At 46.2% G+C, this 144,179-nt stretch overlaps 3 protein-coding genes across 7 annotated transcripts in view; all 3 read right to left on the bottom strand.

The window, feature by feature from the left end:
• Window positions 1–6,110: 6,110 nt before the first annotated feature.
• PDLIM2 (PDZ and LIM domain 2) lies at window positions 6,111–12,334 on the bottom strand. 2 transcript variants are annotated; one of them, XM_044282971.1, is made up of 5 exons: window positions 12,071–12,283; window positions 11,660–11,817; window positions 9,526–9,655; window positions 7,456–7,639; window positions 6,111–7,360 (listed from the first exon to the last, which is right to left on the bottom strand). In XM_044282971.1, the coding sequence occupies exons 2-4, from the start codon at window positions 11,784–11,786 to the stop codon at window positions 7,471–7,473; spliced, it is 426 nt and encodes a 141-aa protein (XP_044138906.1). In that variant the 5' UTR covers window positions 11,787–11,817; window positions 12,071–12,283; the 3' UTR covers window positions 6,111–7,360; window positions 7,456–7,470. The 2 variants fall into 2 exon arrangements, with proteins under 2 accessions (XP_044138906.1, XP_044138907.1); XM_044282972.1 differs by having other exon boundaries at window positions 6,111–7,639; window positions 12,197–12,334.
• Window positions 12,335–43,776: 31,442 nt separating this feature from the next.
• On the bottom strand, window positions 43,777–100,029 carry SORBS3 (sorbin and SH3 domain containing 3). 4 transcript variants are annotated; one of them, XM_044279016.1, is made up of 15 exons: window positions 99,511–100,029; window positions 98,110–98,265; window positions 95,965–96,025; window positions 92,786–92,867; window positions 89,833–90,364; window positions 87,720–87,818; window positions 78,915–78,948; window positions 75,674–75,732; window positions 73,995–74,053; window positions 65,491–65,605; window positions 63,785–63,889; window positions 51,404–51,583; window positions 49,235–49,320; window positions 48,078–48,184; window positions 43,777–47,990 (listed from the first exon to the last, which is right to left on the bottom strand). In XM_044279016.1, the coding sequence occupies exons 1-15, from the start codon at window positions 99,607–99,609 to the stop codon at window positions 47,920–47,922; spliced, it is 1,845 nt and encodes a 614-aa protein (XP_044134951.1). In that variant the 5' UTR covers window positions 99,610–100,029; the 3' UTR covers window positions 43,777–47,919. The 4 variants fall into 4 exon arrangements, with proteins under 4 accessions (XP_044134951.1, XP_044134952.1, XP_044134950.1 ...); XM_044279017.1 differs by having other exon boundaries at window positions 48,086–48,184; window positions 75,674–75,735; XM_044279015.1 differs by having other exon boundaries at window positions 75,674–75,735; window positions 99,511–100,028.
• A 42,561-nt stretch (window positions 100,030–142,590) lies between these two features.
• PPP3CC (protein phosphatase 3 catalytic subunit gamma) overlaps window positions 142,591–144,179 on the bottom strand; it is a 47,181-nt gene continuing 45,592 nt past the window's right edge. Inside the window, exon 14 of the mRNA XM_044279019.1 lies at window positions 142,591–144,179. This exon is cut by the window's right edge and continues 127 nt beyond it. Within this exon, the coding sequence (XP_044134954.1) occupies window positions 144,149–144,179 (31 nt within the window). The 3' untranslated portion in view covers window positions 142,591–144,148.

A 144,179-nucleotide genomic window follows, 5' to 3' on the forward strand; every position in this document is an offset into this window, starting at 1 on the left:
CTAAAGAAACCGGCAGGGTGCTATCTATGACCCACGGCTAGAAAGGGGGGGGGGGGGAAAGGGGGACCACCAGTCCCTAAACACCCTCCCTAGGAGTCGGGCGCTTGCCAGGTAAGCCGCAGGTTCGTGCTCTCGATGCATCATACCATATATGCACTTCTGTCACGTGGCGGTTCGCTGTGACGTTGTTTGTGCCCCCTCTCAGGCGGTATCGTCTCCCAGTGGGTACTCAGGTCTGTTGCGCCCTTGCGTTCTGGCTGCGGCGTTCCGTGTCCTGTATCGCAGCTTCTTTGCTGTGGTTTCTTGTTTAACCCTGACCTGATTAGGAACCTCCCTGCTTGGTTCTGATGGGGTTAAACTCCCTTTTCGATCCCAGGGGTGTGTCCTTTCAGTTGCGCTCGTTAGGCTGCTACTTCTGTCTTTGAGTGTGGAGGTTCATGGCTCAGTCTGCATAGCTTGTGGTCAGTACTGTTAATTCAGGCTGTTCCTGTTCTTGTGTGCATTCTGGGGGCCAGTTCTGTTAATTCAGGCTGTCCAGTACCCTGCTATGTTTCTGCTCTTGCTATCCATGCCACGCCATGCCATGCCTTGAGGGTGTCTGTACCCTGCTATGTCTATATTCATGTATGTCCTTGTCCATGCCCGGTGGGTGTCATGCCCTTTTGGCTTTGTCATGTCTGTCTATGTTTTGCTTTGCCAAGTTTTGCCTTTACCTTTGTCTGGCCACCTATGTCTCGGTATGGGTCGCCTGGTTCTGCATTGTTGTCTTCTGCTCCATTCCATGTCCTGTCCCTCGCCATGCCTGTTCATGTTTCAATGCTATGTTCATGTCATGATGGCTGCGCTCCTAGAAGGTTCCAGATTCCATGATGGTTGCGTTCCTAGTCGGTTTCGGTTGATGTCATGATGGTTGCGTTCCTTGCTCTTGACATCATGGCTACGCTCCTAGATGGCTTCAGTCGGTACAAAGTCCGCCTCCGAAAGGGGGCTCCATGAATTCCCAGGATGGAGAATTTCCGTCCCAATAGATGCCTTGTCCACGCCTTGCTTGCAATGCGTCTTGGAGGTCCCCCGGTACCTCTGGCACGTGACTTCTTTCTCTTACTGTCTTCTCATCTCATTCCATACATGCCCCTTGTATCTGAATTCTTTTCCTCTACCTGCATACTCTAACCTGTATTTTAACACTACTCTTTCCCTATGTTTCGCGATAGTTCCTACCTCTGCTCCCGATCTATCTACACTTCATTCCCTGCGAAAGTATTTCAGCCCTTTTACCACATATATATTTCTCCCTCCACCTGTGTACTCCTCTCATACCATATATGCCCCCTGTATCCTAATTCTTTCCCTTCACCTGTATATTCTAACCTATATTCTAACCTGCATTTCAACACTACCTTTAGTCTTAATGTTCATACCTCTGCTCCCGATCCACCAATACTTCATCCCCTGTGAAAGTATTTCAGCCCTCTTGCTATATATTACCTAAACTTCATTGCCCATTGGACCTTATTTCGTGTTTTCCTTTACTTATAGCTATTTCTTCATTATTTAGTTTACATTTACCTTCTTCCTTACTCGTTATACCTATAATTTACTACCAATTCTTAAAACTAATATATTTTTATACATTTTGTTTTTTACAGCGATGCTTTGAAAAAGATCTATCGGACCGAAACGTCTCCCCTAGTCATCGCAATTTAGAGTGCGTTACAAATATTACAAATGGAGATTTGTTTGATTTTTTTGATTTTTGATTTTGATCTTTCTTTTTATTTATTTTTTATTTTGACATATATACCTGGTTTTGTATAAAAGAGCACTATATTAAACCTTCATTTGCATATCAATTTTGAGAGTGCGTGGTTTCATTTACAGTATATTGACTTTAGTGGGTTTACACCCCTATACCACGGCACCTCTCCTTAAGTGGAGTGCATATTCCATTTTTGAATTGATTGTATCTATAACAGGTATACCCAACCTACGGCCCTCCAGCTGTTGCAAAACTACAATTCCCAGCATGCCTGCCCAGCCTACGGCTATTAGGAGGAACGTAGGTTGAGCATCCCTGATCTATAAGATAAGCCATCGATGCTTGATGAGTCCAACCCTCAGGCATTGCATCTTTTCCATACTTCAGCAACATATCTCAGAACCATTAGATTCACTTATGAATGGTGGGGAGTTCCAGTAGTCAGACCCCATGTTCACAGATGACCAACAATTTTTGGCCATCAGTGTTTTCATCTTGACCTGTTTTGCTAATTGAAAAAAAAAAATTGTTGACATATTTCCTTAAATTCTTTGGAACATACAGAAAAAAAAATCTAAGGAATATATAGAAAACCTTCCTGAGCTAACATTGTATCTTGTTAATATCATAAGTATGCCTTTGAGATTATATGGGGTGGGTGTGGACCCCATTATGGTTCCCTTTTTTCCACCTATAATTATCATCTAGGAGAAAGTTAATCTTTCGTTTACAAGAAAACTTTGGTGTGACATAGAAAATTATGACCTAGTTCTAATAATTTTCCGAAGTAAAAAAATATATATAATTTTATTGAACAATGTAGAGACCGGTCCCTAAACCTTGTGCGTCAATGGCATGATATTGCAGCTCAGGACTTGTCAGAGCTGAAAAAAAAAATCTTAGCTTCCAGCAGTTAATCCATCATGCTGAGAGTAATATTATGTCACTATTAATGGCTCTGGATGAAGACGCCATGAATAATGTACTATCCTAGTTCCCATAGTCATGGCTAGGCTCTGGGCAAAGAACAACTCCCCCAGCAAATGAGAAAAACTGCCTCGCGAGACCCCTTTATCCCCTGGCGACACCTTGCCAGTTGTATAAAAAAAGATTTTCACACATGCACACCCCCTATTTAACATCTCTATGGCCCATATCTGTCAGCTACAACAGCACCCCTGCTGCCAGGCTAACATCCCATGGCTCCCATGCACCACGGGCACAGCAATAGATATCTTAAAAAATGTATCTGTGGTCCATGTTGTATTTCCTTCAATTCTGGATATCCTATCAATATGCCATCAATTACCCGTATTTTTTGCCCTATAAGACGCACTGGCCCATAAGACGCACCTAGGTTTTAGAGGAGGACAATAAGAAAAATATATTTTACGTCAGATCAGACCTCAGCTAACAGCCTCAATCAGACCCTCAATGTTAATAAGACCCCAACAAGACCTCAGATCAGACCCCAATGTGAATGACCCCCAATCAGACCCCATATTAGCCCCCAGCAGCCCCCATTGCCTCATATCAGCCCTCTGTAGCCCCCATAGCCTCTCATTTTGGCCCCCAGCAGCCCCCATTGCCTCATATGAGCCCTCTGTAGCCCCTCATTGCCTCTCATATTGCCCCATTGCCTCAAATGAGCCCTCTGTAGCCTCCTATTGCCTATCAATTGGCCCCCAGCTCCTCATGTTTAATAAAATAAATAAACCACTTACCTCTCCTGCTCATGGAGGCCGCCGCTCCTCACCGCCCGCGATCTGCTTCCTCCTGCTGTCGGCTGTGCTGTGAACTGGCGCGCACAGCGTGAGGTCACAGAGCGCCCTCACGCTGTGCGCAGCCATGTGAGGGGGTCACCGTCTGGGGCCCCCAAGATGAGAGATATGATACTCCAATTGAATACATCTGTGACAACATTGAATAAGCTATGAGTGATATAACGTGCAGTTTGTGTGACTGGCCACTAGAGGCCCTTAGTCGGGCAGCCCCCTTAGAACTAATGAGATGTTGACAATTAATATAAAAAGAAAAGTAATCCTATAACTGCACAGGATTTGCTTTCTTATTGAAATGGACTGTTAAAAGTAGTTATTTTGTGCATTTTGTTATTTTGTTGCCATGTCCTAACTTTCTGGGAAAAGCTAGAGAGGCTGGAAAAAGGAAGTGGCGGGAGGACAGAGAGTCGGCAGTTAGAAAGCAACGGATTCAGACGTGTCTGCTAAATTGTTTACCTGAGGTGTCCTGTGATCAGCCAGAGATTGAAGGCTTTATCCACAGCAAGCAAGGGACGATTATTGAATATCTGCTGCCTGCTAAAGAGGATCTGTAGGAGCTGAGGAGACCAGAGGCCTGCCTGCCCTGAGGCCAGCGTTGGATCATCCATCAAGAAAACCAAGCTACCATTGAGTAGGGTTGCCACCCGTAGGTGAATGACCCGGACAGTCCGGGTTTGTAATCCTGTGTCTGGGTACAAGCCTTTCTCAGACCCAGACACAGGATTCATTTCAAACTGCAGTGCAGACTGTCTGACTTGCTCGCTCACGGTCCTGACAGCTGGCGGTGAGTGAGCGTCCGGCACTCCGGGATCGGCTCGAACCTGAAGAGGACGAGGCCGCCGGTCAGGATGGATTGGAAGCCGGAGAGCTGGGGACTGCAGGTGGTCAGGAGCACGAAGACGCTGCTGAAGGAGAGCAGCAAACCCTCGCCCCACAGCATGGCTGCTCTCACTCCCAGATCAGGCCAGATAAAAATGAGACAAGCCGCGGGCCTGCGCTCCTCCCGTCCCGGGCTCTTCTGCTGCGCTCCTATCATGACACCTCCCCTCTCCCCCGGTCTCCGTTACCGGGTCCAGGAAAGCTGCCGGACTCTCACACAACACTTTACAGTCAGTGTGCCGGCCCCGAGTGACGGTTCCCGGGGGATGAGGGCCACATTACTCTAACTGAGGGTCATTAATGGGGGCAATATTCTTAATGGGTGGCACTAATGGGGGCATTACTCTTACTGGGGGGCACTAATAGGGGGCATTATTCATTCTGGCGCACACTAATAAGGCCATTACTCTTACTGGGGCACACTAATAGGGGCATTAATATTACTGAGGGGGCACTAATGGGGCATTACTATTACTGAGTGCATTACTATTACTGGTGACGCTAATGGGGGCTTAAATATTCCTGGGGAGCCACAGTATGACAGCGACTTCACACCGTGTGTGAAGCCACGCCCCCACAACCACACCCCTTTGGGGTGTGGCTTAACTTGCCCGGTATTTTTTGTTGGGAAAGGTGGCAACCCTACCATTGAGGCCTGCACTGGAGATCTCAGCCTGAAGCATTTTCCACTCGGTTAGTGCGCACTTTGAATGGGACTTCAATCCTGAGCTCGGGTCCCTCCCTGCAATCAGGGTGAGGACACGTTTTGGTGCCGTTGCAGCAGTTAAAGCTTTACTGCGACAGCAAGTGGATCCACATCCCGGCTCTGGAGTTACAAATAGCCACGTGGGAGTTCAAGGGAGTCTAGCTGAGGTGGGGTGGTGGGCATTACCGGCATCCGGGAGGGATAGTGTGGGATTTTTTCTGTATTTGGCCTCTGTGAGTCACAGTGCCCCTCAGCCGAGATCCCAGGTACACAGACCCCAAATTTGGCATTGATTTCTATTGGCTTCGGTTCTCTGTGTTTGGTTAGGAGATCCTGCCATATTTAGCGGCATTTAGGCAAAATATAAATCCTTAAAGGTACAGTACCTACATTAAGGAATTCCCGGCTGGGGTCCTACTGTGGACAATCTTGGGTATAGGTGTAAATTATATTGTATATAGTTTTCTCCTCTAGAGTCAGTAAAGTTCTTTTGGTTCACACAGCTCACTGTCCGTGCATTCATTCTTTTGTGGTTCACTGTATCCCAACGGACTCCCTCATGTCCACCTCTTACAGCCACTGCACAGCCGACAGCCGAGGACCAGGAAGCGGTGAGTACAGAGCCTTCATGACTTCCTGGTCCTCCGGTACTAATGAGCGCTTTAATAATGGAAGTGCTCATTAGTATTCACCCCATAAGACACAGGGGTATTTTCCCCCCACTTTTGGGGGGAAAAATGCATCTTATGGGGCAAAAAATACGGTACTTTAGCATGTAAGAATGGATATATGCCAATTAGTGATGAGCGAACTTGTGTTTTAAGTTCGGCGTCTAAAATTCGGGTTCGGGTTATCGGACAATCGCGTTATGGATTCTAAATTTCCTTTATGGTCCGTGGTAGCGGAATCCTTAAAACACAAGTTCGCTCAACACTAATGGCAATACCTAATATAATCTACCTACAGTAAATGAACATGCACAGTATAGATCTTCAATACATTAACACTTTAATAGCATATCAAATATAAACACGAAAAGCCACCATGAATGAAAAAAGATGGACGCCAAGAGTAAGGGTTACAATGTCACACGTAACTGAGAATTAGGATCTAATACGACGTCAGTATCCAGGATATGTATGAGCAGCTTCTTGTATGGAAGGAGGACTAAAATTGCTATATAAATCAGATCAGCCAAGATAACATGTGGCACTTATATAGATAATGTGATACATAATTTACCGCCATTTGTGCATAGAATTAAAGGGGTTCTCCAGGAGTACAATATTGACGGCATCTCATTAGGATATGTCCTCAGTATCTGATCGTGGGGGGTTCGACATCTGTTTGAAGAGGCTGCAGCGTGACATTGATTGCCGCGGCCTCAGGGCAGCATACCAAGCACAGCGCCGTGCACTGTAAAGTGGCTGTGCTTGGTATTGCAGTCCAGGCCCATTCACTTGACGTCACATGACGGATGAATGTGACATCACTGGCCTAGGGAGAGGACAGGGGCACTCACCGGCCTCTTCAAACAGCTGATCTGTGAGATTACTGGTAGTCGCCGGACCCCCACAAAACTCTGGAAAAACCCTTAAACCTCGTCAGTCATGACCACATTGATATTTGGTAATTATATACAAGTAGCGGGTCTCACAAGCCCCATTGGATGGAAGACTTTGTGTATTTTCCTTTAAAAGGAAGACATGTTTGTTTTATAATAGTCTTTAAAATTGCCAACAGCAGAGAAAGGGAGGTTGGGGGATAGAACAGACATGACAAGCCAGTACTATGAATGACGCATGATAGATGGGGGGCCGATTAAAGAAGCACTGATTAGTTAGGGTCCAATTGCCACACTAATGTTTCAGCGACCCCTCATTTTAGAGTGGGGTGAGCCTAAAACAAGTCCGTGCAGCATGGTGAGGCAGTCTATTGTATAGCTGATGTAACTAAGTGGGGCAAAGATTCAGTCTACCACCCAAGCCTTGTATCTCAGTATCCTGGCCCAGGTTTGTTGGTGCCCACCCCTGGCACTCAGCTCACAGGGCAGATGCTCCCCTGCCCCAGTTACACCTCCGAATTACATTATGTATAACTACTGGAGTCGCCCTTTCATGGTGAACATACGCCCATACTAGAGGTCACTGCATCGGAAGTACATGGGTATGCTCCGGGAAGTTCTGAAGGACATGAGACAGTACTGGGGCATCAACATGTCTGTAACGGTGGACACTGGAAGGACAAAATGTAAGGTTCATATTATAGCGGATTCTATGGCGAGGTCAGAGTGGGGGTCTATAATGGAGGAAGAGCAATTCACTCCTTACAATGCAATGGTCTGTTCATGTGCGAGGAGATCCCGTGTGATGCCTGGCACGGGCATGTTTCTCGCACACCAGCTCTTCACCTGCCCAGAAGTGTCCTCTCATGCGTAGGTTGAGGCCACAGTCTGCACACACATAGCACGCTGGATGGCGGTGGCGGCCCTCTGAGATCCTCACTGCTACATCACTGAAAGAAAGAAAGACGCAACCATTGTTAATAAAAAGGCCATTACAGTTCCCTCAGGGGTTGTCACCTCAACACCTGTGTGACAACTTATATGACCAACATTACAGCTCCCTCAGGGGTTTTCACCTCGAATACCTGGGTGACACCTTTTATGACCAACATAATAGTTCCCTCAGGGGTTGTCACCTAGAAAACCTGGGTGACCCCTTTCATGACCAACATTACAGCTCCCTCAGGGGTTGTCACCTAGAAAACCTGGGTGACACCTCATATGACCATCATTACAGTTCCCTCAAGGGTTGTCACCTAGAAAACCTGGGTGACACCTTATATGACCAACATTACAGCTCCCTCAGGGGTTGTCACCAAGAAAACCTGGGTGACCCCTTTTAGGACCAACATTACAGCTCCCTCAGGGGTTGTCACCTAGAAAACCTGGGTGACACGCACCTGATATAACCATCATTACAGTTCCCTCAAGGGTTGCCACCTAGAAAACCTGGGTGACACCTTATACTGCCAAAGTTACAGCTCCCTTAGGGGTTGTCACCTAGAAAACCTGGGTGACCCCTTTTATGACCAACATTACAGCTACCTCAGGGATTGTCACTTAGAAAACCTGGGTGACACCTCATATGACCATCATTACAGTTCCCTCAAGGGTTGTCACCTAGAAAACCTGGGTGACACCTTATACTGCCAATATTACAGCTCCCTTAGGGGTTGTCACCTAGAAAACCTGGGTGACCCCTTATATGACCAACATTACAGCTCCCTTAAGGGTTGTCACCTACCTTTCCCTGAATGGTAAATCTGTCCAGCTATGCAGCAATCATGCCCACTCCTACATAACTGCATAGATAGAAATAACTATCATTCAGGAGCCTCAGGTATAAAGAGTACCTGTCACCTCTTCCCACGTGTAATTGCTGGTATTCGCCATGACATAATGCATTTCCTAGAACATTCTGCTGTGTGGTTCCTCTGTTATTCCTCCTGGAAATGTATGGATAATTTGACAACTTGGTCAACTTTATCCAAATGGCAGCCCCCTATACAGTCTGACATTGTCAGCACTAATTGGACGGTGTAGGGACCCACTCCATTCACAAGATAACAGCCGGTTGACACTGTCGGAAGTAAAATCAGAGGAACTCAACAAATAGAGGAAAGATGCTCCACAATGGTTATTTCATGGAGGAATACACATACTGTATTTAATAAAACAGGCAGGTGGCGGGTCCGCCTTATATTTTAGGGGCATACTTGTACACATTGTAAATGCTGGGCGTGCTTGCATTGCTTTGTGTTGTAACATAGTGCCGCCAAACCGTACCCAGCCAATGACCCAACATCCACCATAAAAGTACAACCTTCAGCCCCTTCTACCTGCATAAGATATATACTGTATATACCTGTCATGGGTTCGGCTAGTGGAATGCTATTAATCCTGACACTCGGTACAGGTACACAGGGCCTGTCACTATGATAAATCAAACATGGGCGTGCTCAGCACAAGTGACATTGTATGATGTACACTCGTGGTATGTAATGGCCTTTCACACCCAACACAGGTCAAAGCAATACCTAAAGATAATGGCTTTCACTGCAGCTACCTGACACTCATCTGATCACGGCCAGCGGAAAGATGCTTTTACCAGCAGCCATCACCCCCAATCCCCCCATTAACATGCGTGTTCAGCTCAAATAACACATGTGCATTCCTGTCAAGGAGAAGCGGCCAACAGACACCTCTGGCGCCGCTTATCTTGATGGAACCAAAAAAACAGGGACAAAAATATCACGTTGGGAAGACCCAGGAGGTCTGATAGCTCCCCCCCCCCCAGTCATATGAGATTATATATAGTCAAGGTCTGTGCACTTACTGGATGCTTGTGTTGCACTTTTCGCACACCCGCTGTGGAGATGGCACAGTATTACTGATAGGTTTCTGAATGCTGCTGACAGGTTTCTGAACACTGGGTGACAATCTGCTGGGAAAAGATGTGGAAATACCTGCAACAACAAAAAAACATGTATCATTCAATCTATCATGTATAGAAAAAGCTAAATTTCCTTTTTTTTTTTCCAGATACAGCGCCACTCTTGTCCATGGGCAGTGCCTGGTATTGCAGGTCAAACTAATTTACTTAAGTGAGATGTAATACCAAACATGGCCCACGGACAAGAATGGCGCTGTCATTTTATCTAATCTTATATAATTCCTATAAAGGGGTTCTACATTTTTCAAACCAGCCCCTGGATCTGGATATTTTTTGTAATTGCATGTAATTAAAAATTTAGTATAGTCACTGAGCCATTTACTGAAATCTACCTGTATAGCGCCACCTGCTGTTTGCTTTTTTTTCTAATTTCCCTGTCCACTTCACTGAGATGGAAGCACATGCTCAGTTCCATCCAGCAACCGCAAAGGACATGCCCCCTAAGCTCCCAAACTTTAAGTAAATCTAGGAGCAATTAATGGGGAGATCTCTGGATCCATGTGAGGTACAGGGCTGGTTCTAGCCTTGTTAGAAAGAGGTTGCCAACTAGATGATGTCTGATTTTCATTTTTTTACATTAATCATGGTTAACCCCTTTAAGTTAAATTTGCCCATCAATAATGGTACCGCAGGACCCTGCTTTGGAGCCAGGTTATTTTTAGGTCTTGTTCCAGCTCGTGTCCCGACTGCATTCTTCAGTCTTAGGTGTTAATGGCGGTGGGACTTAACTACACAATAGGGAGCTGGACTCATGGAGGAGTCCCGGGACTTGTGGACTCACTGCCTTGTATGTCTATTTCCATTCAAAGCCAGATCTAGAAATATCTCCGTGCCAGCACTAACATGCCCATGCCAAACTATGTCTCCTGTCTGACCACCAGCTGTCTGCAAATATGTGGCGTTCCTAGTGGTGGAAGAGAAGATGGGGTTGTGTTACTAATACCAGCGTGCCGTCAGAGCCGTAACCAGCATATCAGCCCCAGATAACTGGGTCCAGTAGGAATTTTGCCAGTTCTGCTGGCATTGATGTTCATGTCTATATCAGCGGTTGCGCCATGCGGTGCCAGCTCTAAGTTAGTAGAATACCTGCTATTGAAACAGTGTTATGTATGGTGCCCAAATTACCACTGCCAAGGAGTTGCTTAAATAATACCGCAAGAATGGGGCCAAGTATGGGATCAGTGACAGGTGAGGTGCCCTATGGACTGGGGTGCACCACCAATGAGGCCAGGTGAGGAGATCGCCTCAGGCAGCACCAGGTAGGGGAAAGAGGGGGCAGCGTTAGGGCCATGGGCAATAAGCGCATTCATTGAGGCAAAGGGGTTAGGTTAAGAAATTGGCATTGGGGGAGGGGGCGCCGCTTTCAGTTTTTGCCCCAGGCAGCAAAAAGGCTAGGTCCAGGGACTACATACTCTAAGGAAGACCTATTTGGAAAAGGCTATGTGTAGACCCCCATGGCAGTGCTACCAAATACCCTAACAATGTAGGGTCTGTCAAAGTCTAGATCAATGATAATTTCAGTGGTATCCATGTAGGGGGTAGTGCCTACTGGTGGCAGTATCTGCTGGTATCGGCGTCGGGTGGTTGGCTGCATGGCAGTGCTGACTCTTATGAGGCTAGTCTAGTGGTGAGGGCACCATGTCTTGTGGTCACCATGCCCATGACATAGGTTTAAAGCAGTACTGAGTGTGGCAGCATCTGGCAGTAGCAGTGTGCCACCTTGTTGCAGAGAATCAGTACTGGTGGCGAGGCAGTTGAATGGCTGGTTTTGTGGTTACTGGGTAGCAGATATGCGGTTAGTTATGGTGGGATTATCTGCCAGTGCCTCTAGTGATAGCAGATATATGGCGGCTGACACAGGGTTAGTGGTGGTGCTGGCTGGTCCAAGTGTGGGAAGAAGTGGTGAAAATGTCAATAGCGGTAACATGGCTGGAGTGGTATCTGACGGTATAAGACAGTCACAGTCCAAATAAGTCATTGTCTGGTCCTAGCAGTCACAGTCCAGTCCTTGAAGTACCATCAGGGTTGTTCTCCAGGGCCTCCTGCAGAAGCTTGAAGCTGCTGGACTGTCTTGGAGATGTTCTGGTCTCCTGATTTCCGTGCAGCATCTTGTAGACTTCGGAGTCCTCCTGCAGCCAGCTCATCGTGGACTACTTGTCGCTTCCACTTCTTGCACTAGAACAAGAGAACCATTAAGAACTTGGGAGACACAAGAGACCCTTCTTCTCCTCTCCTTCTGTCTGCGTGTTTCCGCCTGGTGCCTGCCTCAATCTTCTGCTTTTTGATCTTCACTTTATCTCTGCAGCTCCTAATATTCTCGCCCGTCTTCTCTCTATCCTCTGCACTATATTTCGGTATTTACTCCTCTTTGCTGCTATGTCCCCTCCCTGCCCTTAGGCTATCTACTGTATATCAGAGACAGACTCACGTGTCAGCCAGATGTCTCTTCTGCCAGTGAAGCCCCTTCTGTCTCTGCCAGTCCTCCTCTCTGCAGCTAGCTCTCTCTCTCTCTTTCTCAGCTCTTTGCCCTGAAGTCCCAAAAACGCGTCTGCACCTCACGTTGTGGCTTCTTTGTGTTTTCTGTCACTGCTGTCTCTTCTTCCTGACTTTAGGACACACCTGTCTCTCCGTCCCCGCCTGTGTCTCTCTCCTCCTCTTATCACAGGCACACCTCTGTCTCTTGACACTCGCCCCTTCCCCACCTCTCTCTTTTCCGCAGCACTCTCTTCTTCCTCTTTTTTTTTTCTTTCTTGCACTTTGTCTGACTCTTTGTCCAGGCAATGAGGCACTCTGGAGACGGGTTACTGCCCAAAAACCCGCACCTCACTCTCTTGCTCCCCATGTAGGAGCCTCTCACATCTGCTTTTAGTTAAACTACTATGAAAGTACAGGAGTCTGAGAGACAGCCAGGATAAGGGGCTGAGACTGCCGGGGAGGAGAGAGAGCTGCTAGGAGAATGTATGCAGAGTGGAAGACCCTGGGGTCATGTGTGATCAAAGCGGCATGTGCAGGAGGTCCACGCGTGTCCTTGTCGTGTCCTACATGGGACTGTGCAGGCGTCTACTCTCTATGGGGATAAAGCTGCATTGTAAATAGGAAAGTCAGCACATTTTGGGGGGACATGAACTGAGCTGGGGGAGGGGGACTTATGCTCCAAATCTGCAAGAATTAGACTTTATATATAAAATGATGAGGACACTGCACAGATTCAGAGTCGTGTCTGTTCATACAGGGAGCGTCAGACAAGCAGAAGAATTTGGTTGTGGGCTCTTTAATTTTCATAAAATCTCTAGCAATGTCCTTGCTCTTTTCCGGTTTCGTCTGTAAGAACATGGGCAAGTGAAAGAGTGCCGCCTCTCTGGTATGGACCTCTGATCATCACGAGCTTCCTGGTGCAGCACACCCTCTCTAGTCTAGCTCTATATTTGTGATCATCATGGGCTTCCTGGTGCAGCACCCAATCTCTATTCTGAATCTATATTCCTGATCATCATGACCATGGGGTTTTATAAACTACAGCAGGGATTTCCCATTGATATCAATAGGGCCAGATTGTGAGAAGGGTCAGCGCAGATCTGGGCATGGGATACGTGTCAAAATCTGGGCAGGAAAAATGCTGTGTGAACCTACTCTTATATAGATAGATATGACATAGATAGATAGAAGATGAATAGATAGATGATAGATAGATAGATAGATAGATATGAGATAGATAGATAGATAGATAGATAGATAGATAGAAAGAAGATAGATCGATAGATAGAAAGAAGATGGATAGATAGATGATAGATAGATGATAGATAGATGATAGATAGATTTGAGATAGATGGATAGATAGATAGAAGATAGATAGATAGATAGATATGAGATAGATAGATAGATAGATAGAAAGAAAGAAGATAGATCGATAGATAGAAAGAAGATGGATAGATAGATGATAGATAGATATGAGGTAGATAGATAGATAGATAGATAAATAGATAGAAGATGAATAGATAGAAGATGAATAGATAGATATGAGATCGATAGATAGATAGATAGATAGATAGATAGATAGATAGATAGATAGATAGACGATAGATAGATATGAGATAGATGGATAGATAGAAGATAGATAGATAGATAGATAGATAGATAGAAGATAGATAGATATGAGATAGATAGATAGATAGGAGATAGATAGAAGATGAATAGATAGATGATAGATAGATATGAGATAGATAGATAGATAGATAGATAGATAGATAGAAGATGAATAGATAGATAGATGATAGATAGATTTGAGATAGATGGATAGATAGATAGATAGATAGATAGATAGATACAGTCATGTGAAAAAATTAGGACACCCTTTGAAAGCATGTGGTTTTTTGTAACATTTTTAATAAAAGGTTATTTCATCTCCGTTTCAACAATACAGAGAGATTAAAGTAATCCAACTAAACAAAGAAAACTGAAGAAAAGTCTTTTCAAGATCTTCTGTAAATGTCATTCTACAAAAATGCCTATTCTAACTGAGGAAAAAGATAGGACACCCTCACATGTATTCCCTCTTAAATTGGCTCAGATCTCACACAGGTATATCACACCAGGTGCACATAATTAGTAGATCGTTACTCTGCATGTTGAATGAGGCTTGCCCTATTTAAACCTCAGACATTTAGTTTGGTGTGCTCCTGACTGTTGAAGTGAGAGTGAGCACCATGGTGAGAGCAAAAGAGCTGTCAGAGGACTTCAGAAAAAAGATTGTAGCAGCCTATGAGTCTGGGAAGGGATTTAAAAAGATCTCAAAAGATTTTGAAATCAGCCATTCCACTGTCCGGAAGATAGTCTACAAGTGGAGGGCTTTCAAAACAACTGCCAACATGCCCAGGACTGGTCGCCCCAGCAAGTTCACCCCAAGAGCAGACCGCAAGATGCTAAAAGAGGTCTCCAAAAACCCTAAAGTGTCATCTCGAGAACTACAGCAGGCTCTGGCTACTGTTGATGTAGAAGTACATGCCTCTACAATCAGAAAGAGACTGTACAAGTTTAACTTGCATGGGAGGTGTGCAAGGAGGAAACCTTTGCTTTCCAAGAGAAACATCGAGGCCAGACTGACATTTGCCAGAGATAAAGTTGACAAAGACCAGGACTTCTGGAATAATGTTCTTTGGACAGATGAGTCCAAAATTGAATTATTTGGACACAACAGCAGAGGACATGTTTGGCGTAAACCAAACACAGCATTCCAAGAAAAGAACCTCATACCAACTGTGAAGCATGGAGGTGGAAGTGTCATGGTTTGGGGCTGCTTTGCTGCAGCAGGACCTGGTCAGCTCACCATCATAGAATCCACGATGAATTCTACTGTGTATCAGAAGGTGCTTGAAGAACATGTGAGACCATCAGTTAGAAAATTAAAGCTGAAGCGGAACTGGACCATGCAACATGACAATGACCCAAAACATACTAGTAAATCAACCAAAGATTGGCTGAAAAAGAAGAAATGGAGAGTCCTGGAATGGCCAAGTCAAAGTCCAGATTTGAATCCCATTGAGATGCTGTGGGGTGACTTGAAAAGGGCTGTACGTGCAAGAAACCCCTCAAACATCTCACAGCTGAAAAAGTTCTGCATTGAGGAGTGGGGTAAAATTTCCTCAGACCGATGTCGAAGACTGGTAGATGGCTACAAGAACCGTCTCACTGCAGTTATTTCAGCCAAAGGAGGTAACACTCGCTATTAGGGGCAAGGGTGTCCTATCTTTTTCCTCAGTTAGAATAGGCATTTTTGTAGAATGACATTTACAGAAGATCTTGAAAAGACTTTTCTTCAGTTTTCTTTGTTTAGTCGGATTACTTTAATCTCTCTGTATTGTTGAAACGGAGATGAAATAACCTTTTATTAAAAATGTTACAAAAAACCACATGCTTTCAAAGGGTGTCCTAATTTTTTCACATGACTGTAGATAGATAGATAGATAGATAGATAGATAGATAGAAGATGGATAGATAGATGATAGATATGAGATAGATAGAATATGAATAGATAGATAATAGATAGATAGATAGAAGATGAATAGATAGATGATAGATAGATGATAGATAGATTTGAGATAGATGGATAGATAGATAGAAGATGGATAGATAGATGATAGATATGAGATAGATAGATAGATAGATAGATAGATAGATAGATAGAAGATAGATAGATAGATATGAGATAGATAGATAGATAGATAGATAGATAGAAGATGAATAGATAGATGATAGATAGATAGATAGATAGATAGATAGATAGATAGATAGAAGATGGATAGATAGATGATAGATATGAGATAGATAGATAGATAGAATATGAATAGATAGATGATAGATAGATAGATAGATAGATAGAAGATGAATAGATAGATGATAGATAGATGATAGATAGATTTGAGATAGATGGATAGATAGATAGAAGATAGATAGATAGATAGATATGAGATAGATAGATAGATAGATAGATAGATAGATAGATAGCTAGAAGATGGATAGATAGATGATAGATATGAGATAGATAGATAGATAGATAGATAGATAGATAGATAGATAGATAGAATATGAATAGATAGATGATAGATAGATATGAGATAGATAGATAGATAGAAGATGAATAGATAGATAGATAGATAGATAGAAGATGGATAGATAGATGATAGATAGATATGAGATAGATAGATAGAAAGAAAGAAGATAGATCGATAGATAGAAAGAAGATGGATAGATAGATTATAGATAGATAGATAGATAGATAGATAGATATGAGATAGATAGAAGATGAATAGATAGATGATAGATAGATATGAGGTAGATAGATAGAAGATAAATAGATAGAAAGAAGATGAATAGATAGATAGGAGATAGATAGATAGATAGATAGATAGATAGGAGATACATTGAAGATACAACTTTACAGAGACACTGCTGCAGGTGAGGGACTACAGCTCAGACACCCATCACTTAGACCACCATCAATACAGGCAAACCCTAAAGCCTGTATTATGTAGCAGACACCTATACCCATAAGCTGCTGCACATGTGTATATAAAATTTCACTAAAAATGAAGAAGTCTCACCTTCTTTAATATCCTCAGAAAAAAAATGCTTTTGCTGGGCCTTAATTACCAAATAGCCAAATAGGACTTAATTACAAGCCAAGTCTCTTGTAATATAAAGCTCCAGGAATCTTACATCCTCCACTCTCTCCACTTCCGCTCCATTTCTATAAAGTGAGGGAGGTGCCATTTTCTTCGTCTTTCTAAAATCAATTAAAACCTCCTTTGTTTTTACTACATTAAGAATCCGATTATTATCTGAGCACCACCCGACTAATCCCTGAACTTCCTCCCTATAATACCTTTAATCGTTCTCTAATATTAATCTTGCTGCAGTGGTATTATCAGCAAACTTCACTTTAGCATTGTGCCAGCGGGACCCTCAGGAACCGGTGCAGAGGATGGGAGTGGTAGTGGCCCTGATGTGATGTTGTGTCACAGTGTACTCCCTCAGGCCGTTGCTCCCTTGGGATCGGTGCAGTGGAAAGGTGGTATGAAGAATCAGGCCAGAAGTTAATGTAGAACAGCCTCTTTTTACGTAAGTGTAACATATAACTTGTGGCACATCCAGCAGTAAATATAAAGGGCAGTTTCTGGCACTAAATGATGGAAATAGATTAGTAATTGCAGACGCTTGTGGATATAGGTGTCCACTGTGTGATTCAGGCTTGAGCTTAGTCTGGTCTAGCGGTGGTTTAGGAGATATAGTCCCTCACCTGCAGCAGTGTCTGTAAAGCTGTATCTCGCTGATGACTCTGCTGACTTATCTCACGGATGCTTTCTGGAAGCAGAATTTGCTAATCTCTCTATATTGTTGGTCTCATAGGAGAAGAATAAGGAGTAGGAGCTCTGGCATGAGCGCTTCCACTCCTCTCTTTTGTCTGGAACTCCCCATCCTGGCCGGAAGAAGGACCAGACAACTCCTACCAAGAGGGGAGGTACAAGGTGGTTAGCCCTGTTCTTGCTAGCTTTTGAAACCAGACCGACACCTAATAACTAGAGCCCCCAAACTACCACCATGCAGGAGCCCCAACACCAGGTGTGCCTCGAGGGAAGAAAGCCCTCCAGTCACTGCATGGCCCTAGGGAGTGCCAGTGTGAGGATTACTACTGTGATTTGTAAGTACAGCCGCCAGAGCCACTACCCCTCCCATCCTCCACCTGCTCCTACTTTGCCGTTGCAACAATGATGGTAGTTAGAGTACTCCCAGTCTCTCACTCTGTAAAGACACTTTGCAATCACTCCTATTAACCATAAGCATGCTATCCTGTTCTTATTAACCATTTCTGCAGTTCCCTAGCTGAGGGGTGCAGATTTAAAGGGGTTCTGCACTTTGTTTAAACTGATGATCTATCCTCTGGATAGATCATCAGCATCTGATCGGCGGGGGTCTGACACCCGGGACCCCCGCCGATCAGCTGTTTGAGAAGGCAGCAGCGCTCCAGCAGCACCACGGCCTTATCACTGTTTACCGCAGGCCCAGTGACGTCACGACTAGTATCACTGGCCTGGGCGGGGCTAAGCTCTGTCCACTTGAATTGAGCTTAGCCCCGCCCAGGCCAGTTGATACTAGTCGTGACGTCACTCGGCCAGCCGTAAACAGTGAGAAGGCCGCGGCGCTGCTGGAGCGCCACTGCCTTCTCAAACAGCTGATCGGCGGGGGTCCCAGGTGTCGGACCCCCGCCGATCAGATGCTGATGATCTATTCAGAGGATAGATCATCAGTTTAAACAAAGTGCAGAACCCCTTTAAGATACAGATTGCCAAATCTTCTAAAAAGTGTGGCAGGTGCTTGAGCAATAGTCCCAGCCTTGATGTGGTGTTTAGACCTTCGAACGTCTGTTTCACACTGCCGGCTGTACTCTGCCGGAGATCTCTGGATCTGGCATTGCCGGATGTTACTGGAGTGCCCGCCGTCCCCATTGACTATAATAATATAAAATGTGATCGATTTTGGCCGGACAAGAACCACTGTGTGCACAGCCGCAACTGCTTGCCGGAACTACTGCTGGCAGCGTGAATCAGGCCTAAGATGGCTTGTCTCCTCACAGGATTACTCTGATGTTGAAGTTGTTTCCCAGGTATACAGGTTCTCTGAGCAGGAAGCCTGGTCTTCAGAGACTCTATCTCATGTCCTTTCTGCAGATGTCCTCAGACTAGACTCACTAACCAGGGGGGTGGACCTTGGTCCATCATCCTGTCAACCTAACCAGTGAATCCAATGTTAACCATGTAATTGCCTATACATTTGCCACTGGTGTAACACAATGCATAGAAAAATAAATGCTTTATGCATAAATCAGTATTTAACTTGGTGACTTTGAATGAACTTTTTTTTTAGCAGTAATTAACCCTTTGCAGCCACCCACTGGGTTAATGCAGTTTGCTTGTTGCCCTTAGCAATCAATCAAAATTCCACTTTTGTTTCTGTTCTGAAGCATTTGGCTGAATAAGCAGATAATATTGCACGAAACACTTCAGAATTCATCCTGCTGCTTTTGTCAGCAGTCACATAATAAATACAAGAGAACCAGTTCCATTGGCAGCCATACATGCCCACGCCATGAAACTACCACCACCATGCTTCACTGATGAGGTGGTATGCTTAGGACCATGAGCAGTTCCTTTCCTTTGCCATACTCTTCTCTTCCCATCACTCTGGTACAAGTTGATCTTGGTCTCATCTGTCCATAGGATGTTGTTCCAGAACTGTGAAGGCTTTTTTAGATGTTGTTTGGCAAACTCTAATCTGGCCTTCCTGTTTTTGAGGCTCACCAATGGTTTACATCTTGTGGTGAACCCTCTGTATTCACTCTGGTGAAGTCTTCTCTTGATTGTTGACTTTGACACACATACACCTACCTCCTGGAGAGTGTTCTTGATCTGGCCAACTGTTGTGAAGGGTGTTTTCTTCACCAGGGAAAGAATTCTTCGGTCATCCACCACAGTTGTTTTCCGTGGTCTTCCGAGTCTTTTGGTGTTGCTGAGCTCACCGGTGCGTTCCTTCTTTTTAAGAATGTTCCAAACAGTTGTTTTGGCCACGCCTAATGTTTTTGCTATCTCTCTGATGGGTTTGTTTTGTTTTTTCAGCCTAATGATGGCTTGCTTCACTGATAGTGACAGCTCTTTGGATCTCATCTTGAGAGTTGACAGCAACAGATTACAAATGCAAATAGCACACATGAAATGAACCCTGGACCTTTTATCTGCTCATTGTAATTGGGAAAATAAAGGCAATAACACACACCTGGCCATGGAACAGCTGAGAAGCCAATTGTCCCATTACTTTTGGTCCCTTAACAAGTAGGAGGCACATATGCAAACTGTTGTAAATCCTACACCGTTCACCTGATTTGGATGTAAATACCCTCAAATTAAAGCTGACAGTCTACAGTTAAAGCACATCTAGTTTGTTTTATTTCAAATCCATTGTGGTGGTGTATAGAGCCAAAAATGTTAGAATTGTGCTGATGTCCTAATATTTATGGACCTGACTGTATAGTGCTTTGAAAAGGTATTCATACCCCTTGAAATTTTCCCACATTTTTTCAGAGGTTTGTTAGTGAATATTAGTGAACAGCATCATGAAAACCAAGGAACATACCAGACAGGTCAGGGAAAAAGTTGTGGATAAGTGTAAAGTAGGGTTAGGTTATAAAAAAATATCTCAAGCTCTGAACATCTCACAGAGCACTGTTCAATCCATCATCTGAAAATGGAAGGAGTGTGGGACAACTGCAAACCTACCAAGACATGGCCGTTCACCTAAACTGACAGCCCAGACAAGGAGAACACAAATTAGAGAAGAAGCCAAGAGTCCCATTGTCAGCAGTGACAGGGAAGCTGGTCAGAGTCAATGGGAAAATGGATGGAGCTAAATATGGGACAATCATGGAGAAAAACTATTAGAGGCTGAAAAAGACTTGAGACTGGGGCAGAGGTTCACCTTCCAGCAGGACAACGACCCTAAACATACATCCAGAGCTACAATGTAATTTTTTAGGTCAAAGCATATTCATGTGTTAGAATGGCCCAGTCACAGTCCAGACCTAAATCCCATTGAGAATCTTTGGCAAGACTTGAAAATTGCTGTTCACAGACGCTCTCCATCCAATCTGACTGAGCGTGGACTATTCTGCAAAGAAGAATGGGCAAAAAATTCAGCCTCTAGATTTGCAAAGCTGGTGAAGACATACCCCAAAAGACGAGCAGCTGTAATTGCAGTGAAAGGTGGTCCTGAATAGTACTGACTCAGGGGGCTGAATACAAATGCACGCCACACTTTCCAGATTTTCTTTTATTAAAAATGGTGAAATCATGTATTATTTTCTTCTCACGTCACACATACCCGTCTATCACATAAAATCCCAATAAAATACATTTAAGTTTGTGGATTTAACGTGCAAAAAGTTCAAGGGGTATGAATACTTTTTCAAGGCACTGTAAATATATACACTCACCTAAAGAATTATTAGGAACACCTGTTATTTTCTCATTAATGCGATTATCTAGTCAACCAATCACATGGCAGTTGCCTCAATGCATGTAGGGTTGTGGTCCTGGTCAAGACAATCTCCTGAACTCCGAACTGAATGTCAGAATGGGAAAGAAAGGTGATTTAAGCAATTTTGAGCGTGGCATGGTTGTTGGTGTCAGACCGGCCGGTCTGAGTATTTCACAATCTGCTCAGTTACTGGGATTTTCACGCACAACCATTTCTAGGGTTTACAAAGAATGGTGTGAAAAGGGAAAAACATCCAGTATGCGGCAGTCCTGTGGGCGAAAATGCCTTGTTGATGCTAGAGGTCAGAGGAGAATGGGCCGTTATTTCAGTCAACGTTGCTCTTCTATCAGCTTGAATCACTCGTTACAACCGAGGTATGCAGCAAAGCATTTGTGAAGCCACAACACGCACAACCTTGAGGCAGATGGGCTACAACAGCAGAAGACCCCACCGGGTACCACTCATCTCCACTACAAATGGGAAAAAGAGGCTACAATTTGCACGAGCTCACCAAAATTGGACTGTTGAAGACTGGAAAAATGTTGCCTGGTCTGATGAGTCTCGATTTCTGTTGAGACATTCAAATGGTAGAGTCCGAAATTGGTGAGAACAGAATGAGAACATGTATCCATCATGCCTTGTTACCACTGTGCAGGCTGGTGGTGGTGGTGTAATGGTGTGGGGGATGTTTTCTGGGCACACTTTAGGCCCCTTAGTGCCAATTGGCCATCATTTAAATGCCACGAGCTACCTGAGAATTGTTTCTGACCATGTCCATCCCTTCATGACCACCATGTACCCATCCTCTGATGGCTACTTCCAGCAGGATAATGCACCATGTCACAAAGCTCGAATCATTTCAAACTGGTTTCTTGAACATGACAATGAGTTCACTGTACTAAAATGGCCCCCACAGTCACCAGATCTCAACCCAATAGAGCAGGGGTAGGCAACCTCCGGCACTCCAGGTGTTGGGAAACTACAACTCCCAGCATGCACATTTGCTCTGCTCTTCTCAAAAATCCCATGGAAATAAATGGAGCATGCTGGGAATTGCAGTTTGACAACAGCTGGAGTGCCGAAGGTTGCTGACCCCTGCAATAGAGCATCTTTGGAATGTGGTGGAACGGGAGCTTCGTGCCCTGGATGTGCATCCCTCAAATCTCCATCAACTGCAAGATGCTATCCTATCAATATGGGCCAACATTTCTAAAGAATGCTATCAGCACCTTATTGAATCAATGCCACGTAGAATGAAGGCAGTTCTGAAGGCAAAGGGGGTCCAACACCGTATTAGTATGGTGTTCCTAATAATTCTTCTAGAACATGCAGTGCAAGTGTGAATGTGACCCTGGGACTATCACTGCGGCTGCACAACATCATCGCTGGCACTGCGCAGCTTGTCTGCCACATACCGCTCCATGAACTATTTCTTACATTCTGTGAGAAAAATGTGCAGGATCTATGAACACTATGTCAGTGCTCCCTCCAAAGTCACACTCACAAGCCTCAGTCTACAAGCTCCGCCAGACACTGGGGGTCACTGGTTTCATATCCCAGTATGGATGACACTGCTAAAGCTAAAGCGGTTGTGACATTTACAACTTTTCACAGTAAAGTGTATTTTCATCAAGTGCTATAGCTCCCATTCCTGCTTGGATTGGCTTTTTTTTCCAATTCTTTTTCAAATGTACCTCATTTGCAGTTTTCTTTTATCCCCCATGCTTGAATCCTACATCCATGCCGTCCCATCATGTCCTAGCGCAGAGAGATGTGTCCTGATATCAGATCATGTGACACTAACCAGTTCACATATTCAAAATGCGTGGTGTAACTGAAACTATAGCAATTTGCAAATGTCCATCACTTGTTAGAACAAAATTATCCTTATGTTTATCTCATATCTATCTATCTCATATCTATCTAGTATCTATCTCATATGTATCTATCTATCTATTATCTATGTATCTATCTATATACAGTACAGACCAAAAGTTTGGACACACCTTCTCATTCAAAGAGTTTTCTTTATTTTCATGACTATGAAAATTGTAGATTCACACTGAAGGCATCAAAACTATGAATTAACACATGTGGAATTATATACATAACAAAAAAGTGTGAAACAACTGAAAATATGTCATATTCTAGGTTCTTCAAAGTAGCCACCTTTTGCTTTGATTACTGCTTTGCACACTCTTGGCATTCTCTTGATGAGCTTCAAGAGGTAGTCACCTGAAATGGTCTTCCAACACTCTTGAAGGAGTTCCCAGAGATGCTTAGCACTTGTTGCCCTTTTGCCTTCACTCTGTGGTCCAGCTCACCCCAAACCATCTCGATTGGGTTCAGGTCCGGTGACTGTGGAGGCCAGGTCATCTGGCGCAGCACCCCATCACTCTCCTTCATGGTCAAATAGCCCTTACACAGCCTGGAGGTGTGTTTGGGGTCATTGTCCTGTTGAAAAATAAATGATGGTCCAACTAAACGCAAACTGGATGGAATAGCATGCCGCTGCAAGATGCTGTGGTAGCCATGCTGGTTCAGTATGCCTTCAATTTTGAATAAATCCCCAACAGTGTCACCAGCAGAGCACCCCCACACCATCACACCTCCTCCTCCATGCTTCACGGTGAGAACCAGGCATGTAGAGTCCATCCGTTCACCTTTTCTGCGTCGCACAAAGACACGGTGGTTGGAACCAAAGATCTCAAATTTGGACTCATCAGACCAAAGCCCAGATTTCCACTGGTCTAATGTCCATTCCTTGTGTTCTTTAGCCCAAACAAGTCTCTTCTGCTTGTTGCCTGTCCTTAGCAGTGGTTTCCTAGCAGATATTCTACCATGAGTTTTTCTAGAGTTGTGTCTGCTGCTAGAACTCTGTGTGGCATTGACCTGGTCTCTAATCTGCTGTTAACCTGCGATTTCTGAGGCTGGTGACTCGGATGAACCTATCCTCCGCAGCAGAGGTGACTCTTGGTCTTCCTTTCCTTGGGCGGTCCGCATGTGAGCCAGTTTCTTTGTAGTGCTTGATGGTTTTTGTGAATGCACTTGGAGACACTTTCAAAGTTTTCCCAATTTTTCGGCTGACTGACTGACCTTCATTTCTTAAAGTAATGATGGCCACTCGTTTTTCTTTACTTAGCTGCTTTTTTCTTGCCATAATACAAATTCTAACAGTCTATTCAGTAGGACTATCAGCTGTGTATGACTTCTCCACCACCTGACTTCTCCACAACGCAACTGATGGTCCCAACCCCATTTATAAGGCAAGAAATCCCACTTATTAAACCTGACAGGGCACACCTGTGAAGTGAAGACCATTTCAGTTGACTACCTCTTGAAGCTCATCAAGAGAATGCCAAGAGTGTGCAAAGCAGTAATCAAAGCAAAAGGTGGCTACTTTGAAGAACCTAGAATATGACATATTTTCAGTTGTTTCACACTTTTTTGTTATGTATATAATTCCACATGTGTTAATTCATAGTTTTGATGCCTTCAGTGTGAATCTACAATTTTCATAGTCAAGAAAATAAAGAAAACTCTTTGAATGAGAAGGTGTGTCCAAACTTTTGGTCTGTACTGTATGTATTTATCTATCTACCTCATATCTATCTATCTATCTATCTCATATCTATCTATTATCTATGTATCTATCTATATATGTATTTATCTATCTATCTCATATCTATCTTTCTCAAATCTTATCATACTAGGCCACGCCTCTAACTCCGCCCAAAGCATAATTATTGATCCCCATCACAACTGCAGCAGCTGGGGACCGGTGAGTATAAGTTCCTTTATTTTTTTACAGCATGTGGAGCCCCTGGGACAATTTTTTCTCTTGTGCTTCAATATCCATTTAAATATTAGCATGTAATTCATGGGATTATAGATATTTTAAAGGGGTTCTCTGGGAATTAAGAAAATTAAAATACTTAAATATTACTTTATTATAAATACACCAGCAGAAGGATCCGGCTTCACACGGGTATATTTCATTTATTTCATTTAATGTTTGTGTGTCGTTAAAAGATATCGACAGTATCCACTATAAAAGTGACCTCTACAGCACCCCACCCCTTTAACAGTAAATTTCATAGTCCCCCACCCCTTAACACTGACCCCCCACAGTGCTCTGCCACTTTAAAATGGGACCTTCACAGTAGCCTATCCCCTTAACTTTGACCTTCACAGCAGCTCGCCCCTTTAACAGAGTTTCACAGCACCCCATTAACTTGACAGTGACCTCCTCAAGGGCCGCCCCCTTTACAGTGACCTCCACAGTACCCTGCTGCCTTAATAGTTACCTCCATAGCAGTTGCCCCTTTAATAGTGGACCCTGCCCCCTTAACAGTGACCTCCACAGTGCCCGCCCCTTTAATAGTGATCTCCACAGCGCCCTGCCCCGTTAATGCTAGGGCTACACGACATGTGTCGCGCAACATTTTGTCTTAACAATTGTTATAATGATAGGCTATAGTGTTGCACTGCGACATGTGACATGCTGCGACTGCGACACAACAGTTGCAAAAAATCCATCCAAGACGTCACAGTCGCAGAATGTCACATGTTGCAGTGCAACATCATAGAAAATCGTTATAAAAATTGTCATGCGACATTGGTGTGACATCAATGTCGCGCGACACATGTAGCAGTGCAGTTGTGCTCTAAGTGTCGTGCGACTTAGGCTACTTTCACACTTGCTTTTGGTGCGGATCCGTCATGGATCTGCACAAACGCATCCGTTCAGAACGGATCAGTTTGTATTATCTTTAACATAGCCAAAACGGATCCGTCTTGAACACCATTGAAAGTCAATGGAGGACGGATCCGATTTCTATTGTGCCAGATTGTGTCAGTGAAAAAAGATCCGTCCCCATTGACTTACATTGTGTGTCAGGAAGGATCCGTTTGGCTCAGTTTCGTCGGACGGACACCAAAATGCTGCAGGCAGTGTTTCGGTGTCCGCCTCCAAAGCGGAATGGAGACTGAACGGAGCCAAACTGATGCATTCTGAGCGGATCCTTTTCCATTCAAAATGCATTAGGGCAAAACTGATCCGTTTTGGACCGCGTGTGAGAGCCCTGAACGGATTTTACAAACAGAAACCAAAACGCCAGTGTGAAAGTAACCTTATTATCGCACGACACATGTCGTCTTGTAGCCCTAGCCTAAAGCTGATCTACAGCATTGAAGAAAAATGGCTCGGTTGTTATGGAAACCTGGAGTAAAACTGTGTGTATGCGGAGACTAAGGGCCTGCGAGTAGTGATGGACGAATATCGGCCGGGACGGTTCTTGAACGCGCGTTCGTGATCAAATGTTCGTGAACCGCGCATTTGCGGTGGGCCCCATTGGCTTTAATGGGAAGCAAACCTGAAAAACCTTCAGGTCATGTTTGCAGCCACCAAACACTTACTAGAAGTGCACAAATAGTCCCACAACATGGACAGTGACATACCAGAGGCGGATCATTGGCAAAAATTCCCGCAAAAAATATGTATTTTAATCAGGGGCCATTTTTATGTGTCTTAAAGGGAAACTCTCATAAATGTGCCCTGCTGGAGCCTAGAAAAAAATATTTTAGGCCACGGGAGTACAGGCCCCAAAAATTAGGCATTCACCTGACAGAAAATAACTTGTGATTATGTGGCTGGAGGTACATTAGGCGGTCACTGGCAATTTTTTTTTACTGTAGGCCAGTACAGGCCCCAAAAATTAGGCATTCACCTGACTGAAAAGAACTTGTGATGATGTGGCTGGAGGTACATTAGGCGGTCACTGGATAAAAATGTTACTGTAGGCCACTGGAGTAGATGCCCCAAAAATTAGGCATTCACCTGACAGAAAAGGCCTTTTATGCCGCTGTATATACATAAGATAAGATCTTTTCTTTGTTCTGGGTGGTGGTGGATATGTGTGGGCTGGCATGAGGAAATTCAATTACACGTGGTCGTTACAGGTGTTGAATTCCTCCGAGATCCATGCCCCATTCATTTTTAGAAATGTGAGATAGTCCACACTGTCGTGAGCTAGGCGAGTGCGCTTATCGGTCACGATCCCTCCAGCTGCGCAGAACGTCAGACAGGACACTCGATGAGGGGCAAGCCAAAAGTTCTATGGCAAATTGTGCCAGCTCTGGCCACAGGTCAAGCCTGCACACCCAGTAGTCCAGGGGTTCCTCGCTTCTCAGAGTGTCCACATCGGCCATTAACCCGATGTAGTCGGACACATGTTGGTCTAGGAGTTCCCTGAGGCTGGATCCAGAGGGCGGCTGTCGATGGGTTGTGTGCAAGAATGATCTCATATCCGAAGTGACCGACATATCTTCAAACCGCCCTCTTCTTGCAGGTGCAGTAGGATTGGTACCCGCACCTGTTTCACTGTGGGTGGAAATTCCTCTGCTAGTGTCCGCAACAGCAGAATGCAGTATCTCTCGCAGCAAGGCCTGGAAATGCTGCATTCTGCCAGCCCTCTGTGATGCTGGTAACATGTCCACCCAGTACTGGTCCTTGCCCTTTATGCTTTTTATACAGGGGTCCCTCTTCAAATGCTGGAGCATGAAGGCCCCCATTTGCACTAAATTGGAAGCGGTGGAGCACCCTGGCTCCTGCTCATCGCCCAGGAGAATGTCATCCTCGGTCTCCTTCCCCCAGCCACGGATGACACTAGGATTCCTTGAAAAGTTTAAAGTCCACCTCAAAGCCTGCTATAGTGGAAGCAGGTATATCGCGGCCCTCAATTAGTATTTCGTGGAAGCATGTATATCAAACCCCTTAATAAGTATTTTGTGGAAGCAAGTATATCGCAGGCCTCAATCAATATTTGGTGGAAGTAGGTATATCAAACCCCTTAATCAGTATTTTGTGGAAGCAGGTATATTGCACCCCCCCAATCAATATTTGGTGGAAACAGGTATATCGCACCCCTCAATCAATATTTGGTGGAAGCAGGTATATTGAACCCTTTAATCAGTATTTTGTGGAAGCAGGAATATCACGCCCCTTAATTATTTTTTTGCCACAACAGTTATATCACACCACCCTGTTTATTTGGGGCAACAGGTATATCGCAGCCCTCAATCAGTATTTTGTGGAAGAAGGTATATCACGCCCCTCAATCAGTTTTTTTGGGGGGTAACAGGTATATCGCACCCGTTGCAAATAGTTGTTCCACTAACGCTTGTCCCTCTATATAGCTGCGGTATCGCAGCAGAACCGCACACAACTGCTGCACAATGCAAATGCACAATATACTTTCTATGTTAAAAAGTATAGTATAGGTATATCACACCCCTCAATCAGTTTTTTGGGGGGCAACAGGTATATCACACCCGTTGCAATTAGTTGTTCCAATAGCGTTTATCCCTCTATATTGCTGCGGTATCGCGGCAGAACTGCAAGCAACTGCTGCACAATACAAATGCACTATAATATACTTTCTATGTGAGAAAGTATATTATAAGTACAGTATATCACACCCTCAGTATATCACACCTATAGACAGCACATCTATAACAGTCCTTAAAATGATTTTTCTGGCCCTATTAGCTAGCGTTTGGTGTCCCTAACAGCCTGTCTCTGCTCCACACAGCAACCTCTCCCTACACTGGCAAAACACAGAATTTAAAATGGCTGCCAGATCAGGTTATTTGATAGGGTGGGGGTATGTCCATGTGCTGAAACATCTCAATTGGCTATCCTGTCCCACCTGATGGATGTGTCATGGGTCAAAGTTCAGACCAATGCAAAAGAATATGGCGCCGGTGGACATCTCCATATGTTCGCATATTCGGCGAACCTGCGAGCTTCTATTAGCTGATAAGGGACATGTGACCGTGTGTATGGCAGTTGGGATATGAAGAGAAAGACTTGCAGGCTTGTATTGGCTAATACAGGTTATTTTTTGGGAATATCTCAGGAACGGTACGTCCTAGAGAGCTGTGACCCCCACAAGATTTCTTTCCAGGTAGCAAGGGATGTGTATACCAAGTTTCGTTGAAATCAATGGTGGCGTTTTTGATTGATCGCGGAACATACATACATATATACATTCACACTTACATACATATATACATACATACATACACACATATATACGTCCTTCTTTATATCTATAGATAGATTCCCTAAATACCTTTGATTAGCTATAATGGCTCATTTTTCTAGGGAGCAATCATTAGGTGAAATAAAATGGCAGCAGTCCTATTAGTACACACAAAACCTGTCCTAATTACACAGGACTGAGCTAAAGAGTTGCCTCATCATCCTCTCTGCTGGTCAGGGATTATGATCCTGAATACAGTTTAATTTGATCTTCAGCTGAATCTCTGTAGGAATAAAGTTTATGAGGAGACATAAGGTACAGAGAGGAGGTGGGGGTGTCCCTGATGGGCCACAGCACTTGTATGCAGTCTCCATTACCACAGCCCCACATTACCACAGTCTGTCCTGTCCGTCCTTTCTTTACTTTAGCTGTTTTCTCATGAACTCCATTCCTTTAGATATTCAGCTGAATATTTTATCTGTATTCAGGATTATAATCCCTGACAAGAGCTGCCTCATCACCCTCTCAAGAGCAGAGAGGAGGATGAGGTAGCTCTTTACCTCAGTGTTTTAAAGGAACAGGTTTTTGTGTGTACTAATAGGATGGCAGCCGTTTTATTTCTCCCGATGATTGCTTCCTAGACAAAGCGAGTCATTATAACTAATGAAAGTTATTTGGGAATATATTTATACTAAAGTAATATTTAAGTATTTTTATTTTCTTAATTCCTGGAGAACCCCTTTAAGGTCCAAATTACACCAAATAATGAAGTTATGGTTTAATATACAGGTAGAAACCATACAGATAGTTTAGTAAGGAGCAATTTAGTAAATTTATTAATGCACATTTATGCACTAATTCCCCAGGTCAAAAAGAGGGACATTTAAGGATCAAAGAGGGACAGAGGGACATAGGTCAAAAAGAAGGACTGTCCCTCCAAAAGAGGGACACTTGGGAGGTCTGGTATTGCCCTCCTCAGTACAACAATACAATTTAATCTAATGCACTGGAAGAGCTGAAGGACCGTCCTATGATGATATCACAGTCCATGTGATCAGTGCTAAAGGCAGTGGTTGAGAAGGACCTGTGATGATGTCACCATCATGTGACCAGTGCAGGAGAGGAGCTCAGTAGTGAAGAGGAGAACTCCTGGGGAAGAAGCTATGGTGAGGTCTGTACATGAGGAGAGGTAAGTGAAGGGAGAGGCAGAGCGATGCTGGGAGTTGTGGTTATTTAACTGGGATTGTATGTTAGGGCTGAAGGGAGGGATGTTATGTACATGGGAGTGTGGAGGGAGTAATGTTATTTACATGGAACTGTATGATAAAGGCGGCTGTGGGAGGGAGTGATGTTATTTACATGGAACTGAATGTTGAGGGGTGATGTTATTTACATGGAACTGCATGTTGGAGGTGGCTGGGGAAAGGGTGATGTTATTTACATGGGACTGTCTTTTGAAGGCAGCTGGGAAGGGAGTGTTGTTATTGGGACTGCATATGTGAGGGGGTGATGTTATTTACATGGGATTGCGTGTTGGAGGTGGCTGGGGCAGGGTGATGTTATTTACATGGGATTTTATGTTGGAGGCGGCTGGGGTGGGGGTGATGTTATTTACATGGGACTGTATGTTGGAGGGGCTGAAGACAGGGGAGTGATGTTATATACATGAGACTATATTGGAGGTGCTGTAGGGAGTGATGTTATTTACATTGGACTGCATGTTGGAGGTAGCTGGGGCAGGGTGATGTTATTTACATGGGACTGTCTGTTAAAGGCGGCTGGGGGAGGAAGTGTTGTTATTTACATGGGTCTGAATGTTGAGGAACAGATGTGGACCCATAAATACGGTTGTGTTAATCTTCCTTAAACAACGGAAACAGACGCCATGTTTTGACTTATGATCTGTGGAATCCCCCATTATGTGTAGCTTTCTCAGCCCTTAAAGGGAACCTGCTGAGCATATATATATATATATATATATATATATACACACTCACCTAAAGAATTATTAGGAACACCTGTTCTATTTCTCATTAATGCGATTATCTAGTCAACCAATCACATGGCAGTTGCTTCAATGCATGTAGGGTTGTGGTCCTGGTCAAGACAATCTCCTGAACTCCAAACTGAATGTCAGAATGGGAAAGAAAGGTGATTTAAGCAATTTTGAGCGTGGCATGGTTGTTGGTGCCAGACGGGCCGGTCTGAGTATTTCACAATCTGCTCAGTTACTGGGATTTTCACGCACAACCATTTCTAGAGTTTACAAAGAATGGTGTGAAAAGGGAAAAACATCCATTATGCGGCAGTCCTGTGGGCGAAAATGCCTCGTGGATGCTAGAGGTCAGAGGAGAATGGGCCGACTGATTCAAGCTGATAGAAGAGCAACGTTGACTGAAATAACCACTCGTTACAACCGAGGTATGCAGCAAAGCATTTGTGAAGCCACAACACGCACAACCTTGAGGCGGATGGGCTACAACAGCAGAAGACCCCACCGGGTACCACTCATCTCCACTACAAATAGGAAAAAGAGGCTACAATTTGTTCAAGCTCATCAAAATTGGACTGTTGAAGACTGGAAAAATGTTGCCTGGTCTGATGAGTCTCGATTTCTGTTGAGACATTCAAACAGTCCGAATTTGGCGTAAACAGAATGAGAACATGTATCCATCATGCCTTGCTACCACTGTGCAGGCTGGTGGTGGTGGTGGTGTAATGGTGTGGGGGATGTTTTCTGAGCACACTTTAGGCCCCTTAGTGCCAATTGGCCATCGTTTAAATGCCACGGGCTACCTGAGCATTGTTTCTGACCATGTCCATCCCTTCATGACCACCATGTACCCATCCTCTGATGGCTAATTCCAGCAGGATAATGCACCATGTCACAAAGCTCGAATCATATAAAATTGGTTTCTTGAACATGACAATGAGTTCACTGCACTAAAATGGCCCCCACAGTCACCAGATCTCAACCCAATAGAGCATCTTTGGGATGTGGTGGAACGGGAGCTTCGTGCCCTGGATGTGCATCCCTCAAATCTCCATCAACTGCAAGATGCTATCCTATCAATATGGGCCAACATTTCTAAAGAATGCTATCAGCACCTTGTAGAATCAATGCCACGTAGAATTAAGGCAGTTCTGAAGGCAAAGGGGGGTCCAACACCGTATTAGTATGGTGTTCCTAATAATTCTTTAGGTGAGTGTATATATATAAATCACAGAAAAGTCGTTTGCTGCGGTCCACATGCGGTGGGGCTGCTCCCCCAATGAAAAACACGCTACAGTGTTAGGGGTTGAGCAGCTCCCCCAGATTTGCCACTATATTTCTGTGTTTTTGTCTTGTTTTATATGTAGTGTATGTGCCTTTACCTGGCATTTAAACACTCTCCTTTGCACCTGGTAGCCTCCATTACATAGTCTGATATGGGTGTGGCTTACAGTCTGGCTTTGTTCACATTGCACTAGTTGTCCTGCTAGGCGGTTGTGTGGAAGCTTGGCTGTGAGCTGGATTACATCACCTTCAGACCTTGTTCACACCATAGGTAGCGTAGTGGTAGGACCCCTTGCCATGCTGAGAGCCGTGACGTAGTGCATGTGGGCTCCGATATCTTCCTGACAGGAATATATTGGCAAAAGTCTCAGCTTTTAATATCTGCATTTATGACTAGCCAGTATAGTCAGTGGCATATCCGTTTGGTGCATTTTTTCTGTGATTTATGATTATATTTTTATCCGCACAATGCTCCGTTTTGTGTAGGATGCCTTTGTGGTGCATGTGGACCGCGCCGACATCCTCCACTGTATGCAAAATATTTTTTGCTGGGGATAGTCGTTTGCTGCGGTCCACATGCGGTGGGGCTGCTCCCCCAATGAAAAACACACTACAGTGTTAGGGGTTGAGCAGCTCCCCCAGATTTGCCACTATATTTCTGTGTTTTTGTCGAGTGTATATATATATATATATGACATAGTGGGAGGTTTTGTCTGGGAAAACAGGTATTTTCCTCCCAACATGTGCTGCTGGGCTGATTTACAGCCAAGTGAGGTCAAATAATGGACCGTATTTTAAATGCCGGTCCAGGTTTTGGCAGCACCTGGCTGTACTTAAATAGGCAGCTGGGCTCAGAAGCCATGTCTATGTGTTGGGATCTGGGAGCCTTGTGTCTGGATGAAGGCTGCTACCTGTTTGGCGTGAAAACAGGTTGGTGCTGCTATGGTCAAGGACTCTTTAAGGCAGAATTGCCGCATGGTGTGAATTACCACCAACACCGCAAGGTGACTTTTTGTTTGAATATGACTGTTTGTTTTGTCACTTGCCTAAAGTGTGAATAGAACACTGAACTGTTTGATCCAAAGAACTTGTTTTTGCCTCTATACTGCGTCCGCTAATCCTGTCTACCAGAGCGAAACTCCACAATATATATAGTTTTGTGGGAAAATATTCAGTAAAATATGTTTAATTCATTTAATCCCCCGCACTGTGTTTAGGAGTCCAGTGGGTGGTCCTACTTAGTGATTGACAGTTATCTCTGTATTCCAGGGACCGCCCACTGGACTCCTGAGCATAGAAAGAGCTGTAAGATGCTGGATATTGCATTTTTCTGTCTGTGCACAATTTCGCCATCAGGTGAAACCTGCCTTTAACACACGTATGGAATTTTTATAGGCGTGTAATATACTGAGAGAACGAAGATGAAAATATCACAGGGCGGATTCCCTCTGCTCCCTGCTTTCTCCTGGTTTGTGTGTCACAGGTCAGTGCCGCCTGTTTGTGGACATTGTAGCCGTTCAGAGTCCACGGAAGTTACTATGAATCACAAAAACACCTGAAAAGTGCATTACTGCTTATCAAGAGGGACCCTGACAGCTGCGGAGACAAAGACCTATACACCATATCCACGTCAGATAAGCTGCATTCTGTATCTAGGTGTGACCCTTCCCAGATTTCTATTCATGGCCTCCATTTTTTTCCGGGATAAATTCCTTGTGATAGTGGTTGATCATAAAGCTCAGATTCTCTTAGGCCTCATGCACACGACCGTATCCATTCCGCAAATCGCAGATCCGCTAAATACGGTTACTGTTCGTATTGCATCTTTATTTTTTTGCGGTCCGCTGACTTCAATGGTGTCCACGGTCTGCATTTTGCAGACAAGTATAGGACATGTTCTGTCTTTTTGCGGAACGGACATACGGATGCGGAAGGCCCACAGGTACTTTCTGCATCCGTATATCCGTTCCTGCAAAATGCAGTAAGTCAATGGGTCCACAAAAAAAAATGTGGACGGCACACGGACCGCATCCGTATTTTGCTGATCCGTGATTTGTGGACCTCCAAAACGGATACGGTCTGTTTCCAAGGACTTTAAAGGGGTATTCCCATGTTATGCCGTATTAGACGTAAATCTCTAGTAGGTGCAGGTCTCACCTCAAGCACAGGGGCCCGAAACAAAAAGAGAGCAAGCCGTGCATGCGTGGCCATTACTCCATTCTCGGCTGAGCTCGGTTAGCATATCCCATAGCAGTGAATGGATGGAGCCGCGCATGCGCAGCTGCTCGCCATTCACCGCTAAGGGACTTTCTAAAATACCTGAGCGCACTTGCTTGGCTACTTTAAGACATCCCATTGCAGTGAATGAAGAGGACGCCGGGCAAGGGCGGTGTGCTCTCCATCCCAAGGGTGAGACCCGCTGCTATTGGATATTTTTGCCATATTCTATCAATAGACCATAAATGTCCTCCATGTGTCAGCCCTTTTAAGAAGGTTTTCTGTGATTTCAAAAAAGAAAGAAAGCTAAGTTGCAATACCAGACACAGCCTAAGGACGAGAGTGGCGCTTTCTTATGTCCAAACCTGGACTACCTATTTGAAAGGGTTTTCAGAGATGTGGAACCCATTGTGACATTGCCAGACACGCTGCATGGCTGAGGCCATAGATTGGATGGCGGTAGTGGTGGTGACATGCGTGTAGACGGCACATGATACTTCTGGGGACCGGAGCGGAGACGGGAGGTCAGCGCTGGAACTAGAGCACCAGTGACAGGTGATTTTTATTTTGGTTTATAATCTCTGCTTGGCCAAATTAAAAGGGGACCCTGGTCTTGGAGAACCTCTCTTTAAGAATTAGCCTATTTTGTCCCTTCAGGACCGAGTGTTTTTTTCTTCTTGTTGTTTTTTCATCACTACCTTCTAGGAGCAATAATTTTTTTCCATCATAGCCATATAATATTTTTCAGGAAAAGTTGTACATGTTTTATTGGCACCATTTTGGGTACGTATAATTTATTGTTACTCTTTCAGTCAGTTTTTTGGGGGCGATGGAAAAAAACAACCAATTTTTTTTTGCAATTTATTTCAAAGGCTGCTTTCCATGTTAAAGGGGTTGGACCTTGATATGCTATCAATGTCAGATTAGTTCGGGTCCTACCTCTGATACCCGCTCCTGTCTCCAGAATGGGGCCCTCATAATGGACAATGCACTGTGTCTGCGCGGCGTGCTCTCAATTCATCGCTATCAGAGTTTCGAAAATAGCCGAGCGAGCGCACTCTACTGTTAGCGGTGAATGGGAGCGGGTCTCAGGCATGGGCTACCAATGCCCCTTTAACTTTATTCTAGGAGTTGCTAGTATGTTTTACTACTTTTGCACAATATAAACAGGTTTCTGCAGTCTGAGAACAGTAACTTTTTAGTTTTTTTTTTCCATTGATATAGCCGCATAATTTATTTTTTATTATTACGAGATGAGTTGTAGTTTTCAAGGTACCAATACTAATAGGAGTTTATTCTAAGCCACTACTAAACAAGATAGACGAGGCAGCAGATCATAATGAGGTCGTCATTTTGGGGGACTTCAACTACCCAGATATAGACTGGGAAACTGAAACCTGTACATCTCATAAAGGAAACAGGTTCTTGGCAATAACCAAAGACAATTACCTTTCCTAATTGGTTCAGGACCCAACTAGAGGGACGGCCATACTGGACTTAGTATTAACCAATAGACCTGACAAAACAACAGATGTGCAGGTCGGGGAACACCTGGGAAATTGTGACCATAAAGTAATAACCTTCCAATTATCATTCAAAAGAGCGTTTCTTCAGGGAGGAACAGAAATACCAAACTTCAAAAAAAGCTATATTTAGCCAACTAAGAGAGGCCATGGTCCTAATTAACTGGGACAAAATCCTCAAAAATAAAAATACAGCCACAAAATGGGATATTTTTAAAGCCATCCTAAAATCTAATTGTGAGAGGTACATACCTTATGGGAATAAAAGGTTAAGAGACAAGAAATGTGGATAAATAGAATTGTAAAGAAAGCAATAAATGACAAAAAGAAAGCATTTAAATCAGTAAAACAGGAGGGGATATGTAAAAACAAATAAAAGCAGCCAAACTATGGACCAAGAGATTAATTGCAAACGAGAGTAAAAATAACCCTAAAATGTTCTTCAATTATTTAAATGGTAAAAAGTATAAATCTGAAGGTGTCGGCCCTCTATAGAGTAATTAGGGGGGAGTTGCAGAGAGTGATGAGTAGAAAGTAAAGCTATTAAAAAAATGTTTTCTCCACTGTATTCACTGAAGAAAAAAAACTGTCAGATAAAATGCAGAATATAAAAGTAAATTCCCCATTATACTGCCCTGTCTGACCCAGGAAGAAGTACAGCTTAAAAAGATTAAAATAGACAAATCGCCGGGACCAGATGGCATACACCCCTGTATCCTAAGATAATTAAGTAATGTCTTAGCCAGAACCTTATTTATGATATTTAAGGACTCTATAATGACAGGGAGTGTTCCACAGGATTGGCGGATAGCAAATGTGCCAATATTCAAAAAGGGTCCCGGAAACTATAGGCCGGTAAGTTTAACATATGTCGTGGGTAAACTGCTTGAAGGTTTTCTAAGAGATGCTATCATGGAGTACCTCAATGAAAAATAAGAAAATGACGCCATATCAGCATGGCTTCATGGGGGATCGGTCATGACAAACTAATTTAATCAGTTTCTATAAAGAGGCAAGTTCTAGACTTGACCGCGGCAAATCAATGGATGTCGTATATCTGGACTTCTCCAAAGCATTTGACATTGTACCACATAAAAGGTTTAGTATATAAAATGAGAATGCTCGGACTGGGAGAAAACGTCTGTAAGTGGGTAAGTAACTGGCTCAGTGATAGAAAACAGAGGGTGGTTATTAATGGCACACACTCAGATTGGGTCACTGTCACTAGTGGGGTACCTCAGGGTCAGTATTGGGCCCTATTCTCTTCAATATATTTATTAATGATCTTGTAGAAGGCTTGCACAGTAAAATATCAATCTTTGCAGATGACACTAAACTGTGTAAAGTAATTTACACTGATGAGGACAGTATACTACTACAGAGGGATCTGGATAGATTGGAGGCTTGGGCAGATAAGTGGCAGATGAGGTTTAACACTGACAAATGTAAGGTTATACACATGGGAAGGAATTATGCAAGTCACCAGTACATACTAAATGGTAAAACACTGGGTAACACTGACATGGAAAAGGACCTAGGAATTTTAGTGAACCGCAAACTAAGCTACAGAAACCAGTGTCAGGCAGCTGCTGCCAAGGCCAATAAGATAATGGGTTGCATCAAATGGGGCATAGATGCCCGTGTTGAGAACATAGTCCCACCACTTTACAAATCAGTAGTCAGACCACACATGGAGTACTGTATACAGATCTGGGCTCCTGTGAACAAGGCAGACATAGCAGAGCTGGAGAGGGTTTAGAGGAGGGCAACTAAAGTAATAACTGGAATGGGTGGACTACAGGAGCCAGAAAGATTATCAAAATTAGGGCTATTCACTTTAGAAAAAAGACAACTGAGGGGAGATCTAATTACTATGTATAAATATATCAGGGGTCAGTACAGAGATCACTCCCATCATCTATTTATCCCCAGGACTGTGACTGTGACGAGGGGACATCCTCTGTGTCTGGAGGAAAGAAGGTTTATACACAAACATAGAAGAGGATTCTTTACGGTAAGAGCAGTGAGACTATGGAGCTCTTTGCCTGAGGAGGTGGTGATGGTGAGTACAATAAAATAATTCAAGAGGGGCCTGGATGTATTTCTGGAGCGTAATAATATTACAGGCTATAGCTACTAGAGAGGGGTTGTTGATCCAGGGAGTTATTCTGATTGCCTGATTGGAGTCGGGAAGGAATTTTTTCCCCTAAAGTAAGGAAAATTGGCTTCTACCCCACAGTTTTTGTTTTTTTTGCCTTCCTCTGGATCAACCTGCAGGATACCAGGCCGAACTGGATGGACAGAGGGCTTTTTTCAGCCTTATAAACGATGTTACTATGTTACCTTACTGTACTGTCACTACTACTGTTACTAATTTCTATACATTTTTTTATTTTAAAAAAAACTGTAAATCTACCATTCCCTTTTAGTTTTTCTTTTTATACAGTGAGCCACAATACATTAACTTTATTCTGCAGGTCACTACAATGAAGATGATACCAAGTATGTTTTCTCTTATGGAAACCTATAAAAAATAATGAAAAAAGGAGGTAGAGACTTTTTTAAATTAACTTTTTTGTCTCATTTCTTGATGCTGCTGTGAGTAAAGCTATATTGCATGTCAGGGTATCGACAGGAAATCCATTCGGTCATGTCTTGGGCATTTCCAGCCCATTAGAGTGCCGATGGACTGATATAGGACTGTTACGGTGCTCAGATGACAAAGACCTTTGGCTTCCACCATTATGGTGGTTCTGTGGCTCTCACTGTTATTGGAATCCTCTGGCTGTCACTTTTATGGGGGTTCTGTAGCTGTCACTGTTATGGGCATCCTGTGGCTGTTATTCTTATGGGGTTTCTGTAGCTGTCACTGTTATCAAGATCCTGTGGCTTTCACAATTATCGAGATCCTGTTGCTGTCACTATTATGGGGGTCCTGTGGCTGTCACTGTAATTGTGATCCAGTGCCTGTCATTGTTATTGGGATCATGTGCTGTTACTCTTATGGGGTCCTGTGGCTGTCACTGTTATGGGGATCATGAGGCTGTCACTCTTATGGGGGGTCCTGTGGCTGTCACTGTTATGGGCATTCTGTGGCTGTCACTGTTTATGGGGGTCCTGTGGCTGTCACTGTTTTGAGTGTCCTGTCCCTAATACTCTTTTGGGGGGTCCTGTGGCTGTCACTGTTTTGAGTGTCCCGTCCCTAATACTCTTATGGGGGGTCCTGTGGCTGTCACTGTTTTGAGTGTCCTGTCCCTAATACTCTTATGAGGGTCCTGTGGCTGTCACTGTTATGGGCATTCTGTGGCTGTCACTGTTTATGGGGGTCCTGTAGCTGTCACTGTTTTGAGTGTCCTGTCCCTAATACTCTTATGAGGGTCCTGTGGCTGTCACTGTTATGGGCATTCTGTGGCTGTCACTGTTTATGGGGGTCCTGTAGCTGTCACTGTTTTGAGTGTCCTGTCCCTAATACTCTTATGAGGGTCCTGTGGCTGTCACTGTTATGGGCATTCTGTGGCTGTCACTGTTTATGGGGGTCCTGTGGCTGTCACTGTTATGGGCATTCTGTGGCTGTCACTGTTTATGGGGGTCCTGTAGCTGTCACTGTTTTGAGTGTCCTGTCCCTAATACTCTTATGAGGGTCCTGTGGCTGTCACTGTTTATGGGAATCATGAGGCTATCACTGTTATCGAGATCCTGTGGTTGTCACTGTTATGGGGTTCCTATGGCTGGCGCTTTTATGGGGTCATGTGGCTATCACGGTTATAAGTGTCTTGTCCCTATTACTCTTATGGGGGCCCTGTAGGTGTCACTGTTATTGAGATCCTGTGGCTCTTACTCTTATGGGGGCCCTGTGGCTGTCACTGTTGTTATATGGGGATACTGAGACTGCCACTGTTATAGGTATATATATATCCTGTGCCTGTCAATATTATGGGAGCCCTGCAGCTGTGACTGTGATGGGACTCATGCGGCTGTCACTGTCATGAGGGTCCTGCAGCTGTCATTTTAATGAGGGTCCTGTGGCTGTCATAGTAAGGGGGGTTCTTCTTTTAACCATTTTGCAGTTCATATTTAGGGTACATCATTGCAGATCACTGTAAAATTGTGGTGAAATAGCGTTGTATTTTTTAATCTGAGGATTTATCCTCGCCACGTAGTGCCATCCTCACTGGTGCCCTTGCAATCAGAAGAGGTTTCCTGTGCACAAGAAACTTGAGACATGTTAAGACTCCTACTTGTACCCTGAAGCCTCTGATATAAATGTGCAGCCTTCAGCGGGGTGAACCGGTCGCTACATCCTCCAGAGAATCTGATTCATATTGTAAAGATGTGGAATGTACTCCGCCATCTTCATCACTGCCACCTCGCCCTGCAACTCTGCCTGAGGCAGTGGGCACTGTGACAGATAGAGGTAGGGCACTTACGTAAGGGAGATGGAGGGGGCCACACCCAGGGAGGGCAGATCTCAGCAGAGGAGGACGAGGAGGCAGGGATGTGGGAATAAGAGGGGAACGAGTGATCAGTGTAGAGGTGTACAATACAGAAGAATAGAGAGGAAGAGGACACGTATCAGGTCAACATGGGCAAAAAGGGACAATATGGTGCAGCCATTGGCACAATTCATAGATAATTGTAGGGGCTGTGTGCGCTATTACAGTTCATCGCCCTCAATTGAGGTCTGACACATTTTCCGATTTGTCCAAAGCCATGGAAAAGGTCACACACCTTGAGGTCTCCACCACCCATCCCCTCTGATGGCTATCAGTCCACAAGAGGTGGAGAGGCAGCCACGCATGAGTGTGCCTCTGAGGGAGTCGTTGGCGTCACTGTCTTGATAATGTCCACAGACTTCACGTGCGTAGATGGCCACCCGTCCTATATCTGACTGCAATCTCAAACTCTTCTGTGACCAATATGGTGGCTGGGTCAGCCCAAAATGACAGACAAGCCAACCCACATCTACAGCATGAGCTACTGAAAATGATGCCATGGGGCATGTAGATAAATCCTGTCTTAAAGTGGGACTCTGGGCAAAAAATCTACCTTTACCCATGCACAGATCCTCGGAATTACCCGCAGGTTTGCCGCGGGTTACAAGATGTAAGGGATGGGTGGCTCATAGTAGCTGGCACTGAAGTAGTTGTAGACCTTGGCATGGCATTCTTAAACAGGTTCAAGAGGGTCATAGCGCCATTTTTCAGATGAATAACTCCTGCACAGTCAAAATTAATTGATCAAAGTTAAAGGGATTCTCCGCGATTTACATATTGATGACCTATCTTCAGGACGGGTCATCAATATGAGATCGGAGGGTTTGGACTCGCGGTACCTCCGCCGATCAGCTGTTTGAGGAAACTCATCAGAGCTCCAGCGAGTGCCGCGGCTTCCTCGCAGGTTACCAAGCACAGCGCCAGCTTGGTATGGCAGTTCAGGCCATGTGACCAATGAACATGATGTCACATGACCTAGGAAGAGGCCGCAGCGCTCACAGCCTCTCTTTGTACAGCAGATCGGCGGGGGTTGCGAGAGTCGGAGCCCCGCCCACCTGATATTGATGACGTATCCTTAGGATAACCCATCGATATGTATATCCCCTTTAAGGGCAGTCTGTCACCTTCAAAATGAGACCATACCGCCACGTGGTGTAGGGGTTGTGAAACGTAACCATACCTTTCTTGTGAAAATTTGGTCCCCTAATTATGAGAAATACTTCTTATTTTTTATGCAAATCCTTTTTCCTGGTGCCCCATGGGTGGGGCCGCTCCATTTGGTGCAGCTTACTTGCTCTGCATTATCACTACCAGGCTCTGAAATCTCAGGGACAGTCAATCAAACAAGAGAGTGAGGCGATGGGTGGCATTATGGCCGAGCGATAGTAGACCAGATGGAGCGGCCCCCTAAAAAAAAACAGAAACCTTATTTGCATAAAAAGAAGCATTTCTCAGGATTAGAAGACCAGATTTTCACAAGAAAGGTATGGCTATATTTTGGGGCATCTACCCTACATGGCGGTATGCTTATTGTGGAGATGGCAGACTCCCTGTCACATTGGGGCTACCTGGATGTTACTGCAGTACATCAACTTCACGGGTATGACTGATAGCGCCCCCTGTGGACAAGGCTTAGAATATACACTCATCCTTATATCTAGGTGTGTCCAATTTCCCTGTCATATTTCTCAGACGCCGTGGCTCTCAGATTCCTCTCCGTCCCGGCTGTGAAACCTCGCTCTGGTCTGTGGATTTCAATGACTTTGCCAGAAGTTTGAGAGGACACAGAGCCGTGACTCCTTAGGTCTTCTGCAAATTCCTCATCGGCTGTAGAATTTTTCTCCTAACCTCCTGAGCCCTTCACTTCCTTCTCATGTCCGATGTCTATATTTATGCCGCACACCCCACTGCAGTCCTCCTATTTTTCTCCCCAAAAAAAACTAAAAAACAGCGGCAGGCGTATTGATATTGTACAAAAGAGCGGTCATAGAAAAGATAATGATAACTTAGGCTTATTGAACACGAACGTGTGCGCCCCGTGGCCGTATACACGGGCACCGTTCCGTGTGCATTCCGCATCACGGATGCGGACCCATTCACTTCAATGGGATGCGGAATGGTTCGGAACGGAACCCTACGGAAGCACTACGAAGTGCTTCTGTGGGGTTTCGTCCCGTACTTCCGTTCCGCAAAAAGATAGAACATGTCCTATCTTTTTGCGGAACGGCCAGTTCACATTAAAGTGAATGGGTCCACGATCCGCTGCAGCTGGCCCACGGTGGGTGTTCGTGCATTGCGGCTGGCAATTTGCGGGCCACAGCTGGGCCATGGGGCGCACACATTCGTGTGCAGGAGGCCCTGTCCTCAGGATAGGTCACCGTTATCAGTTGGTTCAGGGAGCCACAGCTCTCACCAGAGCTATAGGGAGCGATGCAGGCTTCTGGCAGCTTTCTAAGGACAGCGCCGTACATCATATAGTGGCAGTGCTTGGTATGGCAGCCCAGCCCCATTGACTTGAATCCAGCTGAGCTGCAAATACGGCATGTGACCGGTATACAGTGATGTCACTGGGAAGAGGCTGCAGCGCTCAAGGCCTCTTCTAACAGCTGATCGGCGAGGGACCCGGGTGTCGCACCCCCGCATATCTGATACTAATTACTTACCCTGTGGATAAGTCATCGATATATTATCCTGGATAACCCCTTTAAGACAGTTTTCTTTAGCACCAGTTTTGATAAATCTCCCCTATAGTCTATAATTATGTAAACCGCGCACATGTATTATATAACATGTACAGTATTATATATGAGAATGCATGTCAATTATGTAAGAATATATACATTTTATATGCACCATTGACACCTTTTTTTTCTTACTTGTTGCTACATAGATAATTACCAAGTGACATTGAGGTCAACTGCTAATTATCTTCTGCCAAATAGAAAGCAGGGTGTGCCCAGATCTATATAAAACAGCTTCAGATTTTGGCACCCCAGTAATTAAGGCCAGAGAGAAACTAAATTATAAGGCACGAACTACACGTACATGCAATAATTAAGCAGGGAGAGGGAAAGGACAGGGGTAGTAGTGCAGAAAGAGGTTGTAGTAGTCATGGAGGCTGCTCTCCTTATGTTACCTAAGGCCGAGCAGTGATATGATGAAACAACTGGTAGTGCAGCACTTTTCTGAAGCGATTCAGTAGGTTCACACAGGCACTGAATACGTCAAGCCAAGTCTTTACAGTTACCATGTGCACTTTCTCAAGACTACGTATAGGAGTCTCCTTCTTATAATCTGCTCAGTCTATGTCAGCTCAGAAAGGGGGTGCAACTTATTCCTCTTACTATACTGGTAATATAGCACAGTCTCTAAACACATGATCGGGCGGTTCTTTTGGTATGATAGGGAACTTGAAGCTCATTAGATCCCACCATATGCAGGGAAGTCTGTAGCAATGGTGCAGAATGCTGTGCACTCCCACTTGTAGAACTGTTACAATCTCTGTAGAAAATAATGACTTCTTCCCTGAAGGGCTGGCACATATGATCAGTTATTTCCATCAGTTATTGTGAGCTAAAACACGTAGTGAAACCTACTCAGAGATAAGGTATAATGCAAAGATTTCCCCCTGTTTTGTGTTTTTGACCCACACATAGTTTTGGCTCACAATAACTGATTGAAATAGGATAGAGGCTGCCAGTCCTGCCTAGCTAAAGCAACCAGGGGCCCACTACTCTCTCATACACAATCTATGACAGGGGTCTCAAACACGTGGCCACTGGCTGCATGTGGTCCCTGAGGCAATCATCTGAAGTCCGCGACCATGAGGCAAAATAAGCATCTTAGTTCAAGGCGGCAGTTGGCAGATGGACCACGGGTGCCTATGACTCTCGTCCACATCGTTCAGCCTCATAGGCCTCGCGTCACTAGGATTAGAGCCTATGAGGCAGTAGAATGGCACTGGAAGTCGCAATTACATCACTGTGATCTCCTGCACTGGATCTGAGGTGGCGCGATTACATGGTCACGAACACCTGCATTAGAATACTGCCATTTTTGACCACTTCATCACATCTCCTGTGGCCTTCTGCACCGGTGAACAGGAGTGGGCACTACTGGGGACCTTACAGGCTGGAGCACTGGGGGAGAGGGAGCAATATAATTCATGGGGCACTAATACAGGCCAGAACATTACGGAGGGGGTCATTATAATACATGGGGCACTATTGGGGGTATTGATACAGATTTCAGCACTACGGGCGGCAGTATAATACAGACGCGTTAATTGCGGCAATAAGACAGACTGGAAAACTATAATGGGGACATAATAATACAGGGGACACTACTGGGGACATTAATACAGGTTGGAGCACTACAGGGGGCATTATAAAACAGTAAACACTACAGGGAGGTTATAACTGCAGGAGGGCATTATGACTACAGGGGCATTGCAGGGGGCATTATAACTAAATGGGCACTGCAGGGGGCATTATAAATACTGGGGGCACTACAGGGAGCTCTTACAGGGGGCATAATAAATACTGGGGCCACTATATGAGGCATTATAACTACTGGGGACACTATAGGGGACTTTATCACTACTGTGGTCTCTATAGGGTTGCCTTATAGATCGGCTCTACTACTACTGGGGGCTCTAAAGAGTTGCCTTATAGAAGGGCGCACTTTTACTATTAAGGGCAGTCTGGGTGCACTATTACTATGGGAGGGCTATCTGTACAGCACTGTTATTTTTGCAGTATGGTGTATGTGGGCATTGTGAAGCACAGTGGGTACAGAATTTGGGGTAGCAGCAGAATAACAACGATGGGGCACCAGGAGAGGAGAATGATGGAGAAGTGAGGAACCTAAGAGGTCTGTGTGCCAAACTCTGCAGAGATGAAGGGCTGAAAGAAGCTGTCATGGCGGTCTGGTCCCAATGGAGAAGATGAGGAAAGAGAACTTCTACATCAGAGGAGAAGTCACTGGATGTAAGAGGTATGCGATGCTGTATTCTATTAACAATAATTGTGTATGAAATAAAATGAATGCATCCCATCTACTGGAAATTATTTTCTATGTATGGGCAGAGTTTGAGACCCCTGGTCTATGAGACATAACATGCATAAAGTACAATACATTAACACTTTAACCACGTGCAGTGCGGGCGTTGCATACAGAGTACTTAAACCTAATAAAATGTGTGTGTATCTGGTTTATCATTTGTGCACACAGATCTACACATCGGAACTGAGCTACCAATCTAGGATATTACCAGGATATTATTTTTTGGAGGGGGCTGAAAGAGGGATTGGATATGTTTTTGTGCAGTGTGGTTTGGGAGGCTTTACCAGCACGGCTTTCTTTTCCTATTATGCTCCCAAAACATAAAATCTACATTGTGATTGGTTTATATAAGCTTCAACATTTTAGTGACTTTTTTTTAGACAGTTTTTATAAATCAGCAAAATGCTAATTAAGCTCTGAGTTAACCATGGTAATATGGGATAGGCTATGTATCCCGAGCGACCAGTCTAACAACTGCAGTGTTAAGGTCCTTTTACAGGGACCTATAATTAGGGAGATTATCGGGGAACGAAGGTTTGTATAAACATTTGTTCCTGGTAACTGGCCTGTGTAAAAGGTGCCGTGATCACCAGATGAACGAGGAAACGCTCACTCAGCGGGTGATGGTGTTGTTCTGCCGTCAACAAAAATAATCACTGCTGATGTTCAGGCAATTATCAGGAATATTTAGTTCATTCCTGATAATTGCCTAATTGTCTGCGTAAAGGGACCTGTAGGCTGTATATCGTGGTTGTCCAGTCGTACGTCCCTAACAACAAGCCTCAGATTACTCAGATCTTTAGCTCAACACCAAATTGTTCTTAGAGATGGAGAGGAGGTCTACTTCTCTATCTCTTATTGCTATACTAAGGAGGCTTTGTTATGACATCAATGTCTACGAGAGATACAGACACAGTAAGCGTGATCAGCTGTTTCCTTAAACGGGTTTTCCGGGAGTAAAATATTGATCCTCATGATAGGCCATTAACATCTGATTGGTGGGGGTTCAAATCCTGGCAATCAGCTGTGTGAAGAGGCCATAATGCTCCGGTGAGCACTGTAGCCTCTTCCTAGGTCAGTGACATCACATTTATTGGTTACATGGCCTATGTGCTGCTCAGTCCAAGCACTGCCACTATGCAACATGTGCTGGTAAGCTATGAGGAGGCCACAGCGGTCACCGAAGCGCCATGGCTGCTTCAAACAGCTGATTGGTGGTGATGTCCGGTGTTGGACCCCCACCAATTACATATTGATGACCTCTCCTAAGGATACATCATCAATATTCTACTCCTGGAAAACAAAGGGCTTCTTCCAGTTTGGACAATCCCTACTTGCTAGAAGGATCATTGACAATCAGATGGACCCAGGGCCAAACAGCGATCAGGGGCAATCTGCGACTAAAGTTCTTAGTAGGTGTCCAATTTTTCTTGCAGCACCACCACGGGTCAAAATTAAGCATTGCAGAATGTTCATTTACATGAATGAGTTGTCTGTGCCATCCAGGACAGGACAGGTCCTCCAGAACAAGAGATGATCATTGTGACCCATCACTTCTCTGGTGAAGAGATGAACAGAGAACCTCTATTAACTCAGAATTCCCAGTCAGAACAGAGTAAATGTTCTTTTCTTAAGCAGACTAACCCTTTAACATCTTTAGCAACGCTCACTATCTGATGGCATAAGGATGAGTGGAAAAAATATAGAATTGTGGGTATTGAAATAATTGCCAGTTTGGTCTGTGCTTGAAGTAGGTGGAGATCATGGGCACCAGCATTGGCAGTGTAGAGTCTTGTCCCGGGAGGGAATGTAGACATTTAAGGGATTACATGCTCTCATAGTTACATATCAGATGTAAGAAGTAAAACTGGATTACAGAAACCAGCAGATCAGGAAGAGTAAGATAACATGTAAATCAGGTTTGTTGACAGGTATACATTGACGCTGGTGAGACTGCATATACATAAGTCAATGAGTAGATTCCTCGGTCTGGTCACTGTTCCCATACAGACATCATTATTTTCAAGCTGAGTGCTTGGTGTTACCATCGTTGGTCAGTTCATGGTTTCAGATACAGTCTATGAGGTTTCATATAGAGCAACAAAGTTTCCAGGGAAGGTGCCAAACTTTTGTGTCCTCCAGCAGACCCCTGTGAGACACAGAGAAGGATGACATGGACCATTTAGCCGAGATGCCCACTGCAACATTACATAGTCTACAGCACAGGGTTACCTACCTACATACCATCCATCATCACAATGCTGTGTCACCGTCACTATGTCTCCAGAATTTAGCTGCAGCTCATCTGTGTTTTTCGGGGAGTAATTAAATAATACCCGGTACCTGGAAGTAAGAAGAAACTAATGGGCAATCCATACTTGATCCTCTTTCAGTGTTGCATCATTTCACTCGGCAAATCTTCATCCCTTTAAGGATACATGCACACGAACGTTGTTTGCTTCCGTGTCCGTTCCGTTTTTTTTGTGGATAGGATACGGACCCATTTATTTAATGGTATGCTGTCCGCATCAGTATGTCCGTTCCGTAGCCCCACAAAAAAAAATAGCACATGTCCTAGTCTCGTCCGTTTTAGGCATTGTTACAATGGATCCGCAATAAAAATGGGTGGCATACTGATGTCATCCGGTTTTTTTTTCGGACCACAAAACACATACGGTCATGTGCATGTAGCCTAAGGCTAGGGCTACACGACGACATGCGTCGCGCGACACATAGGGCAGAACTACACTGCAACACGACATTAATGTTGCGCAACAATTTTTATAAAGGCAGTCTATGGTGTCGCACTGCGACATGCTGCGACTGCAACAAGACAGTCACAGAAAAATCCATCTCGAATGGGTTTTTTGCGACTCTCGTGTTGCAGTCGCAGCATGTCGCATGTTGCAGTGCGACACCATAGACTACCATTATAAAAATTGTCGCACAACATTGGTGCAACAAATGTCGTTGTGTAGCCCTAACTGTGGGAGAAGAGGTGTCACAGGTGGTCCTGGTGGTTGTCAGTATTTTAGACCCTTGGTCATGACTTAGGGGAAGGAGAAGGAGACAATCTAAGGCATAACTCAAAGCTGTTGGGTCAAAAATGCTAAATAATTAACAGGGCTTTTATGTACCAAGTGGCAATTATAATATGGAGGTCTCATTGGCCCCTTATTAGGCCTCTTTAGGCTCCAAGATCCTGGTGCGAATGCTAGCTCTGCTTCTGCTATAGCTACACCCTGGCTTGGAAATAACTACATTGACAGATGAGGTAACGTTCACCATGCACATGGGAGAGATCTTTTACAACAGGTTATGTTCCAGATGTGAATTTTACATCATAAGGTGACCCCTCCATGCGTCATATCCCCAGATCCACAGAGAACTTACAGGGTTCCTTTCAGCTCCTGAAGCCGGTTGGATGCAGGGGCCTGCACAGTGCATGGTCTTTCTTTTAGTGTTAGAGCACTAGAGACCTGCAACAGATAGGGAGCAGAGTGTCAATAACTAGATATCACACCCATCAGGCAGGGGCACAGCATGTAGAGCAGAGACTGCAGAGCAGAGACTGGAGGATGTACAGCAGAGGCTAAGGAAAGAAGAAGTGAAGCAGAGACAGGGTGCAGAACATGTAGAAGAAAGGCTAGAGCATGTCAAGCAGAGACAGGGGGCACAGCATGTAGAGAAGAGACTGGAGACAGAGGATGTACAGCAGAGGCTAAGGAAAGAAGAAGTGAAGCAGAGATAGGGTGCAGAATATGTAGAACAGAGACAGAGGCTAGAGCATGTCAAGCAGAGACAGGAGGCAGAGCATGGACAGCACAGCCGAAGGACAGAACATGTAATGCAGAGTCAGGGGTACAGTGAATGAGGTGAGTTATATATATATATATTTTTTTTTTTTGGTTAATAATTTTTTATTGATTTTAAGGACATACATAATTATAAATAAAGCAATGAAAAAACGGCTACACAATTAAAGCTTTTCATAGCCACTTGAAAGCATCGACTTAGCCAAAGCCAATATCGAAATAGATATACATATTTAAATACTCGACATACAGTATCAGACAATGTCAATCATTGTACATTAGAAATTATAAGTACAGAAACTTCCATATCACATCATATGATCCTTCAGCCCTATTGTACTATGCGTTCTGTATTAAGAATGCTATTATTTTCCCTTATTACCATGTTATAAGGGAAAATAATAAAATCTACACAACACCGATCCCAAGCCCGAACTTCTGTGAAGAAGTCTGGGTTCGGGTCTGGGTACCAAACATGCCGATTTTTCTCACGCGTGTGCAAACCGCATTAAAATGCTTTGCACTCGCGGGGAAAAATCACGCATTTTCCAGCAACGCACCCGCCTGTGTGAAAGAGGCCTAAGGGAAGAACATGTGAAGCAGAGACAGGGTTAGAACATGTAGAACAGAGACAGGATAGAGCATGTATAGCACTGTTTAAGGAGAGAACATGTAGAGCAGAGACAGGGGATAGAACATGTAGAGCAGAAACAGAGATACAGCATGTACAGCACAGCCTTAGGGCAGAACATGTAGAGCAGAGACAGGGAGCAGATCATGTAGAGCAGAGACGGGGATAGAGTATGTACAGCACAGCCTAAGGTGAGAACATGTAGTGCAGAGATAGGAGATAGAGCATGAAGGGCATAGACAGGGGATAGAGCATGTACAGCACAGCCGAAGGACAGAACATATGAAGCAGAGACATGGAATAGAGCATGTACATTTAAGGAGAGAAGATGTAGAGCAGAGACAGGGGATAGAGCATTTAGAGCAGAAACAGAGATACAGCATGTACAGCACTGTTTAAGGACAGAACTTGTAGAGCAGAGAGAGGGGATGGAGCATGTAGAGCAGAGAGAGGGAATAGAGCATGTACAGCAGAGACAGGAGGAAGGGCATGTGGAGCAGAGACAGGGGATGGACCATGTCGAGCAGAGACGGGGCAGAGCGTGTACAGCATAGCCTAAGGACAGAACATGTAGAGCAGAGACAGGGTGCAGAAGATGTAGAGCAGAGACGGGGTGGAGTATGTACAGCACAGATTAAGGAAAAAACATGTAGAGCAGAGACAGGAGATAGAGTATGTACAGCACAGCCTAAGGACAGAACATGTAGAGCAGAGACAGGAGGAAGGGCATGTGGAGCAGAGATATACAGCAGATGTGGCATGTGGCACAGATTCAGGGAACAGAAGATCTAGAACAATTCTGCTACGTAGAGTACAGTCTTGGCCTGGACCATGTAGAGTCATGCAGCAGATTTTGGACATGAGAAACATTGACCTGCAAGGAAAAGTGAATTTTTCACCAGATGACTGTGTAGTGTCCTCCTCAATCAGCTGAGATTTCAGAAGGCCTGATATGATCTTGCAGAACAAAGCCCGGAGAAAAGACTTTATATAGCGGACTGAGGGAGCAGAGCATATAGAGCAGAGCCAGGGTTGTATCGTGTGAGCTGTGTTGGTTTTCCTCATGAAATCATCAGTGACAGATATATATAGGAATAAGTCATTGTTAGTACTGACCTGCTCTACAGAGTTAGTATCTGGAGCTCGCTTTATTATGGCGTCCACCTTCCTGGCCTGCACAAGACCATCTGTGACCTGCACATAAGTTGCAGGAAATAGGCCAAGTCGCCTGGAGCCTTCAACTCGGCCTTCAAACCAATTGCCACCAACCCTCCGATTAATAAGAACACGCTGGCCCTGAGGCAGAGACAGTGACAATGATACAGCGGCTGACACATGGACATACGTAGGCACGAAGCCATAATTAGACTGACAATACCCACAGTACATATTCACAAAATGAAAACAGCGCAAAAAATAATAAAAGTACAGTGGTGGTGAAAGTAGGATTGTCACTCTGAAGGGTCTGTCCACCATCGATCACCAGTATATGCATAGTGTATATAACATTTAAAACGTAGAGTATATTTGTATATATATATACAGTAATATATATATATATATATATATATATATATATATCTATACAGGGCCGGCGTCAGCACCCGGCATACCTGGGCAAGTGCTGGGGCCCACTGCTCCTGGTGGGGCCCACTCAGCTGCTATGAGCACTTCCATCAATGACACTGCTGTCATTTCACTTACGCAGTACCCCTCTGATGGGCCCTCTGATAGTCACATGAGGCCGGCTGCTGTAGAGCTTCAGACATGCCCCGCTACACAAGACTGCCTGAGGAGAGAGACCGCAGGGCTAGAGCAGAAGTGTGAACACAGTCTGTGAGTCCGCACTGTGACTGTCTTATCTCTGTGGGACAGGAGGGTGGGCAGGCTGAACTCTTCGAGTTGCTGCTGGATGCTGTAGACCAGCAGCTTCATGCTATTTGGTTGTTTTTCGGCCTTATTAAGCAGTTTGCCTCCATGACACCTTCCCCCCATATCCTGTCCTATCTCATCCTCATGGGGCCCCTGCTGTCTCCTTTCCTCCCTCATGTATCCAGAGCTCCTGTTCCACCCTCCTATCTCCTGTTGCTGCCCTGCACAGACCCCCTGCCACTTACTTTTTGTATGAATCCCCCTCAGAGCCCCTTCCACCTACTTGCTGTGTCCAACCCTCCTGTCCATCCAGGGCCCCTGTCTCACTCCTCTGCCTCTCATTATGGTGGTGTCTAAACCGCATTCACCATAAGAACCTTCTAACATCACAGGGTCATGTGACTGTGCCCCCCACCCCGTACTGTGCCTCCTTATACCCTCATTGTGCCGTCTTACCACACTCTGTGCAGTGCCCCTCCCTAGTCATTCCCTGTACTGTGCCCCCTTATACCCTTTTATCCGGTCACTGTATGGCGGTGCTATATGGTCACTGTACAGAGGTGTTATCCAGTCACTATACAGTGGTGTTATCCGGTCACTGTGTGGCGGTTGTTTCCAATAACTGTATGGCCATAACTGTATCCCCTTGCCTGCCCACACCACCTTTTTTAGACCTGGCATGAGTGGGGACTAATTGTATTATTATTCGGGTGTAGGGCTAATATAGTATATAGATTTTAGTATATTATACTGTGCCCTGTATTTCCCAATAGATAAATGATCCTTGGGAAGCACTCCTCACTCCTGACCACTATGACCAGGTAGCGCTCTGTCAGTACATGGCGGCCCCCCTCTGCGCCACGCTGCTCCGCTGTGTACTGGTGCTTATTCTGGCACTAAGGCTGGGCTCACATCACATTTTTGCCATCCGTTTAATGTATTCCAAAAATGTATGCGTTAACAGATGCCTCAGACTGATGCCGCACAGCGGCGTCCGTTCACCATACAATCCTCAGACTGATGACGTACAGTGGCATCCGTTCACCATACAATCCTCAGACTGATGACGTACAGTGGCGTCCGTTCACCATACAATCCTCAGACTGATGCCGTACAGCGGCGTCCGTTCACCATACAGTTCCATTGTAAAAAAACATATACGTTAACGTATGTGTTTTTTACTGGACTCTTCAGGATACAAAAACTTTGAGTGCTGAACTTTTGTATACATCAAACCGATAGGAAAAGTGTGATGCGAACCCACTGGGGGGGCGTACTAAAATCTGCTGTGGGGCCCAGTCAGTTCTAGCTACATCACTGCCCATCTTCTCTCCTCCAGGCCCGGCCCAGCGGTGACGTCATGACGTGTGTCTCACTGCCGCACCGGAGAAGAGAAGGAGCGCAGGGAGATGAGCTACGGTTAGTGAATGACAGGACCGCCGGCTCCCCTGCACTCCAGCAATGATAGGTATGTAAATGGGGACACTGGGGGGTCATTACACTGTGAGGGCCCCTTACACAGTATAATGACCCCCAGTGCCCCCATTTAGTATATATATCGCCAATGACCCTCCATTCAATATAATGACCCCCAGTGATTACCATACAGTATAATGACCCCCAGTGCCACCTCCATACAGTATATTATACTGTGTGGGGGGCCACTGGGGGTTATTATACTGCATAGGGGGCATTGGGGGGCTCATTATGCTGTGTGAAGGGCCACAGGGGGACATATAAAAGTAAAAAAAAAGCTCTGGGGGCCCACTAGGATTTATCGCCCAAGGGCCCACATGAACCTGGAGCCGGCCCTGTATATATATATATATATATATATATATTCCGTTACCTTTCTTCTACCGATCCTAACTTACGAGCTGTATTACAGTTTTTGAGCTGCATTAATTATTCTACTAGTGGTTGTCAATGGAAACAGTCAACAAGCTTGTAGTTAATCATATCCGTAACAGTATGTCGTTTCCCCTTAGATTATTGTGCAGTGTCAGTCCCAGAATGAGAACCACTACTGAAAGTTATATACAGATATTGATCCAGGGAGATTTCAGCTCTGAAGCCTACATAGCAGTGAATGCAGCTCTGGCCTATAACACAGACTGTAAATGTGTAACATTCTCATGCAAATTTGTTCTATCATATTCTGTTTGAAGTGGCGGCACCCTGTAAGTAACTTGTTACAGGACCGTGTGCAACTGAAATTTCCCTCCCCCGTATAGTTATTATGCCCCTGAAGCAGGATTTGGATATAACCAGTGCTATCTGTCTTTTGACATTTGCACCTTGCCGTTAGTCATCTGGATCCAAAACAGGAACTAGGACATCCGCAGAACCGAAAAACACATGGTCACGGAGGCATTCAGTACATTCAGTGCACTCGCCAGCAGGATTATGCTGCACTACTTCATACATGCAAGTCATTTTTGCCATATCAATATGCCCTAAATCTGATCAGCGTGGGACTGACCAACGAGAACCCCATCAACCTGGGTGACCTACCCCTGTAGGTGAGGAAGAAGCAGGAGTCAAATGGAAAAGAGCAAGACATGCCTGAAGGATCAGACTACACAACGTTTGTTTGTAGTCTGTAACCATGGAGACACATGAAGTATGAATAAGTGCTGTGTGCACAAAATGGTAGTTTAGTTTTTGAACCAGACTTTCCCTCTAAAATAAAATTTAAAAAAAAATCCCCAGTAAATTTAAGTCAGTTCACTCATTTCATAGTGATGTCTGTTTCTGGGAAAGCTGGGTGACAACTCTGACTTTCCGAAAGTCCTGACCACTAACTCTATTTTCTTATGCAGGGACGCATTGACAGTTCCCTTCCTATGCGCATTAATAGGGAGAAGGCTGACAATCAGCGCTGTAGGGCACTGGAACGCTCAGCTCGTGAATATGCCGCACGTCCCGCAGCCACGACAGGAATCTGGAGTGGAAAACCAATAGATCCCTGTAAAATACAAGGAGCCAATGGCATAGAGACCTGCCAGGAGATCTTCTAGCCCTGCCATCTGCTATGCTGAGCTCTGACTGATTAACCATAGAGGCTCAAAGCCTGAGGCTGCACTACTGAGGGATTCGGATATAACCATATAACTGTTCTGTTAGGTGCATTTGAGGAATGCTTAGGATTAGATAAATATGGCTGCTTTCTTACAAAAAACAGCGCCACACCTGTCTATGGGTTGTGTCTGGTATTGCAGCTCACCTCTATTGAGTTAAAAGCAGATGTGTTTTTCTAACCCTGTACAACCCCTTTTAAAAGGGGCATATGGACGTGTAACAAGTTAATACAGAGAATATGCGGGGGGGGGGGGGGGGGGGTGACCACCAGGACCCCCATGAGAACAAGGGCCCTTGTGTCTCCTTGTATCAATGGAGCAGGACTGCTAGAGATTGCCAAGTGCTGTACTCATCTGTCTCCAACAGTTCAATAGAGAGTCAATGGAGTGACATGCTAGACCTTCTTTCCATTCATACAGGAGACTCAGGACCCCCGTTCCCATCATCAAAGGGGTATCAGTGATCCCCAATGATCAGACACGTATCACCTTTATTATGGTACAACCCCTTTAAGAAGTAATGTCAATGACTAAGGAAGTGTGCGCCCTCTCCAGCAATGGACCCATGGGCGCTGCCCTAATAGTCAGTTTGCTCCTGGTGACAGGAAGGAGTGGGTTATTGAGTGTTTTGCCAGTTAACCCTTCATTTTTATAAGCATGCGTTAACTACAGTGTGGGTTCTCCCCCCAAGGCCAATGTCTTTAAAACTTAAAGGCTATGCACACCTTTGGGTGCAATTTTTTTTTTATTATTGCATTGTACTTTTTTTGAGCTAAAAATAATTTTTTCAATTGGTCTTTATTAACAATATGGAACCCTTTTTTCTATACAGAGCTGAGATGCTCTACTATCTGCCTGTGGATTTTCTGTCTTTTCCGTCATCTGAGGAGCAGACGGACTCCTTATCTCTGCTCTCTGACATTATAAACACTAACTATAGCTCAGTTCTTATCTTACTAATAAGAATGTGGCTGAAATAAGTAATTAGGCTACTTTCACACTGGCCTTTTGGTTTTTCCGTTTGTGAGATCCGTTCAGGGCTCTCACAAGCGGTCCAAAACTGATCAGTTTTGCCCTAATGCATTCTGAATAGAAAAGGATCCACTCAGAATGCATCCGTTTGCCTCCGTTACGCCTCCATTCCGCTCTGGAGACGGACACCAAAACGCTGCTTGCAGCGTTTTAGTGTCCGTCTGACGAAACTGAGCCAAACGGATCCGTTCTGACACACAATGTAAGTCAATGGGGACGGATCCGTTTTCTATGACACAATCTGGCACAATAGAAAACTGATCCGTCCTCCATTGACTTTCAAAGGTGTACATAGCCTTTAAAGGGAGTTTTCCAGTCTAATAATATTGATAACCTTGACACAGGATAGGTAATCTATATCAGATCGGTGGAGGTTCGACTCCCGACCCCCCCTGTTGACCGGCGCTAGATCCACCGCTGAGAACAGGGCTGGAAGAACAGCGCCATTCAAAGTGTAGTGGCCGTGTCGGGTACTGCAGCCCAGCTCCGGTTCACTTGGATACTGCAGTAATCCGATACGGTCTCCGCACTCTTTTTTTTCTCCATGTCTCTTCTTACTCCGCTTCTGTCACGTTGTTAAAAATTCTATTTAGCTGATCAATATGCAAAGTTGGTTGACAACTTCTGCGAGAATTCAAGCGTGGTCACATTGGTTGTCAGCCAGTTAAGAAATGTCTCAACAGAATTCTCAATGAACCCTTATGAATGTGCTTGTCTGGCTAACATTTTTTCTTTTATGAAAAAGAGTCAGACTGGTTTTAAAAACATAAAGGAATATTAATAATTAATAAATAATAAAAACATTAATAATATGAATTAAAAAATATATTGATATTATTAATATGAATACAATTATAATGTATGTGAAACATAATTATTAATATTTATAAAATATTGCTACTATTATTATTTTTATTATTATTATTATATATAAAAATATTACGGAATATTCATGCACCTCACGCAATCCCCCATTGCTCCCATTCTGACACCAGGTCATCCGCTGGCCTCTTGACGCTGCGGGTGACCCCTCAGCCAATGACTGACTGAGGTGGGTCACCACTGTGGCTAGTGATTGGTTGAGGAGTACGTTTTTCCCGTGTCAACAGGGATCAGGAATTAGAGACCCAGAAAGCATCAGAACCGGCTACAGCATGATGGGAATTGTAGTTTTGCAACAGCTAGAACGTCACAGGTTGGGGAACCCTGCAAAAGACAATACAGCTAGTCTACCTGCAGTACTGTGCAGGAGCACATGTGACAATCTCAGCTCTGCTTCATCTGTACGTCCTTGGTTGTAGTCCCCAGGACACTGACAGTGCTGGAAAGTGTGGTATTAAACGCTGTGACTCACGTACAAGGAATGGAGCACGTTGTAACCCAGTTATACAGGTAGCAGACGTCATCCCTGATTTTCATCAGCGCTCAGCACCTGGAATTCCTCACATTACGTAGCAGGGACGGGTTCTCAATATTGATGATGCAAACACATGCCTTCAGAGGTTTCAGCGTTCTATCAGTTCCTGGGAAAGCTGGGTGACCATATAAAGTCAACAGGGTTGTCAGGGGCCCCTTGCTGCTAAGCTCTGCCACCCGTTGGCCAATTTAGCAGCACAGCCTGGGAACTTTGGCTCCTGCTCTACAGAAGCCTCCCTGTACAGCTGAATGTTCGCCCCTTTCGCCATTTTTTATTTTATTCCAGCCAAGCCTTGTAGCCAGCAGGGGCCCCCGATCTCAGGGGCCACAAGCATTCCCTTAGTTTGCATGATGGCAACGTCCGGCACTGCATGCAACTACCATGGGTGGACACAGCCTGGCTGGGTGTGGACAGCTGCACCCTTTAATGATCTCCTTGTTCTACTTTGTCGGGACAGATTTGCCATTCAGGGAACTAGGAAAGATGAGAGACAACCAATATGGCCGCCATTATCCTTCTCACAAGGCTTACTCAGCTTTCCCAGTCTCTAGCCTAACGCTGGGTTCACACCTAGGCGTTTCTCAAACGCGCGTTTCTATGTGCGTTTTTGTCGCGCGTTTTATGCACGTTTTTTTTAATAGTGAACGCGCGTTTGACGCGCGTTTGGGTGATTGACAGCAGTGTTGTCCAAAGAGTCTATGGCCCAAACACGCGTCAAACGCGCCCAAAAAAGCTCCTGTACTTGTTTGAGCGTCGGGCGTTTTACAGCGCGATCGTACGCGCTGTAAGACGCCCAGGTGTGAACCCTTCCCATAGGGAATCATTGGTTCTTGCCTGTTGTGCGTTTTACAGCGCGTAGGAACGCGCTGTAAAACGCTCAGGTGTGAACCCAGCGTAAGAGCTCATGCACCAATCTGCATTGGTTACAGGTTGTTCGTGGACCCGTTCACTTCAATTGGGGGTGCAAAAGATGTGGCCCCGATAAAAAAAGATGGAACTTGTCCTATTCTTGTCTGTTTTGAGGTCAAGAATAGGCATTGAGAAGGGTCTGCTAAGGCTACTTTCACACTAGCGCTTGATCGGATCCGTTCTGAACGGATCCGATCATATTAATGCAGACGGAGGCTCCGTTCAGTACGGATCCGTCTGCATTAATAACTTAGAAAAATTTCTAAGGCTCCTTTCACACTAGCGTTCGCTGGTCCGCTCGTGAGCTCCGTTTGAAGGAGCTCACGAGCGGACCCGAACGCAGCCGTCCAGCCCTGATGCAGTCTGAATGGAGCGGATCCGCTCAGACTGCATCAGTCTGGCGGCGTTCAGCCTCCGCTCCGCTCGCCTCCGCACGGACAGGCGGACAGCTGAACGCTGCTTGCAGCGTTCGGGTGTCCGCCTGGCCGTGCGGAGGCGTGCGGATCCGTCCAGACTTACAATGTAAGTCAATGGGGACGGATCCGTTTGAAGATGCCACAATATGGCTCAATCTTCAAGCGGATCCGTCCCCCATTGACTTTACATTGAAAGTCTGGACGGATCCGTCCCAGGCTATTTTCACACTTAGCTTTTTTTAGCTAATATAATGCAGACGGATCCGTTCTGAACGGAGCCTCCGTCTGCATTATTACGATCGGATCCGTTCAGAATGGATCCGATCGAACGCTAGTGTGAAAGTAGCCTAAGTGCGCAAGATGCCTGAGCGGATCCGTTCAGACTTTCAATGTAAAGTCAATGGGGGACGGATCCGCTTGAAGATTGAGCCATATGGTGTCATCTTCAAGCGGATCCGTTCCCATTGACTTACATTGTAAGTCTGAACGGATCCGCTCGCCTCCGCACGGCCAGGCGGACAGCTGAACGCTGCTTGCAGCGTTCAGCTGTCCGCCTGGCCATGCGGAGGCGAGCGGAGCGGAGGCTGAACGCCGCCAGACTGATGCAGTCTGAGCGGATCCGCTCCATTCAGACTGCATCAGGGCTGGACGGAGGCGTTCGGGTCCGCTCGTGAGCTCCTTCAAACGGAGCTCACGAGCGGACCGACGAACGCTAGTGTGAAAGTAGCCTAAAAAAAAACGGATGCAACGAAGACTTCACCAGTATTTTTAGCAGATCCACATTTTGCGGACCGCAAAATACAGACGGTTGTGTGAATGCACCCTTAGGCCCTGCAAAAAATCAGAACGTGTCCTATTCTTGTCCGTTATGCGCAAAGACCACAAAAACACCAACGGACGTGTGCACGAGCCCTAATTGTGAACTGTTCTACCCGCTAAGGACTCATGCACATGGCCATTGACGGTTTTTTGGCCCGGAAATTGCCATTACGCAAAACACGGATACCAGCTGTGCGCGTTCCATATTTTGTGGAATGGAACACCCTGCCCTCTATGGAACTGTCCTATCCTTGTCCACAAAATAGAAAAGAATAGGACATGTTCTATTTTTTGGCGGGGCCGCGGAACGGACATACGGATAGCACGCGGCGTGCTGCATGCATATTTTGCGGCCCCCATTGAAGTGAATGGGTCTGTATCTGATCCTCAAAAAATGCAAATCAGATGCGGACAAAAAACAGTCATGTTCATGAGCCCTACAGGTGCATTCACATGACCGTATGTATTTTGCGATCTACAAAAAATACAGATGATGTCTGTGTTGCATCCGTTTTTTTTTTGGGCAGACCCTTTGTAACAAATGCCAGACAAGGATAGGACATGGTCTATCTTTTTTTCCATGGGCTGCGGAACAGACATACGAATATGGACATCACACAGTGTTCTGTCCGCATTTTTTGCAGACCCATTGAGATGAATGGGTCTGCGTCCAATCCGCAAATAATGCGGATCAGATGCAGACCAAAAATATGGTTGTGTGAATAGGGTCCAATTCTCCAGGTTTCCCATTCAGGGGATTGGGAAAGCTGGGTGCAGGCAGTGGTCATACTGGGACAATTATTTCTAAATGCTTTAAATCTTGGCGAATATCAGCGCCTCCTCTTGCCGTCATGTTCCACCTCAGGCTCAGGAATTTTCGGGTACGACTGATCTGACTTGTCACGTTTTGGCTGTCATACTCCTAGTGATGACCCTGCTGTATTATTCATGTTTACACGCCTATGGCAACAGCGCAGGTGTCGGCCTCATGAGATAAGTGTGTATCCGGAAAGTTCTTCACCTCTGTGCTGCGTACATTATACGGTTTTATATTAATGTGAATATGTCACACAGAGAAACTATGAGCAACATCATAGGATCACGTGGGACCTATGGCATCTGCTCCTGGTACCAGCATTTGCGCAGGGGATGCTAATACAAGATCAGTATATGGGCCCCTTCCTCTCTAGGTAACCCCCCACCCCCGCACATACGGATCCGTAATATGGTGCTCATACACTGCTGGGGGTCCTTACTGCACTTCAGTGTGCTCCGATTTTATAGGGAAGCACCCAGAGGTTTTCTATTACAGATGCATATGTAAGGTGTAACCAGAAGCTCCGTGGCCCCAGTGCAAAATCTGTATCTGGGGCCCCATCTACAATGTGCCACTTCTATTACTGGTGTCTGTTAGTTGTCAGGCTTCTGGGCCCCCACAGGCATAAGAGCCTCTGCTACGTCTGTACCCTCGATAGCCACCTCCCCGGAAAGCATAGGGGAAGTTAGGCAGTAGGGAACATATGCTACTTTTGAGCTGCCCTGCGGCCCTAATGCCTGCAGGGCCCCTATGCAGCTGCACCAGTTGCAGCTATGGTATGTCTGCCCCGGAGCACTAATGTCACTTCATTAAAGCCTTGTCAGTTTGCTACACAATGGGTCAGAATTATCAAGGTGCTGCGATATGTAAGGGGCCCTTCAGGTAAATGACCTTACATCTGTCATTCAGCTTGGATGGGCCCCTTTGGGTGGCCCCTTATTCTTCAGCAGCTGGTTTGCCTAATCTCATTTCTCTCCATTACAGCTCCCCATAACAGTGACATTCACAGCTCCCCATAACAGTGAGAATCACAGCTCCCCCATAACAGTGACATTCACAGCTCCCCCAGAACAGTGACAGTCACAGCGCCCCCAGAACAGTGACAGTCACAGCTCCCCCAGAACAGTGACAGTCACAGCTCCCCATAACAGTGGCAATCGCAGCTCCCCAATAACAGTGACATTCACAGCTCCCCATAACAGTTGCAGTCACAGCGCCCCCAGAACAGTGACAGTCACAGCTCCCCATAACAGTGACAGTCACAGCGCCCCCAGAACAGTGACAGTCACAGCTCCCCCAGAACAGTGACAGTCACAGCTCCCCCAGAACAGTGACAGTCACAGCTCCCCCAGAACAGTGACAGTCACAGCTCCCCCAGAACAGTGACAGTCACAGCTCCCCATAACAGTGGCAATCGCAGCTCCCCAATAACAGTGACAGTCACAGCGCCCCCAGAACAGTGACAGTCACAGCTCCCCATAACAGTGGCAATCGCAGCTCCCCAATAACAGTGACATTCACAGCTCCCCATAACAGTGGCAGTCACAGCTCCCCCAGAACAGTGACAGTCACAGCTCCCCCAGAACAGTGACAGTCACAGCTCCCCATAACAGTGGCAATCGCAGCTCCCCAATAACAGTGACAGTCACAGCTCCCCCAGAACAGTGACAGTCACAGCGCCCCCAGAACAGTGACAGTCACAGCTCCCCATAACAGTGACAGTCACAGCTCCCCCAGAACAGTGACAGTCACAGCTCCCCCAGAACAGTGACAGTCACAGCTCCCCCAGAACAGTGACAGTCACAGCTCCCCCAGAACAGTGACAGTGACAGCTCCCCCATAACAGTGGCAATCGCAGCTCCCCAATAACAGTGACAGTCACAGCGCCCCCAGAACAGTGACAGTCACAGCTCCCCATAACAGTGACAGTGACAGCTCCCCCATAACAGTTAACTTGTAAATACCTGAATAACCTACGAAACAATAATTGTAAAGCATTTTAGAATTCTCACAAATCTCTTTACAGCTCTGTACTTTGATGCTCCTCTGTAATTCCTCCTGGAAATGTATGAATACATTGATGACTGAGCATTATCATTCTCCTGGTCAATATAGCTGCATGATTAGACATGGTGAGGCAGTGTAGGGAATGCCCCATGGACAAGAGGAATTGTAACTCCCAGTTTAAAATGTATTTCTTATATTTTTAGGAAGAATAACCCAAGATCGGCACAATAGAGAGTTGTAAGAACAGATGCTCCAGAATTCTCATTTTATAGGAAATGCAAGCATTTACTAACACATAGATGTCAGGAGAGGTGACGGGCCCCCTAATGGTGACAGTAAACTGCATGGACTGCATACATCAAACGTATCCATAGGGTGCTCTTCACCGGGACACGGGCCTAAGGAGTGTCCGGTCGTGGTCTGTTGGGCTAGCATACATTGGTATACATTTTAGGGCTCATTCACATGACTGTAGGCTGTCCGTGACCGCATTGCGGACTGCAAACGGCAGGTCTGCAATATACGGGCATCGGCCATGTGAATCCCGTATCACAGATGTGGACCCATTGACTTGAATGGATCCACAATCTACAAGATATGGAGCAGTGCGGAGGCACGGATAAGAAGCCGATGGAAGCACTATGTAGAGATTCCGTGGGCTTTTGGGCCCGTGACATGTCCTCTCTTTTGCTGTAAATTGCAGATCGTGGACTGATTTAAGTCAATGGGTCCGCTCCGCAATACGGGATTCACATGGCCGGTGCACATGCATTGCGGATGGCCATGGATGGAGGGCACAGACGGCGTACGGTCGTATGAATGGGCCCTTATTCTGCTCTTCAGTCTACTGGGCTAATCCATATGAGGAAAGAAAGCGTGTTACACATAGTGGTGGGTTCCACTGTATGTCTTCTATAGCGGGAAATCCTCCTGACGTGTACCTGTATTGGACACCGAGACCTAAGAGATGCCTAATTAATACGTAATGAGAGGGGAATCTTCATCTCCAGCACAGCCGGCTTCTGATTGACGTGGTTTACAATCTGGTTGCTACGCGCTCTTTTGTTTGTTTGCACATGTAGGACTGACAGGTAGAGGAGTGACGGTAACACCGGGACCTGCCCTTACTTTTCGTAGTGGTAGCTCTGCTTCAGAATCCGCCTTGAAGTCATAAAGAGCAATTCCCGAGAGTTGGGGGGTGTCCAGTGGTTCCTGCTGACCGGGGGATAGCACCTGTAGGGGCATGCAAACATTGATATATTAGGATGATATGGATATTCAGCTACGTGGGACAGTGAAACCTACAACCAGTGGCCCCGTAGAAACATGGGAACCCATTATGGTGCTAGGTTTTGCCATACTGAAGGACCTGTTGTCCTTCCCCCCTCTCCTTGCCCTTCCAGTGACTCTGATCAGTTCCTCGCTCCCTCACATGCTGGAGTTGGCCATACACATTAGATTAATGACCATTGAATGTTTATGGGGTCTCCCCACAGATGTTGAGGGAGAGAAGGGTCGGTCTGTTGGAGGGTCGGTCTGTTGGATTTCAACATGCATGATCTACTCATAAGCCAGCATTGTATTCAATCAGCAGATATCTCTCCCAACCCCCCTTCTATACGCATGCCTGCTCGGCCGAGTGTGCATGTGTTCTGAATAGGGAGAGGAATAAGCCACTGCTGGACAAATATTTGATCGTCGGCAAATGAGTGTTTGTTTGTTTGTTAGATGATGGGGGTGATGTTTACACATGGCAATGATCAGGCACCAGCCGATGTAAAAGGATCCTAAAGGACACTATACTGACATGATAACGGTATATCTCTGTTTAGACGAGACACTCTTCATTGTGTGTTACTGAGTTAATTAATGTTTCTAAGCTGATATGGTAAAGGTGATCGCTATGAGTTGATCAGTCATGACGAGTTGATCAGAGAACACAATCATGATGAGTTGATCAGGCATCACCAGTTGATTATGAGCAGAGTTGATCAAAGTACATGGTGATTATGAGCAGATCTATCAGTCGAGCACGGGCAATGATCATTATGAGCTGACCTGTCACGAGTTAATATTGGAACACGACCACGAGCTGATTAGTCATTTGTGTTGACCACAGGACAAAACCACAGTATATTATGAATTCGACTAGATCAGCCATTAGGAGTGGATCATGTGCAATACACATTATGAGGTGATCAGCCATGATGAGTTGATGATAGGGTACAATTATTATTCTTGATCAATTATGATAAACAGGAAATGAACGCTATGAGTTGATCAGACATTAAAAGTAGATCAAAAGCAAAAATCATTATTTAATTACAAGACATGATCATTATGAGTTGATCAGTCAGTATCGGCTGATCATGGGTAATGATCATTATGAGTTGATCAGATATTATAAGTCGAGGTGGTTGTACATGCTTAGTGTCATCATTCAACTACCTCCTGAGCTGTAATAAGGAGAGAGCTGCAGCAGAAAGGACACACCCCCTGAGATGCCAGCTTGAAATAAATCAGATCAGATCAATTGAAGCAATGTATGAGGAGATCTCTGGATCTATATGAGGTAAAGGGCTGGTTCTAGCTTTATTAGAAATAGATTGTCATATGCTATATGATGTCTGATTATCATTTTTTTTACATCAATTATGGGATAAACCTGATTAAATATAGACTTCTCAGAATATTGTATGTATATGGACAGTTTGAGACAAAAATGGATATTAATTCTACTCTGCTACATGTGTTCCTGTCTGGCCCCAGGATTCCCTTGGTGTCCGGTATGAGACATACAACCAATTAGGGGACATGTGTACATAGTTACATACCCTGACGTAGCTCTCCGGGAAAAGGCCTCGTCTTCCATCTTGTTCTCCCAGCAGCCAGTGCTCATCTATTTTCTTGAGGATGTTGACCGTGGTCCCACGCTGCAGGGAAATCTCTCTGTTAATGGAGAAATAGAACACTAAGGCCATTGCTGCACATTTTGTGAGATGCAAATATTCTAGGAATTGCTGGGCTGTTTGCCACTAGTGTAACACCCCAGAGTAGTGTTACCACTCCTGCACCTTGTTACTGTCTTTATTGGGCTAACAACACGTCATCTTATGTATTTCTGTCCGAGTCCTATACAATGTGCATTCCTAATGTCTTTATGCAACTGTTATGTTCATGTAATATGACTGGTTCACCAGCAGGTGGCAGCAAACACGGCAGAGCTGTACTTAGATAGAATGGAACTTACCATTCCATTCTAACCCCCCTCTGGAGAGAAGTGGGCTAGTCCCACTTCCTGCAGGAAGGGTGGGGAGCAGTTAGTTCCAGTTTAGTTTACCCCCTGCAAGGGGAAGGGTGTGCAGGGGCATGTCTCTGCTAGACGTGCCCACGCCAGCCAGAGCACCTTAAGCTCTGCTGGCAGAAGCCTAAAAGCCTCAGGAGCCAGGAGTAAACTTCCTTGGCTGAAGAGCAGTCCCATTACAGAGTGAAGTGCAGCATAAAGAACAAGCCAAGTTATCAAGTCAGCTTGTCAGTACAGCAGAGTGAGAGAAGGATATAGCAGAGTTGAGTTTGCCTGCCAATTTAGTGCTAAAGCCTGCTGGAACCAGACAAAGCCTGTAAACTGTTTGAAGAAATGTTTATTCAAAGTAAAGCTGCCATTGAACTTCATCTCAAGGTCTGGACTCAAGTTATTCTTTCCAATCCCTCAGTTATTACCCCTATTTATTGCTTCGGAGCCAAAGCCTGAGGACCAGCCATATCCAGGTAGGAGCACCGTAACACACAATAAGACACATTTAGGCCGCACTATACCAGTCGGCATCCCTTCACCTGGGATGCAATATAGGAGGGCCCTGGAGGGAGGTGCCCGTTCCACTAGATTAAAGGATAACTTGACACTAGTGCATTTCAGAGGCTTAGAAGACTTTTGTCCACAGTGGACCACCATCTTCGTCCTATCTTTCTTTCTTAAATGGATTATTCACTTTTAATAAAAACTCTTTCATATCTCCTCTGTAGAGATGATTAGGGGCTGTAGTCTCCAAAATTGGAGCACCACAATTAACATGGTTGTTTTAGTAAATCAATTAGATTTACAGATTGCCTGTGTGCAAATTTGGCTCACTTCTGCATTACAGGTACTCCTCCATGGCTGATATGAGCTAATTTGCATACTTTCTGCCCATGGAGCATTGCCTGAAAATAAGTCTCCATACACCTATTCAGTCTCTTCAATGAGAACCAGTAATCAACCCCTAAGGGGCATGACCAGCACACCATCCTGCCAACTTTCCTGGCAACAACACCAAGAGGCTGCCAGATTAACAATTTGCTTGGTATGTTCCACTTCTCAGCCTCCTGGCTAAGATCAAGTGTAGTGTCTGTTCTTATCAGTCTGCCTTGACTTGCTGGCTCAGGTCCTTTGGGTACCCCCTGCACTCGGCCTTTGGGCATCGTCAATTAAATTCGGCTTCAGCTCACTGCTGCTATTGGGTGTAGGGCTATTCCCCTAGGAACAAGAGTGTTCTGGTCTCTGACATCCTCTTGGCCTGTTGCTTAATAGTCTGGGTGTACGAAGTTAGACAGTGCTTACTTGAATCTCGACAACCGAAGACGACTATTGGAAGATTTTTTCCGACTGCGATCAAGGAGAAGATCTTTGCGAAGACTCGACGAGGAACTCCGACGACGAAGATCTTCGACTTTGGGGAACCCCGGCGAGGAAAAGAAGCTCGGCGAAGACCTTCCTCCAAAGAGCTCTACCCAGCAAGGAGAAGATTTACATAGCCCCGCCCACCAGTGGCAAAAGTGATATCTTGCGAAGCTTCTCCAGGGAGAGGAAGGCAAAAGGGAAGAAGCCATGGCCTCAACCTCCAAGCCTCCCACAACCAAGAAGAATGCTACAGAACAGAGAAAGGCCATGGAAGAAGCCCACCAGGATTCTTCAGCCTCCACTTCATGGGCTTCTGATCCGGCGGCACCCTTTTCCTCCGAAGCAACAGGCAGGCAAGAAGCCCAGCCCCGACTCCCCACCTCTGGAGCCATGGATGAGGCAGACGGTCGTCCTGAAGCTGAAGGAGGTAGACGGGAGAGTGCCGGACATGAGCCAGAACGTGTTTGGCAAGAAGATGGTCCTGGAACAGGGAGTCTCCAAGCCAGAAGTGGTGAGCATCAATTCCTTCATCTCAGGGATGTTCTACATTACTTTTGCCTCCGTGGCCATCTGCAAAAGGTACTGGGAGATGGTGAAAGTGGCGAAACCGGACTCCCCTTTCAAACGCTTTGTGGGCAGCTGCCCAGTCCAGAGGGAAGAGAGGAGAGTGACCGTTTCCATGCGGAACCCATACATCCCAGGCAAAGACATTGTCACCTACCTGAAGTGCTTCTGCACCGTGGTAAGGGAACCCACCCACATCTTGGACGGAAACGGCTTCTGGACCGGCAAGTGGTCTGTCATCGTCCGACTGAACAAGGATTGTACAGCCCCTGACGGCGTGCAGCACCTGCCTGAAGCATTTTCTCTGGGCAACTCTTCGGCACTTATATTCTACCTGGATATGCCACAGATCTGTAGGAAATGTGGAAAGAAGGCCGATGAGTTGAAGAACTGCAAGGAGGATCCTTGCCGAATTTGCAGAGTCACAGGCCACTAGACCAAAGACTGCCCAAAGAGGACGACATGCAACCTGTCCGGACTGTCCACCCACATATACAAGGACTGACCAGTGAGAGAACGCACCTGGGCAGCCGTAGCAGCCAGAGCTCTGGGCAGCGGGAACCTCACCCAAGCCTCAACTCCGGCAGTGGCAAAACCCAAGGTGAAGCCATCAAAGAAGGAGGGTAAGCAGACATCTGCCCCCGGCCACGCTCCCGTGTCCTCCCTTACCCAGCCAATCCTCTCCCTCCCTGTCACCACCACCACTGAGGCTATCCAAATTCAACTGCCCATCGTCACCTCAGTGGCACCTCCCTGTACCCAGAGCCCAACCTGCCCAATTGCCACAGCACTAACCGCTCCTCCAGCTGCTGCAGTCTCCTACGAGGAGGAATATCCTCTCGTCCTTATGTGTCAGGCAAAGAAAGAGGAAGGAGAGGGACAGCTCTGTTGCTGACCACTCCAAGAAGAATGGTTGTAGGGTAACTAAGCTGTATCGTTTCCGCTAGCCTGTTTCTTTCTCTTACATGATGGCAAATTTTAACCTTTTTTCCATTAATGTTAGGAGCATTAGGGATAGGTCTAGGTGTTAGACGGTGCTAGCTTTTCTTGCTTCCCAGGTTGCCGACGTGTACATGTTTCAGGAGTGTGCTTTGCCCCCCTCTAGATCTCACAACCATCTGGCCAGACAGTGGTCCCATGGCCTATCCTACTTGTCCAGTGGTGGCGACTGTAAGTCGGCTGGGGTTGCCATCCTCCTCAGGGGAAACGCTTTTACACTTGACTCCATCCAGGAGCTCATCTGCAGCAGGCTACTTGTCGTAGGCGGTTCCTGGGCGGGAGAGCCGGTTAGGCTCATCAATGTGTATGCTTCTCCTGACAAGGGTGAGTGACTGGAGCTTTTCCAGGCCCTACGACTGCAGCTCGCTACCACTAGGGCCGTAGTGATGGCCGGGGACTTCAACTGTCAGACTGAGGAGGACAGACGCAGCTCCGGCACTTCAAGCAAGTTAGACGTCACTTCCAAATTGCTTATTGAGATGGTGACCGAAGCGTCCTTGCAGGACATTGTGGGCTCCATGGGGAAAGGCTCCATTAATTATACGTGGAGCCGACCCGATGGCTAACTCCGTTCTAGGATAGACTTTGTGTTTACCTCTCGGGCAGTCAGGCGGTGTAGGCACTCTATGACCCCCTGCTTCTTCTTCGATCACAGAGCCATTCCGGTCCAGTGAGTCCTTGGTAACGGATTCCCCCGCAGCCAAGGATCCTGGAAACTGAACTGGGCTCTGTTGAATCGGGAGGACGTGCTTGCAGAGCTTAGAGAGGTCTACATAGCTTGGCAGAACGACAAATGCTTGTTTGAACGGACTAGTGACTGGTGGGAGTATGTTAAAGTCCAGTTTTGTTGTTTCTTTCAGGCCAAGCAACAGCAACAGGCGTGTGAGAAGAAGAGGGCCTTCACAGAGCTGCAGTGTGAGCTGCAATCCCTGGAAGACCTTCTCCGGTGTGGCTGGAGCATCAGAGAGGAGCTGGAGGAGACTATAAGGAGCCTGAAAAGGTACTTTGACGAGGAATCCAAGCAAATCATCTTCCACTCCAAAGTGGAGAACATGGAGAAAGGTGAGAAATGTAACTCGTTCTTTTTCAGGAAACTCCACGCCGGCTACACGCCCCTGAACGAACTTCAAGACAAGAGTGGCAACATGCGATCAGGGAAGGAGGAAGTGATGGGAGTCGTCACAAACTACTACAGCAACCTCTACTCCCTGAAGAACACCGACCCGAAGGCCGCTGATAAACTCCTGTCAGGTATCACTAACCATCTTGACCCTGCAGGTGTGGAAGCAATGGATGACCATCTGATGGTGGGGGAGGTGCTCTCTGCCGCTAGATCCTTTAGGTCCGGCAGGACCCCGGGCAGTGACGGTCTTCCAGTGGAGCTCTGTGTAGTGCTGGGGTATCTGATCTGTCCGGACCTGCTGGAACTCTATGAAGAGATGGTGGTGGAGGGTAGAATTCCCCCATCGTTGGGGAAGGAATAATCACGTTCTTGTACAAGCAGAAGGGGGAGAAATGTGACCTTAAAAACTGGCGTCCCATCTGTCTCCTGAACATGGACTACAAGATCCTCGCCACGGTGCTAGCTAACCGGCTGAAGGTTGTCATTGGTGGGGTCGTCCACCCGGACCAGACCTGCGGCATTCCTGGCCGCAAGATCGCAGACAGTCTCGCTCTCATGAGAGACACGATACAATATATCAAAGACCTCCGTGTAAATGCGGCCCTGGTCAGTCTTGATCAGGAGAAGGCCTTTGACCGAGTCTCTCATGAATTCATGGGCAAGACTTTGCGCAAGCTGGGTTTAGGCAGGAGGTTTGTTTGTTAACCTGGTGTACCTTGATATCTGCAGCACGGTGCTGGTGAATTGCTGAAAGACGGACTTTCCAGTCCTCTCTGGGGTCAGACAAGGCTGCCCTCTTTCACCTCTCCTTTTTGTTTGTGTTATAGAACTCTTCGCGGAGTCTATCCGGCAGAATGGAGAGATCAGAGGGATCACCGCACCAGGACCAGGACACTACGAAGTCAAGTGCTCGCTGTACATGGACGACGTGACCGTCTTCTGCGCTGACCGGCGTTCGGTAACTGCACTCGTCCAGACCTGCGAGCAGTTCGGACAAGCTTTAGGGGCCAAAGTCAACTGCGGGAAGTCGGAAGTCATGCTCTTCAGGGACTGGCAACTGGCTTCTTCTGCCCCCTTCCCATTTACAATCAAATTGAATTTCATCAAGATCCTGGGAGTCTGGTTTGTGAAGTAAGGCACAGCTCCCAAGTCTTAGGAAGAAGACCGTTTCTAGGGCCATCACCAGGACAGTGTTTCGCTTTGTTTGGGGATCCAAGATGGACAGAGTGAATGAAGCGAGCCATCATGTGCAAAGAGCCCCGCAAGGGCGTAAAGGGCATTCCGGACCTGCCTACTTTACTGCGGATCGCCTTTGTTTGTGACAGTGTTCGCCGGACTTTGAGAACAGGCAATGGCTCTGCGGGCAAAGCTATGTCTCGCTTCTTCCTCCTGCCCCTCTGGAGTGGTCTGGGCTGGGACAAATGGGACAGCTCCATCCCTTACAACTGGCATGCTCCCTGGTACTACGGAGATGTAGTTTTGGGAGTGCCCCTTTGCACAGGACCTGTTGGATGCCCTGGAACATAAACTCAAAGACTCTGTGCCCAGGAACAGCCTGCAACACACTTCGGTGCTGTATGGACTATTTCGTGGGATTCATACTGTTGAGGCCATCCAGGAGGCCTGGCACCTTATGAACGGTTTTAAAGATGCTATATGGCTTGCCAGAAACCGGCTTACTGTCAGGAGGAAGAACATGTCCATCCTGGACTGCCGCAGACTTATCCACAGCCTGTTGCGGGACTACAACATCTTGGACGTCGACAACGAAGAAGAGGACTAAATCTCTCTCCTTCCCCCTCTCCCCGTTTGTCTCTGTCTTCTTAATAAAGCTTCGGGCATGTGATCTCCCCTCCCTCCCCCCTCCTCCCTCCTCCCTATACCCCTCCCCTCATCACTGTCTAAATCAGGCATGTCCAAACTGCGGCCCTCCAGCTGTTGCAAAACTACAACTCCCAGCATGCCCTAATAGCTGTAAGCTATCCAGGCATGCTGGGAGTTGTAGTTTTGCAACAGCTGGTGGGCCGCAGTTTGGACATGCCTGGTCTAAATGCTTTGTTGGAAGGTTTTGTGATTGCATAGGTATGCTAGCGTAGCATGCATTGCGATGTTTAGTGTAGGTTAGCCTGTGCTTTACATAACAATACCATGCTTGCAAAGACGATTGTATTTATTAAGTGCTGCCTCGTAGCCTGCACTGCGTCGCAGTACTAAGTATGTATGTTTGATTGTAATAAAGGGGTCTTCAATAAAATTTGATTGGTATGTTCTGCACCACTCTGCAAAACCCCTTGGGCTCTCCCTCCGGGGAGAGTCCAGACCTAGTTGTTGAAGCTCCGTCCCGACACCTTGGGTGGCAGCCTAGGTGAAAGCTGGAGCACAGACTTGGCGTACCCTCGGCTGAGGGTTGCCTGAGCGTACTCCCGACTTCGGCTGGGGGTTGCCTATTTTGTCTCAGTCCCTTGCAGGAACCTTCTGGCCCGAAGGGACTGGGAAAGGTTTATAGGGGGGCCCTTCTCTTATGGAGAGGGCCTGTGATGGACCGTAACCTTGTGCACGTTTTTGTGTGGCACGCTGCACGATTTTGTTGCACGGGTGTAGAAAGCATGCTCCTCGGGCTTTTAAAGTTTTTTTTATAACATTTGCTTGCCTATATTCAACTAACAGTGAATGAAATAAATGACTTGAACAAATGACATGAGTGATATTTAACCCTAGCAGTAGTCCGCTCGGGCACTGCTTAGTATGAAGTCAGCAGAGCACTGGTGAATTTTAATGTACTATGCTCCTCAGCATTTGGTGACCCCGCTCTGTAACTTAACGTGGTCTCCACTTTGTAGTTGAGTTGCTGTAGTTCCTTCCACTTTACAATAATACCACTCGCAGCTGATGGTGGAAGATCTAGGACGGAAGACATTTCATGAAGTGATTGTGACAGTGGTGACATCCTAGTACAGGACCATGCTGGAATTCAGTGAGTGCTTTCCAACAAGTCATTCTATCACAAATATTTGGAGACTGCATGGTGTGGGGCTGGATTTTATACACCTGTGGTAATAGCAGACTGCATGGCTAGGGACTGGATTTTATACATCTGTGGTAATGGCAGACTGCATGGCTAGGGGCTAGATTTTATACACCTGTGGTTATGGCAGACTTCATAGCTACGGGCTGAATTTTATACACCTGTGGTAATGTCATACAGCATGGCTAGGGGATGGATTTTATACACATGTGGTAATGTCAGACTGCATGGCTAAGGGCTGGATTTTATACACCTGTGGTAATGGAAGACTGCATTGTTAGAGGCTGGATTTTATACACCTGTGGTAATGTAACACTGTATAGCTATGGGCTGGATTTTATACACCTGTGGTAATGTCAGACTGCATGGATAGGGGCTGGATTTCATACACCTGTGGTAATGTCCCACTGTATAGCTAAGGGCTGGATTTTATACACCTGTGGTAATGTCACACTGTATAGCTAGGGGCTGGATTTTATATTCCTGTGGTAATGTCAGACTGCATGGCTAGGGGATGGATTTTATACACCTGTGGTAATGTCAGACTGCATGGCTAAGGGCTGGATTGTATACACATGTGGTAATAGCAGACTGCATGGCTAGGGACTGGATTTTTTCACCTGTGGTAATGTCAGACTGCATGGCTAAGGGCTGGATTGTATACACATGTGGTAATAGCAGACTGCATGGCTAGGGACTGGATTTTTTCACCTGTGGTAATGTCAGACTGCATGGCTAAGGGCTGGATTGTATACACATGTGGTAATAGCAGACTGCATGGCTAGGGACTGGATTTTATACACCTGTGGTAATGGCAGACTGCATGGCTAGGGGCTGGATTTTATATACCTGTGGTAATGGAACTGAATGAAACACCTGAATTTAATGATCAAGAAGATACTCTTCTCCATATAGTGTATATTTCATATAACTTCAAGTAATGTAAATGAATAAGGTTCTACTCACTTACTTTTCCGACTCTGCCACAAAGTCAAACTTTACAACAGCTTTTGAAACTGGTGAGAGATCCTGAAAATTAGAGTACAATGGAGACAAGATTATAAAGAAAACCCCCAAAAACATTGAAACCATGCACAGTAGTAGCCACTGAAGGGTAAGTTCACACTCGGAAATGTTTGACACTGAAAATCAGTTCCATACATCTGAATGGGGTTGTTACTACGGTAGGTGCTTTTATTTCAGAAAGCCCCATTTAACTGAGTTGGAAAGTCACAGAAATTTCTGCAACAGATCTGCCTTGTGTGAATTCACACAAATAATATATTTTGAAAGTCTGAGGGGGTGATTTATTAAGACCAGAGTTTTAAACGCCGGTCTTAATAAACCTTGCGTTGGCGGTGGTGCCGGCCTCTACAACACTTCGGCATATCCATCGCTTGTCTAAATGCAGCTTCCTTGCTGTCTTATATTTGGACTGTTTTCTACACCTAAAACAGGCGTAGAAAATAATAAATGAGACAGGCCTACCGGCTCGCCCCCTTTTTTAGACCTGTCGTGAGCAGAGAAAAGTCGCAGATTGTGGCGCAAATAACCTTTTTGCCAGAATCTGTGTCAGATATATGCCAGAATACTGGCGTATATCATTTAGTAAATGACCCCCTGCGTGTTCTCCTTTACAACCAAATTTTTGCTACTGTCTTACTGTATCTAAAACAATAAAGGAGGCCACTTTGTAATAGGCCTTCATTAGAAATTTCCCACCGTTTTGTTCGTTTAGCTCCCATGCAGGCCTATGCATCTCCATGGTAACAGAACACAAACCAACTCTGTGTAGTCTGACCTTGCATTCTGCTATTTCTGAGCATAATAATATAATAATATCTATGAGCATAACGAGGGTGTTGACTTGTAAAAACCGCTGGGACATAAACAAATTTTTCAAAACCGTACCAATGTGCTGTGAAACATCAGCCTATCTGTGGCCGCTACATACGGCAACGTTTTCTGCAGATCTGAATACATTCCCTATATTTCATAGGTCAATCAAAATGGCACGTGACCCTACCTTACCTATCTCCCAATGAAGCAGAGCTGAATTTGTCATTTATGTGTTTCTGCACCATGATAAATCTTTAATTTAAAGTGTAACTGTCCTTCTTGTTTTTATTTGTGTAATGTGTAGGGGCAGTGATAGTGACCATTTTTGCAATATACTTTAATTAATGAAATCGTACATTTCTATTACAAAAATTGCTCTAAAGTGGCCCATTCTGAGCCTTAACAACGCTTCTCTGTCTTCTGTCTACATAAAACAGTCAGTGTTGAGCAAGTCTCCTCAGTTATATAAATAGAAGACAGAGGAGCGTTGCTAAGGCTCAAAATGGGCCACTTTAGAGCTATTTTTCTAATAGAAATGTACAATTTTAGTAATTAAAGTACATTACAAAAATGGTCAGTATCACTGCCCCTACACATTACACAAATAAAAAAAAGAATGATAGTTACACTTTAAGACAGATACAAGACCACTGATACCACAGTGAAATGTGTGTATTCACAAATGCCAACTCTGTAGATTTGTCCTTTCCCTTATATCACAGCATTTTTTGGCTATGATTTCATAATTACAGCCCAAACATACCACAGGTGCCCTAAATCTGTGCATTACCTACTATCTGTATCCCTTACCTGCTGCTCCTCTGTATACCGTCTTCTGGATTTGTTTACTGCTGGCTCAGTGCTGCCACCTGCTGGACACAAAATGAGATTACAATAAGATAGAGTATAAGATAGAGCATAAAGGGGTATTCCAATAATTGAGCGGGCTTTGACAGAGGTGGGGTTCTGACCAATGAGATGCCCAGTAGTCACTAAGGAGGCACAACCCTTTGGCATTGCTGTGATATAGCGCAGTTACCGATGAGGATTCATTTAAATGGGAGCAGTGCTGCAGTAACAAGCTCTGTCCACTGCACAACGGACGAGAAGTGTAGTTCTAGTGGCAAATTCCGACACTGGAGCTACTGCAACACAGCTGATCGGTCAGTGGCGTACATAGAAAAGTAAGGGCCCCATAGCAAGGATCAAACTAGGCCCCCAACACAGGACAGAAGGGTTTCTGCCTAAACCCTTTTCAATTATTCTTGGGTCATTTTTCCACTGCCTCATTTGCTTAAAGTCGTTCCTTTAGAGGGTAGAGTCCTGACCAAGTTTTCACCCCCAGTAGAATAGGGGATGATCTCAACTTAGACTGGGCCCCCTCTTGCCAAGGGGTAGTTACGCCCCTGTGATCGGTGGAGATGCAGGGTGTCGGACACCAACCGATCAGATAGTGATTGCTGATCTTGAGGACAACAACCCCTTTAAGATTAAGTAATCACTCTGACAGCTGCATTTTAGAAGCTGACGATATCCCATCCATCTTCTGTGCGGGTGGTTAATCCAGGAGAAATGTATCCTCCCAATTCTTCACTTCATTACCAGGCCTGTATTTTCCTGGCAGTTGCTTTAGCACCAGGACATTGTTTAGTAAAGCCAATGGGAAAATGAGTCACTATGCATTATAAGCAGTCTTATTAAAGGCCAATTCGGGATGGGGAGGAAAAACAATAGCAGGCCGCGATGGGAACGAGCCTTCCTAGCGTCACCCACGATGCTAGGAAGGATTGTCCCCGTCGTGGCCTGCTATTGGCATTCTCCCCCCATCACCGGATGTTTTGATCCGGGCGATGGGGAGATGCAGTGGAGGCTGTGCGGGCATCAGGAGCGACACGGGTGCCGGGGAGCGGGGTAAGTACAATCTGTATGAGAGGCATTAAAGGGGTTGGTTAACCCCTTTAACCTGCCACACTTCTATTGGTGAAGAACATGTGTCTTCCCTGTCCAAGTGCATGAACAAAAAAACAACAGCATAGGCCTCACACAGCCATTATGTAGTGCAATAAGGGAATAACTTATAAGGAAAGCTTCTAAGATATGATGAAGTCATCTCCATACGTGGACCTTCATCTTTTTCCAGTCTATGACATGAGTAGATGGAGGTGAACCTTCACCTTCTCCCAGTTTACGCCATGAGTAGATGGAGGTGGACCTTCACCTTCTCCCAGTCTATGCCATGAGAGAATGGAGGTGGACCTTCACCTTCTCCCAGTCTATGCCATGAGTAGATGGAGGTGGACCTTCACCTTCTCCCAGTTTACACCATGAGTAGATGGAAGTGGACGTTCACCTTCTCCCAGTCTATGCCATGAGTAGATGGAGGTGGACCTTCACCTTCTCCCACTCTATGCCATGAGTAGATGGAGATGGAGGTGGACCTTCACCTTCTCCCACTCTATGCCATGAGTAGATGGAGGAGGACCTACCTTCACCTTCTCCCAGTCTATGCCATGAGTAGATGGAGGTGGACCTTCACCTTCTCCCAGTCTATGCCATGAGTAGATGGAGGTGGACCTTCACCTTCTCCCAGTTTACACCATGAGTAGATGGAAGTGGACGTTCACCTTCTCCCAGTCTATGCCATGAGTAGATGGAGGTGGACCTTCACCTTCTCCCAGTCTATGCCATGAGTAGATGGAGATGGACCTTCACCTTCTCCCACTCTATGCCATGAGTAGATGGAAATGGAGGTGAACCTTCACCTTCTCCCACTCTATGCCATGAGTAGATGGAGGTGGACCTTCACCATCTCACAGTCTACGCCATGAGTAGATGGAGGTGGACCTTCACCTTCTCCCAGTCTATGCCATTAGTAGATGGAGGTGGACCTTTACCTTCTCCCAGTCTATGCCATGAGTAGATGGAGGTGGACCTTTACCGTCTCCCTCTCTATGCCATGAGTAGATATGGAGGAGGACCTACCTTCACCTTCTCCCAGTCTATGCCATGAGTAGATGGAGGAGGACCTACCTTCACCTTCTCCCAGTCTATGCCATGAGTAGATGAAGGTGGACCTTCACCTTCTCCTAGTCTATGCCATGAGTAGATGGAGGTGGACCTTCACCTTCTCCCAGTTTACGCCATGAGTAGATGTAGGTGGACGTTCACCTTCTCCAAGCCTATACCATGAGTAGATGGAGGTGGATCTTCACATTCTCCCAGTCTATGCCATGAGTAGATGGAGGTGGACCTTCACCTTCTCCCTCTCTATGCAATGAGTAGATGGAGGTGGACCTACCTTCACCTTTTCCCAGTCTATGCCATGAGTAGATGGAGGTGGACCTTCACCTTCTCCCACTCTATGCCATGAGTAGATGCAGTTTTGTAAGATTAGAGAAACATGCCTGCTTTTCTAAAAACAAAACAAAAAAAACAACTATGCCATGCCTGTCCACAGGTTGAATGCAGTATTGCAGTTTTGCCCTGTTCACTGAGCTGCAGTACCATCCAACATGGACAGGGGTGGTGCTGTTTCTGGAAGAAAACCACCATGTTTTTCTAATTCTGGACAACTTCTTTTAGGCTTGTTCCATTTATGCATTTATTTATTTTTTGCTGCCTTTTTATGCATCTATAGTGAATGATGGAATCCATTACAGACAGTGCATTTTAAACATATTTTTGGTTGTATTTTTAGTGGTAAATAAGTGTGAAGAATGGGTTGTCCAAAATTAGAAACACTTTAGTAAGGCTCTCCCTACATGTGGCTACATATATACAGCTCTGTCAGCACCAATGCACTTGGAAACCCACTAGAGGTAACAGACATAAATATACCCCTTCATCACCCCAGACCACTAGTGATACCAGGTATTGACCTAGATTACCAGTGAAATTATCACTAACCCTTATAGCATCCTACGCAAAAAAGTGATGAGAAAGTTAGTATAAATCAGGGGTGGAGGGGGGAGGAGGGAACACTACATTCATTCTGTAAACCTGGTATTGGTTTACCTACAAATTCCACAGTCTTTATCAATACCTGTCTCACCTGCTTGGTATGAATTTCTCCGTAATATAACTTCCTGCAATGACACAGAAAGAATGAGTGAGATCCAAGAAAACACATTGTCCACCTTCCCGGTGCACAAAGATTTACGCATTCCAGGCTGCGAAAGACTAAACGGTGCAAGCGGACGTCCAGAGCGTGCTAATTTCTCATGTACTCTTTATTATCAGCAACTTTAGACTAAGGGCTCATGTACACGACCACATGTATTTTGCAGTCTGCAAAAAACTGAACCGCAAAAAATACGTATGACGCCCATGTGCATTCTGTATTTTGCAGAACAGAACAGCCGGCCCTTAATAGATCAGTCCTATCCTTCTCCGTAATGCGGACAATAATAGGACATGTTCTATAATTTTGTGGATGGTACGGAACGAACGTGCGGATGTGGACAGCACACGGAGTGCTGTCCGCATCTTTTTCTTCCCATTGAAGTAAATGGGTCCGCATTCGACCCGCAAAAAAATAAGGATCAGATGCGGACCCAAACCACGGTCATGTGCATGAGCCCTTAGCTGTAATATGAAGCTGTGCACATAGGACATATACTGAAACAGAATGCACACGGAGTACCTTCCGTTTTTTTTTTTTGCAGACCCATTGAAATAAATGGTTCCGCATACGGTCCGCAAAAAAAAACCAAAAAACGGAACGGACACGGAAAGAAATTAGGGCCAGGAGAAAATCCGTAATTATGTAGGTGAATGTGACCTCACAAGCCTCTCCTCTCATAGATCCGCCCGTGCACCAGCGTCACGTTTCCTGTGTTATTTGCACTTCTGGGTCTCCCTGAATCCTTTGCCCGACACTCGCTATCACTGTATCACAGGTCATTTTGATGTGACGGCAAAATTGTCCCCCCACCTTAATAAAAAGTGCCACGTGATGCCAGGCGCTAGTGATAAATGGATCTGTCATGATTGAAATGGGTAAAGGGTGTGAAAGGCGTACATGATGAGGTCTGTGTGAACGCATCATATGTGAGACCGTATATCACAAAAATGTCCCTGGAGAGCTAATTATCTGTCAGAGACTGGCAGCTATACAAGTATGATCTCAAAGTCCACGGTGGGCAAACATAGTCCTGCACAGCAGTCCACGTCTACAAGCTATATATATATATCCTCCATATAGGAGTCAGAGAGTAGTAGTCACAGAGGAGCCATACTGTCCCATTAAAAATATTCTACATAACCAGCACCTGGATCTGAGTATTTTCATAATTGCATGTAATTAAATATTTAGTATCGTTACTGAGCTATTTAATTACATCTACCAGTGTGGTTCCACCCGCTGTTTGTTCTTTTTCTTAATTCTCTTTCCGTCGCACTGACATTGCTGGACTCAGTACCGTCCTTCAGCTGCCACCAGCCATATCTACTGTTAGAGCTACAGCAGAAAGGATATGCCCCCTGACATGTTATGAGGGGAATGCTGCAGCAGGAAGGACACATCCCCCTAGCTGCAGCATAAAAAAGACACGCCCCATGAGCTGCAGCAAGAGGGACACGCCCCATGAGCTGCAGCAGGAAGGACATGTAGTGTCCCACTATGTAAATGTGGGCACTACACAAGGGTCAATTGGGTCACGTGGTTCTCCTACTCCTGAGGGGCAGTGGCAGTGTATTTAACGGTCCATTTTAATGTATTCTTATATGCTTTTATGTGTATTCTTCCCTGTGATGTGTGCAGCAGGCCTATCAGGGTGTAGTTCCTCCTCCTAGACATTAGAGGGAGATAGGGAGCCCCTAGTATAAATAGTTAGGCCCAAACAGGGAGGAGGCAGTCTGTGTAGTCAGGAGTCTGTGTAGTCAGGATATTGAGCCAGAGTTAGCTCAGAAGATTTTCACCAAGAGAAGAGTGTACCTCCTAAGAAACCAAGTTCCCACAACAAAACAGAGCAGAGCCAGTATTCCAACCAGACAAGAGGAGCTGAAGGACAGAAGGACTTTACCTAAAGCAAGGATATATATACCTGAGGAAGTTTTCTACCAAGGCTACAGCCAGCATTAGGGCATACGGGCCTTGGGATTGAGACAGCCAGGATTTCTGAGGAAAAGGTGCAGCCTGATCTGTGAGTGTTGTTCTTACCCTCTGAGTATCTTGCAAAGGACATTGTACCTGCCATTGATGTAAAAGCCTGCTATTGATTGCTGCTGCCATGTGGAACTGAACTCAGACTGTATAAAGTTAACTGTTTCAGTAAAGGAAGTTTGGTTCACCTCAACATCGTGTTCCTCACTTATTACAACTATAAATCAGTGTGCCACCGTTACAGGCACTGGCGTCACGAATCTTAAAGGGACCTTGCCCCAGGCACATTAAACATCTGCAACATCCAGGGCACCTCATCTACCATCAGGCCTGGTCCCTATACACGAGAGTGCCCCAGAGGACTCCTGTGCCAGCCTCTCCATCACTGCTCTACGCCTGCCCAGGGTCTCCCCATAAACTGTGAGTAACCAAGAGCAACCCTCGTTTGACTAAGTACCGTGACCTCACAATCGCAATACCCTGCAGGGCGGCGTACTGCAGACACATCCCCTGAGCTGCAGCATGAAGGACACGCCTCCGGAGCTGCCAGCTTGACATAAATCTAGCACAGCAATTGAAGCAATGAATGTGGAGATCTCTGGAGCCATGTGAGGTACGGGGCTGGTTCTAGCTTTGTTATATAGCGATTGTCATGGACTGTTTGGTGTCCGATTTTAATTTTTTACATTAATCCTGCGATAACCCCTACTACCTGCCAGAGCTGTAACAGCGGTGCCTGCAAAATGTCCCCACCAATGTCACCAGACTCTGTGTGACATCAAAAGTACAGAACTAAAGCAGTCACAATCAGTACGGTACTATATATATGTGTAATCCCCCCTCCCAATCTGTCTGCCAGTACTGACACCTGACACGAGGCTGGCTCCAGGGACCTTATACAGTCATATCTATGAGAAAACAAAGGACTTCATCCGATGCGGACTGGCCATGTGTTTTGTTCCAGACTCAAAAAAAACAAAAAGCCAGTGAGTCAGTAAAAAACATGTCATTTTATCCAGTCTGATGTGTGCAAATGCCAAAACACACCGACTGTGAGAACAGCCCGGCCGCCATCTCATCTCAGTGCTCGGTGCAATAATGGAGAGCAACGCAGATGTGTCAGGAATAGACGCCGCTTGCTGCAGAGGTAGCAGTCACACCTGGACCCCAGTGCCTTAGTGCAGAGGTAGCAGTCACACCTGGACCCCCAGTGCCTTAGTGCAGAGGTAGCAGTCACACCTGGACCCCGCTGCCTTAGTGCAGGGGTAGCTGTCACACCTGGACCCCAGTGCCTTAGTGCAGAGGTAGCAGTCACACCTGGACCCCCAGTGCCTTAGTGCAGAGGTAGCAGTCACACCTGGACCCCGATGCCTTAGTGCAGAGGTAGCAGTCACACCTGGACCCCGATGCCTTAGTGCAGAGGTAGCAGTCACACCTGGACCCCCGGTGCCTTAGTGCAGAGGTAGCAGTCACACCTGGACCCCCGGTGCCTTAGTGCAGAGGTAGCAGTCACACCTGGACCCCCAGTGCCTCAGTGCAGAGGTAGCAGTCACACCTGGACCCCGGTGCCTTAGTGCAGAGGTAGCAGTCACACCTGGACCCCCGGTGCCTTAGTGCAGAGGTAGCAGTCACACCTGGACCCCCAGTGCCTTAGTGCAGAGGTAGCAGTCACACCTGGACCCCCGGTGCCTTAGTGCAGAGGTAGCAGTCACACCTGGACCCCCAGTGCCTTAGTGCAGAGGTAGCAGTCACACCTGGACCCCCGGTGCCTTAGTGCAGAGGTAGCAGTCACACCTGGACCCCAGTGCCTTAGTGCAGAGGTAGCAGTCACACCTGGACCCCGCTGCCTTAGTGCAGAGGTAGCAGTCACACCTGGACCCCCGGTGCCTTAGTGCAGAGGTAGCAGTCACACCTGGACCCCCGGTGCCTTAGTGCAGAGGTAGCAGTCACACCTGGACCCCGCTGCCTTAGTGCAGAGGTAGGAGTCACACCTGGACCCCGGTGCCTTAGTGCAGAGGTAGCAGTCACACCTGGACCCCCAGTGCCTTAGTGCAGAGGTAGGAGTCACACCTGGACCCCCGGTACCTTAGTGCAGAGGTAGCAGTCACACCTGGACCCCGCTGCCTTAGTGCAGAGGTAGCAGTCACACCTGGACCCCCGGTGCCTTAGTGCAGAGGTAGCAGTCACACCTGGACCCCCAGTGCCTTAGTGCAGAGGTAGCAGTCACACCTGGACCCCGCTGCCTTAGTGCAGAGGTAGCAGTCACACCTGGACCCCAGTGCCTTAGTGCAGAGGTAGCAGTCACACCTGGACCCCCGGTGCCTTAGTGCAGAGGTAGCAGTCACACCTGGACCCCCGGTGCCTTAGTGCAGAGGTAGCAGTCACACCTGGACCCCAGTGCCTTAGTGCAGAGGTAGCAGTCACACCTGGACCCCGGTGCCTTAGTGCAGAGGTAGGAGTCACACCTGGACCCCCGGTGCCTTAGTGCAGAGGTAGCAGTCACACCTGGACCCCGGTGCCTTAGTGCAGAGGTAGCAGTCACACCTGGACCCCAGTGCCTTAGTGCAGAGGTAGCAGTCACACCTGGACCCCGGTGCCTTACTGCAGAGGTAGCAGTCACACCTGGACCCCCGGTGCCTTAGTGCAGAGGTAGCAGTCACACCTGGACCCCGGTGCCTTAGTGCAGAGGTAGCAGTCACACCTGGACCCCCAGTGCCTTAGTGCAGAGGTAGCAGTCACACCTGGACCCCCGGTGCCTTAGTGCAGAGGTAGCAGTCACACCTGGACCCCGGTGCCTTAGTGCAGAGGTAGCAGTCACACCTGGACCCCCGGTGCCTTAGTGCAGAGGTAGCAGTCACACCTGGACCCCAGTGCCTTAGTGCAGAGGTAGCAGTCACACCTGGACCCCGCTGCCTTAGTGCAGAGGTAGCAGTCACACCTGGACCCCCGGTGCCTTAGTGCAGAGGTAGCAGTCACACCTGGACCCCCAGTGCCTTAGTGCAGAGGTAGCAGTCACACCTGGACCCCCAGTGCCTTAGTGCAGAGGTAGCAGTCACACCTGGACCCCGATGCCTTAGTGCAGAGGTAGCAGTCACACCTGGACCCCCGGTGCCTTAGTGCAGAGGTAGCAGTCACACCTGGACCCCCGGTGCCTTAGTGCAGAGGTAGCAGTCACACCTGGACCCCCAGTGCCTCAGTGCAGAGGTAGCAGTCACACCTGGACCCCCGGTGCCTTAGTGCAGAGGTAGCAGTCACACATGGACCCCGGTGCCTTAGTGCAGAGGTAGCAGTCACACCTGGACCCCCGGTGCCTTAGTGCAGAGGTAGCAGTCACACCTGGACCCCGGTGCCTTAGTGCAGAGGTAGCAGTCACACCTGGACCCCGGTGCCTTAGTGCAGAGGTAGCAGTCACACCTGGACCCCCGGTTCCTTAGTACAGAGGTAGCAGTCACACCTGGACCCCCGGTGCCTTAGTGCAGAGGTAGCAGTCACACCTGGACCCCCAGTGCCTTAGTGCAGAGGTAGCAGTCACACCTGGACCCCGATGCCTTAGTGCAGAGGTAGCAGTCACACCTGGACCCCCGGTGCCTTAGTGCAGAGGTAGCAGTCACACCTGGACCCCCGGTGCCTTAGTGCAGAGGTAGCAGTCACACCTGGACCCCGGTGCCTTAGTGCAGAGGTAGCAGTCACACCTGGACCCCCAGTGCCTTAGTGCAGAGGTAGCAGTCACACCTGGACCCCGGTGCCTTACTGCAGAGGTAGGAGTCACACCTGGACCCCAGTGCCTTAGTGCAGAGGTAGCAGTCACACCTGGACCCCCGGTGCCTTAGTGCAGAGGTAGCAGTCACACCTGGACCCCCAGTGCCTCAGTGCAGAGGTAGCAGTCACACCTGGACCCCCGGTGCCTTAGTGCAGAGGTAGCAGTCACACCTGGACCCCGGTGCCTTAGTGCAGAGGTAGCAGTCACACCTGGACCCCCGGTGCCTTAGTGCAGAGGTAGCAGTCACACCTGGACCCCGGTGCCTTAGTGCAGAGGTAGCAGTCACACCTGGACCCCGGTGCCTTAGTGCAGAGGTAGCAGTCACACCTGGACCCCCGGTTCCTTAGTACAGAGGTAGCAGTCACACCTGGACCCCCGGTGCCTTAGTGCAGAGGTAGCAGTCACACCTGGACCCCCGGTGCCTTAGTGCAGAGGTAGCAGTCACACCTGGACCCCCAGTGCCTTAGTGCAGAGGTAGCAGTCACAACTGGACCCCCGGTGCCTTGGTGCAGAGGTAGCAGTCACACCTGGACCCCGGTGCCTTAGTGCAGAGATAGCAGTCACACCTGGACCCCCGGTGCCTTAGTGCAGAGGTAGCAGTCACACCTGGACCCCGGTGCCTTAGTGCAGAGGTAGCAGTCACACCTGGACCCCGATGCCTTAGTGCAGAGGTAGCAGTCACACCTGGACCCCCGGTGCCTTAGTGCAGAGGTAGCAGTCACACCTGGACCCCCGGTGCCTTAGTACAGAGGTAGCAGTCACACCTGGACCCCCGGTGCCTTAGTGCAGAGGTAGCAGTCACACCTGGACCCCGGTGCCTTAGTGCAGAGGTAGCAGTCACACCTGGACCCCGGTGCCTTAGTGCAGAGGTAGCAGTCACACCTGGACCCCCGATGCCTTAGGGAGCCCAAAGGCAACACTACACCGCCATTCACACGTCAGTGTTCCACGGACAGCACACGTCCCTATTCATTGTAATGTCTGATTTCACACATCAGTGTTTTCAGCACGGATGCACGCTCTATTCTGTCCATGTTCACGGATCCATCACACCCATTAGAGTCTAAGGGTCCGTGAAAACCACGATTGCAACATGGATGCCATCGGCGGTTCAGTGAAACACGGATGGCACACGGACATCAAAAAACAGACACACGGACTCAACACAGACCCATCACGCACATCTTCACGGAGACATCACTGACGGATTTAAGCGCGGACATGGACGTGTGAATGAGGCTTATCACAATAGACATTGATATTAGAAATGGTGCAGGGTAGGTGTGAACCATTTCAAAAGGGGACCTAAACCTTCACTCAAAGCATGGAAGGTGCAGTGGCGGCTCTCAGAAGACTCTGCACCTCCAGCTCGCCTCAACTCGGCTCTGCTTTTGCAGCACGCGGAATAGGAGTCCTATATAATGACTATGGATCCATACGCTGCATGCTGCTAAAGCACAGCAGAGCCAGCGCAAGCCGAGAAGCGCCGCTGCACTTTCCGTGTTTTTTGCGAAGGTTTAGGTCCCCTTTAAAGATTTGAAAATCATGGCGACTACAACATGGGCTAATAAAACGAATATATTAGCAAACGTGACCTGAGCAGGACTGTGCTAATCCAATGGCGAGGACAAAATCTGGCACATGCTACATGGATGTCACTTAGGGCTCATGCACACGGCAGCATTCTTTTTTGCGACGGAACGACCGGCTCCTAATAGAACAGTCCTATCCTGGTCCATAATGCAGACAAGAATAGGACATGTTCTATAATTTGGTGGACGGTACGGAACGAACGTGCGTGCTGTCCGCATCTTTTTCGGCGCCATTGAAGTGAATGGATCCACATCTGACCCGCAAAAAAAAATGCATATCCGATGTGGACTCAAACCACGGTCACGTGCATGAGCTCTTAGCTGTAATATGGAACTGTGCACGTAAGGTCCCTTAGGCCTCTTTCAGACAGGCGTTGTGGGAAAAGGTGCGGGTGCGTTGCGCAAACATGCGCAATTTTTCCGCGCAAGTGCAAAACATTGTAAGGCATTTTGCACTTGCGTGAGAAAAATCGGCATGTTTGGTACCCAAACCCGAATTTCTTCACAGAAGTTTGGGCTTGGGATCGGTGTTCTGTAGATTGTATAGTAAAATAGCGCTGGAGGGGTTAAAAAAATAATAATAATTGAACTCACCTTAATCCACTTGATTGCGCAGCTGGCATCTCTTCTGTCTTCTTTCTTTGCTGTGTGCAGGAACAGGACCTGTGGTGACGTCACTCCGGTCATCACATGGTCCATCACATGATCCATCACCATGGTAAAAGATCATGTGATGGATCATGTGATGACTGGAGTGACGTCACCACAGGTCCTTTTCCTCCTGCACACAGCACAGAAGACAGACAGAAGAGATGCCGGCTGCGCAATCAAGTGGATTAAGGTAAGTTAAATTATTTTTTATTTTTTTTAACCCCTCCAGCGCTATTTTACTATGCATTCTGTATTCAGAATGCTATTATTTTCCCTTATAACCATGTTATAAGAGAAAATAATAATGATCGGGTCTCCATCCCGATCGTCTCCTAGCAACTGTGCGTGAAAATCGCACCGCATCCGCACTTGCTTGCGGATGCTTGCGATTTTCACGCAACCCCATTCATTTCTATGGGGCCTGCGTTACGTGAAAAACGCTGAATATAGAGCATGCTGCGATTTTCACGCAACGCACAAGTGATGCGTGAAAATCACCGCTCATGTGAACAGCCCCATAGAAATGAATGGGTCGGGATTCAGTGCGGGTGCAATGCATTCAACTCACGCATCGCATCCGCGCGGAATACTCGCCCGTGTGAAAGGGACCTTAGGGATCAGTTCACATAGGTGTGGTAGCAGAACAATGGACAGAACCCAACAGACCTCATTATAAGGCAATGGGATCTTTTAGGCAGCGATGGAGCCTTTGGTAGCAGAGACATCTACAGCCGGTGTGCCACTTCTTACCTCGCACTTCTCTAGTGTTGCTTCAGGACGCTGTTTTCGCACCTCCAGGTCTTTGTCCAGTTCCTCTGTGAAACTACGCAAATCAGTCTCCAGCTGCTCCTGGAAGTAAATGTATATGGAAGTCGGTGGAGTAATGCAACGGCAGTGCAGGCCGAGCCCATTACATACAGGATTGTGGTGGAAATGCCATGAAGACCTGTTAGTACATTTTATCATGGAAGCTGTAGGGTTGTACCACTCATGGACTACTACTACATGGATGTTATCTTCAGACTCCTATCTTTGACCTATCAGGTTTGGATGAATTTCCCCTTTAAGGAGTGTCCAATATGATAAATGTTACATCATCTTAATTTTTGCCCAGCATTTCTCAGTTGCATTCTCTGCTTTGTACAATCTGTTTTGTAGAAGGATCCCTTCACGATTAACTGATCAGTGGGCATCACCCTGCTGGAACCTCCAGCAATCAGCTGCAATCGGTGTGGGAACCAACCAGTAAGTGCTCAATTTCCCTACAGCACCACCAGTGGAGAAATTAAGAATTACACCCTTCTCATTTAAACATTTGTAATGCGAGGACCCGAGGTATCCCCCAAAGAGAAGGGCACTCGATGTAGCTGCTTTCTTCTTTGGCTAGTAGACGGTTGGCCTCCACACCAAATCTAACCGGACAGATATGTCGCGGTATTACAGCTTTCTATCCATGCCCCAAGTTAAGGGGCAGATTGCTAAATATGAAGCTTGTATTGTAGTTTCCAGTACTACTGCCACCATAAAAAGTTAAGGACCGTTGTTGTGTTCCGTTCTGCAAAATGGGGTTCCGTTGTTCCATGATCCGTTTCCGTTTCCGTGTGTCTTCCTTTATTTTTGGAGGATCACCAGACATAAAGGAAAGTAAAAAAAATCTAAGACAGGTTTGCCATGCAAATGATAGGAAAAAAACGGGCGCGGACGCGCGGATGCGGATGACAATCTTGTGTGCCTCTATGTTTTTTAGCGGTCCCATTGACTTGAATGGGTCCGCGAACTGTTTTCCGCGAAAATAATAGGACAGGTTATATTTTTTTGACGGACTAGAACCACGGATCACGGATGCGGATGACAATAGGTCCGCAGAAAATCATGAAAAACGGCACAACGGACACGGAATAAAACAACGGTCGTGTGCACGAGGCCTCAGGGCACACCCTGATGTTGAGGCTCCTGCCTGTTGGTACTTGGGATGCCATTGGTGTTAGTTTTTTTTAGTAGGGTGCAACACAGGAGGTGTGGGGTGCAATGGCTGGTGTCCGGTAATAGAGTCAGTGACTGAGCCAGTTGGTGCAAATAAACAGATCTCTTTACTAAAGTGCAGAATAGGAGTAGTAGTTCATCTAACAGTATTATGACACAATTCGAACACCAGTTGCCAGTGCAATTCCCTCCCAATAGCACTGTAAGGAGATGGATAGCAACAATGATGGGGGTTGTGGTGATCCTTCTCTCTTTCCTTTTAAAGTCTCTCTGCAGAACCTTAGGCATGCAATTGTGTTTTTTATGATATAGGTTCTGTATACAGAATTAAGATACGGCTGGCCAAACCGTCTCATAGTGTGGAAAGGTGCGCTGCAATATACCGCCCTACAGCGCCAATGTCTTTATCAGCCTTAAACAAGCACAATACCTTGCAGACTGACTCCAGTGCATGGCCTTGCAGATTCTGGGCCTTCTCTTTCTCCCTCCCTCTGGAACACTTTTGGTAGTTGTAACTGTCTCAGAGATATTGGTTCTCTGGGACTCAGGCCTAGTACTGAGACGCAAACAGACATGTGTCCTCTAAGTAGCACATTTAGACTTTCCACTGACTAGGGGCAGACCGAGGTCCTTCACCTGGCAACCTAAAGTTTTGTCAAGATGGTTAGCCCTGACCGATCCATACAGTGCTTTTAGGTACACAAACACATTCAAGCGGAATATTTCACTTTAGATATATCACATTATAACAATCAAACTTTTTCAGTAACCCTATTCTGGGGTACCGCCATATGGATCTAACCTAAGTTTTTATTTTTAGATCAAGTAATTTGCATAAGTGAAACCAAGTGTTAGTCCCAGATATACAAGCTTTACTTACTAGCATCTTGGAGGTGGATCTTCTGGGCTCCTTGGAGGTGGGACTTAAGATGCGTGTACCAGAGGTGGTGCTTGCTGGTGAAGAATATTTAGACTTTTGCTTGAGACTTTGAAGTGAGGTTGGTTCCTTATTATTTTGTAAACTGTGGGACGAATGATCAGGGAAAACGTGTCGTGGACCAGGTTCTGATGTTTGATGGTTGCTGTTGGTACTGGACAACACTTGCTGAGACCGTTGGGTGTTGTAGTTCTGTGAAGAGTTTGTGGTAGTGGATTTATTGATAAAATGTGACGCTTTCGAGGAGTAGTATGGAGATGTCTGTGACGGCTGACGAGAGGAAGAATGTGGTAGTGTGGTGGCATGTGGTTTAGAGACATCTGGAGGTGTTTCTATTTTAAGGGTGCTGCTGGACTTGCTCGGAGATTCCCCAATGTTGGACTTTACTGTTATATGTAAATGTGAAGGGTCTTGACTTCTTCGTTTAGAACGATCCACCATGTTGGTCCAACCGTTATTTTCATCTGCTACAAACCTATGGCCACAAATAAAAAATATCAACAATTTTCACTAGAAAAAACAACACAAACAGCCCATGCGAGGTAGAGGTTACAGATTTCGCACTTCGGCCCAAGAGTTTCAAATGATACCTCTGGATCAGGATATTTTAACATGGTGTTTACCATATACACCAGGGGTAGACTGGGAAGTAGGGGTGGAAAAAACATCTAAACCTAGTTTCACACTAGCGCTAGGGTGGTTTTCTTCCAGCCTATTTTCGGCATATTTGCCAGGTTGTGCTTGGATCTCCACCGGTCCCCACTATAGTTAATGGGGCAGTATAGGGACGTTCAAGCTTGCCGGATCTCTAGCGCTAGTGTGAAACGAGCCTAAGAGAGTTTCCCCATATTGGAAGCAGGTGGGGCCAACACAAATAGGCCGGACCAGCAAACCGTCAGCCATAGGCACACTGATGGTAGGTGCTGCCAGTTTTAATAAACTAGAACAGAGATCCCTGATCCTTATGTGCAGCTCTATAGCACATCATCATTACATATATATATATATATATATATATATATATATAGTCCTATAGTGAGACAATGCACACCATAACTATATATTCACAGCCCAACAGTGATATATGGAGCCCAGAATAATATATACAGCCCCATAGTGATATATGGAGCCCAGAATTATATATACAGCCCCATAGTGATATATGGAGCCCAGAATTATATATACAGCCCCATAGTGATATATGGAGCCCGGAATTATATATACAGCCCCATAGTGATATATGGAGCCCAGAATTATATATACAGCCCCCAGGGGCAGATTGGAAACTTAAAGTGGCCCTGGTAAAAAAAAAAAAAAAGTGGCCCCATGTTGTAGGCAGGGCCTGCAATACCATAGTGAGGCACAGAATACCGCCCCAGCAGAGCCAACTACCACAGGGTAGCACAAAATCTGCAACCCCAACCGCATTGTTCAACTGTATCACCGTCATGGGTACAGTTGAGTTCAGGAGGTCACCTGCGGGGCCGTTGAGCATCAGATCATTATGTACCTGGCCTGCGGCCATCAAGATGGCTTGAGTGGCCCCCTGGGCAACGGCCCACCGTGAAATTTCCCTGTAGGGTCTATGGCCAGTCCGCTCCTGACAGCCCCATAGTGATATATGGAGCCCAGAATAATATACAGCCCATAATTATATATACAGCCCCATAGTGATATATGGAGCCCAGAATTATATATATAGCCCCATAGTGATATATGGAGCCCAGCATTATATATATAGCCCCATAGTGATATATGGAGCCCAGCATTATATATACAGCCCCATAGTGATATATGGAGCCCAGAATGATATATATAGCCCCATAGTGATATATGGAGCCCAGCATTATATATACAGCCCCATAGTGATATATGGAGCCCAGAATTATATATACAGCCCCATAGTGATATATGGAGCCCCGAATTATATATACAGCCCCATAGAGATATATGGAGCCCAGCATTATATATACAGCCCCATAGTGATATATGGAGCCCAGCATTATATATACAGCCCCATAGTGATATATGGAGCCCAGCATTATATATACAGCCCCATAGTGATATATGGAGCCCAGCATTATATATACAGCCCCATAGTGATATATGGAGCCCAGAATTATATATACAGCCCCATAGTGATATATGGAGCCCAGAATTATATATACAGCCCCATAGTGATATATGGAGCCCAGAATTATATATACAGCCCCATAGTGATATATGGAGCCCAGAATGATATATATAGCCCCATAGTGATATATGGAGCCCAGAATTATATATACAGCCCCATAGTGATATATGGAGCCCAGAATTATATATACAGCCCCATAGTGATATATGGAGCCCAGAATTATATCTACAGCCCCATAGTGATATATGGAGCCCAGAATTATATATACAGCCCCATAGTGATATATGGAGCCCAGAATTATATATACAGCCCCATAGTGATATATGGAGCCCAGAATGATATATATAGCCCCATAGTGATATATGGAGCCCAGAATTATATATACAGCCCCATAGTGATATATGGAGCCCAGAATTATATATACAGCCCCATAGTGATATATGGAGCACTATGAATACACATACAGCCCTGTAGTAGCACATGTAGGAGGAGGAGCACTATAAAAGACCGTGATCAGGCTGTGGCTCTTACATAGACTGCGCCCCTTCTTATTACAACAGTACTTAACTAATGTAATGTCTGTATGGGTGAGGAGATGTACTACTAGGCTCAGAATGCTGAGCTACTGAATAGTTTATTTCGGGTGGCCGGCCTCATCATGTCTTAGCTGGATCGGCTCGCTGGGATATTTCCCCAGTAGAGTCAATGTCCAATTCCCCCCTTATACATAGTACCAGTCATGAAGTTGACCCCATGCCTCACTTGGATTTAGTTGATAGAATGAAAGCGTCTTTATGATGATCTGGTTTTGACAAATTATCATCCCCATCACTGTCCTCAGAATCTGAAGGAAATAAAAAAAATTTAAGTTAAAAATAGAACAATTTTGCAATTAATCTTAACGAAAAATGTCCTTCGGTTTTGCAAATGCAGCTCCTATGTATGCTGTTAGGTGGGAAGGAGGATCATGCGGCAGCACAGGGGAGAAGGGAGACATTTTGCAATGGGTGTCACTTTAGGGTGTGCTCTAACAGCTCAGCTCATCTTCACTTCACTAGACATAGTGCTCTACAACTATACTTTAGCTGTACATAATACTTACCTGTACATAATAAACTGCACACGACAGACCCTAATCCTAAGGTATAGAGGTGCCATGTATAGTGTCCCTAATCGGCATAAATACTGTCCCTGATGTGGATAGTGCCTGTAGTTAGCATGGATACGGCTCATAATTGGTAGGGATACTGTCCTTAATTGGCGTGGTTAGAGTCCATAATTGGTGTGGATAGTGTTCCCCATTGATGTGGATGGGGTCCTTAAAGGGGTTTTCCGAGACTTCAATACTGATGACCTATCCTCTGGTACAATGTACAGTGCAGTGTTTGAGCATAGAGAAGGCCGGGGCACTCACAGGAGCTCCGCTGCCTATTCAAACAGCTGATCGGCAGGGAACGAAGCCCAACTCATCAGATTCTGATAATCTACCCAGAGGAACACCCCTTTAATTGGTGAGGATAGTGTCCCTAATTGGTATGGATAGTGACCCTAATTGGTATGGATAGTGTCCCTAATTGGTATGGATAGTGTCCCTAATTGGTGAGGATAGTGTCCCTAATTGGTGAGGATAGTGTCCCTAATTGGTATGGATAGTGTCCCTAATTGGTGAGGATAGTGTCCCTAATTGGTATGGATAGTGTCCCTAATTGGTATGGACAGTGTCCCTAATTGGTGAGGCTTGTGTCCCTAATTGGTATGGATAGTGTCCCTTATTGGTGAGGATAGTGTCCCTAATTGGTATGGATAGTGTCCCTAATTGGTATGGATAGTGTCCCTAATTGGTGAGGCTTGTGTCCCTAATTGGTATGGATAGTGTCCCTTATTGGTGAGGATAGTGTCCCTAATTGGTATGGATAGTGTCCCTAATTGGTATGGATAGTGTCCCTAATTGGTGAGGCTTGTGTCCCTAATTGGTATGGATAGTGTCCCTTATTGGTGAGGATAGTGTCCCTAATTGGTATGGATAGTGTCACTAATTGGTATGGATAGTGTCCCTAATTGGTGAGGATAGTGTCCCTAATTGGTATGGATAGTGTCCCTAATTGGTGAGGATAGTGTCCCTAATTGGTATGGATAGTGTCCCTAATTGGTATGGATAGTGTCCCTAATTGGTGAGGATAGTGTCCCTAATTGGTATGGATAGTGTCCCTAATGGGTGAGGATAGTGACCCTAATTGGTATGGATAGTGTCCCTAATTGGTATGGATAGTGACCCTAATTGGTATGGATAGTGTCCCTAATTGGTATGGATAGTGTCCCTAATTGGTATGGATAGTATCCCTAATTGATGAAGATAGTGTCCTTAATTGATATGGATTGTGTCCCTAATTGGTTGGGATAGTCTCCCTAATTGGTATGGATAGTCTCCCTAATTGGTATGGATAGTGACCCTTATTGGTATAGATAGTGTCCCTAATTGGTGAGGATAGTGACCCTAATTGGTGAGGATAGTGTCCCTAATTGGTATGGACAGTGTCCCTAATTGGTATGGATACTGTCTAGGGATGAGTGATTCGCATCAAACTTAGAATACTATACAGAGCGGGAGCTCCGTACAGAATTAGAATGTATTGACTCTGATGAGCCGAAGCTATAGGTACCACTTGAAATCGAGTTCGGTAAAAGTTTTTTTACAGTAGAAATACATTTTTGAAGTTATTACCTGAACTCTCACAAGACTTCGCGAAGTTATAACTTCGGCTCCGTACAGTATTCTAACGAAGTTTTATGCGATTCGCTCATCCCTAATAGTGCCCCTAATTGGTATGGATAGTGTCTCTAATTGGCATGGATAGTGTCCAAAACTGGTCAGGCTAGCGTCCCTAATGAACTATCCTCACTAATTAGGGACACTATCCACAGCACCCCCTACCTTAGAATTACTGTGGACAGGTAACATCTATTACATACAGTTACTCAGTTGGTACAGCATACATGAAAGTGGCACCGGAATTATAATGGAAAGATTTGTACCTCCATGTTGTGGACCAACTCCTGGTTTTGGCTTACAAATGCTGATACAAAACAGGGACCAAAATGTGTAAGTGTGAACATGGCCTTACAGAGTGCAGTGTACAATCAGAGAAAACCCCTTGTTCCAATTCTTTTACTTCAAAAAATGTTCACCTTGAGTCTCTGAACAGTGGGCCTCACCTCTTCTTTGGTGAGCAGTAATTGTTTCTTGTTCTCCTGTTGTGCCAAGTAGTGTGCTGAGGCCCCAGATGTGAGGAGCGGGTGAAGTCCACATCAACCAAACACAATTACTCTTGTGAACAAAATGCAGCAATAGTAGGGGTCATTTATTAAGACTAGCGTTTTAGAATCTGTCCCTAATAACCCTGCGCTGGCGCTTGATGCGCCTACTTTAGGCTGCCTTCACATCTGTGTTTTCAATTCCGGCTTTCAGATCCGGCAGAGAATCTCAAAACCAGAATTAAATGGTTCAGTTTTGTCCCCATTCATTGGAAATGGGGACAAAACTGATCAGGATGCATTAAGTATGCATCCGTTCCGTTTTGTTGCGCTTTGGTGCCGGACACAAAACCACTTCAGGCTGCGGTTTTGCATCCGGTTTGTGAAATGGAACAAAACAGATCCTGCCCCCATTGACTTACAATGATTTTCATACTGGATCCGGTTTGTTACGTTTTGATTTAATACAACCGGATCTGGCCAAAATGTGAAAGTTGCCTACAATGACTGATTCATTGTAGGATGATGGATCATGGATTTGCTGACTGTCCCTGCCACAGACAAACTCATAGACAAGGCTCTCTCTTCTGAGCCAGTCACCAAGATGATATGTCATTTTATATCTGAGAATTTGCACCTGTCCAGAACATTGGAGATCTATGAAAATTCAGTTCATGGTGATCACTGACCTGACATCTGGTGCAGAACCCTGTACATGTTCTTGTACCATTCTCGAGGCTTGTCAACACTCTAGAAGAGAAGAAAGTAAATGAAAGGGGTTTACTGGGACCCAGCAACCCACCTTCTAGGGGTTGTCTCATATCATACTTTGATGGCATATCGCTAGGATATACTGGCAAAGTCAGATAGGTGTGGGTTCCACCTCTCTTGCATGAAAAAGAAAGATTCTAATTACGGTCTTGAAGTTGCGTGGATTAGCCATTCTGGAATATGGTCAAGTGATGCTCCTTTATGGAAAATCCTACATCTATCAACATCACCTCCTTTACCAGCCTTCCGGTCTGGTCTATAGATATGGACACCACTTCATGACAGGGGGAGGTGTTGTGGATGGGGACAGAAGATCTTCCTTGCATGAGCAGATGAGGTGGATTCATGAGTTTGCGCGTGCGCCAAAGACACAAGTAGTTCTGGCCCTGTCCATGGCACCTGTCCTGTCATAGGCTGAGGAGGTGACGTGCTCTTCCATAGAAAAAAACTGAAACCTGGTAAAGAACGTGACATCAGCAGATGTAGGATTTTCCAAAGAGGACTGTCACGTGACCAAGGTTCCAGAACGGCTGATCCACAAAACTTTGAGGTGAAAAGTTTACTGAAAACTTTCTTTTGCAGTCAAGCTAGTAAGTATGTTTTTGACCCAGCATAACACTAGATGCAACTCTAGCAAGGGTGACCAGGGGGTAAGTGTTCATCTCCTGAGATGCGTTTCCTTATTGTTAGCTTTACTGTAATAAACTTACCTGCCCAGGCTCCAGCTTCGGCACGGCCACGCCGGGAGAGACACGCTGCTGAGCCACACCCCCTGGTGATGCGACCGCATTCTTAGCTACAGGACGCAATGCTCTTTCTCTCCGCAGCGGGCGTATGTTGGGGGAGATTAGCAGTGGGCTGATTTCTCAGCTGCTCTATTCCTGTGTGATAGTGTTTCTGACTAATGGAGCGCCAAGTCATGGACCTATCAGGTTCTGATCCAAGGACTTGGCGCTTTATTTAAATCCCTTCCTGGCCATACACCAGTGCCAGTAATAGTCTTGTTTGGCTCACTAGCTACGTTCTTTGTTCCCTGTTCCTGCATTTGAGTACTGATTCCTCTTTGCTTCTGACCTCGGCTTGTCTTCTGACCACTCTCGCTTGGTACTGCGTAGCCCATCTGGTTGTGACCCATTTCCGTACGACTCTGCTTTGGTCTTTGTTTGTCGGTTGGTGTTTGTTCGTCTCTGCACTTACTTAGAGTAGGGGCCATCGTCCAGTTGCGGTTCTGCCAAGTAGGGCATATACTGAAAGCAGGTAGGGAAATCGGACTGGGTTCTAGGTTAGGGCACACTGTCTCTCTCTGTCCCTACCTACAGGCGTTACATTTACTTTGTTCCCATCATATTAATATAAAGAACAGGAAAGATTGGTATTTTACATGCCGTAGCACCCCAGTAAACTAGGGTTTGTGCTTCCTGTTTACCTGCACACCACGTACGTTACAGGGGTTATTCCCATTCAAGTGAAAGGGGGGAGGAAGCTGTAATTAGACCACTACAAAGTAGGTGTTGGCTGCAGGTAAACATTTAAGGGAAGCAGCACTCACGCGAACACTGCGGCCCCTTCAAACAGCAGATCACCAGGAGTGCCGGAAGTCGGACCATTACCTATCTGATACTGATGATCTATCCTGAGGATAGGTCATCAACATCAGTAGCTCAGAAGACCCTTTTAAAGTGGCAGACATACAGCCTGTGCAGTCAGGTCCGCGGCACAAGGACCCAGGTGGGGCACTTCCCAGCTGTAGTGCAGTAGCAGAAGTGCCCAGGCTGCGCTGCTAAGCTGAGTTGTGCTTAGCGGGCTGACAGGGCAAATCTTAGCTTTGAGTTGGGGGACCCCAGACATAACTTTGGTTGGGGCCAAAGTCATCCCTTGGGACTGGGAATCAAGAACCCCACAAAAGAGACATGAGTCCTACGGTATGTGGCCACCCTGCGTATATTTCATGAAATGTTGAGAGTCATACTTTTGCAATGGCTGGACAACCAGAAATTGCAGATTACCGCATTACACAATGTATATACAACTGCTATATAGCACTTGGATAAGTGCGGACTTACAGATCTGGAGGCGAAGGGCATGCCATCTTCATCTGTTGGTCCAATGCCCTCATAGCGGATCCATCGCCTCTCTGTTTGCGGGCTTGGACTGTCCTGGCTATCATCAGTCAGTATCAATGTGGCCTTGTATAGGAGATCGCCCTCATCGGCGCCGTCCTGCTGAGCGATATTATGGTATAATAAAACTGCTACCGGGTAAGCAACAAGATAAAGCAATGAAGAGCATGTGTGCTATTCACTGACAGCAGGAAATCTGATAGTGGAACAGTTGTACAATGTGAACCCCACAAGCACCCTTTTGCATCTCTCATTTTAGGTACTTGTGGGAAGACCCCTCTGTGATAAGTTTTGACCCTATGGGCACCAGCGAGTATGTTCATCACCAGGCCAGATGGTGCCATGTGCAGTACCTCCTATGGTTGCCCACAACATTATAGGTGATAGGTGTCTGATCACTTCAGGTCTCACTGTTGGGACCCCCATCCATTTCAAGAACGGGTGTCCCGTGTTCCCCGTATCAGTAATGCGACGGCTGCGCAGACGGGCTGCCATTATCTGCAGCACTGGAGAAGATAGCCATGCACTGTAATCAGGCATCTCCATCAGTACCATAGAGACTGAATGGAGTGGCAGCCCGCATGCTCGACTGCCACATACTGCCATATTCTTGTGATCATGGGGGTTTTGTAACCTGTAGAAAGGTGATAAGTTATGATTCTGGAAAAATCCCTGTCATATGGCATTATAAATAGTGGCGCAATAGTATTGTCATATAGTATAGACATAAACACTCCATATAGTGCCTTATCAGCGCCACATATAAATACGCCATATAGTGCCTTAGCACCGGCACGCATAAACGCGCCATATACTGCCCTATCACCGCCACATAATGCCTTATCACCGTCACGCACTGCCGAAATAACATCGCCATACAGCTGCCTAAATAATTCTTCCACAGAGAAGGCAGCAGCAGGGAATAGGATTGGGGACCATGTGTGAGATTAGGGATCAGGCTCTGAAAACCAGTGGCCACCCCCCTTCGTCCACTATGGATAATGCGCCCCTATTTATAGCCAGAGTAAAAGGAGACACAGATTTCTGCTCCGATATAATAGGTAATTTGTGATCATACCAATAATTAGGGTACACAAAGTAAGAGATGTGATCCGTCACTCATGGAGTCCCACGTGTTGTGAATGCCGAGGTCAGACGTCCCGATAATAAATACTGGAATGTTAATCTGAAGCTCGGTATCTATGGCCCGCTTTAGCTTCAATTACAATATTACAATCCTGACAACGCATTCCACAACCAACATGACACATCTCGTTACCCCCCCCCCCCCCCATCTAACCCTTTCCAGAGGAGGATGGTGGTTATTGTCCGGTGAGGTCTTACCGTACGTGCATTGTAGGTCGGTGAAGCCCCCCGGTTCTGTTTCTTCTGCAGGTGAGGGGGGATGAAGTCATCCAATGTTAAAGATAGGTGTGGGTCCATCCTCTGCAGCGCCTCCTGCTGGTGGTGTCATATAATAAAGTATTCCACAGACCACTAAGTGGTATTATAGGTGTCCCACCAGCCGCATACAATCCACTTGTTACACAGGCAGCTCTATATGACGTGTCTGATGACGCTTCTGTACACAATACTGCGATCTGCCCTGTATAGACATCCAGAGCTCTGTATTCTTAGTCCACTGTCCTGAAAGGCTTGCACTCCATTCCTCTAGGCGGTTGCACACGTCATCTCCTGACACACACGCTTCTGTATCTGATCACACTGCAGATGTCTGTTCTTCAAAGCGGAGTGGTACACACACCCTGCACTCTAGTTCTCCAGCACTCCCCTGCTGCTTTTTCCATAGTAGTGTACACACACCCTCCTCCTGCCCAGCTAGTGCCACACAACACACCCACCCCCTGAACTCTGCCCTGAGAGCCCAGATAAGTAATTACCAGCAAGGGAACTCCTACAGCCACAGATCTCAGCTGAGGGAGGAAGAGCTGTGCAATACAAAGGGAAGGCAGAAGATACAGGAGTACTGGTACCACTACAGAGGGAGGGGAGGCTGTGCAATACAAGGTGAAGGCAGGGGAGGCAGAAGATACAGGAGTACTGGTACCACTACAGAGGGAGGGAAGGCTGTGCAATACAAAGGGAAGGCAGGGGAGGCAGAAGAGACGGGAGTACTGGTACCACTACAGAGGGAGGGGAGGCTGTGCAATACAAGGTGAAGGCAGGGGAGGCAGAAGATACAGGAGTACTGGTGCCACTACGGAGGGGGGGGGGGGAGGCTGTGCAATACAAGGTGAAGGCAGGGGAGACAGGCAGGCAAGGGAGGCAGAAGATACAGGAGGACTGGTACCACTACAGAGGGAGGGAAGGCTGTGCAATACAAGGTGAAGGCAGGGGAGGCAGAAGATACAGGAGTACTGGTACCACCACAGAGGGAGGGGAGGCTGTGCAATACAAGGTGAAGGCAGGGGAGGCAGAAGATACTGGAGTACTGGTACCACTACAGAGGGAGGGAAGGCTGTGCAATACAAAGGGAAGGCAGGGGAGGCAGAAGAGACGGGAGTACTGGTACCACTACAGAGGGAGGGGAGGCTGTGCAATACAAGGTGAAGGCAGGGGAGGCAGAAGATACAGGAGTACTGGTGCCACTACGGAGGGGGGGGGGGGGAGGCTGTGCAATACAAGGTGAAGGCAGGGGAGACAGGCAGGCAAGGGAGGCAGAAGATACAGGAGGACTGGTACCACTACAGAGGGAGGGAAGGCTGTGCAATACAAGGTGAAGGCAGGGGAGGCAGAAGATACAGGAGTACTGGTACCACCACAGAGGGAGGGGAGGCTGTGCAATACAAGGTGAAGGCAGGGGAGGCAGAAGATACTGGAGTACTGGTACCACTACAGAGGGAGGGAAGGCTGTGCAATACAAAGGGAAGGCAGGGGAGGCAGAAGATACAGGAGTACTGGTACCACTACAGAGGGAGGGGAGGCTATACAATACAAAGGGAAGGCAGGGGAGGCAGAAGATACAGGAGTACTGGTACCACTATAGAGGGAGGGGAGGCTGTGCAATACAAAGGGAAGGCAGGGGAGGCAGAAGATACAGAAGTACTAGTACCACTACAGAGGGAGGGGAGGCTGTGCAATACAAGGTGAAGGCAGGGGAGGCAGAAGATACAGGAGTACTGGTACCACTACAGAGGGAGGGGAGGCTGTGCAATACAAGGTGAAGGCAGGGGAGGCAGAAGATACAGGAGTACTGGTACCACTACAGAGGGAGGGGAGGCTGTGCAATACAAAGGGAAGGCAGGGGAGGCAGAAGATACAGGAGTACTGGTACCACTACAGAGGGAGGGGAGGCTGTGCAATACAAAGGGAAGGCAGGGGAGGCAGAAGATACAGGAGTACTGGTACCACTACAGAGGGAGGGAAGGCTGTGCAATACAAGGTGAAGGCAGGGGAGACAGGCAGGCAGGGAAACAGAGAATACTGGAGGACTGGTACCACTACAGAGGGAGGGAAGGCTGTGTAATACAAAGGGAAGGCAGGGGAGACAGAAAAGACGGGAGTACTGGTACCACTACCGAGGGAGGGAAGGCTGTGCAATACAAGGTGAAGGCAGGGGAGACAGGCAGGCAGGGGAGGCAGAAGATACAGGAGGACTGGTACCACTACAGAGGGAGGGAAGGCTGTGCAATACAAGGTAAATTCAGGGGAGACAGAAAATACTGGAGGACAGGTACCACTACAGAGGGGGGGAAGGCTGTGCAATACAAGGTGAAGGCAGGGGAGGCAGAAGATACAGGAGTACTGGTACCACTACAGAGGGAGGGAAGGCTGTGCAATACAAAGGGAAGGCAGGGGAGGCAGAAAATACAGGAGTACTGGTACCACTACAGAGGGAGGGGAGGCTGTGCAATACAAAGGAAAGGCAGGGGAGGCAGAAGATACAGGAGTACTGGTACCACTACAGAGGGAGGGAAGGCTGTACAATACAAGGTGAAGGTAGGGGAGGCAGGCAGGCAGGGGAGACAGAAGATACAGGAGTACTGGTACCACTACAGAGGGAGGGAAGGCTGTGCAATACAAGGTGAAGGCAGGGGAGACAGAATATACTGGAGGACTGGTACCACTACAGAGGGAGGGAAGGCTGTGCAATACAAGGTAAAGGCAGGGGAGACAGGCAGGCAGGGGAGGCAGAAGATACAGAAGTACTGGTACCACTACAGAGGGAGGGAAGGCTGTGTAATACAAGGTAAAGGCAGGGGATACAGGAGTACTGGTACCACTACAGAGGGAGGGAAGGCTGTGCAATACAAGGTAAAGGCAGGGGAGACAGGCAGGCAGGGGAGGCAGAAGATACAGGAGTACTGGTACCACTACAGAGGGAGGGAAGGCTGTGTAATACAAGGTGAAGGCAGGGGATACAGGCAGGCAGGGGAGACAGAAGATACAGGAGGACTGGTACCACTACAGAGGGAGGGAAGGCTGTGTAATACAAGGTGAAGGCAGGGGATACAGGCAGGCAGGGGAGGCAGAAGATACAGAAGTACTGGTACCACTACAGAGGGAGGGAAGGCTGTGTAATACAAGGTGAAGGCATGGGATACAGGAGTACTGGTACAACTACAGAGGGAGGGAAGGCTGTGCAATACAAGATAAAGGCAGGGGAGACAGACAGGCAGGCAGGGGAGGCAGAAGATACAGGAGTACTGGAAATCTACAAGATTAGGCAGAAAGAGGCCAAGCAAGTTATAAGAACTTCTAAAGCTCAGGCAGAAGAAAAACTAGCTCAGTCTATGAAAAAAGGGGATAAGACATTCTTCAGATATATAAATGAAAAAAGGAAATTAAAACAAGGAATAACTAAATTAAAAACAAAGGACGGAAGGTATGTAGAAGAGAATAAAGGGCTAGCCGACTGCCTTAATGAATACTTCAGTTCAGTTTTTACAAAAGAAAAAGGAAGGAGAAGGACCTCCACTAGAAAGGATGACTAATAAATCGTTTGATGCATGTGTCTTTACAGAGGAAGATGTTCTAAGTCTGCTGTCTAAAGTGAAGACAAATAAGTCACAGGGGCCTGATGAGATACACCCAAAATTATTAAAAGAGCTTAGTGGTGAGCTGGCAAAACCGTTAACAGATTTATTTAACCAATCATTAGTAACAGGAGTCGTCCCGGAAGATTGGAAATTGGCAAATGTCGTGCCCATTCACAAGAAAGGTAGTAGGGAGGAATCGAGCAACTATAGACCAGTGAGTCTGACATCAATAGTAGGCAAATTAATGGAAACCCTATTAAAGGATAGAATTGTGGAACATCTAAAATCCTATGGATTGCAAGATGAAAAACAACATGGGTTTACTTCAGGGAGATCATGTCAAACAAATCTTATAGATTTTTTTGACTGGGTGACTAAAATAATAGATGGAGGAGGTGCAGTAGACATTGCATATCTAGATTTTAGTAAAGCTTTTGACACTGTCCCACATAGAAGACTTATCAATAAACTGCAGTCATTGAGCATGGACTCCCATATTGTTGAGTGGATTAGGCAGTGGCTGAGTGACAGACAACAGAGGGTTGTAGTCAATGGAGAACATTCAAAACAAGGTCATGTTACCAGTGGGGTTCCACAGGGATCGGTACTGGGACCAATTTTGTTTAATATCTTCATAAGTGATATTGCAAAAGGCCTCGATGGTAAGGTTTGTCTTTTTGCTGATGACACAAAGATATGTAACAGGGTTGATGTTCCTGGAGGGAAACGCCAAATGGAAAAGGATTTAGGAAAACTAGAAGAATGGTCAGAACTCTGGCAACTGAAATTTAATGTGGATAAGTGCAAGATAATGCACCTGGGGGGTAAAAACCCAAGGGCAGAATATAGAATATTTGACACAGTCCTGACCTAAGTATCTGAGGAAAGGGATTTAGGAGTAATTATTTCAGAAGACTTAAAGTTGGGAAGACAATGTAATAAAGCAGCACGAAATGCCAGCAGAATGCTTGGATGTATAGGGAGAGGAATTACCAGTAGAAAGAGGGAGGTGCTCATGCCGCTGTACAGATCACTGGTGAGACCTCACTTGGAGTATTGTGCGCAGTACTGGAGGCCATATCTCCAGAAGGATATAGATACTCTAGAGAGAGTTCAGAGAAGAGCTACTAAACTGGTCCATGGATTGCAGGATAAAACTTACCAGGAAAGGTTAAAGGACCTTAATATGTATAGCTTGGAAGAAAGACGAGACAGAGGGGATATGATAGAAACTGCTAAATACATAAAGGGAATCAACTCGGTAAAGGAGGAGAGCATATTTAAAAGAAGAAAAACTACCACAAGAGGACACAGTTTTAAATTAGCGGGGCAAAGGTTTAAAAGTAATATCAGGAAGTATTACTTTACTGAGAGAGTAGTGGATGCATGGAATAGCCTTCCTGCAGAAGTGGTAGCTGCAAATACAGTGAAGGAGTTTAAGCATGCATGGGATAGGCATAAGGCCATCCTTCATATAAGATAGGGCCAGGGACTATTCATAGGATTCAGTATATTGGGCAGACTAGATGGGCCAAATGGTTCTTATCTGCCGACACATTCTATGTTTCTATGTTACTGGTACCACTACAGAGGGAGGGAAGGCTGTGCAATACAAGGTGAAGGCAGGGGAGGCAGGCAGGGGAGACAGAAGATACAGGAGTACTGGTACCACCACAGGTAGAGGAAAGGCTGGCCAATACAAGGTGAAGGCAGAGGTGGCAGGCAGGGGAGACAGAGGATGCAGGAGGAGAGGAACCACTACAGAGAGGGGGTTGGGCAATACAAGTTGAAGGCAGGGAAGACTGAGAGGCAGGGGTGACAAACAATGCAGAAGAAGAGGTACCACTACAGAGGGAGAGTGGGCAATACAAGGTGAAGGCAGGGGATACAGAAGATGCAGGAGGAGAGGTTCCACTACACAGGGAGGCAGTAAAACATATAGAGGAAAGATGCAAGTGATGGATGAAGGGAATGATGGAAAGTAGGAGAAGGAGCTGAAGAATGTGACAGGGAGGAGAGGAACATGGTGACTCCGGCAGAGGAAGAAGTCCAGGAACCCCCACAGTCCTGTATGTAATACACTTACCCCTGCAGCACAAAGCTGCCAAACCCATTAATATAGAATTAATTCACAGCTATAATTTTGCAGACACTTTGAAAACTATATTAAGCAATGGCTTATGTAACAATTCCACCCAGACTGGAAAGTTTCAGTAATAACAATGGACAGGGATAATTTCTATGTCAGCAGAAAACAGACTGTCCCTTATATCACTATGTACGTTTCCAATAGACTGTAGTTTATAGCTTGATTTATTACAGGGTGTACTTGCTTTTTAAGATGCAGAAAGTTGACATGTCCCTTTAAGTCTGTTGGCACGTGGACCACCACACTTAATTTTTTTGCAGCTTTTTTTCAGAATGTATATAAACCTAAATAATACCACCATGCAATGTTAAACTAAAACCTCCATACAGTATTCAAACAACTCTATCATATAGCAGCGACATAATACTGCAATATATTGCCCAAATAAAATTACCATTCACCAGCATTGCCATAAAAGTTCTAAGCAATATCCCCATAAAGCCCATAATGGTGTATATACAGCCCCAGAATAACACCATCGAGTTCCAAAATAAAGCTACAATGCAGTGCATAATTCTGCATATACAGTCCACATAATACCACTGTATTGTGCCAAAAATAATACTACTAAACAGTGCCTACTACTGCATATGCTGTTCACATAATACATCATATAATGCCAAAATAACACTGCCATATAGTACATACAACTGCATATACAGTCCACATTATACCACCATATAGCACACATCACAGCAAATACATACCACCATATAGTGCCAAAATAATACTATCATATAGTACCTTCTACTGCATATGTAGTTCACATAATACCATTATATAATGCCAAAATACTCCTACTATATAGTACATACTACTGCATATACAGTCCACATTATACCACCATATAGCACACATTACTGCAAATACCACCATATGGTGCCAAAATAATAGTCATATAGTACACACTGCTGTATATACTGTCCACATAATACTACCATATAGTGCCAAAATAATATTACCATATAGTACCTACTACTGCATATGTAGTTCACATAATACCATCATATAATGCCAAAATACTCCTACTATATAGTACATACTACCGCATTCAAAGTCCACAAAATACCACAAAATAGTGCCAATATAATACTGCATACACAGTCCACATAATGGCATCATATAGTGCCAAGATAATACTAACATCTAGTGCATAATACTGCATGTACAGAACACATAATACCACCATATACTGCCAAAATCATATGCTAGTGACCAAATAATACTCTCTTAGAGCCCGCATAACACCGCCATATAATTTTCACATAAATTCAGTTCCCAAATAATTCTACCACATCCATCTAAATAATGCTGGATGCTTTAGGGTTAATTTAAATCTCGTGATGGTGACGTCCCTGGTAGCTAACAACCAGCATCACCCATAGGGATTGTTGCCCAACACCTTGCATAATACCATTCTCCTCTGCTCTCCCTTTCTCACTGCTCTGCTTGTATAAGTACCAGTCACCACTGTAGATCTTGCATCATATTCATGCACCTGGAGGCACTGGATGAACATTGCTATAGGTCCAGTCTATATAGAAGAGAAAACGGGTGTAGTTGTGGGGGTACAAATAACAAAAGTCAATATGAATGGAATACAATGTGATAATCGTCAGTAGATTCTGCTACATCTGTAATTGTTATCTATGGGGCCAATCCAAGGTAGAGACCAGCTGCAAATCTATGGCAGCTAAGGAACTACTGCATGGAAAATGATGGGTGTAGCTTGTGATTATGTGGGAGCGGTGACAGGACAGTCTCGTAATCATGGACCATAAACCCAGGACCTGGCACATAAGAAATATGACACATCAATACAGGAACGCAGCCGAGGCAGGAATGTGGACGCCCCAGAAATGCAAATACCAGGCCTAGATAAAGAGTGTAGACGGCACACATTATAGGGGTACAGTGCAGCATGGTATATGTGAGGTCAGGAGCACGACCACATGATACGTGGCCATACCTGCAATTATGAGAGCACAAACACCAGGCATGTGGCCATACCTGCAATTATGAGAGCACGACCACAAGACACGTGGCCATACCTGCAATTATGAGAGCACGACCACAAGACACGTGGCCATACCTGCAATTATGAGAGCACGACCACAAGACACGTGGCCATACCTGCAATTATGAGAGCACGACCACAAGACACGTGGCCATACCTGCAATTATGAGAGCACGACCACAAGGCACGTAGCCATACCTGCAATTATGAGAGCACGACCACAAAGCATGTGGCCATACCTGCAATTATGAGAGCACGACCACAAGGCACGTAGCCATACTTGCAATTATGAGAGCACGACCACAAGGCACGTAGCCATACTTGCAATTATGAGAGCACGACCACAAGGCACGTAGCCATACTTGCAATTATGAGAGCACGACCACAAGGCACGTAGCCATACCTGCAATTATGAGAGCACAACCACAAGTCACTTGGCCATACCTGCAATTATGAGAGCACGACCACAAGACACGTGGCCATACTTGCAATTATGAGAACACGACCACTGCAATTATGAGAGCATGACCACAAGGCACGTGGCCATACCTGCAATTATGAGAGCATGACTATAAGACATGTGGCCATACCTGCAATTATGAGAGCACGACCACAAGGCACGTGGCCATACCTGCAATTATGAGAGCACGACTATAAGACATGTGGCCATACCTGCAATTATGAGCATGAATTTGATGAAATAAAGGGATTAATGAGACAAGAGAGTGCTGCGGTTTTACTATTTTTGGATGCCTGCTTGGAGGGACGCTACGGACTGGCGTTCAGAACCGCGTGCACCACCACATTAAGGCCCGTATACCCTTCAGTGCTGCTACACATCTATCTTATGTTGCAATTATGAGAGCACGACCACAAGGCACGTGGTCATACATGCAATTATGAGAGCACAACTACATGGCACGTGGCCATACCTGCAATTATGAGAGTACGACCACAAGGGACGTGCCATACTGCAATTATGAGAGTACGACCACAAGGCACGTGGCCATACCTGCAATTATGAGAGTACGACCACAAGGCACGTGGCTATACCTGCAATTATATGAGCATGACCACAAGGCACGTGGCCATACCTGCAATTATGAGAGCACGACCACAAGGCACGTGGCCATACCTGCAATTATGAGAGCACGACCATAAGGCACGTGGCCATACCTGCAATTATGAGAGCACGACCACAAGGCACGTGGCCATACCTGCAATTATGAGAGCACGACCACATGATACGTGGCCATGCGAGTGCTAATTAACTAGGATAGCACTGTTTAGTTGGTCTGTATTGATAGTGGCTGCAGGATATTGCAGACTGACTAAACAGTGCGGTCCTAATTAGTTTATTAAGCCCCCCTCGCTGCAAATTGTACGGTCGCACGTCACTTACCTGCAGCGCAACTGCCAGACCTCCCAAGTGTCCATCTTTTGAAGGGACAGTCCCTCCTTTTTTTTATTTTATTAATTCTTTATTTTAAATTTTTATCAGTCATTGCAGTACACAACAAATGTCATATGTAGATAATACAATGAATAGGGCACTACACAGACCGACGACCCAACAGGACCAGCAAAAAGGAACAATTCCATAGTATTACATCTGACATAGTGCATGAACAGATAAATAGCGGCCTGCATTAACATGGCCTACATTGGAAAAGGAACACAAAGAAAGAAAAAAAAGGGGTACAGGTATAGGGGGGGAGGGGAGTCTCACACATGCAAAAGGTGACACCATTCCTATCTCCGGTATATAGTTGTACCTAGGATGATCTTAGCGTACATTATACACGCGCAGTTAACGCAACTTTGGTGTTTTGATCTCTGTATCTGAGCCAGGGTGACCAGATTTTGTGAAATTTATCTTTTAGCCTACTATGTAAACTGCTAATCTCTTCAAATTGGCAGATTTGATTAACCTTGTTTACCCATTCATTAAATGTGGGTGGCTCCTTGCTTAGCCAGTGCAAGGGGAGAAGAGATTTTGCAGCTGCTATAAGATGGGTGGCTAGATTGTGTTTGGATGGTAAGAATGTAAGGCCTCTTTCACACGGGCGTCAGTTTTTTTGCCCGGATAAGAGCCGGGTGCGTTGCGGGAGAATGCGCGATTTTCCCGCGCGAGTGCAAAACATTGTCATGCATTGCACTCGCGTGAGAAAAATCGCGTATGTTTGGTACCCAAACCCGAACTTCTTCATAGAAGTTCGGGCTTGGGATTGATGTTCTGAAGATTGTATTATTTTCCCTTATAACATGGTTATAAGGGAAAATAATAGCATTCTGAATACAGAATGCATAGTAAACCAGCGCTAGAGGGGTTAAAAAAAAATAAAAAATAATTTAACTCACCTTAGTCCACTTGATTGCGAAGCCGGCATCTCCTTGTGTCTCCTCTGCGCTGAGCGGCTGAACAGGACCTGGGGTGAGCTGCTCCATTAAATACAGGTTAAGGACCTTTGATGACGTCACTCTGGTCATCACATGGTACGTCACATGATCTTTTACCATGGTGATTCACCATGGTAAAAGACCATGTGATGACCGGAGTGACGTCATCGAAGGTCCTTAACCTGTATTTAATGGAGTAGCTCACCCCAGGTCCTGTTCATCAGCAGAGGAGACACAAGGAGATGCCAGCTTCGCGATCAAGTGGACTAAGGTGAGTTAAATTATTTTTTATTTTATTTTTAACCCCTCTAGCACTGGTTTACTATGCATTCTGTATTCAGAATGCTATTATTTTCCCTTATAACCATGTTATAAGGGAAAATAATAATGATCGGGTCTCCATCCCGATCGTCTCCTAGCAACCGTGCGTGCAAATCGCACAGCATCCGTACTTGCTTGCGGATGCCATCCGATTTTCACACACCCCATTCATTTCTATGGGGCCTGCGTCACGTCGAAATCGGACAATATAGAGCATGCTGCGATTTCAACTGAACGCACAAGTGATGCGTTAAAAACATCGCTCATGTGCACAGCCCCATAGAAATGAATGGGTCAGGATTTAGTGCGGGTGCCATACGTTCGCCGCACGGATCGCACCCGCACGGAAAACTCGCCCGTGTGAAAGGGGCCTAAGGCTGGGTCTTGCCAAGACAATACAGGTGGAAGAGCATATTGCCTTCATAGTCTGATCTACCTGGCTCCAGAAGGTGGCAACTCGTGGACAATAGAACCACATGTGGGATAGAGAGCCAATCCCCGTCTCGCAACGTCAACAGTTGTCGTGCTGGGATAAATTGCGTATATATAAGAATTCTGGGGTTCTGTACCACCGTGTTAGTAGCTTATAGTGATTTTTCTGTAGACACAGTCCCTCTTTTTGACCCAAGTCCCCCTGTCCCTCTTTGCTCCTTAAATGTCCCTCTTTTTGATCTGAAGTATAGATTTGAATTATTATATTTACAATATTCATCCAGAATTGGTTCCTCTCTGTGTATTAGAGCCCTGCCTTGTATATTATTTCATTATTAGATGCCATTTGGATTTTAGAAATTCCTATATTCGATAACTGTTGCATTATTGTGTAAAAGAAAACTATTGACGTGTATAAATATGCAGGGAAAATGAATCTTTCCGTGAACCAGAATTGTCCCTATTTGACCTTCCAAAAAGTTGGGAGGTATGGCAACCGCATCGTGTGGTCATACCCTTCAGGATAGGGTGGATCTGACTACCGTGGGCAGCCACATATTTCTCCTGCAGTGGCCACTGCTGGATACATGTGGTATGGCATGGTGTCCATTCAGATGGTGCTCTACAGCTGGAGCGACTGGTATCTGTGGGCATGGGTTGTCCTAATGCAGTGCTTCTCAATTATTTTCTGTCATGCCCCCCCCCCTAGGAAGAAGAAAACATTAATAAACATGCCCCCCTCACTCCTAATAGTACCGTATATCCAAATTTCTTCTGTATAATGCCGGCAGGCGGGCCGGGCGGCCGGCGCGTCCCTCAGTGACGTCACTTGTCTGCGCCGCCTGCTTCATTCATAAAGCAGGCGGCGCAGGCACGTGACATCACTGAGAGACGCGCCGGCCGCCCGGCCTGCCTGCCGGCATTATACAGAAGAAATTCGGATATACGGTACTATTAGGAGTGAGGGGGGCATGTTTAATAACTTTTAATTCAATAATACATTTTATATTAGTATACCGGAGGGAGCGGTGGGCGGGGCTATAGTACAGTGACCGCACCGCCCCACCGCTATTGCCGGCCCCCAGCTCCTCCTCCCAGTCCCTCCCCCGGCTCCCGCTCCGTACATCGCGTCCAGCGCCTGCGCCGACCTCTGATCAGAGGAAGGGAGATGAGCGCTTCCACAATGGAAGCGCTCATCTCCCTGCCGCATATTACACTGCTAGCTGTCGGCCGCCCGGCGCCCAGCCCGCACACCCCAAAGGCCGGCCCTGAACGAGCCCCCCTCTACGGAGCCTGGTGCCCCCCCTGGGGGGCGCCCCACTATTTGAGAAGCACTGTCCTAATGGGACCACACCTTTAATACAATATCATGTATACAGGGAATTTATGTCTGATAAGTAGGGGTCCCAATAAGGGGACAGCAATCCACTGGGAGAACCAGGGTCCCAGGTGAGGCTGCTGGATCCTGGTGGTAGCTGGAGAGATGGACATGCAAGTCTATGGTGAGAAAATGAGTTTTACTACGATTTACATAGAAGTTTTATGGATAAAAAAAATAACATCAACATGTCTGAATGTGGGGGGTCCGGCTTCTAGGATCCCCCAAATCTCCCCTTTTTGCGGCGCTGCGGAACAGAGCAACGGAACCGCGTGCTGCCTGCATTTTTGCGGCCCCATTGAAATAAATGGGTCCTCATCCATTCCGCAAAATTGATACGGTCGTCTCCCACAGTAGCCACAGAAACTGGTCCCTCAGCATAACTTTACTCTATGCAGCTCAGGGCCATAGCACTGTTCATCCTAATCCTCCTCTTTCCTGAGCAGAATGCAAGAAATGCGGTATAGACTGACACCAAAAGAGACAAATCAGGGAATGAGAAGGAGAATGCTTATGCATGTGCCATTTGGGGTCAGCGGGAAGGCTGGGAACAACCCCAGTGGTTATTATAATGGGGACTATTAGTGGACAGGCCATAGGTGACTGGTATATGAATGTATACCCCATAGTACTGGGATCGATGCTGCTCCAGCAGGAGGAGGTTATAGAAGAATGCGGCAGGGATGATGGGTAGTATAATGAATCCCAGTCCAAAGCATGACAACGGGAAGGAAAAACAGATTGAATGGAAACTGCAGCAGGAAAGCCAGGCCGTCCGGCAGCACATGTGAAGCACACATGCCCCACTCAGTAACTCCAGCCCAGATGGTACTGTGCCAGCTGTGACCGCACACAGGGTCTGCATCCAGTTTTGGTTTAGAATGGTGGGGGGCAGGAGTGGATGCTTCTATAGTCACAGCCATGGTGAGTCAGCATCAGGAGTTGTGCGCGGCTGCACCGACAAGATCCTAACGTTGGGGATTGTTATAGGCTATGTTAGGGTACCCACCGCGTCAGCCAATGGCGGCACACTTTAGCGTGCCACATGGCCGTTCCCTTAGGATGTTCTCTTAGGAGCATTGTCCTGTATGAGACCTGCTTAGAGGGAGGCTGCTACGTCTTGGGGGGTCAGTCTGGGTCCCAAGCAATGTTAGGTCTCATACACACGAACGTATTTTCTTTCCGTGTACATTCCGTCTTTTTCTGCAGAGCGTATGCGGAACCATTCATTTCAATGGGTCCGCAAAATAAAGTGTGCATTCCGTTTCCGTATGTCTGTTCCGCAAAAGAATAGAACATGTCCTATTATTGTCCTCATTACGGACAAGGATAGGACTGTTCTTTTAGGGTCCGGCTGCTCCGTTTCGCAAAATACGAAATGCACACAGCCGTATATTTTTGCGGATCCATGTTTTACATACGGTCGTGTGCATGAGCCCTTAGACTGAGGTCCCTTGGGCCCACCAGAGGAAATTTATTCTCGGGACCCAACCCTCATATTATTAATAAAGTTTTATGGGTTTTGTTTCAAAGAAATAGATCCCAGTGGCAAGTCATTGACTCCAAATGTTCTTTTCTCTCCCGGACCTTAGGGTCCCACCATGGTATCAAAGCCTGGGCCCGCCAGAAAATCCTCTGGTACTCCGGTGGGCCAGTCCAACGCTGTGCACCTTTGCTTCTCTGCCAGCCCCTCCCCCTCCTTGGCCAGGTTCCTGCACAGTCATGTCACCTGACCCTGTCAATCATGAAGGAGAAGGAGGGGAGGCGGGGGGAGCAAGGGTGCACATAGTGGCTTGGGCCCGCCCTCTGTGCACTTACCAGCTCACGTGCATATGGATTAAAAAATACTTTCTCTCCAGAATGAAGCAACCAATCTGCATAATAAATGTATGCTTTTGATCAGCAGGACCAAACCTATCAGACATCATGTCTTGTTTAATGTAGTTGATCCTGCTGAGGGATGCACTTTAAGGGGTCTGGTCTGAGGACTAATCATTTAATTTTCTGGGGCCTGATAATTTATTGATGGGGGGGGGAAATCGGGGATCTCATAATTTACGGGTCTGGTATCAATCTTAAAGCACATCTTTCGGCAGATTTGTCCCTATGACACCGGCTGACCTGTTACATGTGCGCTTGGCAGCTGGAGACATCTGTGTTGGTCCCATGTTCCTGTGTGCTCGCACTGCTGATTAAAATGATGTTTTAATATATGCAAATGAGTCTCTAGGAGCAACAAGGGCGTTACTGTTACACCTAGAGGCTGAGCTCTGTCTGCAACTGCTGAGCTCTCTCCACTTTGATTGACAGGACCAGGCGTGATCAACCCTTTAGAGGTAGTATCCGATAATTAATTTTGATGACCTATCTTCTTCTAACAGCTGATCAGCTGTTAGAAGAGACCGGGAACTCCGTGAGCACCGCAGCCGCTTTCTAGGCCATGTGACTAGTGTTGATCGAGCACCAAAGTGCTTGCGTCGAACACATCGGGGTGCTCGGGTGCTCTACTGAGCACCCGAGTATAATGGAAGTCAATGGGAGAACCCAAGCATTAAACCAGGCTGGTTCATATGAAAAGGTCAGAAAATGATTGAAACACCACTAAAATGGTTTGGGAACAGCATGGGGAGGATGTCTGGATGCATCTTGGACTTCCAGGTCGCTGCTGGGAACAATGTTGTCCGAGTAGTACGGCACTTTTACAGACTGACAATAATAGGCACCAAACCGAAGCTAAAATTGATTTTAGAGGAAAAATTGTTAGGAAACATTCTTTCCTGTATATTTACTTGTATATAAAGTGCAAGTTGTGCTGCCAAATATTACAAGGAAGAGGCACTCCGATACAACCTGTATATCACATAAAGGAGGGCCTCATTCACATTGTGGTACAATTGTTCAGGTAATGGGACTCCTACACTCATAAAGCCTATGCACTAAGTGAAAGGGCTGCCAAAAATTACAAGGAACCGACACTACAATACACCCTTTGTTACACATAAAGGAGGGCATCATACACAGCCATGAAAAATTATGATTGATGGCCTGCTGGTGACCCTCAAAAACATTTGGAGCAAGGGCCTGCTGATCTGACCATCTAAAACATTACTGGCGAGGGCCTGCTGCCGCTTTGGTGAGTCTAGATAACCTGGACGGCGACGATCCATTCGGATGTCTGGCCTATCAACTTTCAATGTTATTTTCAGCGCAAACCATGTAGACCATGGGTAATGGGGGAATCACGGTTCGATTCCGGAGAGGGAGTCTGTGAAACAGCTACGGTTACCACATCCAAGCAAGGCAGCATGCGCGCAAATTACCTATTAGATATAATTAGGCGAGGGCCTGCAGGTGATCTTACCCTGTAAAAGATTGTAGATGAAGGCCTGCTGGTGAGCTGACCCTTTAAAAAAATTATATGCAAGGGCCTGCTGGTGAGCTGACCCTTTAAAAAATTATATGCGAGGGCTTGCTGGTGAGCTGACCCTGTAAAAGATTTTAGGTGCGGGCCTGCTGGTGAGCTGACCCTCTAAAACATTATATGCGAGGGCCTTCAGGTGAGCTGACCCTGTAAAAGATTTGTGGTGCAGGCCTGCTGGTGAGCTGACCCTGTAAAAGATTTTAGGTGCAGACCTGCTGGTGAGCTGACCCTCTAAAAGGTTGTAGGTGAGGGCCTGCAGGTGAGCTGACCCTGTAAAACATTATATGCGAGGACCTGCAGGTGAGCTGACCCTCTAAAACATTATATGCGAGGGCATTCAGGTGAGCTGACCCTGTAAAAGATTGTAGGTCAAGGCCTGCTGGTGAGCTTGTAAGAAGCAGCCCTGATCATCCAGCAACATTTCCAACACATATATATATAGCAGACTGTCATGTTTCCCTCCAGCCACCAGAGGCCACTGTGGCTGAGTAGGACAGTGAGAGGAGTTGTTTCCAGAGGACAAGGAGTTAAGTGTTTTTCCCGGGCTGAGCAGAGGGCCTGGGCTGAAGGTGTCTGAGTACACAGGAAGAAGGACGCTGTGCACTGAGAGGGAGATCCACAGGGAAGATTAGAGCGATTTCTCCCTGCCTGCTGTGACACAGTATCTGTGTGCTGTCTGCTGTAGTGTGAGGCACTTACCAGAGGAACTGTGAGTGAATTCCAGGCCCTGTCTGATTACACGTCCAGAGCTGCTGATTATCTCTAACCAGAGTTACAGAGACTACAAAGAGAGGCCAGAGCTGAGCCACGCTGAAGCAAGCAAGCAAGCAAGCAAGCAACCAGATTGGGACCCAGACTGTACCTGCCTGCATGTGCCGGACACCGAACTGTGAGTGCACTGATGCTAACCTGAGCTAGGACATAGTGGAATAGGATTTAGTTTAGTGCACCGTAGAGGTGCACCCCGGGTAGCGGGGACAGATAGGACTACCTAGAAGAGAGTAGCCTGCTATTGTCTGTACTTGTGTTTGTGATTCCTTTGTGTTCTTTATGCAAATTTCCATTATCTTTATTGTGAATTCTCAAGCTGTTCATATTGTAAATCTGCTTCTCCGGCAGTTAGAGTTCTCTTTTAATAAAGCCGGTTTCTACTTCAGCCTCCTTGTCTGCTGCACTGTACTTGAGTCCTGCTCTACGGTCTCTTCCTCTGCTGACCGTTACAAGTGGCGCTGCGAGCAGGGTACAGTCACAGAGATGGAGGCGGCTGAAGGCAATGTGCATGATGTTAATGTGAGTACCTCAGGCAATGGTGGAACCCTTGCAAGGGCCCTTCCTATTGGCACGTTGTTCAACTTGCTACCCAAATTTGATGGCCAGAACATGACACTGTCAGACTGGGTGACAAGGTTACAGAGTGCTGTTAGGATTTACAATGTCAGCCCAGAACTACAAGTAGAAATTGCTTTGGCCGCTCTCGAGGGTGAGGCCCGAAGAAATGTTCTCCTACAACCAGAAGCCACGCGCAATACATTGCAAGAGATGGTGAGATTCCTGGAAGAAATATATGGGGAAACAGCCAGTGCAGGGCACCTCCGGGCGAAGTTTTTTTACCGGATTCAACGGGAAGACGAAGGTGTCTCTCAGTACGCTACAGCCCTACAGGAAGTGTTGGCCGAGGTACAAAAAAAAGAGGCAGATGGGACCCATAGACCGGATACTGCGGGAACAATTTATTCTGGGGCTCTACAGCAATCCCCTGAAACAGGCTCTGCGGGAACGAGTCAGAGTAGACCCTACCCTAACCTTTCGACAAATTTTGGCAGAGGCCGTGACGCGAAACAAAGAAGACGGCTATGCTTCTGGAGTAATACGGACCCAGACCGTTACACCCCCCGGGGTTATGAGAAATGAGGAAGCCCTGGTCAGAGTGGTACAAGACTTGCAGAGCTCCCTGAGTGCCATGCACGAAAAGTTGACACACCTGGAGAAACGGATAGAGTCGCGCCATACTACTGAGGCTGCCTATCCAGCCCAACAACAAACCTATCAGGCGACTCCGTGGGTTCCTACACCCGAATGCCCTTATGCTAGTTTCCCATACCATCAAGCCCCTCATTACCCTTCAGTGGGGCCATCCAGCCAAGCTCTGAGGGCACCTCCCACTCGCAGGCAAAAAGTGGGCCGTCAAGGGGCACAGTGTTGGCGGTGTGGAGATCTAGGACATTTCGCCAGAGAGTGTCGGAATAATCCAGCTGGACGCCAAGAGCCGCCGTTAAACTACCGACCCCTGCAGTAGTGGGGCGTACTGCAGGGGAGGTGGAGAGCCAAGTTACCCAGCAAAGCTCCGAACACCTGGTCGCAGGGTGCCCCACTATACGAGCTGAGTTCGAAGGTGTTCCTGTCGACTGCTTAGTGGATACTGGGTCTCAGGTGACAACTATGCCCGAGTCATTCTTCTACCGTTACTTTCAAGCGCTGGCCAAGCCAGAACGAGAGACACTGGTCCGGGTTACAGCGGCTAACCAACAACAGATTCCTGTCACAGGGGTCGTGTGGATGAATGTACGGCTATGTGGACAGGAAGTGGGGCGGAAAGGTATCTTGTTGGTCCCCGAAACGTTCAAAGAAGATGTGCCGGTGATAATGGGCATGAATATCCTGCGAGAATTGGATCAGATCATGTTCACCAAACGGGGGCCGGGTTACTGGAAACAAGCCACCCCGCACAAACCTACCCAGAAAGCATTTCAACGGCTAATCCGTTTTTGTGGAACACAGAAAAGTGTACCAGCACACCAGGCGGTGGGAACGATCCGAGCGCCAGGAAAGGCTACCTTCACCCTTCCCCCTGGTCGGGAGACCGTGCTGACGTTACCCGTGGGAACTTTCCGTAATCTTGAAGGCATGGAGGTGTTCGTTGAACCAACAGGCTTAGGAGAGCTGGGTCAGGACGTCCTGGTGGCCCGGACACTGGGAGTGGTCCAGAATGGACGAGTACCCATAAGAGCTGTGAATGTGGGATATCTAGAAGTTCCCTTGACGCCAGGGGTGGAACTGGCTCGTGTGTACCTACATCAGGGAGAAATCCTGAGTCAGAGAGAAGTGACTCTAGCTCCGGTAGGGGATGCTGGTTGGACCCTGGCAGTTACTGCCAGTGCAGAAGAGGCGCCGACCCCAGAATGGAATGGGGGAACCATCTTGGGTCAAATGGAGATAGATGTTAAGGCTCTCAGTTTAGACCAACAGCGAGCAGTTGAAACCATGCTGTGGGAGAATCAGGCTGCGTTTGCCCGCCACGCTGATGACTTTGGCTGCACGAATGCTATCACACATGATATACCGACGGGGGACACTCCACCAATTCGGGAGAGATATCGACAGATTCCGCCCAAGTTGTACCAGGAAGTGAAGACGCTATTGAAACAGATGATAGATTCCGGAGTGGTGCGGGGAAGCCAGAGCCCTTGGGCAGCCCCAGTGGTGCTTGTCAAGAAGAAGGACGGCACTATTCGATTTTGTGTGGATTACCGGCGGTTGAATGCTTGCACTGCGCGAGACTCATATCCTCTGCCACGCATCGAGGAGTCTTTGACGGCTCTAGGACGAGCCAAATACTTCTCCACCCTGGATCTAGCAAGTGGGTACTGGCAAGTACCAGTGGCTGAGCAGGACAAGGCAAAGACAGCATTCATACTCCCCATGGGGTTATTTGAATTCAACAGGATGCCATTCGGACTGACTAATGCCCCTGGAACCTTCCAGCGGCTGATGGAGAGATGCCTGGGAGACCTGAATTTTGAAGCCACTCTGATATACCTAGACGATATCATCGTATACTCTGCTACTTTTCAAGAACACTTGATTCGGCTAGGGCAGGTACTCGAGCGACTGTGATCCCATGGCCTGAAGATAAAGCCAAAGAAGTGTCATCTCTTCAAGAGGGAGATCGAGTACCTGGGCCATAGGGTGTCCCAAGACGGAGTGCTACCGTCCCAAGACAAAGTGGCTGCAATACGACAATGGCTAGTGCCGAGAACACTGCGTGAGTTGAAGGCCTTCCTGGGACTGACTGGGTACTACCGGCGGTTCATCAAAGACTACGCAAAAATAGCGGGCCCTCTGAATGAGTTGTTGAGAGGAACGGCTGGGCAACCCAAGGGCCAAAGTATCCCCTGGGGACAGAAACAGGAAGAGGCCTTCCAGGCCCTGAAAGAAGCCCTGACATCGGCCCCCATCTTGGCTTATGCCGATTTTGATAAACCATTCATCTTAGCTACTGATGGCAGCCTCTACGGACTTGGGGCAGTCCTGTCGCAGGTACAAGATGGACATGAGAGAGTGATCGCTTATGCCAGTAGATCCTTGCGAGATACGGAGCGAAACCCCCATAACTACAGTTCCTTCCGGCTGGAACTCCTTGCCCTGGTGTGGGCTATGACGGAGAAATTTGCAGGATATCTGACAGGAGCTAAGATCTTCGTACGGACGGATAACAATCCCCTGGCCCATCTGGGTACTGCCAAGTTGGGAGCCCTGGAGCAACGCTGGGCGGCTCGCCTCGCAAAGTATGACTTCTCAATTCGCTACCGCTCCGCTACAGAGAACACTAATGCTGATGGTCTCTCGAGGGTTACTTTTGAAACTCCAGTAGGGGATATGGATGAACAAAAGGAAGAAGATGAAACTCCTGACTTCCGCAAGTTCGCTCCCCCAACAGTCGTGGCCCAGACAAGTGGGGAGGCCCGTAAGCTACCCAAAGCATTGGGGAGAACTAATGAAGAATGGGGCAGATTGCAAGATGAAGACATTGGACTGCAGCAAATGAAAAGCTGGGTAACCCAGTGCAGGAAACCCAACAAAGAAGAAAGGACTGATCTGGATGCCGAGATGAAGTCCGTTCTACATCAATGGGACAGACTGGAAGTGCATGGAGCTGTTTTGTTCCGCAAGTGGCAACAGCCTGCCGACCTAGAGGCGAGGTGGCAGGTAGTGATACCCAGAAGAATGGCACGGGAGATAGCCAAAGAGGCTCATGAGTTTGGAGCTCACTTCGGGCCAGTCAAGACATACCAGTGGCTGCAGCGTTATGTGTATTGTCCGCGACTGGAGGCCACAGTTGAAGAAGTTTGCCGACAGTGTCGAGTGTGTGAACTCACGAAGAGTACAGAACAGAGAGCACCCCTACAGTCCATCCAGACCACAGAACTGCTGGAAGTGTTGATGATAGACTATCTTCTTGTGGGACAATCGTCAAGAGGTCCACAGTATTGCCTGGTCATGATCGACCACTTCTCCAAGTTTGCAGTAGTCACCCCAACTCGGGACCAGACGGCCGAGTCCGCTGCTCGAGCCATTTGTCAAGACTTCATTCGGGTCTATGGGTGTCCAAAGCGGATCCATTCAGATCAAGGGGCGTGCTTTCAAGGAAAAGTGATGGAAGAGCTACATCGACTGTACGGCATTGAAAAATCCAGGACAACTCCTTATCATCCCCAAGGAAACGGAGCCTGTAAGCGCTTTAACCGCACATTGCTGCAAATGCTGAGGACACTAGAGGAAGACAAGAGGGCACACTGGCCTGACTACCTGCCAGAATTAGTCTGGGCTTACAATAATCGTGTCCACACCACCACCGGTTACACCCCATACATGTTACTGTTCGGTAGGGCTGGTCGAGAGATCGTGGAATTAAACCTAGAACAGCCAGAAGACCTAATAGAGCGATCAACCACCTCATGGGTGAAAGAACACCGTCGGCGTCTCCAGACCATTCGCCGGTTGGCAGGTCAGCGGTTACAGGAGAGAGCTCATACAGACCGTCCTCCAGTTCAGGAGGTTCCATTGCAGCCTGGGGATCGGGTACTGGTACGAGAGAAACGTCCCAGAGGCAAGTTGAGTGAGCGTTGGGAAGTACAGCCGTATAAAGTGATCCAGAGAGTGTACCCTAATGGTCCGGTCTACGAAGTGCAGGTTGAGAATGAGGAATTTGCTTCACGGACTCTACATAGGAATATGTTACGGCCATGCCGGTCCAAAGATCCCGCACCTGTTCAGAGGACACCTCCTCCTGCCCCATACTCAGAACTTGTTATCTCTGATGGAGATTATGGTGAAGACTGGTGGTCTGCTCCCAACACTGAAGAAGCCTCCCAGGTTACAGGTGATGAAGGCACTGTCACAGAACCATTGCCAGCCCGTAATGGAGAGGGGCCCTCGGACACACCCGAACCTCCTATTGTGGTGGATGAATCCAGACTGGCAGTTCCTAGTGGAGAGAGTCAGGTCGCAACAGATAGCCAGGACCTCCGGAGATCCAGTAGGCTTACTGCAGGGGTTCCACCAAACAGGTACGCTGCTGATGAGTTCATTTGGTCCACCTGTATGTATTGTGGACAATGTTGTACTGCTGTATAAAAAGTTACATTAACCATTATTTCTATGGACTATATAGCAAGGCCGAGGACGGCCACCTTTAAGTGGGGAGGCATGTAAGAAGCAGCCCTGATCATCCAGCAACATTTCCAACACATATATATATAGCAGACTGTCATGTTTCCCTCCAGCCACCAGAGGCCACTGTGGCTGAGTAGGACAGTGAGAGGAGTTGTTTCCAGAGGACAAGGAGTTAAGTGTTTTTCCCGGGCTGAGCAGAGGGCCTGGGCTGAAGGTGTCTGAGTACACAGGAAGAAGGACGCTGTGCACTGAGAGGGAGATCCACAGGGAAGATTAGAGCGATTTCTCCCTGCCTGCTGTGACACAGTATCTGTGTGCTGTCTGCTGTAGTGTGAGGCACTTACCAGAGGAACTGTGAGTGAATTCCAGGCCCTGTCTGATTACACGTCCAGAGCTGCTGATTATCTCTAACCAGAGTTACAGAGACTACAAAGAGAGGCCAGAGCTGAGCCACGCTGAAGCAAGCAAGCAAGCAACCAGATTGGGACCCAGACTGTACCTGCCTGCATGTGCCGGACACCGAACTGTGAGTGCACTGATGCTAACCTGAGCTAGGGCATAGTGGAATAGGATTTAGTTTAGTGCACCGTAGAGGTGCACCCCGGGTAGCGGGGACAGATAGGACTACCTAGAAGAGAGTAGCCTGCTATTGTCTGTACTTGTGTTTGTGATTCCTTTGTGTTCTTTATGCAAATTTCCATTATCTTTATTGTAAATTCTCAAGCTGTTCATATTGTAAATCTGCTTCTCCGGCAGTTAGAGTTCTCTTTTAATAAAGCCGGTTTCTACTTCAGCCTCCTTGTCTGCTGCACTGTACTTGAGTCCTGCTCTACGGTCTCTTCCTCTGCTGACCGTTACAAGCTGACCCTGTAAAACCTTATATGCGAGGGCCTGCAGGTGAGCTGACCCTCTAAAACATTATATGCGAGGGCCTGCAGGTGAGCTGACCCTGTAAAAGATTGTAGGTCAAGGCCTGCTGGTGAGCTGACCCTGTAAAACATTATATGCGAGGGGAGAGGGAAGAGGAGAAGGAGGATGAGAAAAGGAAGATTCAACCATATACCCTTGTTTGTGGTGGAAGGGTGCATGGGAATCCAGTCTATTCAGTACATTATAAACAACACATTTAAAGTGCCTTTATGTTCATCAGCTTTCCTCTGGTGGAGTTGAGAAGTCATGGTCAATCCAGGCCTTGTTCATTTTTATAAGAGTCAACCTGTCAGCATTTTCAGTTGACAGGTGGATGCGCTTATCTGTTGTTATTATGCCACCAGCAGCACAAAATACCGGATTAGATAAAACGTTGGCGGCAGGGCAGGGCAGGCCAGCACCTGCAAGGCGTAGAGCACCAGTTCGTGACGCGTGTCCATCTTGGACACCCAGTAAGGCACTGAGGGATCATTGAGGACGCTGAGGTCTGCTATGTACTCCTTCACCATCTTCCAAAATTTTTCCCTCCTTGTGACATTAGGCTGCACATCAGGGTGAGGGTGCTGGCGGGGTGTCATGAGACTGTCCTAGGCTTTGGAGAGTGTTGCCCTGCCTCTGTTGGGCTGTGTGTTGCCCTTGTCTCCACTCCTCGGTTGGCCAAGGAACTATGGACTCTGCCGCCAGCGTTGTCAGATAGAAATTTTTGGAGCAATTTTTCAGCAAGGATCTCTTTGTAGCGGGGGTCGAGAAGGGTGAACAACCAGTAATCCGTAGACACTTCTGTGTCTACTGAGCGTTTCAGTAGACACAGAAGTGGGATGGTTACGCTGATAATAGCGTTATTGTCGCTCATCATCTGTGTTGATTCCTCAAAGTTTCCTAAAACCTCACAGAGGTCAGACATCCATGCCCACTCGTCGCTTGTGAAGAGCGGAAGCTGACTGGAAAGGCGACGACCATGTTGCAGCTGGTATTCCACTACTGCCCTCTGCTGCTCACAAAGCCTGGGCAACATGTGGAACGTGAAGTTCCAGCGCGTGCTCACGTCACACAACAGCCGGTGAGCTGGCAATTTTAAGCGCTGCTGCAGTGTTGACAGACCGGCTAAAGTTGTCAATAACTTGTGGAAATGTGCATATTCACCAGTAGCCCAGGCAAATTGGGGTAGGTTTTGAGAAACCGCTGAACCACAAGGTTGAACACGTGGGCTAGGCATGGGATGTGTCTGAGCTTGCCGAGCTCCAAAGCCACCACCAAGTTATGGCCATTATCAGACACAACCATGTCTGGTTGTAGGTTGAGTGGCGAGAGTCACAGCTCAGTCTTGTCTCTTATCCCCTGACACAGCTCTGCGGCGGTGTGCTGTTTCTCCCCTAAGCATATCAGCTTCAGCACGGCCTGTTGTCGCTTCCCCACTACAGTGCTACACTGCTTCCAGCTACCGACTGATGACTGACTGGTGCTGCACGCGGATAAATCGGAGGTGGAAGTGGAAGAGGAGGTGGAGAAGTGGGGTTTGGAGCCACTAATGTAGGTGCTGGCAGAAACCCTGATCAACATAGGGCCCGCAATCCTTGGTGTCCGTAGCACCTATGCCATCCCAGGGTACGACTCGCTCCTGGCCTCCACAACATTCACCCAGTATGCCGTCAGGGAAATGTAGCGTCCCTGTCCAAATGCACTTGTCCATGTGTCCGTGGTTAAGTGGACCTTCCCAGTAACTGTGTTGGTCAGGGCATGTGTGATGTTACGAGACACATGTTGGTATAAGGCAGGCACGGCACACCTTGAAAAATAGTGGCGGCTGGGGACTGCTTAACGCGGGATGGCCGTCGACATCAGGCTGCGGAAGGCCTCAGTGTCCACAAGCCTAAATGGCAACATTTCCAGGGCCAGTAATTTGGAAAGCTGCACATTTAGTGCTATGGCCTGTGGGTGGGTGGCTGGGTATTTTCGCCTGCGTTCAAAGGCCCGGGGTAAGGACATTTAGATGCTGCACTGGGACACGGAAGTTGATGTGGTCGCTGATGGTGCTGGCGAAGGTCTAGGTGCAGGGCGGAAGGCATACGGGCCTGCTTCTTCGGGATTGGCCAGCACGTAACATAGGGGAAGAGGAGGCAGTGGTGTGAACCGCAGACACAGATTGTAGACCCAGGCTTTTGTCCCACTTATTACGGGGCCTAGATGCCATGTGGCGGATCATGCTGGTGGTGGTGAGGTTATTAGTGTTCACGCCCGGCTCATTTTCGTATGGCACAGGTTGCAAACTACTATTCTTTTGTCGTTCGCACTTTCCTCCAAAAAACGCCATACTGCGGAGCATCTACCTTGGCAAGGGAGATTTCCGCAAGGGGGTGCTCCGTGGAACAGTTGCGGGCCTGTTTGGTGTGGCCTGCCTTCTCCCTTTTGGCACCCTACTGCCTCTTCCAGCCTGTTGCGGTGCTGCAGATCCCTCCCCCACTGTACTGCTATCATCGTTCGGCTTTCCACCTTGTGTTGACCAGACTCCTGGGTACTGAGACTGGACTTGGTGGAAGACAGGGTGGTGCTTAACCGACTGGAAGCATTATCTGCTGCAATCCAACCAACCATCTGCTCGCACTGGGCTGACTTCGCGGGCGTTGTCCTGCCCCACCCTCCAAACTGGGACATGAAGCTAGGTATCGTGGATGATTGTTTTTCTTGTGCTCTGGCAGCAGGCACAGTTTCTGCACGCCCAGGGCCACGGCCACGTCCCCGTCTCTTACTGCTCGCCTTCTTCACTTTAAATGTGATATATGCTTGAAAGTATGTTACACGTACTGTAGCGTAGGATTTGGAAGTGTATGCGCAAAAAAATTTACAAAGGTATTTGTGATAAGGAAACGTTATACAGGACGGGTACCACAGGTAATGCCACTGTTCGCAGTGTCTACGGAAAAAGTGTACTGGATGTCACTGATATTTTAGGGATGCGCACACTTTAAACAGGAGATTAAACCAAACAGACGTTGGACACCTCCACACATAGATATTTTACAAAATTTTTTATTTATTGAAGATGATATCATAACAAATATCTGCAACAGCAGACAGTGGTACACAAGGCAAATGTCTAAGCTAAATGTTTATTAAAGAATGATATCATACATATAGAACAGCATAATTAAATACTAGAGTAAGCAGCAGATAAGAACAGACAGTAAAGGACTGATGGACCCAGGGGAGGCACAAGGGGTCGGCCACAGCAAAAATTCTGGCTGAAAATAGAGTGAAAATAATAATAGTAATAGTGATAAACAACACTGTCAGCAACAGGCAAAAAAATCTAGTTTAAGTAAACCTGTTTCAAAGAAACTAGGTACAAGGATCCCTAAGAATAAAAGTGTATTACCAGATGCTGCGTGTGGGCCCCTCGGTCAAACCCTGCCCAACGCCGTTTCGCCTTTCAAACACGAAACGCGTGTCAGGGCTGTTGAGAACCACTCGGGTATTTATGTTATTATTTATTGTAATACTTACCTACACTGCCATTGTTATGTATTTTGCACGTTGTATATTTATATGCATTTGGCTTAGCGTAGTGTTCTATTGGTTTGCGGTCAGGATTGCTTCACTGCACACTTGCATTTGCTATTTGTCTTGGTTCCTGTTCTCTCTATTATTTATCAATTTATTATATGTTTTGGGATGATATCCGGGTCATGGGTCTCTATATAACCTGTGTGTTTTTTATCCGTTGATACATTGTATGTATTGTATTTTTATCTATTCTATTGTTGAAATAAAGTTACGGTATTTATTATTAGCTGTGCTATGCTTATTTATTGGTGTCGCTAATTTGATATGTTGGCTTTGCACACATACTTAGCTTAAGCCTTATTTGAGCCGGTTGTTATAGGTGGTGTAAAAAAAAACTGTTTCAAGTGGAAAAAAAAAAAAAGCGCCCTTTTCCCAAAATAAAGTAAAAAAAAAAAAATTTGGGGAAAAAAAGAAAAGTAGACATATTAGGTATTACAGCGTCTGTATCGACTGGCGCTATAAAAATATCACATGATCCATCGTCAGATAAACACCTTAAAAAAAAAAAACTAAAACAGTGTCAAAAAAGCCATTTTCAGGTCACCTTGCCTCACAAAAAGGTGATACCAAGTGATCAAAAAGTCTTATGTACCCCAAAATGGTACCAATCAAACGTCATCTCATCCCGCAAAAAATGAGCCCCAAAAAAAAAAAAATAGGGCTCTCAGAAAATGGCAACACAAAAACAAGATTTTAGTCTGTTCAAAAATGATTTCACTGTGTAAAACTTAACAAAAATATAAATTATAGACATATTGGGTATCGCCGCATCCGTAACAACGTGCTCTATAAAAATATCACATTATATGCCCCCTCAGGTGATAGCTGTAAAAAATAAAAATAAAAAAACTATGCCAAAACAGCCATTTTTTTCACCTAGCCTCACAAAAAGTTTAATACCAAGCGATCAAAAAGTCTTATGTCCCCTATAATGGTACCAATCAAACCATCACCTCATCCTGCAAATAACGAGCCCCCACATAAGACAATTACTTAAAAAATAAAAACCAATGGCGCTCCTTCCTTTCTAAGTCCTGCCATGTGACCCCACAGCAGTTTACCACCACATATGGGGTGTTGCCGTTTTCAGGAGAAAATGGGTAACAAATTATGATATGCTTTTTCTCCTGTTACCCCTTGTGAAAATGAAAAATTTGGGGCTAAAGCAACATTTTATTGGAATAAACAAAACTTTTCATTTTTACATCCAAGTGTTTCCAAATTCCTTAAAACGCTTAGGGGGTCAAAGTGCTCAGTACCCCCCTTAATATATTCTTGTAGGGGTGTAGTTTCTAAAATTGGGTAACTTTTTACCCAATGGTACGTCAGGGTCTCTTCAAATACAAAATGGTGCCTAAAAACCATTCTAGCGAAATCTGCCTACAGAATCCATATGGCGCTGCTTTCCTTCTGACCACTGCCACGTGCCCATAGAGCAGTTTACTGCCACATATGGGGTATTTCTGTAAACTGCAGAATCAGAGTAATATATATTAAGGTTTATTTAGCTGTTTACCCTTGCTGTGTTGTAAGAAAAAATTGATTAACATAAAAAAATCTAACAAAAAAGTAAAATTTAGAAATTTCACCTCCATTTTCCTTTAATTCTTGTGGAAAACCTCAAGGGTTAGCAAAGTTTGTAACATCAGTTTTGAAATATTTCAGGGGTGTAGTTTCTAAAATGGTGTCATGTATGGGTGGTTTACATTACGTAAGCCCCCTCAAAATCACTTTATAACTGAATTGGTGCTTAAAAAAATGGTACTGGAAATTTTGTTGAAAATGTGAAAAATTGCTTCTAAACTTCTAAGCCCTCTACCGCCCTAAAAAAATAAAATGGCATTTGCAAAATTATGCCAACATAAAGCAGACATATGGGGAATGTTGATTAATAACCATTTTTTGAGGTATTACTATCTGTCTTAAAAGTAGAGAAATTCAAATTTAGAAATATTGGACTATTTTATAAATAAAGGTGAAATATATGGACTTAAATTTACCACTGTTATGAAGTACAATGTGTCATGAGAAAACAGACTCGGAATGGCTTGGATAAGTAAAAGCGTTCCAAAGTTATTACCACATAAATTGACACGTCAGATTTGCAAAAATCGGCCTGGGATTTAGGGGTGAAAAGTGGCCTGGTACTGAAAGGGTTAAAATATAACTTTTTTTTAATTTAAAATAAAATATTCAAAAAGGAAATATGCGTAGTTATTTACAAAAAAGCCTTAAAGGGATTCTGTCATCTCTCATAACCCAAATTCGGATTTTAAACCAGTCATGCTCCACAGATTACCTTGAATCGGCTTTGCTGTTCTATACTGTAATCCGTCCAGTAGTTTTGCTGAAAAACGACTTTTATAATTATGCAAATTAACCCTGAAGGTGCCCAGAGGGGCGTTATGGTCCACTTTGTGTGCCCAGTAACGCCCCCCTGCAGTGCCCAAAACGCCTTCCTCCAGAATCCCTAACCGCCCACAGCTTCTCATCCCTCTCCTCCCCCTCCCTGACGGCCGAGGAAAGTCTCGCGCAGACGCAGTACCCACTGAGGGCTGCGCCAGTACGATTTGCTGGAGACTGAGGGCAGGAGCTTCATCGTCGTCTCTGGGCATGCGCCGAGCCCAGTGACGTCCGATGCTCGCTCTTCCCTCAGTCTCCAGCAAATTGCACTGGCGCAGCCCTCAGTGGGTACTGCGTCTGCGCGAGACTTTCCTCGGCCGTCAGGGAGGAGAGGGATGAGACGCTGTGGGCGGTTAGGGATTCAGGAGGAAGGCGTTTTGGGCACTGCAGGGGGGCGTTACTGGGCACACAAATTGGAACATAACGCCCCTCTGGGCACCTTCAGGTTTAATTAGCATAATTATAAAAGTCGTTTTTCAGCAAAACTACTGGACGGATTACAGTATAGAACAGCAAAGCCGATTCAAGGTAATCTGTGGAGCATGACTGGTTTGAAATCTGAATTTGTGTTATGAGAGGTGACAGAATCCCTTTAAGTGATTCTAAAAACCATCAATGAGCATTAGTGTTTTATTTTTTGTTTTGCTGTATATCATACATAGCGGGGGTTGGACTTGATTTTATGTGCTCCACCGCTAGTTCGATTTTAGAAAAAAGTGCATTAGTGATTAATCACCCGTGTGAAAAGGGGCCTTACACTACCAGAGTTTTTTTCGTTTTTGCGCTTAAATTTTTCTTCCCTATTTTCCTTGAGCCATAACTTTTTTATATTTCCGGTCACATAGCTGTATGAGGGCTTATTTTTGCGGGACAGGTTGTACTTTCTAATGCTACCATTAATTATGGCATTGAATGTAGTGGGAAGCGGTAGAAAAAATTCCAAATGAGGTGGAATTGGAAATAAAACGCAATTCCTCCGCCATTTTACAGGTTTTTTTCCCACAGCGTTTCGTTTATGGCAAAACTGACCCATGCTATTCATTCTCTGGGTCAGTACGATTACAATGATACCCCATATGTATAGGATCTTTAGTGTAAAAATAAATCTAAACTTTGCTAAAAAAAAAAATTACATCACCATATTCTGACCCCATAACTTTTTTACACTTACAGTACAGACCAAAAGTTTGGACACACCTTCTCATTCAAAGAGTTTTCTTTATTTTCATGACTATGAAAATTGTAGATTCACACTGAAGGCATCAAAACTATGAATTAACACATGTGGAATTATATACATAACAAAAAAGTGTTAAAACAACTGAAAATATGTCATATTCTAGGTTCTTCAAAGTAGCCACCTTTTGCTTTGATTACTGCTTTGCACACTCTTGGCATTCTCTTGATGAGCTTCAAGAGGTAGTCACCTGAAATGGTCTTCCAACAGTCTTGAAGGAGTCCCCAGAGATGCTTAGCACTTGTTGGCCCTTTTGCCTTCACTCTGCGGTCCAGCTCACCCCAAACCATCTTGATTGGGTTCAGGTCCGGTTACTGTGGAGGCCAGGTCATCTGGCGCAGCACCCCATCACTCTCCTTCATGGTCAAATAGCCCTTACACAGCCTGGAGGTGTGTTTGGGGTCATTGTCCTGTTGAAAAATAAATGATGGTCCAACTAAACGCAAACCGGATGGAATAGCATGCCGCTGCAAGACGCTGTGGTAGCCATGCTGGTTCAGTATGCCTTCAATTTTGAATAATTCCCCAACAGTGTCACCAGCAAAGCACCCCCACAACATCACACCTCCTCCTCCATGCTTCACGGTGGGAACCAGGCTTGTAGAGTCCATTCGTTCACCTTTTCTGCGTCCTTAGCAGTGGTTTCCTAGCAGATATTCTACCATGAAGGCCTGATTCACACAGTCTCCTCTTAACAGTTGTTCTAGAGATGTGTCTGCTGCTAGAACTCTGTGTGGCATTGACCTGGTCTCCAATCTGAGCTGCTGTTAACCTGAGATTTCTGAGGCTGGTGACTCGGATGAACTTATCCTCCGCAGCAGAGGTGACTCTTGGTCTTCCTTTCCTGGGGCGGTCCGCATGTGAGCCAGTTTCTTTGTAGCGCTTGATGGTTTTTGTGACTGCACTTGGGGACACTTTCAAAGTTTTCCCAATTTTTCGGACTGACTGACCTTCATTTCTTAAAGTAATGATGGCCACTCGTTTTTCTTTACTTAGCTGCTTTTTTCTTGCCATAATACAAATTCTAACAGTCTATTCAGTAGGACTATCAGCTGTGTATCCACCTGACTTCTCCACAACACAACTGATGGTCCCAACCCCATTTATAAGGCAAGAAATCCCACTTATTAAACCTGACAGGGCACACCTGTGAAGTGAAAACCATTTCAGGTGACTTCCTCTTGAAGCTCATCAAGAGAATGCCAAGAGTGTGCAAAGCAGTAATCAAAGCAAAACGTGGCTACTTTGAAGAATCTAGAATATGACATATTTTCAGTTGTTTCACACTTTTTTGTTATGTATATAATTCCACATGTGTTAATTCATAGTTTTGATGCCTTCAGTGTTAATCTACAATTTTCATAGTCATAAAAATAAAGAAAACTCTTTGAATGAGAAGGTGTGTCCAAACTTTTGGTCTGTACTGTATGTCTACTGAGCTGTTTAGGGGCTCATTTGTGGAACAATCTGTAGTTTTTATTGATACCATTTTGGAGTGTGTGTGACTTTTTGATCACATTTTATAGCATTTTTTGGGGGGGTAAGAGAGGCAATAAAACTATTTTAATAGGGATGCGGAAGAGCAGGCGCACTGCCCTGTGGTTATTTACACCCCCCACAGTCCTCGTGTAGCGTGCATGACCCTGCTGCGCCCCGGACACCTCCGAGCCTAGGCCAATACCCGGAGTTATTGGAACAGAGCATCATTCCGTGGGCCATGAAATGCCAAGCTGCCAGACAATGACTTACGAGTTGCATCATGCCTCCCTTGAAAATATACTTAACACCTCATCGGTCTCCAAGATGTCTTTTGAGGCTCCATTAGTAGGGACAGGTGACATTGTTTCAGAAAATCTACATAGATTTCATGCAGATAACTTCAGCAACAAACTACAAACCTCTGACAAATCGATAGTGTTCACCGCAGTTATACAAGCCATAGAGCAACTGGGCTCGGCTGAAGAATCATTCATAACCATCATTGTCCCAGAAGACCTTTCAGGAAAACAAGCTTCAGTTCACTGAAGAGGAAAATCTGGTGGTGGAACACTGTTATGAATCAGACAGGGCTGAGGAGAGTTCAGAAATGGAGCATTCCTACTGCAGGCTTGATTTGGATAGGAACCAGCTCTGGGAAACCATTGCGAAACTCCAGTCCAAAGTCGCACTGCTAGAAGTGCAGGAAAATGTCACTCTTGCCCGTCTAAAATCGTTGGAAGCGCTTTTTGGACAATTAAAGCAAGAAAATTTGTTATCGGATGAAAAGTTAAAAATCATTGATAATTGTCAGAACAGCTTTGATTTTGCAATTGTACAATAAACTTGTTTTTGAATGTCAAAAACTATTTTAATAGTATGGGCATTTTCAGTCGTGGTGATACCCATGATGTTTATATTTATTGTTATTTAGGTATTTATTTTTTTATTATACGGAAAGGGGGGTGATTTAAACTTTTATATATTTTTTAACATTTTTTTATGATGATTTTGTGGCTCATATATGAGCTTATAAATTTTGTTTTTTAACTTTTTCATTTTGGTCTATCAGGGATTTTTAAAATGCCATTTAAACTCGATTTTGCTCATTTCTTATCCTGGCCTGCCAAAATAGGAACTGCAGCATAAACATTTTCAGCCTCATCACTGAGGCTGAAAGTGTTCAGCGCACGTACCGATGCCCCATTTGGTCACACGGGGCATTTAATTACCGTGATTGGCATTATTGCTGGTCAGGGTAATTAGCCGCAGGTCTCTGATGTTTGAAACACATCGCTCCAGCGCTGTACATGTACGGTGCTGGTATCGAAAGGCTTAAAGGAATATTCTCATCTCGGACATTAATGGCATATCACTAGGATATGGTGCGGGTCCCACCTCTGGAACCAACTCCTATCTCCAGAACAGGACCCCTTAAGTGAACAGAGAGTAGCTGTGCATGCAGGGTCACCCTCTATTCACCACTATGGGAATTCTGAGCCAGCGCTCGTCTATTTTCAGCAGTCCCGTATCGGTGAATGGAGAGGTGGCCATGCCTGCGCACTCCCCATGATCTGCTATGGGATTTCTGAAAACAGCAGAGTGTGCTCGGTTCAGTCCCATAGCAGTGAATGTAGAGCACACTGTGCATGCGCTTCTTTTACTAGGTGGGAACCACACCTATGCGGCATTGGTGAGATATCCTAGTGATATGCCATTAATGTCTGAGATGGGAATACCCCTTTAATGGGAGGAGTTTAAGAAACCTATCTCCTGAGATGTACTGTGGAGAGTATACTTAAAAGTGGTTGTCCAATTAAAAACACATCCCTTATCCACAGGGGCCCCTGATTATCATGAGAACAGGGGCCCGGAGTTTCTTCAATGGGATGGTGTGGCATGCATGCATGCTGCCTCTCCATTCGTGTTTTAACATTTTGGGCAATATCAGTGTATTATTTTGGTTTTGTACAATTTTAGAGTAAAAAATAGAAAAGAGTAGGTTGCAAAAGGAGATTTGAGATAGCAAAGTTCAAAGCTTTATAAATACCCAGAATCCTCTAACCTTTATATAATGTCCCCATAATGCTCCTCTCCCCTCTTCCCCATAATGCCCTCCATAATTTGTGCCAGTATAAAATGCCCTATATAGTGCCCCCATATTACCCCTTTCCCACAATGCCCCATAACATGTACCAGTATAAAATACCCCTATATAGGGCTCCCAGTAGATGACCCCATAGTGCTTCTCTCCCTCCTTCCCCATATTGGCCCAACAACATGGTGTCAAATGAAAAAAAAAAACACTAATAATTACGTCCATTCAGCTGTCAGTGATGCAGTGCAGGGCCCCTCTGGCCTATGTCCCGCACTGTGTGCTGCCCAATGATGATGACATCATTGCGCTGCCTCGCCGGGCTCTGATAGGCCACAGGAACTAGGCCTGAAGCATATGAGAAGCAACGGTAGGGTAGACGTGCTCTAAAGCCCCCCACAGCATTCAACTATGTTACCATCCTGAGGAATATAGAGAGATAGAAGAGCTCATTTCTCTCGACCTTCGCGCCGCCCCTTCCTTTCTCCAGGGTTGCGCCACCTGAGGCGGTTGCCTCACCTCGCCTAATTGGCTGCTGGCAGGATTGCTAAAAAGGCAAATCAGAACCCTCGCTTGACTGCAAAAGACCTTCAGAAAGATTTAGCAGACTCTGGACAGGGCTGTTTTTGGAAGAGAGCAGACATGTTTTCCTAAAGCCTGCATTACAGTGCCCGATTTTTCAGCAGATAATTGCTAACTAACGCTCGCAGCGATCATCTTGCAGTGTAATACGATCCAATCCAAATCTTTTTACATGTTAGAAAATTATCGTTTGACTGTCTAATAACGATCTACCACCAGCAAACCACTATACAGCATGGGGAGGAGTGATGGCATAGCGATCACTCCTTCCCATGCTGCGGAGGAGATCGCTGCGTGTTATTGCAGTGTTCTCCTCCACTAGCGATCAGGCGATTCCCGGGAAGAAACGCTTTCCTCCCGAAAATCGTCTGCCACATCGGGCTGTGTAATACAGTCTTGATCCGGTACAATCCTTTAAGATTAGTGCAGAAAACCAGATACATCCTTTCAAGCATTCATACTTTCTAACATGTTTATCTAAAGGGCGTTGTGGACTAATGACAAGTATTCAAGCGACTTTACACCCACTAACTGATCCTGAGAGCCATAAATCTTCTGACATGCTGCGCTCCATTGTAGGCCCGGTGTCAACCAATAAACATTTATAGACTCCACTCACTTTTACTAAATGGCAGTAAAGCTGACACTTCTATATTACTAGAGATGCACAGAAACTGATATCAGGGTCAGGGTCACTGAATTTTACTCCTTCAGGGCATAAATTATCATGTTCTTAAGGATAGAGAGTGACTTGTAATGTCAACAATCGAAATACTGATCGATTATTTCAGGTTTAGTGCACGCAGATCTTATGGGGGTCATTTATTGTACTGAAATATTCCTAAACTAGGCGTATTTCAGGCGCAGATGGTGGTTAGTTGCGCCGCCATCTGTGCCTTTGCTAGATCTAAGATTGTGGGCGTATCGCGGCCGGAGAAGGGCTGGTAGGCCTGTCTCATTCATCATTTTCTACGTCTGGTTCAGGTGTAGAAAATGGTCAGCTTCCAAGCTGGCTCTGGATGTGCCGAAGTTATGGAAAGGCAGGCGCCTCGTCATAACTTCGGAGGATCCACCGCCAGCTGAGGGCCTTTATTAAGACCGGCGTCTAAAACATTGGTCTTAATAAATGTGGCCCTATGTATCAGAATCTCATATCTTAGGCCATGAGATCATGGTTTTGGTGACTATTTGTTGGGAGTGAAGAGCGTCTATGTTTTTAAAAATAACCCTCACTCGGTGGCAATTCCCTAAACTGCTTACCCAATGTATATTAATAAAGAAAAAGACATATAACTGCAGACACAAAACAAAGATTTATCGAAACTAGGCTAAAGGAAAAAACGCATAGTTGCCCATAGCAACCACTTTTCAGCGTGAAACATGGAATCTGATTGGTTGCTTTGGGCAACTAAGCCAGTTTTTCTTTACATGAGTTTTGATAAGTCTCCCCCAAAATGTTGCATCAACACGAACAATACTTTCAGACAATACAAAACTGAATGCAAAGGTGCACCGTTATTCACAGTGTCCTGTTTCCGGACTGCACTCGTGTCCACGTCACACAGCTGCAGACCATGTTGGATATCTCGGATGACGTCATGGAGCGGCAGTTTTACAACAGAATATCAGGATGGTGTCCTTAGGTGCATTCTTCTGATCTAGTTTATTACTGTTTTGCCCTGACTCTGATCCTGACCGTAGCCTTGCCTTTGGATACTGCATTCCTCTTGCTCCTTTGGGTTTGTCACTGGTCTTCACCCTTTAGTAAACCTCTGCACAGGGACCTGGACTTCACTGCAGGGGAAACACCAGGCCGCTACCTCCTGGAGTAGTCTCTGTTCAGTGACAGCTGACCCAGGAGGGGCGAGAGACACAAGTGCAAGGGGACAAATGAGAGCAAGGTCAGAGAACAAGACCAGGTCAGAGCAGGCATAGTTCTTTCAATCTGGTAAACAGGCAGGAGGTCAGGGCGGCCAGCACAGGGTGAATACGAAAGTCAGGCAGTAGTCAGAACACAGGAAGTTCGCAGGACTAGACAAACTAAGATCTTATTGCTCAGGCATCATCCCATAGAGCAGGCATGCTCAACCTGCAGCCCTCCAGCTGTTGCAAAACTACAACTCCCAGCATGTATGAGCAGCCATCAGCCTAAAGCAGGGCATTGTGGGAGTTGTAGTTTTACAACAGCTGGAGGGTCACAGGTTAAGCATGCCTGCCATAGGGGAAAGGCCTACATTGTCTGGGGACTGATAAGGCCATGCACTGGGGCTTTAAGAGCCGAAGAGAACATGTGCACCCTACAGATGCAGAGAATAGCAGGCAGGAGGTGGAGGCTAGAAGAAGCCTACAGCGCGGACTAGGCAGAACTACACACAACCCGGCAGCCGAGGCTGCCAGGAAGGAGAAGAGGGATGCTGGCGGCCAAGGCCCACTGGCAGCAGAACAGTGAGTATTCTGCCAGTGGACACATACCATCGAAATTACACTCACCATTCAATGACAGCAAGCAGAGATCTTAAAAATGTTGAGGAATGGAAACAATGCATATATGCAATAAGCTTTATATCTTATCATTGTATGTACTTAAGGGCTCATGCACACAAATGTATTTTCTCCCTGTGTCCGTTCCGTATGCGGAACCATTCATTTCAATGGGTTGGCAAAAAAATCGGAAGTTACTCCTTGTGCATTTCGTTTGTCTGTATTTCCGTTGCGCAAAAAAATAGAACGTGTCCTATTACTGTCTGCATTACGGACTAGGATAGCATTGATCTATTAGGGGCCGGCTGTTCTATTCCGCAAAATCCAGAATGCACATGGACGTCATCCGTATTTTTTGCGGATCCGTTTTTTGCGGACTGCAAAATACATACGGTCGTGTGCATGAGGCCTAATATGGGAAACCTCTACAGGAACCGGACAGTAGTGGACGTCTCCAGATCGTTCATTTTTGGAGGAATGCTCTTGATGCGTGATCTCAGCACTGAATAGCTCTGCAGTTGGGTGACTGTTGGCACAGATTTGCATTAACCTTCGGCCACTGCCCCACACAGCGTCTGTGGGTATAGAGGAGCCATTGTGTATCTGCCATCCACTTAGGATGCATATTTTCTCTGGTACAACGCTTTACATTATGACAGCAGCTATTGCTGTGGGCAGGGGGTGACGTGTCCTGGATGGGAAAATCAAATCCAGGGGGATACAATAGAGATTTGGGTGCAGAGGACAAGGGGAGCAGTTGCCCACAGCAACCAGATTCCAAAACCTTTTGTTTTTAGTGACTCTATTGACAATAAAAGCAACAATGGAATTGGTTGCTATGGGTAACAGCTCTAATTCCCCCATTGCATTGTGCCTGAGGCCTCTTGCACCATCCGTGTGACTGTCGCGACAGATCCAGACCCATTCAACTTGAATGGGTCAGTGATCCGTCCGCACCAAGTTCTATTTTTTGCGGTGCGGAGGCACGGAGAGAAACCCCACGCAAGCTCTCTGTAATGCTTCCGTGCCTCCGTTCCGCACTCGACCTTCCGGATAGCTGAGCCATTCAAGTGATTTGTAACGGGTGCACAAGGCCGGTGCCCGCATATAGCGGACCCGCTGTTTGTGGGCAGCAATACGGGCCACAGCCGGCAACGGCCATGTGCATGAGGCCTAAATTGGGTTGCTATGCACAACAAAAACACTTTTTGCACCCGGGCAGTTGTTTGAACAGTTAATATTTAACCATAAAATGCCATAAAACTACTCAAAGGTCATATGACAGCAGGGTGGTATAGTGTGCAATGCCGCACGCACATCGATGCCCAGATAAGGAAACGTATAGAAGGTGTACAGAAGTCTCTTCTCATCGATTATTCCAGATGCTAATCCGGTCATTTCTCAATTCTGCTAATTATTAAATTGGTCAGCAATATCCCTTTACCCTCCTAAAGGTGTTGTCCGGGGTTTTCATACTGCTGGGCTATCCTCAGGAGAGGCCGTCAATGACAGGTCGGTGGTGCATCGCCGCCAATCAGCAGTTACCCTGTAGCTCTGGAACTATACAGCGCCATCAGATGTGCAGTGGACAGAGCTGGTAACTGCACCGCTGATCCCATTCACTTCAATGGGAGCAACCAGTTCTGTCCACTACACAATGAACTGAGCTGCATAGTTCCAGTGTCGGAGGGTACAGAGTCACAGTTGAGGGGGATGCAGGGTGTCGGACCCCCTCTGATCTGTTATTGATGACCCCTACTTACGTACAGTATGTGGATGGAAGACCTGGCCTGCAGGGGTGTCAATAGGCTTAGAAGGATAGTACTGTTCTATCAGGGGCCAGCTGTTCCGCTCCGCAAAAAACGGAATGCACACGGACGTCATCCGTATTTTTTGCAGATCCGGTTTTCTTTGCGGACCGCAAAATACAGAAAAAGCCATATGGTCGTGTGCAAGAGGCCTTAGGGCTCACGCACACGAACCAATTTTTTTCCGTGTCCGTAAAAAATTTTTAGAGCCCATATGTGGAACTATTCACTTCAATGGGGCCACTAAAAAATGGAAATGACAGCATTCCGTTTCCGTACGTCCATTCTGCAAAAAAATAGAACATGTCCTATTATTGTACGAATTACAGACAAGGATAGTACTGTTCTATTAGGAGCCAGTTCTTCTGTTCTGCAAAATATGGAATGCAAACGCCGGGGTGTCCGTGTATTGCGGATCTGCAATTTACAGACTGCAAAACATCCAACCGTTGTGGGCATGAGCCCTTAGCATCAGTTTTAGGCTACTTTCACACTCGCTTTTTGTGCGGATCCGTCATGGAAAGATCCGTTCAGATAATACAACCGTCTGCATCCGTTCAGAACAGATCCGTTTGTATTATCTGTAACATAGCCAAGATGGATCCGTCTTGAACACGATTGAAAGTCAATGGAGGACGGATCCGTTTTCTATTGTGCCAGTGAAAACGGATCCGTCCCTATTGACTTACATTGTGTGCCAGGACGGATCCGTTTGGCTCAGTTTCATCAGACTGCAAGCAGCGTTTTGGTGTCCGCCTCCAAAGCGGAATGGAGACTGAGCGGAGGCAAACTGATGCAGAACGGATCTCACAAACGGAAAACCAAAACACCAGTGTGAAAGTAGCCTTAGCTATTTCTGTATGAGGTCCGTTTTTTTAGACGAAAAAAAAAAAAGTCCTGCATGCAGCACTTTTTTTCTGTTTAAAAAAAAACGGATCTCAGACAGAAATGGCTCAAAAGGATGCCAACTGATGCAACAGGTTCCATATTTTTTTGGTTTTATTTCTCTCTTCTTCTGAGAGATCACAACGGTGATGTGAACTCAGCCTTAGGGGACGAAGTTGCCATCGATCGAGGGATTTAAAGGCGTAAACGCCCAATATCTAAGGTATCTCCACTGACAGCTGTGATAGCGGCACAATAAATCCAGGCACCTAGAGGAGGAGGAGAGCTGGGCTGTTTGGTTCAGACCTGCAATATTGGATGATCTGGTGAGACAGGGTCTTACCTTTCGCAATCTTGTAAGTGATATTACTAGTAATGAGAATGCCAAGTAATGGATAGCCGTCGGGCTGGATTTTCTGCTGTTAGCAATGCGGTTACTATGAGCTCTGACATTTCTTACCGCACACTCCATTGTGCAGCACATAAACAAGTTCTCAGGAGCCTCTTTGTATTCCTCTAATCTGGGGCGTAGCCGAAGGCTCATGGGCCCTGGTGTGACCTGACCCCTTCCCTCCAGCCAGAGGTGTAACTTGACCAGCATGCACGTTCTATAATACCGGTGTCTTCTTATGTGGCACAAGGGTCTTTGGGCCCCTCGGCCCGTTTTCTCCCCACACTCCAAAGACAGACTGATAGGGACCTTAGATTGTGAGCCCCATTGGGGACAGCATGATGCTAATGTCTGTAAAGTGCTGTGGAATATGTCGGAACTATATGGGTCCATTCACACATCCGCAAAATGGTTCCGCATCCATTCCGCAGTTTTGTGGAACAGGTGCGGACCCATTAATTTTCAATAGGGCTGGAATGTGCTGTCCGCATCCGCATTTGTGGATCCGCACTTCTGTTCTGCAAAAAAATAGAACATGTCCTATTCTTGTCCGAAGGCAGTCCGCAAAATGCAGAACGCACATTGCCGGTGTCCATGTTTTGCGGATCCGCAAAACACATACGGACGTGTGAATGGACCTTATAAGTGAGGAAAATAATATTTTTCTTAGGATTTTTTATGATTTTATGCGTCTTTTGATTTTGTTTTACTTTGGAAAGTACAGAAAACATTGTAATACCTGGAAACTGTCAACAAGCTGCTGTTGACTCCTACAGTGGCTTACCAGCACTGCCGTCTGCTCGACTGCCATTCAGAACACAGTGGCGTATATATACTATACACTCCGTATACACAGGTTGGCAGCAAACACCCGGCAAACAGCCGCTACAGGTTCAATGTAGTGTGGACAGTCATTCCAAGGAGTCTGCTCCATACTACTGCTCATACTGGGATCCTAAGGCCTCTTTCACACGGGCGTCAGTTTTTTTGCCCGGATAAGAGCCGGGTGCGTTGCAGGAAAATGCGCGATTTTCCCGTGCGAGTGCAAAACATTGTCATGCGTTGCACTCGCGTGAGAAAAATCGCGCATGTTTGGTACCCAAACCCGAACTTCTTCATAGAAGTTCGGGCTTGGGATTGATGTTCTGAAGATTGTATTATTTTCCCTTATAACATGGTTATAAGGGAAAATAATAGCATTCTGAATACAGAATGCATAGTAAACCAGCGCTAGAGGGGTTAAAAAAATAATAATAATAATTTAACTCACCTTAGTCCACTTGCTCGCGAAGCTGGCATCTCCTTGTGTCTCCTCTGCGCTGAGCGGCTGAACAGGACCTGGGTTGAGCTGCTCCATTAAATACAGGTTAAGGACCTTCGATGACGTCACTCCGGTCATCACATGGTACGTCACATGATCTTTTACCATGGTGATTCACCATGGTAAAAGACCATGTGATGACCGGAGTGACATCATCGAAGGTCCTTAACCGATATTTAATGGAGCAGCTCACCCCAGGTCCTGTTCATCAGCAGAGGAGACACAAGGAGATGCCGGGCTTCGCGATCAAGTGGACTAAGGTGAGTTAAAAAAAGTTTTAACCCCTCTAGCGCTGGTTTACTATGCATTCTGTATTCAGAATGCTATTATTTTCCCTTATAACCATGTTATAAGGGAAAATAATAATGATCGGGTCTCCATCCCGATCGTCTCCTAGCAACCGTGCGTGCAAATCGCACGGCATCCGTACTTGTTTGCGGATGCCATCTGATTTTCACACACCCCATTCATTTCTATGGGGCCTGCGTCACGTCGAAATCGGACAATATAGAGCATGCTGCGATTTCAACTGAACGCACAAGTGATGCGTTATATCATACAGTGCACACTCACATTTCATACTATACAGTGCACACTCACATTTCATACCATACAGTGCACACTCACATTTCATACCATACAGTGCACACTCACATTTCATACCATACAGTGCACAATCACATTTCATACCATGCAGTGCACACTCACATTTCATACCATACAGTGCACACTCACATTTCATACCATACAGTGCACACTCACATTTCATACCATGCAGTGCACAATCACATTTCATACCATGCAGTGCACACTCACATTTCATACCATACAGTGCACACTCACATTTCATACCATACAGTGCACACTCACATTTCATACCATACAGTGCACACTCACATTTCATACTATACAGTGCACTCACATTTCATACCATACAGTGCACACTCACATTTCATATCATACAGTGCACACTCATATTTCATACTATACAGTGCACACTCACATTTCATACTATACAGTGCACACTCACATTTCATACCATGTAGTGCACACAACACATTTCATACCATGCAGTGCACACTCACATTTCATACCATACAGTGCACTCACATTTCAAACCATACAGTGCACACTCACATTTCATACTATACAGTGCACACTCACATCCAATGTTGTACAGTACACACTCACATTTCATACTGTACAGTGCACACTCACATTTCATACTGTACAGTGCACACTCACATCCAGTGTACAGTACACTCGTGTCTGATGTTGTACACTAAACATTTGGCACTGTACAGTGCACACTTTCATCTGATACTGTAGAGTGCACACTCACTTCTGATGCTGTAAGTACACACTTATTTTTTTAATGCCATACAGTGCACACTCATATCTGATGCTGTATAGTGCACACCCTTGTCTCATGCCATACAGTGCACACTCACTTCCGATGCCTTACAGTGCACTGTCACCTTTGATGTCATACAGTGAACATTCACATCCGATACCATGCAGTGCACACTCACATCCGATGCCGTACAGTGCCCACTCATGTCTGATGCCATACAGTGCACATTCCCGTTTGATACCATGCAGTGCACACTCAAGTCTAATACCGTACAGTGCACACTCACATCTGACACATCACCACGGACAGGAATCAAAACCAAGTTGCGCTTCATTTAACTATTTTGCAGTTTAATCTGAACATTTTTTTTTTTTCTCCCAATCTCTTGTGGAAAAAAATCATTTACTTTTTAAAAACATTTCCTCTGTTTTATTACAAGACAACTCAGCAAATCATAGACTTAATGAAGAGAAGAAAGAATGAAGAGAGGGCGTAGAGAAACAAGCATATCACCCGACCCCCTCCGTGTGGGCCATCGAAATCAAACTCAAAGATGGGAGCAGTGAAAGAGTTAATCATTGTGCTATTCATCACCAGAGGACACAGGCAGCCATAAGGTGGCTCTTCCATGGTGCTTTCAAGACACTGCAGGAGATGTGCTGAAGATGAGATTGTCTGAAGGTAACCCAACTCCTGAGTGCCTTATTGCGATGGCAGTATGGGTCCCTGGTCAATAGGGAGCCCAGTCACTGAGTGCCACACTAAAGATACAACTTTGTGTCACCTCAAGCCCTTGTGGTTCAAAGGTTTCCTATGTAGTTAGCCCTAAATGCACTCCCTTAATATAATGGATGTGCCCTGGAGAAGAGGGGAGGATGGACAGGTGATGGGGAGTGTTCAGGCGGCAGCGTAACCCCTCAAAAATAAACCCCCAAATAAGTGATCTCTCTGGTATCTGATTATTAGTGCTTGAGAGAGCAGAGCAAGCACCGCAGTGCAGTCCACGTGCGCAGAGCCACCCACGGCAGTGCAATCGGAGTCACCCTGGACGGAGTGCTCAGGGGAGAGCTGTTTGTTCTCACGTGTTCAGTGCAATGTATGAGTGTACCCCATAATCGTTTCCATCACAGGATGGTTACGTGTGCAGTGATCATGCTTGGACATGCCATGCTTTGCTCTCTGCCCCCAGAGGGCGGATGGGTTATTACGCTTCACTGGCAGATAGCCAGGCTCTGCATTTATCAGATCTGGGGATGTCCTTACATCGTGTAAAAAAAACATCTCCGACTTCTAGTACCTGTATCAATAAACACGGCGTGTCCAGCTATACAAGAAGTAGATGGCTTAAATCTGTATCCGGGTGCAGTGCAAGTGGCTCTGCAGGAGGGGGCGCTGCAAACTGGCCCTGGTAATATGGTACAATGCTGCAGCTGCTGCCGCTAGATGGACCCTACATTAAAAAACAGGGTATTTATATTACACATGTATAAATATATATATATAGAACGCAAATAACATTTACAGAGAGGATACAAACTGGAGGACGGACCAGCTCGTGTGTGTATGCCCACAAACCGTGTGCGTGTATCAGTCTGTGTGTGTCTTCCACGTCTGTATGTCCATGGATCTGTAAGTAAGTGTTATGTACGGACCTTGATTCATATACATACCTGGAGGATGACACTTGTCAACATGATTATGGTACTTTTATGTCTGTAGGGTGAGCAGCATGGCTGCAATGTATGTGTATGTGTCCCTGGTGTACAAATGGTTGTCTACATGGTTTTTTTTGTCTTTTTTTTTTTTTATGTTGGACTGGTTTCCGAGTCCTGCCCTCCAGCATGTGTTGGTGGTAGATGACACAATGTGTGATTGCTGGCGGCAGCGTCACTGTTGGCTCCTGTTACTGTTCTTGTCG

This window comes from Bufo gargarizans, chromosome 2 (genome assembly GCF_014858855.1).
Source record: "Bufo gargarizans isolate SCDJY-AF-19 chromosome 2, ASM1485885v1, whole genome shotgun sequence".
NCBI classification, from domain to species: domain Eukaryota; kingdom Metazoa; phylum Chordata; class Amphibia; order Anura; family Bufonidae; genus Bufo; species Bufo gargarizans.

Coding starts and splice junctions, on each gene's coding strand:
- PDLIM2 (XM_044282972.1), bottom strand. CDS start 11,786: ATGAGCTGGCTGCAGGAGGACTCCGAAGTCTACAAGATGCTGCACGGA. Junction 9,656..11,659: donor CCTGGAGAACAACCCTGATG/GTACTTCAAGGA, acceptor TTGTTGTTGCAG/GTATTTCCACATCTTTTCCC. Junction 7,640..9,525: donor AAGTGCAACACAAGCATCCA/GTAAGTGCACAG, acceptor TCTTTCTTTCAG/TGATGTAGCAGTGAGGATCT.
- SORBS3 (XM_044279015.1), bottom strand. CDS start 99,609: ATGGACCCACACCTATCTTTAACATTGGATGACTTCATCCCCCCTCAC. Junction 98,266..99,510: donor CGACCTACAATGCACGTACG/GTAAGACCTCAC, acceptor ATCGCTCAGCAG/GACGGCGCCGATGAGGGCGA. Junction 92,868..95,964: donor GGTTCTGCACCAGATGTCAG/GTCAGTGATCAC, acceptor TATTTCCTTCAG/ATTCTGAGGACAGTGATGGG.